General features: G+C 31.4%; 6 protein-coding genes and 1 pseudogene across 13 annotated transcripts; 6 read left to right on the top strand and 1 right to left on the bottom strand.

Annotated features, from left to right (window-relative positions):
* The first annotated feature begins 1,386 nt into the window (after positions 1 to 1,386).
* On the top strand, positions 1,387 to 3,471 carry LOC145951781 (GDSL esterase/lipase At5g45910-like; annotated as a pseudogene). The gene is made up of 5 exons (XR_014429709.1): positions 1,387 to 1,731; positions 1,862 to 2,075; positions 2,168 to 2,316; positions 2,427 to 2,700; positions 2,812 to 3,471. The product of XR_014429709.1 is annotated as a GDSL esterase/lipase At5g45910-like (transcript).
* A 7,625-nt stretch (positions 3,472 to 11,096) lies between these two features.
* LOC109816020 (clathrin heavy chain 1) lies at positions 11,097 to 25,838 on the bottom strand. Of its 2 annotated transcripts, XM_020380870.3 has the most exons (30): positions 25,629 to 25,838; positions 25,186 to 25,390; positions 24,838 to 24,926; positions 24,461 to 24,539; positions 24,169 to 24,296; positions 21,840 to 21,938; positions 21,626 to 21,734; positions 21,144 to 21,223; positions 20,828 to 21,055; positions 20,674 to 20,739; positions 19,987 to 20,103; positions 19,626 to 19,823; positions 18,321 to 18,437; positions 18,116 to 18,175; positions 17,762 to 17,848; positions 17,217 to 17,300; positions 16,968 to 17,102; positions 16,820 to 16,882; positions 16,623 to 16,727; positions 16,406 to 16,518; positions 16,041 to 16,293; positions 15,785 to 15,921; positions 15,432 to 15,710; positions 14,347 to 15,349; positions 13,614 to 14,099; positions 13,317 to 13,487; positions 12,723 to 12,908; positions 12,376 to 12,498; positions 12,172 to 12,282; positions 11,097 to 11,659 (listed from the first exon to the last, which is right to left on the bottom strand). In XM_020380870.3, exons 1-30 carry the CDS (start codon positions 25,668 to 25,670, stop codon positions 11,495 to 11,497), a joined length of 5,118 nt encoding a protein of 1,705 aa, XP_020236459.1. In that variant the 5' UTR covers positions 25,671 to 25,838; the 3' UTR covers positions 11,097 to 11,494. The 2 variants fall into 2 exon arrangements, with proteins under 2 accessions (XP_020236459.1, XP_029130746.2); XM_029274913.2 differs by lacking the exons at positions 24,169 to 24,296; positions 24,461 to 24,539; positions 24,838 to 24,926; positions 25,186 to 25,390; positions 25,629 to 25,838 and adding an exon at positions 22,600 to 22,688.
* A 12,817-nt stretch (positions 25,839 to 38,655) lies between these two features.
* Positions 38,656 to 44,895, top strand: LOC109816033 (potassium transporter 1). 2 transcript variants are annotated; one of them, XM_029274914.2, is made up of 9 exons: positions 38,656 to 39,105; positions 39,986 to 40,114; positions 40,359 to 40,604; positions 41,376 to 41,426; positions 41,499 to 41,759; positions 41,838 to 41,890; positions 41,989 to 42,103; positions 42,187 to 42,441; positions 43,689 to 44,895. In XM_029274914.2, exons 2-9 carry the CDS (start codon positions 40,090 to 40,092, stop codon positions 44,693 to 44,695), a joined length of 2,013 nt encoding a protein of 670 aa, XP_029130747.1. In that variant the 5' UTR covers positions 38,656 to 39,105; positions 39,986 to 40,089; the 3' UTR covers positions 44,696 to 44,895. The 2 variants fall into 2 exon arrangements, with proteins under 2 accessions (XP_029130747.1, XP_020236481.1); XM_020380892.3 differs by having other exon boundaries at positions 39,871 to 40,114.
* A 14,297-nt stretch (positions 44,896 to 59,192) lies between these two features.
* Positions 59,193 to 61,957, top strand: LOC109816029 (INCREASED PETAL GROWTH ANISOTROPY 1-like protein 1). Of its 4 annotated transcripts, none has more exons than XM_020380886.3 (5): positions 59,193 to 60,084; positions 60,442 to 60,758; positions 60,848 to 60,959; positions 61,452 to 61,583; positions 61,650 to 61,957. In XM_020380886.3, exons 1-5 carry the CDS (start codon positions 59,416 to 59,418, stop codon positions 61,704 to 61,706), a joined length of 1,287 nt encoding a protein of 428 aa, XP_020236475.1. In that variant the 5' UTR covers positions 59,193 to 59,415; the 3' UTR covers positions 61,707 to 61,957. The 4 variants fall into 4 exon arrangements, with proteins under 4 accessions (XP_020236475.1, XP_082919189.1, XP_020236476.1 ...); XM_083063063.1 differs by having other exon boundaries at positions 59,194 to 59,691; positions 61,658 to 61,957; XM_020380887.3 differs by having other exon boundaries at positions 59,195 to 60,084; positions 61,665 to 61,957.
* Positions 61,958 to 63,705: 1,748 nt separating this feature from the next.
* LOC109816025 (6-phosphofructo-2-kinase/fructose-2,6-bisphosphatase) lies at positions 63,706 to 74,967 on the top strand. Its single transcript, XM_020380879.3, has 23 exons — positions 63,706 to 63,980; positions 64,079 to 64,142; positions 64,377 to 64,672; positions 65,876 to 66,073; positions 66,703 to 66,909; positions 67,040 to 67,135; positions 67,367 to 67,465; positions 67,576 to 67,605; positions 69,186 to 69,239; positions 70,055 to 70,108; positions 70,206 to 70,283; positions 70,394 to 70,485; positions 70,573 to 70,630; positions 70,714 to 70,788; positions 71,705 to 71,752; positions 72,415 to 72,512; positions 73,616 to 73,691; positions 73,765 to 73,827; positions 73,911 to 74,002; positions 74,142 to 74,210; positions 74,295 to 74,358; positions 74,452 to 74,517; positions 74,715 to 74,967. The coding sequence occupies exons 1-23, from the start codon at positions 63,816 to 63,818 to the stop codon at positions 74,790 to 74,792; spliced, it is 2,220 nt and encodes a 739-aa protein (XP_020236468.2). The 5' UTR covers positions 63,706 to 63,815; the 3' UTR covers positions 74,793 to 74,967.
* Positions 74,968 to 76,014: 1,047 nt separating this feature from the next.
* On the top strand, positions 76,015 to 77,182 carry LOC109816035 (RING-H2 finger protein ATL40). The gene has a single exon (XM_020380895.3). The coding sequence runs from the start codon at positions 76,415 to 76,417 to the stop codon at positions 77,162 to 77,164; it is 750 nt and encodes a 249-aa protein (XP_020236484.1). The 5' UTR covers positions 76,015 to 76,414; the 3' UTR covers positions 77,165 to 77,182.
* Positions 77,183 to 93,883: 16,701 nt separating this feature from the next.
* Positions 93,884 to 100,720, top strand: LOC109810549 (allantoate deiminase 2). Of its 2 annotated transcripts, none has more exons than XM_083063892.1 (12): positions 93,884 to 94,096; positions 97,435 to 97,526; positions 97,804 to 97,907; positions 97,979 to 98,063; positions 98,151 to 98,267; positions 98,538 to 98,647; positions 98,727 to 98,832; positions 98,934 to 99,020; positions 99,541 to 99,783; positions 99,898 to 100,023; positions 100,113 to 100,274; positions 100,360 to 100,720. In XM_083063892.1, exons 3-12 carry the CDS (start codon positions 97,855 to 97,857, stop codon positions 100,477 to 100,479), a joined length of 1,209 nt encoding a protein of 402 aa, XP_082920018.1. In that variant the 5' UTR covers positions 93,884 to 94,096; positions 97,435 to 97,526; positions 97,804 to 97,854; the 3' UTR covers positions 100,480 to 100,720. The 2 variants fall into 2 exon arrangements, with proteins under 2 accessions (XP_082920018.1, XP_082920017.1); XM_083063891.1 differs by lacking the exon at positions 93,884 to 94,096 and adding an exon at positions 94,377 to 94,643.
* The last annotated feature ends 1,055 nt before the right edge of the window (positions 100,721 to 101,775 follow it).

Here is a 101,775-nt window from a genome sequence, read left to right as displayed (position 1 = left end):
AAAATTGTTGGAGTACTTTTTTTCTAAATTTTATGATAGTTCAACTTCAATTAAAATAAATAATATCAAGAAATTATTAGGGGTGAGCATAAAATCGAGACCCGAACCGAACCCAAAAAAATTGATAAAAAATATTACTTTTGGGTGGGTTCGGGTGGATTTTATGGGTATAAAACGAGTTAAAATTTTGATTTTATACGGATAATTCATACGAGTTTGTGATTTTAAATTTTAATACCGAAAAATGAAATAGAAATTTAATTCGAACTATATATATTTTTTTTGTGGGACTCACACTCATGATTATTTACTTTTCAATAAAATTTAAACTAGACACTATGTGATAGAGTATTGTGTTCACTTAAGTTATCTCAATGTTTAATAATATAGTTGTAATATTTGCAAATGGAATAAATAATTTATTATTACTTTTTTCAATTGAATTGCAATTTTTTTTCGAAGCTGCTGAAAAGATATGGCATCTATATACTCAAATTAGAAATAACCTAACATTTTTCATTTACACATCTTACTTTTTTTATATAACACATTATTTAATACATTCATTAGCTCTCATTCTTCCGAAGATGTTCTATTTTATTTCATTAATTACTTTATTTACAATTATTTTATGTTTTCTTAGTTTCGTATATTTTTTTCCTAGAGGATGGGTACCTTTTTAATTTTTCTTTTGAGAGAATCATTCTTAAATTTGACTACAAAATAAAATAATGGAAAAATAAGATACATAAATCAATTTCACAGAGAATATTATTTTAAAATATAAATAAATGAGTAAATGTTGGTAATTGCTAAATTTAGATACCATTTTTAATACGTGTTTAAGAAATTATGACTACTACAAATGTACTAGTCAACATACTAGTTTTGTCTTCTAAACTTATGTTCCTTGAATAATTTTTTTTCATATTTAGATCTAACTTTTTAGTGTCACTTTTGTTTACCGTTAAATCAACAATTAAAATAAATGTTATGTGGTTATATTACATAAGTTGGAAAGACTTTCACCCTTTATTTTAAAGTGACACAAATTGAGTTATATGTGTGTGTTGGAAAAACCTTATTTTAAAATAGAATTACAACACAACAACGAAAAAAGTTAATTGAGGAATAGAAATTTCTACCATCGATGTTTGCAATGTGTAGATCTTATTATAGGAATTTAACTATATGAAAGATATTCAAAGATAACGCAAAAAAAAGAAAATACAAAATATAGCATTGATAGGGAATGACAAGCTCATATGCAAAGACAAGTTTTTGTTAAATAATTATCTTATATTACAACTCATGACTCACCTTTTTAAAGAATCATAATAGTTATAACCATGTCAAAAATAAAAAATGACAGTTATATGACAAAACAACAGGTTGCCTGATGCTACATTATATAAAGTACTCAATTACAATATCTAAGCACACATCATCACAAATAACTTTATTGGTCTGTCTTGGATTAGAGCAACATCATGAAGATCTTGATTCTCTTTAGCCTAACATTCGCTTATGGTTTCCTTGGAAATGGTTTTTCAAATGCCAATCATCTCCCATATGACGCCATTTTCAATTTTGGTGACTCTATAAGTGACACGGGGAATGCTGCTGCTACTTACAACCCAGCTATGCCTAGCAATAGTCCTTATGGTTCAACATACTTTAATCATCCATCTGGGCGTATGTCAAATGGACGACTCATCATTGATTTCATAGGTATTTTGTACTCCTTTTTTTTAGACATCTTAAATAAAATTTTCTTGCACAAAGGGAGTATATGAAAACATTAGATCTTAACAACCACATATTGATGATTAGACTAACTTGTGGTCATTTTAATTTTAAGCCGAGGCATATGGGTTGCCAATGTTGCCACCCTACTTGAACCTTACCGAAGGACAAGACATTACCAAAGTAAATTTGCATATGCCGGTTCAACTGCACTAGATAAGAATTTTTTCATGGCAACAAATGTTGGAACTAGACGCAGCTTCTCTATTCTTTAAGTACTCAACTTGAATGGTTTAAGAAGCTCAAACCCTCCCTTTGTAAAAGCAAAGGTCTTACCCAATTAAACTCCTTTGTGAAATGTTTTTTGTCAAACATTTGAAAATTTGTTCAATGTAAATAACGTGTACCCCTTTTATGACAGAGTGTGATAGTTACTTCAAAAACACATTGTTTCTGGTGGGAGAGATTGGTGGCAACGACATTAACGCAATCATCCCGTATAAAAATATGACAGCACTTCGAGAAATGGTTCCACTTCTTATTGTTAAAGCAATTACTAATGCCATCACCGTATGTTATAGCAAACTTAATGTCAACTCCAATTTTAATAGTTTAATTAAACTTGGGTTTGAAATATGGTTGATTAGAAATTGAATCTTATTTTTCTTTCTATTCGCCAGAAATTAATAAAGGAAGGAGCAGTAAAGCTAGTGGTACCGGGAAACTTTCCAATTGGGTGCAATTCTGCTATTTTGGCAAGGGTGGGCAGTGATAGGAAGGAAGACTATGATCAATTTGGGTGTTTGGAAGCTTATAATGCTTTCATCGAGTACTATAATGGACAACTCAAAAAGGCTATCGAGACATTAAGACAAAAAAATCCACATGTTAAGATAACATATTTTGATTACTACGGTGCTGCTAAGCGTTTATTTCAAGCACCACAACAATATGGTGGGTTGTGTTTTTATTTCTTTTTATTAGATCAATAATGTATAGTTGCATGTGATTGTTAGTTATTCTATGGTTTATTCTGATCGTGTCCATTAATTATTTTTAATATAGGTTTTTCTTCTGGTAAAATCGAGACTTTCAGAGCATGTTGTGGAATGGGGGAGCCTTACGGTCTTAGTGAACAAATATATTGTGGAAGTGTTGCCTCAATGGTTTGTTCAGACCCTTCAAAACGCATAAATTGGGATGGACCCCATTTTACCGAAGCAGCATATAGGCTAATAGCAAAGGGAATAGTTGAGGGCCCTTTTGCTAATCCTTCACTCAAATCCCCTCCTTTCAAGATAGCTTAGAAAGAAAGGAAGCATTGGGAAAAATTAATAAAACTAGGTTTTGTCTATGCATTTTATACATGTTTTTGTAACCAATGATGACACAAGCAAAACCATGATAGAATAAAGATTTTGTATTCCTCAATGAACAAGACGTAATTAATTATTGGATGATTATGGTTTTTATATATTTTTGAATGATAAGGTTTTCGTATAACGTGACTAACAACATTCGTTGTGGATGATGTCATGTCATCAAGGTTGTCACATGTATATTGTCATATCAAAGTTGTCGCAACATCAATAATTGTATCAACGAAAAATACATTACACATACTAAATGTATAACATAACATATTTACAGGGATTCAAAAGATATCTAACCATTCAATGTTGAAATAAAATGAGAACTAAAATATGAAACTCGTCTTTTGACTGATTAAAGACATAAATCATGTTCCATCAGTTTCACCAGCATGAAAACTAAGAAACCCAATTGAAGTCCAGATTAATAAAAGGACATAAATATTATGAAAATCACGTAAAGAGCTAGCCTGTAGGCTATTGGGAAAGAAACTCATAAAATACTTTTTAGTTTTTTATTTGCTTCTAAGCCTCATGCTTGATGCAACTTTCACCATGCTTATCTCTCTCTTTTGTTCGAACATTAGTTACGTCACAATATTATTTAATTTTGGTGTTGAATCTCATAGTAAAAATTTCACGCCTTGAATCAGTCTAAAGAGGTGTTGAACATTGCATCCAAAAATTCAAAATCGTATTTGTTTCGGAACAAAAACCTTAACTCAAATTTCAAAGTTAAATGAGCAAAGTGAAACTTTCTTTAAAAAAAGAAAAAACAAAGGACCAAAACTAATTTGAATAATAATTAATAGGTCACAAGTATGTTTTAGCTTTAATTATATATACCTAAATTCTAATTGTTCTCTCAAGACGTCGTTATATTGGCAAAGTTGTGTTTGTTTATAACCAAACGACAATTTGGGCGCAATTAATTAATGGCCAAGTAACATTTTCGAACGTCGATGGATGACCAATATTCTTTTATTAGAAAAAGAAATGCATGGAAAATACTTGAGGTACCCTCTTTAAAGATAGGTTGAGTATTGTCACTTCCTATCTCTAAAGTTGTGAAAAAGGCTCTCACATTGAAGAGAGATATAAGTATGAGATCATGTCATAAGTAGAAGGGGATGATTCGTGAAGGTTTGACTTCAATATTGTGTCGAATGACAAAGAAAAGGAATAATATTAATACCAAGCGTGCAAAAGTTTCAATTTATGTTTATACAATGTTTGTGCAATGTTTTATGTTATGGATGCATTCATGGGGCAAACATATATATTATTGCATGTTCTTAGCACACATTGAAATGATGTCTACTTAATTTAGTTTTAATGTTTTCGATTGAATAATTAATTAAGTGGATGTAGAGTGGTTGCAGATATATATACCTACTTGGATTTTATTATTTCACTCTTATAAATTTCAAATGTTGGGAAAACCCTAATTAATGTTGTATATGGCATCCTCAAGCAATTACTGCGTTGGATGTGATCATAAAGCGTAATTTCTTTAAAACCTAGTTCGCTACTCAAAATTAGGGATCGATCTTACATTATTGGCATTAAATTTAGAAATAGCTAATATATTTTTATAATCTTTTATTTTAGAAACCTTTCCATATTCAATGCAATTGTACTATAACAATTAGTTAGGATAAGGCCTTTCCTAATAGTAGTGTATGAAGATGAAAAGATTTTGAGAATTTCTTTTCTAATAATTAATATTACAATGACTTGTTTGAAACTCACATCACCATCTTTTATTTCTCCTGCCTATTTTTTTAATCGCAACTCATTCTAGCTGTGAAAACTGCCAAAGCTATTAAAGGATAAAGGTATTCAGACATACTATCGATATACTCTTTCGAACATACTTCTTATTCTTGACTGAAAATTATTCGAACTATACTTAGAATTTTATTACTTTTGTTTAACTAAATAACAATGACCCAAAATCAAAAAATTTTATTTCAAATATAATACAACCATCAATTTGTAACTTATTTTTTTTCCTTTTTCTCATAACCTAGATACTTATTTTGTCTTCTCCTTCCTCATTCAACTTCTTAACACATAGTCTAGTTTTAGAGTTTTTTTTTGTTTCTTTCTTTGTCTTTCTTTTCCATCTTCATGTCTCTATTTTGAGTACAACTTGTGCGATTGTGGTTTCATATGAATTTTGTTATCTAACTTTATATTTCTCTTGCATGTAACAACTATGGATTTTGTTATCTTTTATTTTTGTTTATCTAGTTTGTGAATGTTTCATCTACGAATATACCTATACCATTTATTGTCACCTTCATTATATTTTTGTACACTATTTTGAAAATGTTTTTTTTTACCATTTTAAGCTTCACCTTTGTTGAAATAACTTGGTCTACAAAAAACCTCAAACTCGATTGTACCCACCCACTCAAATCTGAATCTGTTTCAACTCAAACCGCCTCAAATTGAAAGCTCAATCGGTCGGATATGGGTCACATTTTTTCAAAGTCGGTTTACAATGGATTGAACATTTTTCACCTGAATCCGACCGAAACCGCTCGTTGCCCACCCCTATAAGTTATGTTATTCATTATTCGAAGAGTATCAAAATAAAGCTAAGGAAATGGTAGAAAGTTCAACTTCGCGAGCAAATATCAATTAGTCAAACTTGGATAATCTAAATATTAGCAATTTTGTAGTGATTAAAGTCTAAAATATAACTTTACTTGGAAGAAAAAGTTTTGTCTAGGAGTGCTACTTTTGACATTGTTGGATGGTGAAAAATAAATGGAATCAAGTATCCATTTTTGCAACAAAAAAAAAAATGTTAAGGATGTTTTGATAATCTCAATTTCAACTGTAACTTTAGAATTTGCATTTATCAAATGAGGTGAATTTTTAAGTCCTCATCATTCTAGGTCCATGAACTTACTTTAAAGACACTTATTGTGTATAAAGTTGGTCACATGTAACAAGATAATAAATAATTAAATTTTATTTATTTAATAAAAGTTATTCTTATTTTTTATTGTTTATTTTAATTATTAATTTAAATTATCTAATCATTTAATTGTTTCAATGATGAGGTTAAATGTCTACATATTTATTTTTTAAAATTTATAGTATATAATTTAATCTATAATTTTAATCTAACTAATTTCTATATAATTTTTTTCACATGTCTTGGAGAATATTGTTAACACATGATCATGATATTGAAGGTTCAATTACAACTTTTATTATGTTAATTTTTTTAAAAAAAAATTTACAAGAATTGAATGTTTTGTAATATTTATTTATAAGAATAGTTATGTTAAATTTTTATAATGTTAAAGACATGACAAATTAATATTATGTTTGCTTGTGTGAAATGTAATTTTTTTTATTGATTTATTTACTTTATACATAAGTAAAATGCGGGTTACAGGTGCAGATAGGAGTACATAGTCACAGATACCCACTGTGCATGGCGGTGAAAATTAAAATTGCTACCCATGTGAATATAGAATTAGGTACGGGTATTATTTTTAAATGTGGGTATGGGGACGAGTACTATAGGATTCTACCCATTGTCATCCCTATTTATATTGATAGTTGGGTTGACAGTGACTTCACTATAAAGAATGTTATATATAACGATACACAAAAAAATATTATTACAAAATATAATATATATATATATATATAAGTATAAATCTATTTTATATACCTATATATAATTTTTGTACAATAACATATATTGTGTAGGGACTAGTGGGACGGTTGTGATGCGGCATGGTCTTTATTAATGAGGTTGGATTAGAGAAGTGAGCTGTAGGTGACAATGAGGTAGTGTACGTGGTGTTTTTAATTACTTGGACAAAGATTGTTGTATGGATCTCAGTGCTGATGTATTAGCTAGCTTACCTTGCTTTGGTGTGTTTGTAGTTATTTAAGGTTGAGCGTTTAAGGAGGAGTCACTTAACAAAGGAAGATGTGGATTCTGATGGTTACTTAATATTTTACGTAGGTTACATGTTAAATATGATGTGACCATGAGTTGGTATATGCTAAAAATGGGACTCACCCCATTATCATTCCTATATTCTCTCTTCCTTTGTGATTATATGACACAAGGGTTCAAAGAGGCAAAAACAGAGAAAACAGTATTAGGAAAAAGTCTTTGTCTTGAAACCTAATATACTATATGAGTTTTATTTAGATTTTAGAAATAGAAGACATTTTGTATAAAAAAAAATACAAACATAAGGAATATTAAGCCATTTTTATTATAACAATATCACTTTTTATAACTTTGATATAAATTAGTCATTGATAAAGTTAGTCGATATTTTCACTAATAATTAAAAAAAAGTTTAGAAATTAAAATAAAATAAAATAAAATGAAAAGAGCGACTTAAACCTAACATAAAATTAGAGGAGTGAAATGTTAATTTCCCCACAAGCAACGTGTTATAAAATTTACCATAAAAGAGGCAGAAATTAAGAACCACTCAAAATTAATGGAAATGAAAGATTCCACTTGTTGTGGGTATGTTTTTAGAGTAGAGAGACATATGGGGTGTGTTGTGTACAAATTGCGGCTCATATGACAGGAAAGAAAAGGATTGTGAGAAATAGTTGCAGATGATGTTTTTCTTTTGTTGAATTGAATTTATCCTAAGTTGGGCAAACCCACATGTTAGGCAAGAAAAGGTGACAAGAAGCATGCATCATGCTTCAGCCGAGGCCGCAACGCTTTTTGCTTTGTGCCAACAAGTGCATATGGCAAATCCAATTAGTGGGTTTAATGTTGAGAGAAAGAAAAAGGAATGGAGAAGGTTGATAGTGATCAAATAGAATGTATGATGAAATTGGATTGTTATGTCTGGACCTTAGTACCCACAACTTGCCTGATATTTTTGCCATGAATTCAGGCCGGTGCTACTTCACCTGCCAACTTGCCTGATATTAATGCAAGTGCTAAGTGAAAATGAGTGTTACCATTGTCTTTATAAAAGGACTCAGTGTGTGGATTACAATTTCTGCCATAATTAAAATGCAACATAGACTGAACTTGGCTCGAAAGCTATATTTTCTTAAAATAGTTTGTAAAATGAATTCACTAGGATTGGAATGCTTGTAAGCTTTAAAATGAATTTACTGATATTTTTGGCATTTCTTAAAAAATATATATAACTTATAAAGAGTGAATAATAATAATAATTATTATTATTATTATAAATAATGTTTACTAACCTACAAATAGTGGAACAAATAGTAAAAGTGGGGGTTTAAAAAATATGAAGGCCTCTTCAGTTTAAGGGAATTACTTTTATTTTCTATTTATATATAGCATGTTTTATTGTTTTTCAAGATTTTTTTGAATCTTTTTCTTTGAATTAAATGCTTTTAGTTCCTTTTTTTTAATTTCACTTTAATTCTTTAATAGAACTTATTTAGTTTTGGCTTCTAAAATTTTCTTCTATGAATAAAAAATCTTGACAACAGAATTTAAAATATTAACAAAAGGAAAAGCTTAGAGACTAAAAGCGAAATTCGTTAAAAACAAAGCGACTAAAAACTAATAAAACATATGTTCAAGAGATTAAAAATAAAAATTTAAGATGTGAAACCATATTTAATATTTTTTAGGGTGTGTTTATTGAATCATTTAGTTGCCTTGTAGCTCGGGTTGCCAATTCAACAAAGTTCACCAAATTCTATTTACACAAATTATCGCATGCGAGTTTTTCACGTCACATGATTACATATAAAAAAACAAATTTGTGAAATTTCAGTTTTGTACCTTTCTCTTCAATGATCATAAGATCATGTTAAAAAAAAAAATTAACTAATTTTATTCTTGATGTAAACACATGAGCATATACCATAATGTATTAGAAGTGAATTATTACCTAATGTTTTCATGATTTTATCTTTTTTTCTAAAATAAGTTTTCAACTATTACTGCTGTTTGTTGGTCCTTTCTGTTGAACTTTCAAGCCTCATTTTACCAACTTGGCGGAGAAAAGAATTTTGGCAATTATATGTTACTATAATTACATTGAATTTGTACACTCATATGTTATTAATCCGAGTCTCCAAAGGTGAATGGGCCCACTTGATCTACTTGAGGATTGAAGATGGAACTGAGTGTTGATTCAAGACAAAGGTGGGGATTTGAAATAGTTGTAAAAACAATCTAACACTAATCAGTAATTAGCATGTGAACTAACAAAATAATAATGTATTGATAATTGATAAACTTTTACATGAGTCAAGCACTATAACAGATTATTTTTTTTGGGTTGTTAAATAAACATGGGAGTTAGGTACTAAGGGTTAACTAGAATCAGAATAAACCTCAAGACTCAAAGGACACTTACACATTACTCATTAACAAGAACTTTACATTGTTAGTAACTTATGTCGTTGTAGATATGACATGAGTTTGTTGCTTACCAACTTCATCAACTTTTGTTAATAATGAGTGTCATTAATGAATATTTAGAACTCTTAAATGTGAATAACGTGAAAACATAGAAAATTTCCTAATTCGACTGTGAAGTACCAAGTAAGACTAGCGTTGATGATTGAACTTGGACGTTCCTTGATCTAATCCCGACATTGAACCCTTTTGAACCTTGTTGCGGGTTGCATCAATTGTCTCGTGGCGGAGGCTAGGTGGGCCAAGTCACTGTCGAATCATGGCGCTTGGGCTGCTGCGCTCTTAAGTAAAAAGAGTTGCGCCCTGACTATCAGCTATAGCTTTTGGCCTAGTGGTAAGCGCTCGATCCAACAAACCTCATTGGTGTTTCGGGTAAATTGAGTCTTTATTTTGATCCAAAACAATTTTGAGCAAAATAATCACTTGTATCCTATGAAATGTTCTACAACTTAATATGCAAAGAAAAATAACTTCCCCATCAAATAGGTATCTTCCATCTTAAGATAATGGTAACTTTTCGTCATGAAAATGATATTTTCACTATTGAAGCAATTGGTTTTCTGACACATCTTTTGTGATATTTAAAAAAGGAAAAACATTCTCAATAAAATATTTCTACAAGAGGACCAAAACTATGGAGCAATGTTTTAAAAATCGATTTGGACCAGTCGATCAGATCAGTTAAATTGAGAATCGATGGTCTAATCAGTCCAAGTCTTGAGTTAGATTAGTTGTACATTCAATTCGGTACAAATCGGAGCAAACCGATCAATTTTTCGGTTCAACCAGTAAACTAAAGATCAAATCGATTCAACCACAAATATTTTTCATCACTTTTAAAAAGAAATTTAAAGGAAAACATAATATGAGAATCAAATCTTGCTCAAAGGAGAGTAAAGAAACTTATCAAATATTACAATGACCACTTATATATATACATATTATTTATATTTTAAATTTATATTAATATACAATTTAACATACAACTTTTTCATATATTTCTGTATATAAGATAAAAATAAAGATAATTTTAAATAAGATGAAAATTAAAATTTAAGATACGATATACACTTATCAAAATTTATAAATATAAAATATATTTAAGATGAATATTTTAAAAAAAATTAATAAAAATCAAGTCATGCAATTCTTCAGTTTAATCTTTAATCCACTGATTCAATATCTTAACCGATGTGATAACCGGTTTGGTTTTTAAAATTGTTATGGAGTCATTTTATACAAAATCACTTTCCTTTTCATATTATGAAATAGTCAATTCATATGTATCGGGTGAGAATCATCGAAGTAATGAGCACGTTTCAAACATGGGCCACCTTTCAGAGTTTTGAAAAGGAGTGACCAAATTGGTTTTATATGAATTTAGCTTCAACATGATTTTCAAATGGTATTATCGGGTTTTCATGCAATAAAAATTTCAATTCCCTAAACAAATATGGATAACTGATAAACAACAATAAACCAAATCTATGAAAGGGAAAAGGATAGTAACCTGCACAAAAAGACCTTTTCGAATAATTGGTGAATGTAAACCAAATCTATGAAAGGGAAAAGGATATACCAAATTAAATGAATAAAATTTGTATGAAATCCTAATCAGAATACATTTACATGACTACACAACTAAGAAAAGAATTATAAGTGAAAAAGAATCAACTGTACATACAGCAACCAAACTAAAGCCTCAAAGATTCAATCATCTCTCACAGAATTGATCGAACAACCCAATCTATTCAGCCATTGACTTAAGAAATAAGAACCTAAAACTTTCAATGGAAAAAAGCATCAGTGGTTGGAAGGTATGGTAGATGCTTACATTCTCCATGTTAAATTCCTTAGCCCTAAGCAACTCGTCCTCAATGCATGTGGATTCAAAACAATGTATCTAGTTTCTCCAGTAAAATTTCTAGCAAAATTTTCCCCGTCTTGAATCAAGAGATCAGTAGGAGCCGCTGCCGCCCATTGGAGGCATGCCGAAAGGGGGCATTGGTGGCATCCCCATACCACCCATAGGAGGTGTTGTTGGGGGAGCATACCCTCCTCCACCCATACCTGGCATTGGTGGTGCAGGCAAAGCAAGTGGTAGTAACTGGGCATACATATTCTGGAGATAATTGTAAGTGTTAATTTGATAGTCAAATAATAAGATAAAGGATTTACTGCAAGTTTTTGTCACCCAAGTTTTACAATTTCGTGAATTTTGCCAATCAACTTTTGAAATTGTACTAAACTTTCACACTTTTGCCACTTTGTTAGATGGCCGTTGCTCCATTAGTTGACCACGGACATAATACATTGATTGATGATACAACACATCAACATCTATATGCCACATCAATAATTCATATAAGTAGTCAATGTGTTACATCAACATGATACGTCAAGAGTCTGTGTCACATTAACAATCAACTAATAGTGTGAGATGATCAGCTAACTGGTGGCAAAATATGTGAAAATTTGAAAGTTGGGTGACAAAAGGTATAGTTTCAAAAGTTAATTTGTGAAATTATGAAATATGGATGACAAAAAATGCAATTAAGCCTAAGATAAAAATATGTACCGAAAAAAAAAAAAAGATTATCTGACTGGTATGGAAAGTATAGAGTGGGGAAGTACCTGCTGAGCAATAACTTCCTTCTCTTCCTTCTCTTTAGCTTTCTCCTCATTTTGTGTTTCAATCTTGTGCTTTATAAGCTCATCAACTTTACCAGTATACTCTCGAATAAACTGGGGGAAAATATTAAAAAATGGTTATCAACAAAAGGAAGAAAAATCATCCACCAATAAATATAGTGAAAGAAACATCAGTGAAAAATATACCTGTAGGAGGTATGGGAAAGCAAAATCAATCATATTGTTCATCCAAGCTAGCTCAAGAGCAACATCTGGCCGTATTATATCATAACAGACAAAGAGACAAGATGCAAAACACTCTTTCTTACCCTGTAAAGATACAAAGAGAATAATGAGCATGATTCCTTTGTCAAAAATTAAGGCCAAAGGACAGGAGGCAAGCATGACAAAGAAAACAATAGTGCGGTGAAGGAATGAATGTATGAAAGCTATTTAATTTGAAGCAGAGATCAAAGTGCAGAGTGTGCCTGGAAAGGATTTTTTTTATATGAATACCAGAGTGATATTTCAAGGAAGGGAAATCAAAAATAGACCTGCTCAATAAAGAAAACAAGCAAATCCTCGGAGAGCTCACGGTCACCAGATTGAGAGCACGTTTCCATACAGTCCTTATAAAGATTGTCTTTTTTCGACAAAGCAATGGACTGCTTCCATCTTCCAGCTTTCTTATAAATATAAGCAGCAACACGCCTCATCTCGAGAAGCTCATGCTTCTCAATCTGCTCATACACATTGTTAAAGCCAAATAGCCAATCAATAAATGGTCAAACTTCAAGGGGTTGTTTGGTTTAAGAAAATGTTCTGTTTTTACTTTTAATTACAAAATGTAATCTTGCTTCCATTTTGTTTTCTGTTTTCAAAGATTTGTATAGGAAACAAAACTGTTGTTTCACTATTTTCTGTTTTAATTACAAAAATTTCTGTTTTCACTTTTTCCTACGCAAACTTTTGAAATCAGGATGCAAAGTGAAAATAAAGTGACATTTTTGTAAAGAAATGTAAAAACAGAAACTGAAAACAAAAAACAAACATTTCTTCAAGCCAAAAGACCCCTAAGTTTCACAGTAAGATTCATATTTCAATTTTAGCAATTTGTTGAAATAAGACAAAAGATATGGGAGATTCACCTTCTGTGCAAGACCTATCTGATCGAAGTTGTCATGCAGATCTATTGATTCATGAAGTCTATCATAGTCCTCCTCCTCAACATAAATTTCATTCAAAGCTTCATTAACAGCAGACACATTATTGCTTTGAACTGCAACCATGTATGGCTTAACCAGTCGGATGTGGCCTGCCTAAAAAACCACAAAAATTCAAGCAACAAATAAGATTATTGCATAAAATATTTACAAAAAGTCATTAACCTCACCAAAATAAGATTAAAACTTCACACGTTTGAAAATAGAATGAGGCATACAAACCTTCCGCATTATATCCACAACACGGGTATGGTCCACACGAAGGGCAAGCACATTAAGAACATCATTTATCATATCAGGGTGTTCTTGCAAGTAAAAGTGAACAGCCTTATAGTAGAGCTCCACACTTGCAACCTTAACTATAACATCTTTGAATTGCATGTGGTCCCATGCTTCTGGAGAGTGATTCATTATAGTGGTTGCAGCATTATCAAACTCATCATATTGGATATATAGGTATGTAAGTTCCTTCCAGTGCTGCTGCTCATCACAGGCACGAATAAGCTTGGGAATGTTAAGCCGAGTTGAGAACAACTTAATGTGCTCCATTAACTTCTCATAACGATATCTTGCATAAAGAACTCCCAACTCAGTAAAGATACCCATATGGGCGCGCTCCAGTCCTAGTCCACTCTCCATTAGAGATATGAGTTCATTAAAGCATCCTCTGTTCTGATAAAACTCACTAACCTCTTCCAAATCATCCACCTTCATAACAATAAAGAGAGATTAGCAATCAAAACAAAAGAAAATAACAAACTAATCAACAGTATATCTTCCATTTGTTGTCAATGTTCTACATTTCCCAATTTTCACAACTCAATAACTTGTGCATAAAGAGTTGCAATATTAGGGGTAAATTCTTTTATTGAAATTTTGACTCGGGCAGGGGTAACTGGATTATCAATGTAAAGATTAAAAAAATGTTAAAATATTCTAGAAAAAAGAATGCCACCTGAATAATGACATTGAGACCACAAATCTGAGCCAAGCGGAATTCCTCAGCCTCAACACATGCAAAACAAACTTCCTTCCATGTTTTTGAACTGTTTGCTTTCCTAGCAGCATCAACAGCACCTTGGAATTGTTTAAGCTTCACCAATGTCACTGCTAACTTAGCCCAGTTAGAAATAAAAGCAAATATAATTTTTGCAGCCTCATAGAGAGCATCATCATACAAACGGTCTCCAACATTTGGCAAATTAGCAACATTTGGCATTAATATAAACTCTTCAATTTCTCCAAGCCGATCAATCTTTGCATATGCATAAATAAGCTCACTGTCCACCTTGGGCTCTTTGTTGTTCTGCCTAACCATGAGAAGGTACCTTACTAGATCATGGTATACTTCTGCATCTTCAGCAGCTTTTATAACCTCTAAGAATTGAGTGGAATCTTCTGCACGGATGAATGATTCAATTGCGTCACTTACTAAGCCTTCTCTTAGCTGTGCCTTAGCTACTTGGCTCCATACAGCATCTTCTTCAACCCGGAATGCAAACTCCACAGCTCGATCAATGGTCCGAAGATTATCTAGTAGGACATTTACAGCCTGAACATTCAAATTAAATTTTTTGAAAATGGCAAAAGCTTCTTCATATAATTGTGCCTCTACTGCCACCTCCCCAACAGCAGGGCCATCGAAGTTGTCCAACCTATTAATGTAATCCATGACTCTTGTAGGATCTGCCTTGATTGCAGTAAGGACCAGCAAATTTTGCAGATTAAAGTTTCCACTGAAAGCAGAATTTTGTAAGACAATCTTTTCGAGAAGCTCAATCAACTCATGGGGAAGATCAGCGGTCATAAAAGCTTTCACTGCAGCTGAAACTTGCTCAGGACTCTGGCTTTCAGGCAAAGCAGTGGACACCACTTGATCAATCAACTGCCTTCTAAACTCATTCTCAGGATTAAGAACTTTCTCCCAAAGGTCAGAATCCATACGTTCCACAACATATCTGTCACAAACATCAAGAAATAACATGAGTGTCCCAAACTAACATGAAATACAATCACACCTTAACGAAGGACAGTACACACCTGGCTTGGAGTTTGAACAAGGAATTTTTATTGGTAACATTAACAAGCTCATCATCACATTGCCCCCTTCGGTAAGCAACAACAGCAAGTGTAGGATCCCGTTTCTCACAATATTTACCAACAACACGGGAATCATAATATGGGTTGGTTGTAAGAAAATGCTCAGGATTGTTATTGCTGTCAATGATAATTTTACCCAGAGCATTATGCACATGCACATCCTGGCTTCCCTCACTTACAAGATGCTCCAAGAACTGAGTAAGCAAGCGGAGACGATTCCTGCGCATTGAAAGTTCAATGAGAAAAAATAATATGGTAATTTAGGGGTACAGGGCAGAAAAAAACTTGCACACCTCTTCTCACATTCTTCGACTAAAGGCTCAACCGGAAGAAGAGACCTAACTGAAAGTATAAGACCTTTAATGAAATCTTCAGGGCATTCATCATCCAACAACTGTCCTACAACTAGAGGAGCATTTCCTGGATTTACCTATATGCAAGAAGTATAACATTAGAAATTCATGTTTAAGATTAGCCTAGAGAGATTTAAAATTTACTCCTATAATGAGAATCACAAAAATTATACACCAGCCCTCACAACAAATTTACCTTTTGAACATATCCCTCGATATAACGAAGCATGTTGCTGGTGTAGAGATAATGGGTGAGATCCGGAACAAAACCAAAACGATCACACACATTAATCAAAGGTCGTGCATCTGGAAGCTTGGCTTCCATTAGAAAGTTCTTGGTCTTCTCAGCATCATAAAAGTTTGATTCCCGAGTAACACGCTCTACCTCCTTAATTTGTCCAGTTTTAGCAGCTGCTTCAATATACTTGAAGTGAATATCAGGATCCTCACTGAGCAAGACAAAATTAAAAATCAAAATTCGAAAAGAAAATAGAAAAATAGAAACACAAAAGTAGTTTGTGTAGAGAATTGATGTCATGTACATTGTCCCTTAAGAAATACCTAGAGCTCAAATATGCACCCAAGAAAAAGTATAGTCCTTCATAGGACTTGAATTGCTCAAAGAGTTTAATGCATGCATCAACACCGAGCTGTTCACAATATTCCTTAGCAGTCTGCAAGTAAGATTCTTTTATAGAAATTATAAAATCCCAAAAAAACATACTTGAAAAAAATATCATAGAAAGCTTATACCCACTATTAAGCCTTAGTACATCACCTGCACAATTATTTGAAGATTTCCCCTAAGGTTAACCAGTAAAAGATCTTTCATGCACTCTAGCGCCCATTCTTTCGAAAGAGTTCCAAAGAACTCAACTAGAGCCTGAAAATCATTTCATGATAAGAATATATAACAATTTTTAGATAGATCCAGTCACTTGAGCACTTGAAAAGTTGAAATAATGAAATTGAAACCTGTGGTTCAATAGCATGTGTGTTCACAATGACTCGTTTGATGTCAGGCAACTCAGTATAATGCTGCACAAGCAACAAATGAGAAGGTTCAAGAAATTATTCTGACAAGAAATAACAGTTGGCCAATAGAATAGAAGAAGCTAAGAACCTGAAGAGCCCGTATGAAAAGGCCAGCCTTTTCACAAAGCTGAGCAATCCGTGGACGATCATAATGACTAAACATGCCATTGGCCAATATAGCATCAGCAACATTTGGAAAGGTCACAAGATTAATTTCCAGCACCTAAAGATAGTAAATATTAAAAATTTTCAAAAAAATTAAGAAAATATATAACACCAATAAAAAGGTTTGGTTTAATTGATAGAGATTACAGCAAAGAAAATAAAAATAGCAAACCTTCGTTTGAAGATATCCATGTTCCAGAAGGTTTGGTTTCAGCACATCCAATAAAAAGGCAGTTGCCTCGCGGATTAAATTCCTCTAGAAAGCAACAGAAGAAACATATAAACAAAAATAAGGGTCACCAATTCCAGCACATAAATTAATGAGAAAAAAAAAAAGGGGAATTATTGGTTCTTATTTTAACAAAATGTCCTCAATTCTCAAAATTAAAGGAAAAATAAGCCAATATCTAGTAAGATAGTTATAAAAAACATTAACCAAAGTTTTAAGAAAAGTCATGGTTTACTATAGATTCTCATTTTTAATTTTCAAAAGCAGAAGATATTATGAAAGAGAAGGCCTGGTTCAACTAAGCAGAAGATAAGCAGAAGATAAAGTTATTTCATTCTCAAGCACTTTTCATTCTTCTATTTAAAACATTACATTAATTTTTTTAAAAAAGTAGTACAGGCTCAAGTAATAGGTCGAAAGAAATATAAATGATAGGAGAGCACAATGAACCCAACGTCATTAAAGCAATAGAATAAAACTATATAAACCTGAAGAAAGAGATCAGTTATTGTGTTGTAGTCAAGAGGGCAACCCCCCTCCATTTGGGACATCATCAGAGCAAAATTTACAGCACCCTGCAATGAAACAAGTTCTGAATAAACAAATAAAAAAGGAGTAAACTAGCAAGATAATTGATATTGTATAAAGGTAACCAGGTAAGCATCATAAACAGTATACAACCATTTCCGTTTGGATGCATTTAATTTAACTGTCATTCATGAGTGCTATTTTTTTATGCAGGATAAACTGTGATTAGAACAAAAACAAGTGTACCATAAAAGAATTTAATAGAAGGTAAGGCATAAACATTTCAAATTTTAGTTCTAAAAGAAACCACCAACCTGAGCATCTGCCCGCAATATTGTTTGCAGAAGGAACAAATAATCAGGCGTGTATCCGACCTTCAGCAAATAAAAGAGACAAAATACATTAACATCTGTAAAACAATATTAGAATATGTAATGAGACAAAATTATAACTCACAATACCACTATTATCATGATCGGATGATCCTATAAAACCTAATAAAAAAAATTGTTTCCTAACCTGCTTTGAGTATATCAGAATCTTGTCAAACTCCCTCCTCTCAGCAAATGCTGCAACAACTTTCGGTGTGGCTCTGGCTTTAATATATATTTTCAATGCAAGGTCATTATCCACTGTCTGCATTATATGCATGTCTCATAAGATTAAAAAGATCAGTAAATAAAAATAAAGCAAACTGAACAGACATTTAATTCCCCCCAAGGAAATAAAAATTATGCAACATATGCCTGTGCCTGTGTCCTTATAAAAATGGAAATTAAAGCATCAAAAGCAAATATCCAATAAAGGGGAAAGGAGGGAAAACAAGCTCCTGTCTGGATAGACCGCTTAAGTACACCATAGAGCTAATCAAATAAAAGCACTACTGTCATGTCATAACTGCAGTCCAACTAAAAAAGTTAAATAGTGTTTACATAAACATTTCAGCAAGTTCTTATAAAGGATGGAATTTCGATAATTTATGGTTAAATTAGTCAAAACCTATTGCAACAATAATTACCTTCTTAAGCTGTAATCAGCTTTCACAGAAGCTTATTTCCGTAAGTTTCAATTTATAGCTAGTGAAAATAAGCCAGAACAGATTATATGGGTGTTTCAAAATTTATTTGGATAAGCTCATCCAAACAAGACCCAGAGTTTGAAATTAACATTAGTATCGTCATAGTGCACTAAAGGTCTAAAGCAGTAGCCAGAAGTGTGAGAAAGATGGAGACTACAATAGTCTATACATTGTGTGACGGTTTCTCCATTCAATTATAAAAAAATAAAAAATAAAAAAAACAGTTGTTGTTAGGTCTTCGGGGGGGATAGAGGGGAAAAGGGCATTATTCATCCCTGAACTTTATTGAATTTGAGAAGAAATGAGTACACAAAGGAGGCTACTCCTTTCACACTGGAATCTGTCCAGTTGGGAAACTAATTGAAAAAAGAATCTCCTCTCTCTCTGCCTAAACAGGGGCTTATTTAAAGAAGGCCTAAACTAACTAATTGTTACCGAAAACCTAACTAATAGGTCCAAGGATAAAATAAGTTTAATTCCTATTTGTACCCTTCTTCCTATAATACACTTTTAACATCCTATTTGTATCTTCTTGTTCCTGCTGTCTAACAGTTGCTTTTTGTAACTAAATAATAATAATAATTAGTTTCAAATTTATATGAATGGTAATCAGAATTTTCAATAAGCAACGAAACGTGAATCACAGGAAATAACTAGTGTTTTCCCCCTAACCTTAAAATAAATTAATAATATATACACACTCAAATGATAAAAGAGACAGAATAAATTCAAGTTTCTATCAGAACCTTCACAAGATCACCAAGCTCCTCGCTGCATTCAAGTTTGTCCTCTGCTAGCCAATTTTCCAAAAGGTTCTTTTTGTTTTGATTTACCACAAGCCGTGATAGTTCCAATGACTCAAAAGCATTGAGTTTTCCCCTGGTTAACAGAGTACCAAAGTACTGTAACAGTGGTGGTGTTTGCCCAGCTTGCACAGGTACAGTCTGAAAAATTGATAAAAGAAATCAAGAACTGGATAAAAAAAAATAAAACATATTAAACTCCCATATAAATAAACACTACAGTGACTACATAACTGAGAGAAAACATTTAATAGGAACAAGAAGTGCCAGCATGAACAGAGAAAATCTTAAAACAAAAGTATACCTGAAATTTAGCAACAGTCTCAGGAGTTCGAAGAATTCCTTGTGGAGATTCTGCAGCAAGCTCTGCAGCTTCCTTATACTTGGTCTGAGCAAATAATTCTTGAAACCGCTTGACAACCTGAGAAGACAGAAACATGACAATCACTGAGGTAAATTATAAAAGCCAAGAGAAAAAACAAAAAAGGCATGATTCTCAATTCCCTCTAGTCAAATCAACATGGAAGAAAGAAAAGTTAGAACAGGTAAATTATATGCAAAATTGCTAATAAAAACCATGGTACCTTGATCAGAAAGAAAAGTTAGTACAGGTTATTTATTTATTTATTTGAGTTTAAATAAAAACCATTGTACCTTGAACTTAAAAAGCTGGGAAGTGACCTTTCTAGTACTCAACATAAAAAACTACACACACAAGTATATGCCTCCAACAAAATAATATATTGTTTATAATTCTCTCTCACTTTTATGCCAGTCACCTTTCTGATAATTGTTCAAGATCACACTCCTGGAATGCTTTTCCTACAAATACTACATATTAAGGCAAAAAAAAATACACCGAAAAGTGAAAATAATTCTAGTTCTCATATAACATTCATGCAACTCAATAAAATCAACCAGCCAATATGCATGTATAAAGTTTGACAATATTGACAACAACACAACATTAACCCAATGTAACTCGTATTACCAATTCTTCTGCACCAGGGAGGTTTCCTCTTTTAGCCAGATTAACAGCAAGTTCCAAATTGTTTAGCTGCAAAAGTTCCAGAAACATTTAGCAGGTTCCAAAGAATTATTCCCATATATCCATTACCCAAAAACATACATAATACATAATTTACCTGGCCACTAACAAAAGGTACAATGGATGCTTCATTTATTGTAGCAAGCAACACTTGACCACGTCTATTGATGGCATAAAAACCCCCTACTGATGGTGCTTCTGTGGTCAAAAATATAGGATCGGGACTGATTCGGTTTCTATAAACTGCAGTTGCAGTTTCCAGGTCATAGACAAACAAAAGTCCAAGCTTTGTGATAACATAAATAAATCCATATTTATTTGAAATCTGCAAAACAAAACATAATATATATTTTACAAGATGACTGTCAAGAATGGAGAAAATATCAATTGACCATTGAAGTTCACACTTATACCTGCATTGACACAGGAAAGTCGTCAGCAAAGTCCGGAGGGAAGAACAGATCTGCTTGTTTTTTAGTAAATGATGGTTTGCCTAACAACAAATGCCACAATATACCAGATGGCATCAAGAAATGAGTTTTCAGGAAAAAAAAAACATTTACCTTAGCATATCTCATTCTTAAAGATTCACATGTTTAAAGCATCAAAATAAAAGAATAAAAATAAATTAAGCAAAAATATAGAGAAGCCTAAACTTAGAATGCATGTGTAATTAAATGTAATATCAATAAAATACACTCAATCATAGATTTCGATATAACTTTTGTGATAGCTTACTCCAAAATATTTTTAGGTTTTACTCCATTTGAAGAAGGTAGTTAACAGTGAACAATGTTAATGACCTCTGGCACTTCACATGATCCCTGTTTTTATTAATTAGTTGAATCAATATTCTAAAAATTATGTCTATAAAATGATCTAGCCGTGCTTATACCTGGCTGGGCACCAAGTTCAATGACATGCATCTTTGATGTAACTTGTCCAGCATTCATACTCTTTGATGCAAAACAAATAAGAGTAGAATCCTTATCATTCCCAGCCACCTACATGTCACATAAATTAAAAATATCAAACAGCATTGAATTAGCAGCAAAACTAAAAATCACATTTGATATCCATATAAATGAATAACAAAGGAGAGAAATTACTCTAAACGTAGCAAAACAGGCAGCATGTGCTTCAAGAGCCTGACTACGTTGCTGATCCATAGAGAAGAGTTGCATGTTTCCTTTTACTAGTTGTGGTCTCTACAGCCAACAAAATGTGATAAAATTATTCTTACAATTAATAATCGCATAAGGTTTGATAATCTGAAATTTAAATTTTAAATCACATCAAAAATGTATCTTCAGGGACTTTTAATTTTCAAAATATATGTAATTCTTAATTATAAAATATAGATAGATAATTTATTAATTAGTAAAAACATTTATATTAATAAGGTACAAGAACTAGTCTAAGGAGGATAACAATTCTCTTAAGGTAGAAAAAGAAACACTCATTAGCTTAAAAAGAAAGAGTACACCCTAACCTTTTGTTAGAATTAGATAGTACACAACGGTAAAGAAAATCCTTTAAATATTATAACTGAGAAGTGGGGGGGAAAAGGCACTATAGACTGCAATACAAGGTTGAGCAAAAATAATACCAAAATAAAAGCTAGGAAAATATAGATACAAACCATTAATTGAATAACTAGAAATGGATCAATTATATTTACGTCACAAGAAAAACCTGAATATCTTAATTTAATAAGTTGGAAAGTCACCTTAATTATGGTTACCCCTAAATTGTCTTAATTGTGAGCCTCCAGCACCTTCATTGTGCTGGGAGTGAAGGGTGTGTTTAGTCCAACATCACCTAATGATATGACCTAAGTAGTGTTTGTAAGGCTTGAGCAGTTCTTACCTTACAAGCCAATTTTGTGGGTTGAGTTAGCTCCAAGCCCAAATCCTAAGATGGTATCATAATCGGTCCTAGATCAATTGTGGGCCAACCCGCATTTTTCACACTCCATGCCTGTAGCCATAGGCATAAGGGGGTGTGTTGTTGGAATTTATATATCTTAATATTGCATGTGTAAAACCCTTAAAAAGTTTCCAAGTAAACAATAAATATATATCTAATTCATAAAATTAAAAAAGGAAACATTAATATCTTGTAACTCAAATGCTTTGACATGTAATGATGAAGTATACGCTAATTCATAGACTATCATGGGAAAAAATTTATAACAAGCGAGTGATCTATAATACATTTTGGAAAAAATCAGATAGGAACTGCCTACTTACATTACTAACACATACCCATCAAAACAAAGTTTTGAATGCATAACTTCTTAGGGCCCGTTTGGTGGTCTCAGGATATAATATTAGAGTAGGATATGATACGAGCATGATAAACATTAATCCTATCACATGTTTGGTGTACATCATGATAACAAACAAGATAACAGCATTATTACATTATGTGTTTTCTATTTAACATATACCAATAAGATGTGGTATAAATTATATTCAAATAACAATTTTTGTTTCATTAAAATTACATATAATTTTTTTAAAAAAAATAATTTAATTTTTTAAATTTATATTAAAAATATGATTTTAATTATATAATACAAAATTATTTAAAATATTTTTTAAAAATTATATAATACTTTTTAAATTATAAAAATCATATAATATTTTTAAAATTATAATTATTATTCAAAAAAAAATTAAATAGTAAATTTTTTATGTTAATAGTTTAGTTAATAATATAGTTTAAATTTACATGTCAAAATTATTATAATTATATATAATATAAAATGTTTAATGTAAATTTTATAACTTATATTATATAAATTAATATATTCATTTTAATATATAATATAATATTATATACATTACTATATAAATTAATATTATATAATATATTTGATAAATTAATATTTAATATTAGATACGTTATATTTATTATATATATTTTACTATTTTGTATATAATTATAATATACTAAAATACATGACATAATGACATAATGTACATAGAGGGAAGGGAGTATAGTTTATCCTATCCTATTGTTTTCTAACCCAGTTGGTCAGCTCCCCCTCAGAATAAAAAATACACAAGAATAACATAATAGAATAAGACTATCATATCTTGATGGCAAAACAAATAGCGGATTATCACAAGATAGGATAATTATCATATCCTAGCTGCCAAACAGGCCTTTATGGTGAAAGAGAGGGATGGGATCGTTTGTTACATCACCCCATAATTTGCAAAACAAGTCTACCCAAGTGAACAAATGAAGATAGCCCCTACAGTTACTACATTTCAAGAGATGAGGAATTTCTAAAAATTTGCAGCTTATTAAAATGGCCATACCCGTAAGATTCCCAAAATTTGCAGCTTATTAAAATGCTGAAAGGAGGAATTTCTAACACCTAAAAAGTCAATGCCTTAAAATCATTAACAGAAAGAAACTACATACCTCTGGTGAACCAGGAGCAATTCCAATCAAAACCAACCATTTTTCATTAGGATCACAACGATAATTGATAATTTGGTTATTTGACAGATTAGCTGTTCGGTCAAACATCTTTGTTGGCTCACTATCACCTAAAATATAAGAAATGATAGATATTAACTACACAAACCTAAAAGATTCCAGTGCATAGTATGAAGTTGGTATAAGACGTTCAATTGTCAAATTTAGATATAAAATATAATTCTGTAAGACAAAAGGAAAATAAAACATATAACAGAGAATCATAAAAACTCACCTTCAACTGACCAATGATATACAGACGTCTGAGTGACAATTCCCAGTGTATTTGGAGTTATCCACTTCCAAAAGACAACCTTAAGGAAATGTAACATCAAACACATGATAATTAATAATCATTAATCACATATAATATCCAACACATATTCTTACAGAAGATTGCTAAAAGGTACGATCAAAGGATTTAAATTTCAAACTACATCACGCGATGCAGCCACAACAACTTGGTTGTGGTGGCTGCCACGGCCCACATAAATCGTGATTGCAGATCACATTGGCTGCAATTGGCCATTAGGCCTGCATCACCCCGCAAAGTTGCCACAGCAGTAATTTAAATTGATCATATCTAATCCTAAATCATTGACAAATTCACACCTGTTCTTTCATCTGATACGATTTCATCTTTGCTTTCATTTCAATGTTAAAAACTTGCAAATGGTCCTGAGTGGTCCCCGGAACTTGGGCTGCATATAGAATCTCATATTCATGAGACATATAAAACCCATATATACACAAGCTGCAGTTATCCAAATCATTAACTATCACATCACAATGGCATGAACCACAACACTCATTCACCATGATAAAATGAGTACACGCACAACTTGTGGATTCGCACGTTGCTACGCAATCATTTTGGTTTTTCAAATAACCACAAAATCAGATAACATACATAAGAAGCAATTGGGAGCTACCAACACAAATCAGAGCCTCCAGTGTTACCTTTAAGAGCAAGAATTCTAGAATTGGGGTTCATCAAAGCAGAATCAGCGGTTATGGGCCGTCTCAAAGGCTGCATTGGCATGCTCATGTCAATGATAACAACACTGTTCTGAGGTGAAGTTTCCCTGACACATATGTACTTATCTGATTCCATTGTCACATGAGTAAATGTAATGAATTGCGGGTTGATTCCAACGCTTCCCAGCTGCAAAAAGAACACCAAATCACAAATCAAAATATAGAAATCCAAAAATGTGGAAACTTCACAATTGGGCCACTGTAATGGAATGGCGGCAACGCTGTGTGGCATTGGGATCTGAAGAAGGAAAGGAAAAAAAAAAAAAACAGACAACCCCATTTTCTGAAAATGAAAAAACTTTTGATTTTTGGAATGGAAATGGGATATTGAGAAGACAGTGGGAACGGGAAACAGAAACACTAACCGTTATGGTCTCTTTCATGGATATAGGGGCGTTTGCAGCCATGGCTCATGAACCAGAAGCTTCAGAGAGAGAGAGAGATTTGATTGAAAGAGAATGTTGAAGTTTACAGGAAGAAAATCGTGATGCTGCGAGTGCGAGATCTGATGCAGCGAAGCCCAAGAACAGAGACAGAGAGAGAGAGAAGAGGGAGTGTGTGAAGAATGAGCAGAACAGAAGAAACTGGGAGGGTATATTTGGGAATTCACATAAAACCCAGCCTTTTAGAAAAACTTGGGCCTATAAGTTTATGATGGGCTTTTGACAATACTTTATGGACATGAATACACACAAATACAATAAAGACAATTTGTAAAGAAAAAAAAATATCTTAATTTTGGGTCTTTTATAATAATTTTCATTCTATAATATGTTATTATTATTTTAAAGGTTATAAACGGTTGGATTTGAATTCAAACGACTTTAGTAGCCTTTCTGGATATTGATTTGAGAACTAAATATTATGTATTATAAATGTGTGAAAATTATATAAAGAATGATAACTTAAAATTTAAAACACATAAGAAAATATTATATCATACTATCATCATATTTTTTTATATTGTTTTTTTTAATTAATTAATCATCGAATCTTTATTTCATCTCTAGTTAAAGAGGTCGAAGGTGTTAGAAGATTGAAAGAGAGTGTGGTAATGGTAAAGGGATGAAAAAAAGTGATGATGGAAAGTATATTGTTATCCCACTTGTTATAGAAACCTACTTCTAGGTCTAAAAACCTACTTCTAGGTCTAAGTATGCACCTCCTTCAAAAATGTTATCTTATATATGAATGAAGTTTTGGACATTGGTATAATTTTAATATACATTCAATTTATTGTAAATTAAGCTTGAGTTGCCTTTATTTATGACCTTAGACTTGAAACAAATATGTGAGCCGAAGAAAAGATAACAATAAGAATTCTTTTTATCCTTATAATATATAGAATGACTTGAGAAAGATATTGAAGATATGTATTATATTACAAATTTGAACTATGAAATCCCTTTTTATAAGAATGAAGAATAACCTACACATTTTGAAATAAAATCATAAGGTTGAATATTTGTCTCTATTTTGCCCTTTTCAATCAAAATCATTTTGTTTATCTCTGAGATAAATGCGACTTTGCAAGTACTATTTCTAAATATCTATTGTTGTTGCCTTGTGGTGTTGTGAGAGTCAAAATCTTGTTTTTCAACCTTATTATGCATCACACTCTTCTTTCTCTCATTCACACATTTTGCTTCTATTTATACAAGTTTTGCAATAACATAATATCAAATGAGAAAAAAAACTATAGCTTGATATAAATATTTTAAAATTAGGTTATCTTAAGGATGTTATTGTATATGATGTTTTTGATAATGATATTTTTTATAATGAAAATTAAAAAAAAATTAATAAATTTTTTAAAAAAAGTTGTTAAAGTGATATATATATATATATATAATTTTTTGGGAGAAAATGATATCTTTTAAAATATAAAAGATGATAATATAATATTTCTATGTCTCATTAAGTGTAATTTATCATAAAATTTATGTATTTTTTATTTTTTGTTTGATGTATTTTATAAAATATAACTTAACCATAGATATAGATTTAAAAAATTACTTTTTAAAAGCTAAAATCAAATGAAGTAAATTTTATTAATTTATTTTTAGTAGACAAAAGTACGCATCTTTTTATTTCCCTTTTACTTTCTTAGTACTTAATTTTATTGAATTAGACTACTTTTTTCAAATGCACCAAGCAAAATAATAGTGTCCCGCTCCATTTAATTTTACTTAAGATGTTTGATATAACTTATTTAAAAAAAAAAGTCACATTTTTTAACTCCCTAAGAAAAAGTAACATGAATAATTATACTCTTATAAAACCTATATAAGCGAGGATAATGATATTTTTTATTTGATTTAAGAATTGATACATGGCAAAAAAAAATCTTTGATTTATAAATTTAAAATGTTCATTTTTCTCTTTGAAGATATAATATTATATAAGGCATCACATCACATGTATGAATTGTATTAAGTTCATAATTATTAGTCATCTCTTTTCTTTTTCTTGATTAACTCCTAAAGCCGACTTAACTATGTGTTTAATTAGTGGGAATGGTTTAATAGGGAATTAAGATGAGGGGGAATGAATTATTATGAATTTAATAAATAAAAAATGTGTATTCGAAGAGAGAATTTGCCGAGAATTGTGATGAATTTGATGTACGTCTTATTGATGAATTTTTTACCCTATGAGTGGATTTACGCAAAATTCAGGTGTTAAAAAGTTGAATGATGAATAACCTTCTCACACTTCTTTGACTCTCAATTTATTTTAGCTCGTATGATAATTGATAAATCAACTATATACATTCCATAATCATTAATTAATTATGTCGGATTATAATGGTGATTTATTATACGTTATTTGTATAATAGAGGTGAAGATCCTAATATATTATTTGATATGTTATTTGTGTTATGAATAATAATTAGTGGTTTAATTAGTGGATGCCAATATTTATTATCAATCATTATCATTTATATTTTCATTATGTATTATTCTCTTTATTGTGTAATTGTTCAGTTCCCACATGTACTTATAAATAGGTTACTCATCTCTCAAAAATAATACACAAGTCAAATTCTTTTCTCCATCTCATATTATCTTCTTTGTTCTCTCTATTTTTCTTTCTTTTCTAACACGTTATCAGCACGATAGTCTTTTAGTTATTGATGTTGCAACTATAAGACAAAGCTGTGAAGAATTTTATTGAAGAAGGTCATATTTTTTAAGACAAATATTTCAAGGTTAGCTATTCATTTTCCATAATAAGATTTTATCAAAAATTTGTATTGTTTGCATTGTTATGAATCAAATACTCTTGAAGACATTATAATAGTCCTGAAGACACTATTAAATAAAGAAATTCTTCATACATTTTTGAAATCTGTCTAGAAGACAATATCAAAGAAGAATCTTCAACCTCTTTTACTTTATTTTTTTTCTCACCAGAAGTGGGAAAATGGTGAAAAAAAAATGAAACTGAAAGAACAAATTTTGTTTTTTTGTTTTTGAAATTGAATGATTCTCCGTGAATGATATGTGTTGTAAAATTATATAATTCTCTATGAATGTTATATATATACACATATAACGATTTTGCAATGATCCAGAAAATATTGTCAAATTAAGAAATTTTAAGCATTTTTTTTCTCACCAGAAGTGAGATAATTGTGCAAAAATAAAAAATAAAAGGATATTTTCTCACTGGAAGTGAGATAATTATGCAACAATGAAAATAAAAGGATATTTTCTCACTGGAAGTGAGATAATTATATTTTTCATACTTCTATTTTGCTCCAAAAGTAGCAAATTTTTTTTATAAAAAAAAAAGATTAAGAAATATCCTTAGTTGGTGTATTGTCTCTTGAAGGCTAAAACAAAATATTGAGATTTTTTTATGCAAGAGACCATTTTAACTAGCATTATTTCATTCCCTGAAGTGAATGTTCTAATGTATTAATTTTTGTCTTCTCATATTCAATAATGCGAGAAATTAATGTTATATGATACTACAAATATAATTGAAGGCTCCAGAAGAGCTAATATATTATTACTGAAAGACACGAAGTTGCATATTAAAAATGCATTATATTTTTTTAAGCCTTACAGAAAGTTATTGAGTTTCAAGGATATTCGTTTAAATGAGTTTTATATTGAAACAAACAATGAAGAATATGTAGAATATCTTTATGTCACGAAACTCCACTTGAATAAAAATGAAGTATTGAAAAAATTATTTGCATTTTCTTATGGACTGTATTGCACGTATATTAATACAGTTGAAACACATACTATTGTAAACTATAAGTTTACAAATCAAAATAAATTTGAGGTTTGGCATGATCGGTTGGGTCACCCTAAGACTATCACGATGCGAAAAATAATTGAAAATTCATGTGGACATTTATTGAAGAGCCAGGAGATTCTTCAATCAAATATTTTTTCATGTACTGCTTGTTCCCAAGGGAAGTTATTAATCAGATCATCGCCAGCAAAAATTGGGGATGAATCTATCTTATTTTTAGAAGGGATACAAGGTTATATTTGTGGACTAATACACTCCCCATGTGGACTATTTTCCTAACTATCCAATTAAGAAAATTTGTTTGGATAATGCTGGTGAATTCACATCTCATTCTTTTAATGAGTTGATTTTCCCAACATCAGGGGGAGAACACAAGTACCTAGAAAAAGATATTAGTTGGAATGAATTATCACTATCTCATTTTGATCCTCGTATAAAACAATGTGAATTATAAGTTCAAAAGATAATTCATTTGCAAAATCTAGCCAACCAATTACCAAATGTATTCACAGATGCAAAAAGGGTGACTAAGTCATATGTACTAGCGGCTAATGCTCCAATAAGAGTCGAAGTCCCTGTTGGACAATTTAATACTACAAACGAGTCACAAATACGCCTGAAGTGTGGTAGACCAATTGGTTCCAAGGATAAGAATCCTCGAATAAAAAAGGGAGCTAAAGAGCAAAATGACTAAATTGAGGATGTACAAACTCAAAAAGATTCTTATGACATAACTAATATTCTAGTTCCAGAAGAACCTCAGGTACTTGAAATTATTGAAAATGAAGAGATCTCAATAAATTATGTCATGAATGGAATATGATGGAATCGAAACAATGTCAATATTAATGACGTGTTTGCATATAATATAGCGCTAAATGTAATAAATGATATCGAGGATCAAGTACTAAAGTCCATTAATGATTGTCGACAAAGAAATGATTGGCCAAAATAGAAAGATGAAATTGAGGCAGAATTAGACTCGCTTGCTAAGCGAAAAGTTTTTGGACCAGTACTACGTACACCAAAAGGTGTAAAACCAATTGGATACAAATGAGTTTTGTGCAAAAACGAAATGACAATGGTGAAATTGTGAGATACAAAGCAACACTAGTTGCTCAAGGTTTTTCACAAAGACCCGATATTGATTTTGAAGACAGATTTACCTGTAGTGGATGCAAACACTTTTCGATATTTAATTAGTTTGGTTATACATGAAAAACTTAATTTACATCTAATAGATATAGTTACAACATATTTATTTGGCTCTCTTGATGCTGACATTTATATGAAACTCCTAGAAGGATTAATTTGCCTAAAGATGTAATTTCTAGAGAAGATTATTCGATCAAATTGAATGTGTCCCTATATGGGCTAAATCAATTAGATCGTATATGGTATAATCGACTAAGTGAATACTTGTTACAAGAAGGATATAAAAATGATCCAATTTGTCCATGTATATTTATAAAAAGATCTGAAAACGGATTTGCCATAATTGTAGTTTATGTAGATGACATAAACATTATTGGAACTCTTGAAGAGCTTTCAAAAGCAATAGATTGCTTAAAGAAAGAATTTGAAATGAAGGATTTGGGAAGGACAAAGTTTTGTCTAGGACTGCAAGTTGAATACTTAGAAAATGGAATTCTTTTACATCAAGAAGCTTATATAACAAGGGTGCTTAAAAGGTTTTATATGGACAAATCACATCCATTGTGCACTCCCATGGTTGTAAGATCTTTAGATGTTAATAAAGATCCATTTAGACCCCAAGAAAAGGATGCAGAAATACTTGGTCCTGAAGTACCATATCTTAGTACTATAGGAGCACTAATGTACCTTGCTAATTATACACAACCTGATATAGCATTTGCTGTTAATTTGTTAGCAAGATATAATTCTTCACCTACATGAAGACATTTGAATGGAGTTAAACAAATCCTTCGTTATCTTAGAGGTACAATGGATATGGGGTTATTATATTCAAATGTTTCCAAACAGAACTAAATGGTTATGCAGACGTAGGTTATTTGTCAGATCCTCATAATGGTAAATCACAAACAGGATATTTGTTCACAAGTGATGGTACAGCCATTTCATGGCGATCTGTAAAACAAATCATATCAGCCACTTCATCTAATCATGCTGAAATTTTAGCATTACATGAGACAAGTTGTGAATGTGTTTGGCTAAGATCTGTGATTCAACACATACAGAAAACTTGTGGTTTATCTTCTAGAAAAATGACATCGACAATTATATACGAAGATAATGTTGCATGTATTGCACAATTGAAATATGGATACATAAGGGAGATAGAACAAAGCATATTCTACCAAAATTCTTTTTTACTCATGATCTTCAAAGGAATAGTGATATAAATGTTCAACAAGTCCGCTCAAGTGACAACTTAGCAAATCTATTTACAAAGTCACTTCAAAGAAAAGTTTTTGAACAAATGATACACAAGATTGGACTCCGTCATCTTAAAGATTGTATGCATGAGGGGGAAAAATAAATATTTATGAATGATGTACTCTTTTTCCTTCACTAGGTTTTTATCCCACGGGGTTTTTTCTAGTAAGGTTTTAACGAGGCAGATTCTAAATATTGGACATTCAAGGGGGAGTGTTATGAATAATAATTAGTGGCTTAATTAGTGGATGCCAATATTCATTATTAATCATTACCATTTATATTTCCGTTATGTATTATTCCCTTTATTGTGTAATTGTTCAGTTACCACATGTACTTATAAATAGGTTACTCCTCTCTCAAAGATAATACACAAGTCAGATTCTTTTCTTCATCTTATATTATCTTCTTTGTTCTCTCTATTTTTCTTTCTTTTATAACAATTTGTGTATACAAAAGTCGATTTAACGAACATAATCAATTATAAAAATAATTAACATTATACTACTAAATTATATATATATATATAAAAGTTCAATAGTACAATACATAAAGAAAGAAAGAAAAAGGTAAAATAAGAATCATTTATATTATTTATTTTTACATAAAATTTCAACTATATAAAATATATTTTTATTTTTTTACGTAATCTTACTATAATAATAATTATAACTTATACTTTACTTTTATCTGTTTTCATTCAATTATTTCCATATTCCTTCCTATTCCTTTCTACTCCTCTTTACCGAAACAATCGGCGAATTTAAACACTAAACATTGAAAATATAAATTTTGTAAACGAGTTCGAATCAAATCATGCAATGATGGAAAGTGTGAGATGTCCTTTTTATGATTTCAATCGTTGTTACGTGTTTAATAGCTTTTTGTTGAAGTGATTGGCTATACTTTTGTACCTAGATTCCTCCACTACTCTTGATTTGAACAATTAATGCATGGGAGGTGATGGATGAAGTATATTTATCAACCTGTTTTATTTTAATGAGCTTTCTTTTGTTTTAAGAAGACAGAAAAAAATACAAAAATTGTTTCTGCTTGATTTAGTTGTAAAATTATATTTTAAAAAAGTGAGCTTTAAATGTGATATAATTTTCAAATTATATTTCTAAACATAAGCATTTTTTAGAAAATAATATTTTAGTATTTTCTTATATTTGTATCCTCATGGTAAACGGTTAATGTGTAGTATAATTTTCATAAAATTGTTAGAAGTTGCTATGTAATGTAACTAATAACTTTCTTTCTCTCACTCTTTCTTCTTATAAATAAATTTTAAATATTAAATTTTAATTAAATACATTTTTTAAAACTCTATAATTTGAACAAAATCACTACGAAGTTAATAGATAATTAAGTCGTTGAGAACAATTCAATGATAACTCGACCATAGGTATAGCAAAATGACACCATAGAGTGATATTCACGTCATTGACTCATTGTATGTGTAATCTCATAAATAACATTCCCCAAAATGCAATCTTACAACTCGAAACAACTTCAATGACAGGTACATCAAACAGATATGGGAGTTAATGTCCTAACTTTTTGAAGAAATATCATTATGATAACAAAAAAAATAAAGGTTGAGATTTAATTTAAAATATTTAATGTTTTAAATTCAATCAAGTAACTTATATGATAATACATAGCTACCAACATGTGTTTGAGTTTTTTTTTTAAATGTGTTTGAGTGGAACTGGATACCCTTGAAGTTATAAGGGTATAATTTAAAAAAAAAAAAAACTTTTAAAGATCCATCAAGTATAATAAGTTAATAACTCAATTTCATAAAACATGCATTTGTGTATGAATTATCTTCATTTCATATATTTTTCTATCACATGTCTTTTTTAATGAAAGGTAATGAAAAGAAATTTTTTTGAGAAAATCTTGATTGATATACAAACTTGAGTTGTAACTCAAACGAAAATACCATATAATAATCTAATTAACTTAAATTTGGAGCATATTTTTTGTGTTAGCTAATGTTAAGATTTTATGTAATAATTAAAAAAATCTTAGTCTATATTATTTTGAATTCACTAACATCATTAATATTTATAAATTTTCTAGTTAAGACTAAAAAACAAGAGTGACCTAAGTCCTTATTATAGTATTAGTGTTTCGATCTTAAATTCGTCGACATCGTTAGAATTACTATATTCGTAATATTGTTACTTTGCCACTTGTTGAACATTACAATTATGTCATTGAAAAGGTCCCATATCAAGAGTCAAATACTTTTTACCTAACTCTACAAGTGCTCTCTTAACTAGTATATGTCTTCACTTTTCAACACCAACAATGGGACACTTGTAAAAGAGATTCTAACACTCAAGTAAGAGATGTTTCACAAGTCAAAGTATAAATGAATAGAGAGTGATACTTATACTCCTTTATACAGGAGACAACATCTTATCTATAAATAGAATATATCTTATAATGACTAAGTATTCAATAAATATAAAGTAATTATATTGTAACTGCCATGTAGATAATATAGTGCATATATTAGGAAACAATTTCATTGACTAGAAGTTATTTGATAATGGCTTACAAGTCATTGTTAAATTATTAACAATGATTAACTTGACTCGAGCAAATCAAGTAATATATTTGTAGTAATATTGACAATTTTTTTTTACTATAGATTGTTACAACCACACCTAACCTTTAAACAATTACATGTGATTAGTTAGATTATTTGAAAAAGGTTAATTTTCAATAAAGTTTATAAATACTTTGTATTTCACATATATAATATAACATGAATTAAAAAAAGTAGGATTATATATAGCTTTAATTATGTGTTATGTTTTCATTGACAGAATAAAGTAAGGGTGGATTGAAAGCAACTATAGGATAAGGTTGAAAGGTTCCGTCAACTTCACTCGTGCACCATCTTTCATAGAACAGAAAGCAGAGGGTAGAACTAATGTAAGATTTGGGGCTGAGTAAATGAAAGTGGGGACATGCTATTAATATCTGATATAGAAAGCATACCAAACAGTTCCCAACTCTTTCCCTTTTTCATTTTCCACAACTTCCATTCTTTCACTCTTTTCAAACATGCAATGTATGACCAATTATAATTCATATTCGGTTCGTTACACTTAATTGATAGTATTTCTCTTTCGGAGAAGAGCACTCATATACATCTAACCCAAAATGGGAAAAATAAGAGAAATAAAACACATATAGAAGAAATAGAGAGAAAATAATAAATATGATAAATAATGGGATGAAAAATAAAGAAAGAAATATGAAAAAAATAGAAATGAGATGAAAAATAAATGAATAAATGATGTTTTTTTTTTCCTTCGGATAGACACAATAATATTTTGATAATAAAAGTAGTTATATGAATCATAATTAGGTTCAACATTATTAACTTGTATATAATAATATTTTTTTTATCTAATTAATTGGTTTTGTTAAACATTTCCAGAGACAATCAATATAATAATAAATAATAATTAGTATTTTAGCATGTGTAATTCCCAAGTTAAGTGTTGATTATATATAAATATTTTTTTTTTAAAATATGTATATAAATAAATATTATGTTTGAATATATAAATTATATTTAAAATTTGAACAATTATATATTTTAAATATAAAAATTATATTTTAAATTTATGATAAATAATTTATATTATAATAAAAAAATATTTTTATTTATTGATAATTTATTTTAAAAATATTAAAATTTAATTCATAAATAATTATAATAAATAAAAATCAAATTAAATATGAAGTTCAAAAAATCCCTAAAAATTATTTTGTCATAGAAAAATCTCTAAAAACATTCTTGTGTAAGATAATCATTTGTGATATATATATATATATATATATATATATATATATATATATATATATATATATATAAAAGAAATAAAGAAAAGACTAATCTCGAAAGAAATAAAAAAAAGTATGTATAAATATAAATATTTATACATATAAAAGACTACTGGTAAAAGGTAAATGAGCATTTCAATAATCGGTACACCTTAATCAATATATTAAAATAAAATTTAATTAAAATACATTTTAACATTGTTATTTAATGATAAATTGTTTTTTTTCTTACATGTATTTTTTAGATAAGTATTTTGAGGCACAATTAGATAATAAGAGTGTGTTTAGTTAAGGAAAAAATAAAGAAAAAAAAGGAAATGAAAGAAGAAAAAAAAAAGTAACTATTTTTCATCTCCTCTAAACCATTCTTCCTTGTTTCCACCAAATTAAGTAAAGCAAAAATGTGAACCCCATTCCTAGCATGAATTCAATTGTTGGTTCACTATATCGCAGGAACTAGTCCTTTCTAGTATATCTACAGTTTTTTTTTTTTTTTAATTTTAAAAGTCATTTATGGTACTTTTCATTTGGTTCACACTTGATAATGTCACTTATTAAATTCTTAAAAATGACGTTAATAACATATTAATAACATTAAATTATCATACTTTTTTATATAAAATATTATTAATTCTTTAACTATTTCCTAAGAACAATGATTAGCAAAATCATTTTTCATAACAATGTTTCGTCGATATGTGATGTTGAAATCCAATTATTAGTTGATATTGTAAAATAATCAAAGCTTTCAATGTCTTCAATTATATACCTAAGAAGTAAGTCGATCATGCCCCGAGATTCCAAAATATATTGACTCGTTATTTTCAATCACTTGTGAAAGGCCACTTACCTTATTGTTGGTGAATGATATAATCAATAGATATATGAAATTTCAATTCTCTTTCCATTTCCTCTAGCACGGTGGCACATATTTACATGCTCACAAGGAACAAAAGAAAGGGAGAGGATATGTATTTTAGCATATAATAATTTTTTGGCATATAATTGATGGAGGTAATGTCTCGGACTCTCGGCCGTTAAATACCTATCTCTAGATGTATGAAAAATGCCAAATGGAATTATATATAACAAAGTATGACAATGGATTTGGATCACCTAACATTGATTTGCATGTGAAGTCAGAGAAAGATAGATATTTGGGGTGATATATAGTTCTTGAAATTATAGGACCCACATTTTCGTTTTCTCAATCTCATAAGTGGATCACATGTAAATATATGCATATTTTAATTGAAGTGTTACTAGAAAACTAACTTGGATAAATATGAGAGAGTGAAGCACGAAAAGGGAAGAAAACTCATGGATTAATAAATTAGTTATGCTTACATGGATGTGTTTGGATATCCGTTTCAAAATATAAAAATATGTATTTTTACTTTTTAATATATGAAATTCAAAAATAATAAGATTATTGTTTTGAAATAAAAATGGTTGAGTTGGACTCAACTTTTATCCAAACACATAATATATGGTTGGAGCAATTTATTTCGGAGAAGTTTGTGTATTTGATTTTTGTCGTACAAAAATCTTTTAAACTAGCAACAATTACTTGCGAGTAGAATTAGTTTTTAAGTCCAATAGATTAAAAGAAACCTTTACACGAAAAAAATAAACGATTGGAAGAAAAGGGAAGACTTATAGAAGTCTTCTTAGGATCTTTTGAATGTTTAAAGTTTGGTAGGTTGTTAGCATCATACTATGGGTGCCTAATTCAGGTTTACCAGAAGTTGTTTTTAATAAGAAAGGAAATGTTTGCTCTTATTATTGTGGAACTTTGCACAGGGTAACCTCTTTTCCATTATTGGATGTGATCATAAGGTCAATGAAGACCAGACATTCATCTACTTCAATGTTCCTAATTAATTATTAAGATGCCCCACTTGGAAAATTGAAGTCGGTCATCAATTACCCCTTTTAAGATATCCGAATTATGTTTTCATTTCTCCCTTCTCATTATTCCTCTATGTTTGAGCAAACAAAAATACTTCAATTCAAAATCTCTTGAATGTTTCAAAGTTGGGTTTTGGAAGAAAAGGAAGAGAGTAAATTTTTCACTTCTAATAAATATTTTATAATTTTAAAATGAAAAATAAAATAATAGGTTTGAGTATAATTTCTTATACATTTTTTGTGTAAAATTTTTTTAACGATCAAAATACTAGAAAACCATCTCAAGTATGGCTTCTAAAATAATTGTTACAAAAATTAAAAATATTAGTATATTTAACAATATGATTAAATGATGACACAAACAAATTTACATTGCCGGTGTATTTTAATTAAATTATGATAGATTAACATAAATTTAACATCTCATCTTTTATTTATTTTTATAAACTCTATATAACTAATAACTATCTTAATTTAAAAATTTAAAATCTCCCCCTCCCCGCTCTTTTCCTTTACCAAACATTGGCTAAGTAATCTTGCTAGCTCAAACTATTAAGTATTAACAAAGCTCGGTAATAATAAATTGCAGCAGAGAATTTTTATTTTATTTTACCAATAGATGGTTAGTTCTAATGTTACGTTCTTGAGTTTATTGTTCATATCTTGTGTATGGAAAACAAATATTACAAAACTAGTCCATCATATTGTGAATATTCTGCCTTAAAAAAGAATGTTTCTTGTTAGATTTATGTCTGTTATCATTTAGAACTATAGCACTTACGATTTACGAAAATCATAAATTATAATTATGAAATGAAAATGCCAGTTACTTGAAATAAGGAAAGAGATATGTACCAGATCACAAAACCTACAAATATATTATACCAAAAAATACCTGTAAGTACCAACAATGGAGCTAACTATTGAATTTCAGTTCATGGCTTTGGAGAGTAAATTTACATTTATTGTTTAGGATATAAACATTAATCTAAGGATGTACTACTATAATGTTCAGTTGATGTGAAAATAGTATTTAGAATTAGTATTTGGAGGGAGAAAAAGTTGTTTAACATTGATTTTGAGGGGGTGTGGGGAAGGTGTTAGGTTGGTTAATAAGTCGAGCAAGAGAGAGTTAAAGAGCATTGAATGCATTTTGCAACTTCTTTGGACACACACCACTTGCCTTTCTACTTCACTTCTTCTACTGTTCATTCCCTCTATTCTCTATCCATTCCTTCTATATATATAATCTCTCTCTCTGTCTCATGACCTCATCTTTTTGCTTTTGCATCATCCTCACTTTTCCTTCTCTTTCAGCAATGAACCCCTCTCAGCAATTTGTGGAACATGGAGTGTCTCAGCAGGTACTCTTTTTCTTATTTTTTTGGTTCTAGCACTCAAAAGTCTCAACTAAAGAAACTACCACAGTACCACCCCTCAATACTTGCATGATCTCTTGTCAACCTTTTTATTAACTGATCCATTTCTACATGGTCATTATTCTGTGAATGTCTTCATGTTTTCCCATGTTGTCTAAAGTGTTTTTAAGGTTGTGAACTTCCATGGACTGATGCATATGTTTGATACTTCGAGCTAAATGGGGTTTTGTCTGTTGTATTGACAACTAATAAGATGTTGTATTGATAGTGTTCTTGTTCCCCTTATGTGTATAAGAAGGACATTGCCATGTTCTACTTGGGATTTTAAAGGCATCAGTGTCCTTTTCTTGATGTTTTCTAATTATTCACTGGCTTTTGGCATTGCATGTGTGTCATATTAGCATTGCATTGAATCCTCATTTTGCTATTTCTAACTGCTTCTGATTCCTCTATTTATTTTATTTCTTCAATTTTTCATATTTGATTAATGTTTGTGTTTTGAATTATGAAGAATGTTGTCCATAGCAGGGTTTAATTTGAGAAAAATCTTAATTCTAGCATTTCTGTTTTTAAATTTAAAAAAGATAATGATCTGGATGCTGCTCTCACATATGGTCATGATACTCAGATGTTTATAGAATGCTTGAATAGAAATTTTATTTACTTTGTCATATGGGCTATATGGCACTTGGCTAAGGTTAAATGTTCATTGTATATTACTAGTTTCTTATTTTTGGTTTCCTGTATCAGAATTTTAAGGGATCATCTTGTACAACTGTTCTCACTCTGGCTTATCAAAGTCTTGGAATAGTTTATGGTGACCTCAGCACTTCTCCTCTTTATGTTTACAAAACCACATTCTCAGGGAAATTGAGGCTCAAAGAAGATGATGAGGAGATTTTTGGCGTGCTTTCATTTATCTTCTGGACATTTACCATTATTGCTCTCTTCAAATACGTTTTGATTGTGATGTCTGCTGATGACAATGGGGAAGGTAAAATCTTGAATCGTGATCTTGTGACTAACTACCACTTATTATGTTTTTACGATAGAATTATAGAAATTTCTTGTCACTTCATCCCTGTATTTTGTATGGTGAAAAGTTTGCTAAATGAGTCATCATTTTCTCTCAATTTTAGAGAGCAAGAAACTTCTTGCTCCGTGAGCCTCTGAGAATTTATCATGTTGCTGAGGATAATTAGTTAAATCCTTTTGGAATCAATGGTTCCCTTGTGCAGGAGGTACCTTTGCATTATACTCACTTCTTTGCAGGCACGCAAGGCTAAGCATTTTGCCTAATCAGCAACCAACAGATGAGAAGTTGTCTGCTTATACCACAGAAGATTCTGCAGACACATGGCTTTCTGCTCATTTGAAGTTGTTATTTGAAAAGCACCCAAGGTTCCAGAAAGGACTGCTGATCTTTGTTCTGCTGGGAACCTGTATGACAATTGGTGATGGTGTGATAACTCCTGCAATATCAGGTAGTTGGTGAACAGCAGCCACTAACACATGAAGTATGTGATCCATCATTGACTATTATAAATACATCAATGCTTCCCTTAAAATGGTAGCTTTAGCTGATTACTCATTTCCGGAATTAATTCGAGATGTGTTATGTGATATAGTCTAAGTTTTTACTAGCAAGGAAAGGGAAAATAAATTACTGAAGGTTATTGATATTTTCTATTTTTCTGATTAGAAAGGCAAAAATTATTCTACTTTCAAGGAAGATTTATTCTGTGAAACATGTTTTTCTTAGGGGTCTCTTGCCCAAGAACATTATATTTCAAATATCATATTAATCTAGCAAACGACCCTTTTGGAGTGCAGTATTTTCTGTGGCAAAATGGTAGGTTGTTAATTATCACATAATAATAAGGAATTTGGAGGCTACTGGTGAATTCCTTACCAACAGTTATTGTTTGACAAGTATTTTACAATGGAGTGTTCAAAGCTATGCAAATTTGCAGAAAAAAGTGAGAGAATAAGATATAAAAACTGAGATGTTTTACAATTTTGTGGGTACTTTAGAAAATTACTATTTTAATATTTCTTAGCAAAAGGAATTACTTCTGCATTACATCAAGAGATTTATGCCACTTCGCCAAGTTCTTGGATCTTTATTTTTCGTTTTCTAGGTTTAGTTTATTTATCATGAGATTATAGGAGTTAGCTCAGGAGTTGATATTTGTACAAACATTTGTATTTGTTTCTCCTTTGGATCTATGAACATCCCTTGTGTCTCCTTTCAGTTTTTTCTGCAGTTTCAGGAGTTCAAGTTAAGATCAAAGAACTCCATGACAGTAAGCCCACCAAGCTTCTTTCATTAACATTATCCTGTTCACAATTTTTAAATCTCTACATTATTTCTGCAGATTATGTTGTCATAATCTCATGTGTCATTTTAGTCGCCATCTTTTCCATTCAACATCATGGAACACACAGAGTTGCTTTCATGTTTGCCCCAGTTGTTGCAGCATGGCTTTTGTGCATCAGTGGTATTGGTATATACAACATATTCCACTGGAACCGACAAATATACCGTGCACTTTCTCCACTCTACATGTTGAGGTTCCTCAAAACCACTGGCATTGAAGGATGGATGTCATTGGGTGGAGTGGTACTTTCAATCACAGGTACCTATAACATAATTTTATTAACAGCTAAAGAGTAGTGGTCCTAGTGGAATTAATTTGCATGTGTGATACTCTCAGGGGTGGAGACAATGTATGCTGACTTGGGTCATTTTTCAGCACTCTCAATAAAGGTAAATAGATATTTGAATGATTAACTATGTTGATCCTGGTGGACTAGTTTACCATACCATAATGAGATATACTTTTAACAGTTGTTCTTAAATCTCAGATTGCTTTCACATGTCTAGTGTATCCCTGCCTGATTTTGGCATATATGGGTGAGGCTGCATTTCTCTCAAAGCACCATTATGACATTCAAGGAAGTTTCTACAAAGCCATTCCAGGCAAGAAATTATTTCGAGAAACCACAAGCTGTCAAATGTTATTTATGGCGCCTCTAGTGTAATTGTGCTACTATTTTCTGCAGAAACTGTATTTTGGCCAGTTTTCATAGTGGCCACTTTTGCTGCCATTGTTGGAAGTCAAGCAGTGATTTCTGCAACCTTTTCCATCATAAGCCAGTGTTGTGCATTAAATTGTTTTCCTCCAGTTAAGATTGTTCATACATCAAGCAGAATATACGGACAAATTTATGTCCCAGAAGTCAATTGGACATTAATGTGCCTTTGTTTAGCCGTCACAATTGGCCTAAGGGATACAAACATGATGGGTCATGCATATGGTACACTTCTTTATTCTTTTCTAGTATGTTTACTTATAATATTTATTAGTCACTTAGTGTCGTATAACTTAAGAAGGGGAAGAGTGAATTAAGTTTTTTAAATTTTTCTCTTGTAAAAACTTTTTCATTACTTTCTTATCAATTTATTTCCTTAAACAAATTTGTATGTAAAGAATGATGATATAGATCAACTCAAACACAATTAAATAACAAATAAATAAAAGTGTAGGGAAGAAGAATTGCAAACTTGATTTTATACTGGTTCGGCCAATCCTGCCTCCATCCAGTCCTCAAGTCTCCCACTTGAGATTTTTACTACTCTTGTAAAACTTACAAGACTTGAATCCTCAAATACCTCGGAACTCCCTTTCCTTGTGTTGATATTCAAAAACTAACAGGGAGCAAAACCTTTTTCTCCTTTACAGATCCAATGATCAATCGAGTTTTATAGAATGACTCTCTTTGAAGAGTAGATATTACACTTTGATGATCTTAAAGAACTCTTAAGAGATTTTGCAAATGACTTTGGCCAAGTAGTTTTTGTAAATGATTTTCACAATAGAGTTCGTAACCTTTTTCTGAAAAATTATAGGTATTTATAGACAATTGTTTCTTAGGTTATGTCTTTTCATGAAGAGTTGTAATTTTCTATAATTTTTCAAAAAATAGGCTCTGGTAATCGATTACAAGACTTGGTAATTGATTACAGTTTAAGTTCAAAATGTTTGAAACGTTGTATAATTTAAATTCAAATTTTGAAGTTTCATTTTCTGGTAATCGATTACAAGAACTGGTAATCAATTACCAGAGCACGTTTAACATTTCAATTTTGAACAGATAAGTTTTCATCTTCTACCAGACTGATAATACCAAAATTAGCTTATGAAAACTTAAAATATAGAAAGCTTCTATTTTTCAATTAAAAATATTTTTGTTTAATCTTTTGAATGCTCTTTTTACTTTCTTTTCAAACAACTTATTTTTATATTCAAAAAGATTAAGTTTAGGTTTTCTTGAAATCCTTATTTTAATGAGTGAAATTTGTAAATTCTAAAAGTTCATTTTACATACTAAGCTAAGCAATCAAGACTTATCTAGTTATTACTTGAGATCTTGCTTCTTGATCAGTTTGCTTTAACTTGACCTTTATTTTCTTCAATGTTTTGGCATCATCAAAACTTTAGCATATGTTCTTCCACATTTGAAGTATTGACAAGTAATTTCTAATTATTTTGCTTGGTTTGTAGGGTTGGCTATCACCACTGTCATGTTTGTGACAACATGCTTGATGACACTAGTAATGGTCATTGTTTGGAAGCAAGGAATAATAAAAGCCATTATATGTTTGCTGTTGTTTGGATCAATTGAACTGCTCTACATCTCAGCTTCTATCTGCAAAGCCCCTGAAGGAGGATGGATCCCCCTTGTGCTATCTTTTATCTTTATGAGTATAATGTTCACTTGGAACTATGGAACAATGAAGAAACATGAATTTGATGTGGAAAACAAGGTTTCAACAAGCAAGATCCTATCCTTGGGGCCTTGCTTAGGCATGGTTCGTGTCCCCGGAATAGGAATCATTTTCAGTAATCTGGCTTCAGGTGTTCCTGCTATTTTTGGCCATTTCGTTACAAACTTGCCAGCATTCCATCAAGTGCTAGTTTTTGTATGTGTCAAATCAGTTCAAGTTCCTTGTGTCTGCGACAATGAACGGTTGATCATCAGCAGGATCGGCCCGAAGGAGTACCAGATGTTTTGTTGCATTGTCAGGTATGGTTACAAGGATCTGCAACAAGAGAACTACAATTTTGAGAACAAATTGGTAAGTACAATAATACAGTTTGTAGAAATGGAGAGTGCTCCAGAACCAACACAACAAGAATTGTGTATGGATGGTGGAAACTTAAATGTGGCACACCTTGGTGTTTCACAACACACTTTGCATAGCTCATGTTGTGTAGAGAAAAACTTCCCATTTTCATGCGTTTTACGTGTGAAGAAGAATGATGATGAACATCTTCAAGAGTCTCCCTATAAAGACGAGTCTATGCAGATTTTAAAGGCCAAGGAGTCAGGTGTTACCTATATACTTGGACATTCCTATGCAGAGGCAAAGAAATCATCCTCCATTCTAAAGAAATTTGCCATAGATGTTGTTTATGCTTTCCTAAGCAAAAATTGCAGAGATCCTGATGTTTTTCTGAACGTAGCTCATACTTCTTTGCTAGAAGTTGGTATGGTTTACCAAATCTAACTCTAACCATTTCACAAAGATATTTGCATAGAAGAAAATAGTCAGTTTGTAAATGTTTGTTAATAACATTAAATACGACTTCTACAAGGCAGTGATCACGATCAATCGGTTGTAGATTTTACATCATTGAGCTCTAGGTTGTTCATGATTCTGTATCTAAGAATGTAATTCAAAAAATTGTTCATACAAGGAAAGTAGAATATACACCGGCACATATTTTCTTGTAATAATAATACTTATTCTACATTCTTGATGCAAATTCTGTATACCCTCCCTCCCTAAAAACAATTACACCTAAATCTCTGAATTTAAGCCACACATTTCTACCACTGTTGGGACTTGGGGTTTTATGAGTGTAATTTTTTCTTTAAAAAATGTTTTCATTAAAAATTAAAAGATTTCATGAGAGGAACAATCACTTCTTCATAGATTACACATTACCAAAAACCACACTAAGAGGACATTTAATAGGAGAGAAGTTTTTTCATACACAAGAATCATAATTTTTTGAAATTACAAATTTTAAGAATCATGATTTCTAAGACGACACACTATCAAGAAATTTTTTCATACACAAAAATCATGATATTCCTAAGAATTACAGATTTATGAATCATGATTCTTGAGAATAATTAAAATATGTTTGGTTCTTGAGAATCATGATTCCTAGGAATATTCATACAAGATTATGATAATTAAATATTTTTATGTTTGGTTACAATAATATATTCTTGGGTATATAAATATTTTTTACAAGAATATCCTTTATTAAAATAAACTTATTAAATATATTTATTTACTCAAATTTTATTTCAAATATGACATTAAACTAATTTAAAAATTTGAAAACTTATAGTGAAAATCATTTAAATATATATTTCAACAAAAGAGATAAAAAAGAATATTACATAATAATTAAGAAGGATAAAAATATATTATTTTATTTTATTCAAATAAATAAATAAGTGTTACCAAATATCAAACTGTAAAAACAAAATAGACTAACAAAATATACTTTAATAATATTATTAAAATTGACAAAATGAGGAGATAATGAAAGCCAAGAAAGAGAAAAAGGGAGAGGAAGAAAGGGGGAGTGAGAGGGAGAAAGAAAAATAAAAATAAAAAAAGAGAGAGCGAAGGGAAAAGGAAAGGGAAAGGGAGAGAGAGAGAGAAAGAGGGGAAGAAAGAGAAATAGGAAAAAAGTTTTATGTTTTAAAAAGAAATACTGTGGTTTTTTTATATGCATGAAACTTTCTCTCAGGAAAGTTAGATTTCCACCCCGATGGGAATATTTTTATAGAAAAGTGAGATAAAAATAATTTTTGAAAAATTATATTCTTGAAAACTTATTTATTTTTTAAATAGATACTAAACATAGAAAATCAAGATTCTCAATTTAAGATTTTCAAGAAAATAAAAACATTCTACATATCAAACGATTCCTAAGAGTTTGAGAATTCACCTTTAAAGTGTACTTTTATAATTTTTATTAAATAATTTTTATTTGAATGAAAGATCATTTATCTATGATCACCAAGCACTTAAAAATATGGTATCAATAGATTCTAGTAACACCTTATTTTATTTTATTTTTATTTATCTCATAATAGTCTCTTGTAGGGGCATTATTTTTTTCAAAAGTGGCGCAAGAGCCCATTGTGAAATTTTTTTATTTTTATTTTTATAAATGTGACGCTTTGAGCCATTGCAGCACATATTTATTTATTTTTTTACAACAGGAGTTATTTATTATATGTTTTCATCCTTTTAAATGTTAATAGGTTTAGGTTGACGAGAGTGAAACAAAAAAATTGGATACTGATAGAAAGCTTACTGCTGAGAAAGATGCAGTAAATGGAAACAACGATAGTCTACACCTAATGAAGAGGAGCCTCACGATACAATGGATAGACAATTTAATTTATTTCAATTTTGAATCTCTTGCTACATCTTCTAAATTTTGTCGTTTTCATTAATTATGATTTTGACATGCTACAATATGTTAAGCCATAATTATATATATATAGAGTTTAAATAATATTAGTGTAATTTTTATTAATTATTATATTATTTAATAATTTTATATTAAATATGATCTAATTATTAAATTATAATTTTATATTATCTTGTATGTTTGTTAAATTTTATTAAAATTAAATAATTTAAAAATAATTAAAATGTACATATTTTTATATATTTTAAAATGAATATATTATATTAATTTTAAAATTTATAAGAAATAGATGTCAAATTATCTTATATACTTAGAATAAGAAACTTTTAATTTAATCACATATTTTAAAAAATTTATATTTAATATAAAATTATTAAATTGTGTAATAATTAATAAAAGTTACAGTGATATTATTTGAATCTTTCTATGTGTTTTTACATCAGTTATCATTATATTGTTTCCTTGAGAAGCTTAAAAATTCAAATTTGATATTGCTCAGAATAGGTATGCAAAAAATATATTTAATGTTTGAAAAAAAATATAATGTGCCACAACGACACAAAGCATCACATCTTTAAAAAAATTATTCTATAATGGACTCTTGCATCACTTTTTTTAAAAAAATTAACACATCTTATAAGGGGCTATTACGAGACAAATAAAAAAAGGTGTCATCAAAGTTTGTTGCATAACACGTCATCTCGGAATCAACAACAATGACATTGAGCTCGACGTCACATGTCTTTTTTTTGGAATCACTTTAACATAAACAAAAAAAATGATGTGACATGGGTGCCATTGAATTAATTAGTAACACCTAGTATCGACTATATGAAGGGTGTAAAAGGCTTTTTAACTATAGTGGAGTTGTTTTAGAAATATACTACTCAAACGAGGCTGTTTTATAATTATTTATACCTTTGAGGTTGTTTACAACGGTGTCGTTATGGGTCATAGCGATACCCATGACACGTGGCCTTTTTTTTTTGTTTAGGTTTGGCTAGAATGAGTCACATCAGTGTCGCTATAGGCTGAGCCAGCACACTTTATTGACTAACAAAAATAATGTAGCCCATAACGACACTGTGTAAGAAAAAAAACAAAAAAAATAAAAATAATAGAAATGTAAAATAAAAATAATAAACTGAAATATTTATTATATATTTATAAAAATAAAATTAAGTTTTTTAAAAATATAATTTTAAATTAAATTATATGAATTTTTTAAGAGAGACGCTATGGGTCATAGCGACTTGGTGTCGCTATGGGCCATAGCGCCAACCATTTTGTAAAATTTTTTTTTGCAAATAATCACGTTTTATTTTAAAATTTTTGTTTTTATATTTTTAAATAAAAGCACAGAAATTAAATAACTTAAAAAACAGTAGGCCAAAAATACGTAATTAAAAAAAAAAGAAAAAAAAATTAAAACTGGTGTCGCTATACCATTCTTGTTTTACTTTTATTTTTTATAAATATTTTATATAAATTTAAAACTGTTTAATATAAATTGTATTTTATATATTTATGGTTCAGGTAATTTTATTTCTTTTTATTTTTTAAATGTATTAATAATTTTTTAAATATTAACATTTCATTTTAAAAACTTAATTTTTACATTTTTAATTAAATAAGTACAGAAATAAACAAATTTAATTAAATTTATATTTTCTGTATTTTGTTTAATATAATTAAAAATATATATTCAGTAATTTGTTAATAAATTTAATTAAAAATAATTAATTATGTAGTTTAAAGAAAATTTATTGTTTAAGTGTATTAATAATTTTTAAAAAAACTGGGCAAAAAATAAGTGAAGGAAAAAAATGTAGAAAAACACAAAAAAAATGAATTATAAAATAAATTTTAAAAAAAAAAAACTGGTAGAATAAATCTGGAGAAAAAAATAATCCAATAACCAAAAAAAAACAAAAATTTTGAAAGAAAAAAAACTAAGGTAGAAAAAAACGAAAAACTAAAAAAAAAAAGGCTGATGTCGCTATGGACTATAGCGACTTTTTGTCGCTATAGAGGTAGAAAAAAAAAACAAATTTTGAAAAAAATAAAAGGCTGGTGTCGCTATGGGCCATAGCGACATTGTGTCACTATGGGCCATAGCGACATTGTGTCACTATGGGCCAAAGCGACACCAGCCTTTTTTTTTCTTCAAAATTTTTGTTTTTTTGATTTATTGGATCTTTTTTTTCTCTCCAGATTTATTGTACTAGTTTTTTTTTTCTAACAATTATTTTGTAATTCATTTTTTTGTGTTTTTTATTATTTCAATTTATATAAATAAATTCTGTCCCTAGAAAAAATTTATTTTTTTCATTTTTTATTATACACTATACACAATTTTTAAATAAAATATATCTGTTAAAAATTATTATATACTCAACATTCCAGTAAATTATTCTACAAAAATTTATTTAATTCCAGTAAATTATTTTTTTAAATTATTAACTTAATTTTTTTTTTCAAATTTTAATTTATATTATCAATTTCATATAAATTTATATATATAAATTTATTATTTCTGTAATTTCTTTATTTTATACATATTTGTTTTTGTTTTTTATCTATTTAAATATTTATAAAAGTGGCACTATGGCCTATAGCGACACAGTGTCGCTATAGGCCATAGCGCCACTATTTTTTACGTTTTTTTTAAATTATTAAAGAAATTAATTTTTCCCACATTTTAATTTATTTTATAAATATGATAAAAATATATATTTATATATTTATCTTTTCTGTTTTTTCTTTATTTTATATATTTTTTTTCTATTTCTATTTTTTATTTTTTAAACGGGTGGCGCTATGGGCTATAGCGGCACAGTGTCGCTATAGGCCATAGCGTCACTTTCACAAATTCTTTTTTTTATATTATTTACTTATATTTTTTTAAAACTGTCTTTTTTATATTAAATATGTGGCGCTGTAGGCTATAGCGACTTCAGTGAAGCTGTTTTGTGTCGCTATAGGCTGTAGCGACATTATCAATATGGCTTTCATGGCTTGCTGGAGTTATAAAAATGCCACGTGTCACCGGTGTCGCTATGGCCCATAGCGACACCGTTAAAAAGTGCCCCAAAGGTGTATATTATTTAAAAACAACCCCATTTACGTAAATAAGTTTGGGAACTGCCCCAATATGGTCAATCAGCCGGTGTAAAATGCTTTAAAACAGTCTTAGATTGGTAAGAAGTTTTCATAATAACACCAAATGAGTCAAAAAGTCGTGATTGAATCAAATGAAATTGAAAATTGAGAAATCCTACGATAATTTTGTATGTGTTAATAAGAATCGAATTCATTGACTATTCTCTAAATTGATGAATTGATTGACTTTTTCAACTCATATTTTTCTTGATTATATTAACATATTCTCAATGCATATATTTTTACTAGAAAGTACTTTTATCAACGATATAATTTCACTTATTTTTCTTTTATTATCATATTGGACACTACCAATTATTGTAATTCCATATTTATATTTTGCCTAAAGAAATAAGTCATTTTTAACAAGAGTTACATGCTTGATATTATAGTAAGGGTCTTATTGACATTACCATCATGTATTTTAATTTTTACATTACTCTTGCTAATGATAACAATTTATTCATAACTATATGTTGATTTCACAGTTTCACCATCCCTAATAGGCTTTTTGACCTATGTTGACCTATGTGGCACTATAATGAAAATTTATTATCAATATGAAACTATTTTGAAACATTTTACATTTTTTAGGTGATTAACGCTCATGTTATTAGTTAACCCAATGACACTTCTGTCAAGTCATTTTTTTTGTTTCTATTAAAGTAGTTCTAGAAAAGCGCATGTGATGTCGAATTTAGTGTTGTTAAAATAGATTACGTGATGACATGTCATGCAACAAGCTCCAATAACACTTTTTTGTTTTTATTTGTCTCACAACAATCTCTTGGGGGATGTGTTAAATTTTTTCCCCCAAAAGTGACACAAGAGCCTATTGTATTTTTTATTTTATTTTTATAAATGTGACGCTTTATTATATATATATATATATATATAAAAGTTATTGTTACGCCAAGAATGAGATGATAAACACACACGAGATTCACTCCCTGTTAAATTCTTTTAAAACAAGAAACAAACAAGAAAAAATTAAGAGAGAAAGATTAGGAAAGAAGAACACACAACAATATACGTGGTTCGACTTAGAGCAATGCTCTCAATCAGTCTACATCCACGGGGCAGCCACTTGTATTAAATTTCTCTTAAGAAATTGATAACAAATTTGTTCTCTTTGTCAGCATTACAAAACAGAGGCTGCACCAATGCCTTATATACTTAAGAATAGAGGAACTATTCTACACATCAAATATCTAATATATTGTTGAGAACCAACAGTCAACAATCTCCACCTTGGTTCAAAAACAGCAACAGAGAACAAACAGTAGCAGAACAGCTTCAAACATTCAATCACCATGCAGCTTAATCAAGTTTAGACAGTGATAAAACTTTGTGCTGGGAACCGTTTTTGTAATCATATCAGCAGGATTATGATCTGTTGATATCTTCTTCACTATCACAGCCCCCCTATCAATGACTTCTCTGACAAAGTGCAGCTTGATGTCAATGTGTTTTGTCCTCTCATGGTGCAGAGAATTCTTGGACAAATGAATGGCACTCTGACTGTCACAGTGAACTGTGATCACCTTGTCTTGTAGCCTCAATTCTCTTGCAATGCCTTCAAGCCATATAGATTCCTTTACTGCCTCTGCAAGAGCTATGTACTCAGCCTCTGTGGTTGATAAAGCTACTACCTTTTGAAGTGTAGCTTTCCAGCTTATGGCAGTACCAAAAACTGTAAATACAAAACCTGTAAGGGACTTTCTGGAATCAAGACAGCCAGCATAATCAGAGTCAACAAAACCTTCAATAGCCACTGCTTTTGTACCACTGTTAGCTCCACCATAGACTAGGGCCCTTCCAATTGAACCCTTTATGTACCTCAATATCCATTTGACTGCCTGCCAGTGAGACTTGCCTGGATTTGCCATAAATCTACTCACAATGCTTATTGCATATGCTATATCAGGCCTAGTACAGACCATAGCATACATGAGAGATCCTACCACACTTGCATATGGAATGTTTTTCATGTAAACAACCTCTTCATGAGTCTTTGGTGATTGGTTTGAGCTGAGTTTGAACTGATGTGACATAGGGGTGATTACAGGTTTAGAGTTAGACATTCCAAACCTCTCCAGAACCCTTTTGAGATAAGTTTCTTGAGACAGATGCAATAGATTCTTCCTCCTATCTCTTTTGATTTCAATCCCCAAAATCTTCTTAGCAGGCCCCAAATCTTTCATTTCAAATTCCTTGCACAAGTCAGATTTTACTTTGATTAATTCATCCTTCTTGTTGCTTGCTATTAGGATATCATCAACGTAAAGCAAAAGAATAATCAGCACAGCATTATCAGGGAATTTAAAATAGACACAATTATCATATTGACTTCTATTGAAGTTAATCTTGGTCATAAATTCATCAAACCTCCTATTCCACTGCCTCGGGGATTGCTTTAATCCATAGAGTGATTTATTCAATTTGCAAACATGATCCTCTTTTCCTTTTTCTACAAAACCTTCAGGTTGCTGCATTAGGATTTCTTCATCTAGTTTCCCATATAGGAAGGCTGTTTTAACATCCATCTGTTCTAGCTCAAGGTCTAGAGTTGCCACCATAGACAATAGAATCCTTATGGACCTATGTTTCACAACAGGTGAGAACACTTCGTTGAAGTCAACTCCCTCCTTTTGAGTGAATCCACGAGCTACAAGCCTGGCCTTGTATCTGGCTGGTTCAACACCTTGGATGCCTTCTTTCTTCTTGAACAACCACTTACAACTGACCACTCTAGAACCAATTGGCTTCTTAATCAACTTCCATGTATGGTTGTCATGCAGAGATTTCATCTCTTCTTTCATGGCATTCAGCCAACTCTGTTTCTCCTTACTAACAAGGACAGATTCAAGATCCATAGGGTCTCCATCCAAAACCTCACTGGCAGTTATTAAAGCAAATGCAATCAAATCTGCATAGCCGTACCTTTCCGGTGGTTTGATTTGCCTCCTGGTTCTATCTCTAGCTAGTTGATAGCTTTCATCTTCTTCATGCTCAAATTCAGATTCATCCCCTTCTAAGGACGTAGCAATTTCTTGGGCTTTAAGAGTTTTCATCTCAGGCTCCACCTCAAAATCAAGATTTTCATGATCAATGACTTTATCCAGGTTAGTGTTTTCCATATCAGCGCCTTGATTTAGTTTGTAAGCCATTTCCGCTTCATTGAAAGTGACATCACGACTCACAATGCATTTTCTAAATCCAGCTTCCAAACACCATAGCCTATAGCCTTTAACTCCTTCAGGGTAGCCTATAAAAATGCATTTAACAGCTCTAGGCTCCAACTTGTCTTGCTTAATGTGAGCATAGGCAACACAGCCAAACACTTTTAAGTGTTTAAGACTTGGTGTGTGACCAGACCAGACTTGTTCAGGTGTTTTTAGATTCAAGGCTGTTGAGGGGCACCTATTTATGAGATATGCAGCAGTCATGGCTGCCTCTGCCCAGAACACTTTTGGCAGGCCTGCACTAAGTAACATACACCTTACTCTCTCCAATATGGTTCTATTGAATCTTTCTGCCAATCCATTTTGTTGCGGCGTACCAGCAACTGTTTTGTGCCTTGCAATTCCATTTTCTTTACAAAATTGATTAAAAGGATTTGAGCAAAACTCAAGGCCATTGTCAGTTCTAAGACATTTGATTTTTCTGCCAGTTTGATTTTCAACTAGAACCTTCCAGCTCTTAAAGTTTTCAAGAGCTTCATCCTTGGTTTTCTGGATGATTATCCAAAGCTTCCTTGAGTAATCATCAACAATGCTCAAGAAGTATCTAGCACCAGAATGAGAAGCGGTTTTTGTTGGTCCCCATAAATCCGCATGAACATAATCCAAAATACCTTTTGTATTTTTCTGTCCAGTACTGAATTTTGTCCTACAAGATTTCCCATACACACAGTGTTCACAAAACTTCAACTTCTCTACTTTGTCTCCACACAGCAGGTCCTGTTTGGCTAGTTCAATTAATCCTTTCTCACTTACATGTCCCAATCTCTTATGCCATAATTCCGTCTTTGACAGGAGCTTTCTAGATGCAGTAGCAGCTGATCCAGTGATAACTTCACCATCAACAGAATACAAACCATTCTTCATGATTCCCCTCATGACAACAACAGAATTTTTTACAACATTAAGAATCCCCTCTTGGCCTTGGAACACATACCCCTTTTTATCAAATTCACCAAGAGAGATTAAATTTCTCTTAAGGTCAGGTACATATCGAACATCAGTGAGGACCCTTTCAATTCCATCATGAAACCTGAATCTAATAGATCCAATTCCCTTAATTTTGCAGGGCTTATTGTCTCCCAAGAGAACTAGACCATCTGCTTGATCAGAAAAATTCTCAAACCATGATCTATGTGGTGTCATATGCCATGAACACCCTGAATCCATTATCCACTCTAATTCTGAATTATCTTTAGACACAACCAGAGCTTCAGCTGATTCATACCCCTCATCTTGTACAGTTACAGCATTTGCAGAATATTTTCCTCTTTCTTTGTTTCCACCATTAACAAGCCTTTCAGGACATACCTTCCTTGTGTGACCCTCTTTCTTGCAATGATAACACCTGATTGTGAAGGTGGATTCTCCACCATCTTTCTGTTTTTCTGACTTTGGTTTCTTCTTATCAAGTTTACTATATTTCTTGGAGGTCTTGCCCTTAGCTGTCAATCCTTCACCATTTACTGTGGGCTTTTTCTCCTTCCTTTCATTCAACTCCTTTGAGTTAATGGCAGCTTGAACCTCATCAATTGATACCGAGTCTCTTCCAAATAACATGGTTTCTTTGAAGTGGGAATAGGCCCTAGGTAAGGAACACAACAATAACAAAGCTTGATCCTCATCGTCTATGGTGACATCAATATTCTCAAGATCCAAAATCAACTTATTAAAGTGGTCTAATTGTTCACCCACTGGTTTATCCTCATTCATCTTAAAAGAATACAAAGATTGCTTCAAATAAAGTCTATTTACTAAAGATTTGGTCATATACAAACTTTCGAGTTTAGACCAAATCCCTGCAGCAGTCTTTTCCTTAGAGACTTGCCTAAGGACTTTATCACCAAGACTCAGGATAATAGCACTGTGGGCCTTTTCTTGCATTTTCTTCCTTTCCTCATCAACCGTAGCATTTTCGGCCTTGGCTTCACCAGCAAGAGCATCAACCAACCCTTGATGAACAAGAAGGGCTCTCATCTTTAATCGCCATAGACCAAAGTCGTTTTGACCAGTGAATTTTTCCACCTCATATTTGGCTGAACCCATAGCTCCACGCTCACCGCACCACTTGTTACGCCAAGAATGAGATGATAAACACACACGAGATTCACTCCCTGTTAAATTCTTTTAAAACAAGAAACAAACAAGAAAAAATTAAGAGAGAAAGATTAGGAAAGAAGAACACACAACAATATACGTGGTTCGACTTAGAGCAATGCTCTCAATCAGTCTACATCCACGGGGCAGCCACTTGTATTAAATTTCTCTTAAGAAATTGATAACAAATTTGTTCTCTTTGTCAGCATTACAAAACAGAGGCTGCACCAATGCCTTATATACTTAAGAATAGAGGAACTATTCTACACATCAAATATCTAATATATTGTTGAGAACCAACAACCAACAGTTATAATAACACCGGTGTAATTTTTACTAAGTATTACACCACTCAAGAACATTTAATATAAAGTTATTGAACGGTGTAATACTTAATAAAAGTTACATCAGTGTTATTATAACCTTCCTCTCACACACACCGCTCAATAATTTTATATTAAATATAAATTTTGTAAATTCAACCGTTAGATTGAAAGTTTTTTACTCTTATGTCATATATACAAAATTTTATATTAATCTAAGATGATTTGGTACTTCATTTTTATAAAACAAAATTGACGTAATATATACATTTCAAAATATACTAAAATATGAACATTTTGATTACCTTCAAGTTGTTATTCAATTTTAACAAAATTTGATATAAACATATAAAGTGATATGAACTCTCAATCTAACGGTTGAATTTATAAAATTCACATTTAATATAAAATTATTGAGCGATGTAATACTTAGTAAAAATTATACACTTGTTATTATAACTCTCCCCTCTCTCTATGTATATATATTATAACAAGAGTTATTTATTATATGTTTGATCCTTTTTTAACGTTTGGGCTTAGACCGACTAAGTGGTGAATGAGGGTGAAAAAAATTGGATACTAATGGGAAACCTACCGGTGAGAAAGATATAGTAAATGAAAACAATGATAGTCCTGTACACCTAATGAAAAGGAGCATCACAATATGATGGATAAACAATTTAATTTAACCTTTCAATTTTGAATCTCTTGTTACATCTTCTAAATTTTATCGTGTTCGATTTTGACATGCTACAATATGTTAGTTAACTCATAATTATATATATATATATATATATATATATATATATATATATTTACATCATTAAGTTTAAAAATTAAAATTAGATGTTGTTGTTAACAGGCATGCAAAATAAAATATTTAATACTTGAAGAAAAAAAAATACATGTGCCACAACAACACAAAACGTCACATTTATATATATATAAGAAAAAATTATCCTAAAAACATTAAACTTGGTACACGTGTCCCTTTTTTTTGGAGCCACTTTGAGATAGAAAAAAAATGACGTGATGTGAAAGTTGTTGAGTTGATCAACAACACCCGACATTAATTATTCCAAAAATATAAAATATTTCAATACGCCCCCAGATTAGTCATAAGTTTTTATAACAGCATTGCATGGGTAAAAAGCCTACCCAACAAGAGCTACTTACCAAGTCATGTTTATTTTTTCCCTATTTTGTTGGTCGGAAAGGAAGACAAATTGCAACATTTGTTTTGTAATTGGAAAGTGGGAAAGTAGAGTTTGGGCCGTTTTATAGGTGAGCTACTCTAACGGATGCAACTTATGTGATAAGGGCCTGCTTTAAAACTATGACTGGTTGATGGACCCTCAGTGTAGGATCATATTATATGTCATCAACTGAGGGTTTTTATTTCCTTCAAGACCAGACATTCTTTAATGGTTTGCTTGGAATGATGGAAAGAAAATGAGAAGAGAAAAAACTTGAAATCTAAATGGAAGGAAGGATTTCTTTTCTTCTTTCTTTCTATTTTCTCTCTAATCAAACAAAAGAAAACAGATTGTTATAATGTTTTTTTTTTCTTCTTTCCTTTCTTCCAATCAAATAAAATATAATGAAAAATGACTCACTTACTTTAAAGAGTAATTCTTGATAGAGATTAAATTTACACATTTTTTGTAAAATTTAAAAACAATTGATATGTTATATTAATTAAATTAAGATATATTCATAAAAATATATTATATGTTAATTTAAACATATTTTTTTAACTTTGTAAAATTTATAAATTTCATCTATTTATTAAGAATTATTAATTTAACAGTTAATATTATTTGCCACACATATTGTTCAATCATTAATGGATTGTTAGAGAAGTTTTCTTTCTAATATATAATTTTTTTTATTTAAAACTAATTAATAGAACACATTTTGTCACTGTCATTCATATTTTATAAGTTTAAAATCATTAAATTTTATAATAATTACTTTAATAGATATCTATTTAAGATAATCTGTAATTAAATAACATGGTCAGAAAACAAAATAAGATAATTTCTAATCGTTTGGCAGTTAAAAAAAAAAACTTACATTTCTATTACATGAAAATTAAACTCTTTTTATTATTAGATAATTTTTTTTACAAGTTTTACGAAATAATAAATAAAGTCATTAGATAAAGCAGTGTAACTCACATTATTTATTTATTGGACCTACGCGAATTTAACTTGGTAATAATAAATACGATGATTTGAAAAATAAAAAAGAAAAGTGTGTTATAAATTACTTTTAGTGGATATGAATATATATATAATATAGTATATAGTTTTTGGACGTAAAATCAGCCTGCTAGGCTGTGCTGTGGGGCTATAGACATACGTAGTTAAAGGTTATGCATGTTCCATATTTGATATCTTAGTCTTTGATGTCATGACTCAACATTCAAATTCAATGTGTACATTCTAGCCAACTACACCCCTCCAACCGCTCAATAAATGTTAACAGAATTATTATATATTAGCTGTCATAGAAATTTCACAAGAATTTCCAAATTATGCATGAGGTGCACACTTCTTCCCTCATATTCAGGGCATGTACATGCCAACTTTACATTATTTCTTATTTCTCTAAGTTGATACTATATTTTAATTAATGCAACTTTTATAACCAGCTCTTTCCATAATTTCCTTTTTTCGAGTTTGAAAGAAAGAATAAATAAAGGAATGATGAGATGAGCTACCTACCCTAAGAGAAAAACACACATATTGTTCTCTAAAAAATGGTAGTGTTGGTAAAGAGAACGGAATGACATATAATGCCATAATTTAATATATGAAGGTTTTGAACAAATTAATACTTTAAGGGCTTGGAACAATGTTTCTGATTTTTATTTTACGTTCTTCACCAATCTACATCAAGTCACACTTTCGGTTGTGGAAAGGGTAGAAGGGTGGTGATTTCAAGTCCTAGGAAGGAGTAGAAAGTAAGAAAAGGAATAAGGACTTCAGGAGGGACTTTGAGAGACAGCATAATAAATTGAAAGAAAAAAAAATGTAGATATCATAAGGATCTTATTTGGTATGCTGTAGTAATCACCACCTTTCCTTACGAATATTTTCACCCTTCTAGGAACCTCACTGTAGGGGGTACATTTTCCTACCTCCTTTGTCCTTTCTTTTCATTGCTTCACAAGCAAAAAATAGACAAATGCCATTCAACCAGAGGAATGGCACTTCTCAAATGATGAAAAGAAAGGCAACCATCACAACGACACTCCCATTCCACATGTTACACTTGGAAATGTTAGATTTGTAAAGATCAAAGAGAGTTCCATATAGGTAAGTATGTTACAACTTTGCAACAACTTTGGTACTCTAACTAGTTTTTTGGCCACGTGTGTAGTAAATAGAAAATCTGAATTGAAGAAGAGTAGACGTGATTCAAATATAGAAATTAATGAGACAAGACAGGTATATGAGTATTAAGGCCAAATAATCTCAATTAGGAAACTTTTGCAGTATAGGTGTAGCACTAACCCTCAAAGACAAGACACCGTAACAAATTAGAAAGCAAGATTAGTCTAAAAACAAAAGCATTAAAGTAGAGTAAATTTGACCAAAGAATTTAAGGTTGTACCTAACATGGCATTCTAAGTGCAGCTATCACATACTAGCGCTGCCAGCAAGCTCAAGTAATCTCCTATCTCCTATAAAATTTGTTACAAAGGAATCATAATGAGTCTTTATAGCAAAGTGCATTAAAGTGGTGTGAAATGTCCAAAGCATCCTTATCAACACACTATTGTTCCCTCATGTCCATAAAGCCATCGCAAGCATCTTAAGGGGCATTCTTGCATATTTAACTCCTACATACCAACCTTACTTCAAAAGCAAGACCAAATTTAGAAGAAAAACAAGCCATCAAATTGGTAACCATCTTATAGCTATCTTTCTGATGAGGGAAGGGGAGACGATGCTACAGGAAGAGAATGAGTCTGAGATCACATCTCTCAAGAAAAAACTTGAAGTCCACATGGCAAGGAATGAGTCACTACAGAAGGAAAACAAGGAACTCAGAGAAGAAGTAGGCCGTTTGAAGTCACAGATAATTTCACTTAAAGCATACAACATGGAGAGGAAAACCGTTCTTTGGAAGAAGATACAGAAATCCATAGATGACAACAACAATTCAGAAGCACAGCATCAACAATATAAAGCACCACCAGTTCAGGTAATCACATCTGAAAAGAGTTCAGAGAATGAGAAAGTGCTTAAAAATTCAGATTTCCCAGACTCAACACCTAGAAAAGAAAAACCAGCAATAGTACCAGCTCCTCCACCAAGGCCTTCTCCCACCCTTCTTCTTCCTCTACACAAAAAAGAGAAAGGACCTAAAGTTTTGCAGCCAACAATAGCACCACCACCCCCTCCTACACCACCAAAATCATCATTAGTTGGGTTGAAATCGGTGCGCCGTGTGCCTGAAGTAATAGAATTGTTTCGTTCCCTTACCAGAAAGGATGCAAACATGGAAAACAGAATACATTCCAATGGTGTTCCCACAGTAGCATTCACCAGAAACATGATTGAGGAAATTGAAAACCGCTCAACTTATCTCTCAGCCGTAAGTTTGGCCTCAAACTACTAAATGCTCATATTTATGTGTCAAATTTTCTAACGTTGGTTAAAGGCGAGTGTGGATAAACTTCTCCACAAGTAATTCTAGAACAAAAAAAATAGGAAGAAAAAATCTAAATAAGCTTCTCCATAAGCCAAAACAAGCTTATGCATAAGTTAAAAATAGAATTTTGGAGAAACTAATAGGAATAACTTTTACAAATTAGCTTATGCCTGATATAATTTTAACTTGAAAAAATTTATTTCATTTTTCCTACCTATTTTTCTCTCATATAAGTACTTCTCAAACAGACTCTAATTATCTTCATCTGTTTTAATTGATAATATGCACATTCCTGAACAGATAAAATCAGAAGTTCAAAGACAAGGGGAATTCATTAGTTTCTTGATTAAGGAGGTTGAGTCTGCCTCATTTGCAGATGTTTCTGAGGTGGAAGCATTTGTCAAATGGCTAGATGGGGAACTATCTTCATTGGTGGATGAAAGGTCAGTGCTTAAACATTTTCCTCAGTGGCCAGAACAGAAGGTAGATGCACTGAGGGAAGCAGCTTGTAACTATAGAGATCTGAAGAACCTTGAATCTGAAGTTTCATCTTATGAGGACAATCCCAAAGAGCCTTTGCCTCAGACTCTGAGAAAGATACAAGCACTGCAAGACAGGCGAGCATGTACAAAATTTAGAATTCACTGATTAAAGCTTTTGATGAATACTTAAAATCAATTGAAAGTTGCGAATTTCAAATGTGCAGGTTGGAGAGAAGTGTGAGTGCTAAAGAGAGAATGAGGGAGAGTACAAGCAAGAGATACAGGAATTTCCATATCCCTTGGGAGTGGATGCTGGATACAGGCATTATTGGTCAGGTAGACTATTGATAGCTTACATTTTCCTTAAGACCTTAATAAAGCACCGCCTTTTTATTAAATATGGTTTATTGTTTTGTATGCTTACTAATGATGATGTGTGTTTTGTTCTAAATAAATAAGGTTAATTATGCTTAAACTCAAGCTTATGTGAAATCAAGAAAAAAAATGTTATTTATTGGTTAGTGTGTTTAAACACAAGCCTATGTGAAATCAAGAAAAAAATGTTGCTTATTGTATTCTCTGGAGACTAGAATAGAACTAACAAGACACTAAATGAAATCATTCTGGTGAATGATTCTGTGTGATTGTCCATTTCACATAGATCAAACAAACAGAAAACTGATTGCAATATAATGTTGTTTTATTCTCCTAGCATCAGACAAATTAGTATCATTTCAATGACCTCTTATGTTTTACATGTTGTAGAAAGGGTATCTAGTTATTACCATCAAAATCCATTGAAGGGCGTTATCTTGTTATTAACTGCAGATGAAGCTAAGTTCATTGAAGCTAGCAAAGGAATTCATGAAACGGATAACCAAGGAATTAGAGTCAACAGAACCTTTGCAGGAAGATAACCTGTTTGTACAAGGAGTTAAGTTTGCATTCAGAGTACACCAGGTAGAGTACATTCTTCAAACACCTCTAAGTTAATATTTCCTCTTATCCAACTCATCAGCCATGAAGCCTTTCAGTTTGCAGGTGGCTTTGATCCTGAGACCATACAAGCATTTCAAGAATTGAAGAAGATTGGCTGTGCTATACCAAGCTATACTAATCTGATTAAATGCACCAAACTTGTTAAAACTTGCCAGAAAGCAGTATCTTAACTTAAACTGTCTTTCCTTCTTTATTAATTATTTGATGTTCACACATCAGCAGCGGAATTGAGAAAATGTATATGCTCCTCTCTATGTAATTTCTTGAAGCATTGCCTACTTTTGGCTAGTAGGTATATGCTTTCATAATTATGCAAGAGATAAATCCTTATTAGAGTCTTTGTGCTTCAAAAGGCAAACATTACCAAAAAGAGGACCATGTAGTATTTAATAGGGTGCAGTACCTAAACATGCATGGTTGGCGATAAAAGCCCAGTGAATGGAAAGAAATATAGGCACAAATAATCAGAAGGGGTGTGTCACTACAAATACAATCAAATCATTTGATGCCACCCAAATAAACTCAAGTGTTAAATATGGCAAGCATATGTTAGATTTCCGTATTTAACTGTAGAGTTAAATATTTAAATTGAAATAATGTTAACAATATGGGCATTGTGAACTTGTTTGAGATTTACATTATTTTGTTCTCATGATAAACATTTTATTTTAGACACTTAAAGAGTTAGTGTTTGGTTGACATGCTTTTATTTATTTTAAGCAACTAACGATGCATTGAATTTTTGTTATAAAATATTAATAATATACTTGTTTTCTTTTTTTGCAAGGAATAAAATAATATACTTTTTTAGCATACTCTTTTCAACATATTATTATTTGTTAAATTTTATCAAGATTCGTAAAAATATAAGTGAGACTCTTAATATGGAGAGTAGAACTTAGATAATTTTATTAGCTCTAATAAATTTTAACCAAGAACAAAAGAGAGTATAAAATCATACCTTCTAAAATAAATTTCGAATCAAACCAGAAAATTAAACAATGTAAAATCAGAAAATTAGGAGTAAAAGAAGATAAACATTTGAACTCAAGTTTCTCTCTTCAGTTTTTTGTCTCCCAATAAACAACATCATTTTAGTTAGGAAAGATCTCTTCATGATTATTGGAAGTTACTTAATTTCATTCTTTAAAGAAAGACATGTCATTTTTTTTTTCTTCTTTAAAATTTTAAAACTATTATTTAACTAAAGTATAGACATTGTTTTCTTTTACAATTTCAAACATCTTATATTCATTAATTATATATCTTTTAATAGTTAAAATTATATTTTTCATTATAAAACGTAGTTACATAAAATGGTGCATTCAGGAAATTATTTATGAAAATAGTACAATTTGAGACAAGTTTCTATAGCTTTCATGTAAAATGTGCATTCACCCAGTCATTCTCAAGTTTGTTTAAACATTGATTAAGTACGATCCTTTTCATACATGATAATTTAATTAGATAAATTTCACACTTTCAATTAATCAGAAAAAAATCAAAATTATGCTACAAAATTAAAAATAATTATTAGTTTAAAAAATTAAATTAATCTAAACTTTAAAGATAAAAGATCAATTTTTATATATTAAATATAAATCTTTATTTTGCATATGAGTATTTTTAGGGATTTTTCTTCGATTAAATATTTTTTTGAAGATTTTTTAACTTATTTAATTCAAATTTTATTTATCATAATTATTTATGAGTTAAATATTAATATTTTAAGATAAATTATCAATAAATAAAAATAAACTTAGTTTTACAATATAAATTATTTATCATAAAAAATATATAATTTATATGATTCAAAATATTTATTTATATAAATTTTAAATACAATTTATATATTTAAACATAATTTTTTATATATAATTTATTATAAAATTTTAATTATATATATACACATGCTTAAAATAATAGTGTGTTTAAATGAAAAAAAAATCATTAAATATAATTCATTATTACTTTATTTTAAACAAATCGTTTGACAAACATAATTAATTATTCGATAGGATTTTGTCCTTTTTAAAATTTATATTCTCTCTTTCCATATCACATATCACATATCACAGTGAGAACAGTTAGACACTTTGAAGTCTTGGATAAGGAATTTTGATGCGCATATAATATTAACACAAACACATCGTTCCCACAACAAAACCTTCCTTTCAGTTTCAGCTGCAAAGCATGGTGGGGAATAGTGAAGAAGACCAAGATGGCCTTCACCAATCACCGTTACGAATCCCGGGATTGCTCTATGTTTCAGTGAAGATGGAGAATCCCAATCTCACTCTTCTCCCTCACGTATCTGCCTCTTTCCCACTAGGCCCTTCTTGGGATCCTTCAAAAGCTGTAATTTTGATTCAAACCCACTTCACCATTGCATTCCTTTTATTCTGGGTCTCTCCCACTTCTTCTTATTCATATTGTTTTTGGTGTAAAAATTTCAGCTTTCCATGGAACGGGAATCAGCTTCAGTGTGGGAATTCAGCTTTGTTGTTCCACCTAACCACGGTAATGTTTTCTCACTTGCTTTGCCTTAGGTTGTAAGGTTTGTGTAAAAGAGAGAGAAGAATTAAAAAAAAAAAATTGAAAACTGGAAAGTCTGCTCTGAGCATTGAGTGATAGCTTTATTGGTTTCATCACTTGCACTGGCTGTTTAGTTATGATAATTGTCCTGCTGAAGTGAAAGGGGTTGAGTAGACTGCATTTCTGACTTGAAGTGTTGATTTTGCTTGGGATTTTCAGAAGCTTTAGAGTTTAAGTTCCTTTTGAAGCCCAAGGACATCAATATGCCTTGTTTTGTTGAGGAGGGTCCAAGCCGAGTACTTATTGGGGGAGCATTGCAAGATGGTGACAGACTAGCTTTGTTTAGGCTTGATAACGATCAAGTTCTTGAGTATCGAGTATTTGTGGAAGCAAAAAGGGTTTCTCCTTTTGATCTTGCAGCTAGTTGGAGGGCTTATGAGGACAATTTCCGTCTTTCGACTGTACGTGGGGTACCTGATGTCAGCATAAATTCAGAACTTCAGACATGTAGTGAGGTAAGACTTCAGTTATTGGTTTACTTTATGTTTGTTTTTTGGCTTGGAAATGAGGTTGTGGTTGTGGTGGTGTAATGGGTGTATGACATTAATAATCAGGATTCAGGACTCTTTAAGAAAGTTACATTTTTCTTAATCTCTATTTTGAAATATAGATGCTAACATTAAAAAAAAAAATCACCTTATTTTTGCTTTACATCAATGAGATCTAATGGAGGTGTGGATGAAATGTAGGATTGCATTGATTCTTTTTGACAAAAAGGTAATACTCAAGCTTAAAGGAAAGTTTTATTGTATTGCTATAAACCTGCGATCTCATGCGGAATGAAGTGTTGGGCCATTAGAAACCAACAAGAAAATAAACTGTGTAATAGAGATGAGAATGTTGTGTTAGATGTGTGGACATAGTAGACTAGATAGGATTAAGAATGAATGCATCGGAAAGAAGATTGGGGTACTAATGTAGTACCTATAATAGAAAAAACAGTAAAATCTCACCTTATGTGGTTTGGCTGTGTGTGGAAAAGACCTATTGAAGCCCTAGTAAGGAAAGTAGATTATATGGAGGGTAGCCTTATGGTTCTTATCACTAGAGGTAGAGGGAGACCAAGAAAATCAAGAGGTGAAACCATTAAGAACGATTTAGAGGTCAATGATTTTCATTCTCTCTCTCTCTCTCTCTCTCTCTCCCTCTTTAATATGCTTTTCCTGATGCCTAATCATAAAATCACACTTTGCTCTAATCAATGTTTTTCTACTGTTTGTGCAAAATGAAAATAGTTTCAAACCATGCACACTATGATAGTCCAATTAATTTCTCCTCTTTTTGATGCACGATTAATTAATTTCTCTTTTTAGTCGTGAGAGCACTGGTCAGGACTCAGGATTTTTCTTTAATGCCAGCCAATTTTAGTTGTCATTCTGTTCATGGACCTCTAATTTGTTCTGTAGTATTTTTCTAATTTGATAATGCAAAATGTTTATTGTCAAGTGGTTAGTCAGGCAAAACCCAATAGTTTCTTGTAGTCTGTATCTTGCATTACCGATGTACAATAACTTGTCTGATCATGTATCTTATCTGATGCCCTTTATATGCTCTCCTATTTTCTCTTATTCCAACTTTCAGTTAATACATATATAAAATGACTTTTTAATTAACAATTACCATGTACCCCATGCTTAATTTTTTCTTTTTTTATTTAGAACATCTCATCTGCAAGTTTGGAACTGGATCTTGAGCAGTATATTGTCCCATCTCCATCAAATTCTGCAAGTTCAGCGCATGTATATGCTGCCGACTTGACTGAGAATCCCAGATCACTAGGTAGTGTATCTGCCAGCATTTCATCTTCCACTGGAGATGGCTGTGTTCCTATGATCGATCAACCGGCAACAGTAAAGGTTTAACTTTCAAATTCACATTTATAATTCATGATTATACTTTCTAAAAATGATTGGTTTAAAAACATATAAAATCAGGCCAGAGATAAGACATTTTGACATAACTTTGCTGAATCTTTGTGGTTATTTGTTGACATATTTAGAAGTCTTTTTACCAGAATCAGAAGCTGTGATGGATTTGTAGTTGCATTCACCTTAAAAGGCTTTAATTTGTTCAGGAAGTAGATTCTCATGTTCAACATATCAACTTAGACTAGTTTTTTGATGCTTCATAGTATAATCAGTAACATGTTGATTTTACCCTCTCTCTGTTTTCCTTTGATAAGTGACTAAAACTTTGTTAAAAGTGTTGGAAAGTATCTCTAATTTAGAGAAAATATCTCCTATTCTGGAGCTGTATGTTTGTTGCTAATAATTATGTTTTTTCTTATATATTTTCCTGCATTACCAGTTTCGTGAAATTAGGCATTGTATTTTATAACTAACAAGTAGCTGCACAAATGTTGTTTAAAATGCAAAATGCCTCTTCTTGAGGTTATGAGAAAAAGTAAGCTGATGGGTTATATTGATTCTTGATTATGCAATATATCACATTCACATCTAATAAGCTATGTTGATGTTCCAACTAGTTGATGGAGGTTAATGCCCTTGATCTATCTAAGGTGTACCAAAGTCCTGGAATGGTTAAATCTCAGTCTGTGGGAACAATTTCTCCTCTGCAAAACAAAGATGACCAGAGAGCACTTCTTGTTGATAGGGGTGTTGGATTTCCCAGACTTGTAAAATCTTCTAGTTCAAATACTTTCGCTAATCTTAATTTGGATACTAATCCTGAGGTTTGTATAAATTATTTCCATTTTTTATTAAAATTTATTTCCACTGGATTAATTTATGTTGCATCAAACTTTTCAATTAAGGTTATTAATAAATAGTTGCTTCTGCTCCCCCCTCTGGGTTTTATGACAGAGTTCAATTCCAGCTGCTGCTGGAGCTGTTGCAGCTGCTGCGATTGCTGATCAGATGCTAGGTCCCAAGGAGCATAGGCATTTGGCAATTGTCATGGTATTGTTCCTGCTCGAGGAATAAGTACTCTTAAACTTTCTTAGCAACACTTTGTTATTTCTTTGTTTTGGGCTTTGAGTTGGAGTTTTGTGTGAGATTCAAAATGAGATAATATATCTTGAGAGGTTAGAATTTGGAAGCACTTAGAAAAAATGCCACACTCCCCTCTGCAGTTAGTTAACCTAATTTAGTAAAAATATGAATAATTTCTTACTAGTTTCTTTTTCTTAGGTGAGTTTGCCTGCTCGAGGCAAGACTTACACTGCAGCTAAACTTACAAGATATCTTCGATGGTTAGGTCATAATACCAAACACTTCAATGTTGGTAAGGTTGTTCACATTCTCAACCCATTCTTCTTAGTAATCAATAGTCTTGTTTTATCTAATGGAAGACAGGAAATATGTCAAACGGGAATTTAATGCATGTTTCAATGTTGCAGTATCGTCGCCTTAAGCATGGTTCTAGTCAGGTAAACTTAATTAAGAAGAATCTATTGAATTGTTTATACTCTCTCATGTATTGTTTATCTACATTCTATAGACTGAAATCGCAGAATATTGTCATTAGTGTATAAACCTGTTCTGATATTATATATACATATATATATATATTGTATTATTTTTAATTAATGTTAGATGTATCATGTATCTCTTATTGCATGATGTACTATATTGTTTGTCATAAGAATTGATATGGTTCGTGTTTTGTGTAGATTGTAGAGGATTTGGTAGGTGAAAATAATTCCAGTGTCTAAGATTTCTTTATCTAGAGATTGTTATTTTTCCAAATTTTAATGAGTGACATGTATGGGTTCTAGTAGTTGATTTGAGGATGCAATAAGGATTATTGGAGTTTAAAAGAAAAAGGCAGTTAGTTAAGTTGAACTAGTGACATTTAGTTATTGATTCTTTGTAGTTGTGTCTTCTCAACATCAGTAATAGTGCTACACGCATTCACACCTAGGACACCCGTTTCCAGATGTTAGATTTGACAATAATTTTGTGCCTAAAATGGATTCATAGAATAATCTTTTAGCAAATGCAATATGAAGGATGGAAGAACAGTGATTTGAAATACCAGGGAATTCACTCTACAGAGGAGGCCAACAGTTGTTGATGTTCTTTGGACTTTATATTGGTTTTAGATGTGTTGCTGGTTTCACGACTTTTTTATTCCTTAAAGAGTCCGGTCAATGAATGAAATTATGGGCATACCTGAAATATGGAAATTTGTGAATTGGTATATTATTTTCTGTTGATTAACAATACGAGCAGTGCTTACACTTTATAGACTAATTCTTATATTTCCTAATAATGGAAATACAGGGAAATCAAATCTGTTAGAATTTGTACAAAGTACGAACTACAAATAAAAACTCTAATAAGATCTACTCTAATTACAGGAAATACGAGAAATCAATAGAAACAATTAAGTGCTACTTATGTTAATTGTGCCACACAACACTCCCCTCAAGTTGGTGGATCTATCGTTCCTGGCTTGCTAGTAAGATCTTGAAATTACTGTGGGAAGTTCCTAGGTTAATACATCTGCCAATTGAAGCCATGAAGGAATGTATGCTGTAGATAAAAAAAACTACTATCTAACTTCTTCATGAAATGTTGGTATCTATATGTGCTTCCTTCTATCATGCTGAACTAGGTTATGTGCAATGCTAATGGCAGACTTATTGGTGCAAAATAGCTTCATAGGAATTTCCTACTTCATTCTTTGGTTGTTAAGTATGATCTTCGTCCATAACTCACAAACCCCTTGATCTCATAACTCAAAATAGTGCCTCTTCACTAAAGTCAAAAGAGTACTGGGGTCTGGGGCGTTACCCTAAAAATAATTTTGTTAAATCTAACATCACCATTTCTATGATATAATCTCTCATAATTTGCAATGTCATCAACTTTTAAATTGTGCTACATCATGTGATTAATATGGGGTGCTTGATTCCATGTTATATGTCAGTTTCATTCTTGATGTTATGGTACGATTCATGCTTTTGAGGATAATTTTCAATTCATGTCACATTCTTCTTTGCAGTCTGCTGATTTCTTTCGAGCTGACAATCCTGAAGGTGTGGAGGCACGTAACGAGGTAACTTCTGGCCAATAATATTTTTAATTTGAACATGTGAAAGGGTAATTTATATTGGTTGTGTATAATTAGGTCATAGATGTGTGTAGTTACTATGTGTTTGGAATAGTGTATTTACAATTTATTTAAACTTTTTTAATGGTATAAGCACTTGCGTAAGTGTAACTGTTTGAAAGAACTTATGAAAATAATTCATAATATGTCCAGATGTTGTGTTCAAATTATTTCAATAAGCTTTCTAGGATAGCTATTAAAAACAACTTACAACTTATATGAAAACAATTTAACCCTATTTCCTTTTAAATTATAGAAACAATTTATACATAAGTACTTAAATGATAAGTACTTATTCAATAAGTGCTTAATTAAGTTATTTACCCAAACAAAACCTTAGTTAGATGAAGACTTTATACAATCTTATAACATTCAATTAATTTATCTTTAGACTCTTGACTTTTAACTATAGAAACAATTTATACATAAGTGCTTAAATGATTCACTTGTGTTAAAATTATTTAGACCAATGATCTGGTACATGTAGGAGAATAAATGTTTTAGGAACAAGTTCTTATATGAATTTCATAGTCTTTCAGAAAGACCTGAGTTACTGTTTTGGTTTTGATTCATCGCATCTCAACTACACCATGTACTCCATATTTATATAATGAACATAATAAATACAAAATGTATTTCTTATACCAAATGTTAAGATGTGTACACTGTACCTGGCAATTTGTCTTTGATGATTCTAGTAATGTTAATTCCTTGTTGATCTTTTTATATGTACATAGTTTTAATATATCATGTATCACTAGGTAGCAAAGCTGGCATTTGAAGATATGATATCATGGATGCAAGAAGGAGGCCAGGTAAATTCATTCTTGTTAAATAACCTTTTTACTTTAAACCTCTTTCAAGTTTTTTTTTCCCCATATTTTTTTGGCTTAAGTTTTAATTTGGATTTAGGTTGGGATATTTGATGCCACAAACAGTAGCAAGCAACGAAGAAACATGCTGATGAAATTAGCTGAAGGTAGATGCAAGGTACTTTAGTCAGAGTCCCACATATGGGTACTGCTATGTAATATGTATGGTATGAAAATAAAAGTTTTCATTTTGAACTTTTCTGATGTATATTTGCATTTTTGTTACAGATCATTTTTCTGGAAACGATATGCAATGATGTAGAGATAATTGAGAGGAATATACGCTTTAAAATTCAGCAAAGTCCTGACTATGCAGATGTGTAATGTTTCCTTTAAAACCAGTGACACCTAATCCTAATGAGTATGTGGAGTAGTAGATTCATATGCAATCATCTTCTCTTTTGCAGACCAGATTTCGAGGCTGGGTTGCGAGACTTCAAAGAACGTGTAGCCAATTATGAGAAGGCAAGCCTTTCATATGTACTTCTAATTTTAATTCTTATTCGAGGTGAGCTTTTGCTTTAAATAATGTTGATTTCATATACCAGGTTTATGAGACAGTAGAAGAAGGATCTTACATAAAAATGATTGACATGGCCAGTGGACATGGAGGGCAAATACAAGTAAGTTTTACCTTTAATTATGTCATTTTATGTGGTGAATTGAACCCTTTTATAGAGCCCATTGTCTGGTTTGCTACTAATGTAAGTTTGATAATTGATATGTATGCTTGTCCATAGAGTAGCTGTTGATTGGGTTAGTAATTTTTTTAAATAGATTCTAGTAGTTTAACCTTGGTGTGGGAAAATGGCGGGGTTTCACTTTCTCCTCTAACTTTAAATAACTTTTAAATTTAAATACAGTGTCCTTGATTCCACTTTGTGCCTGTTTTAATTATTATTTCATGGTTCAGTTTGCTGCAAGTGTAGAATTGAAAGCGTGCCTGTTCTGCAAAGAATCAGTGTTCAAAAGGCATATACAGATCACTTACCAGTATCAGAACTATACAACACGTTATAAAACAGACAAATTAGAAAGACTCATTAATCAGTTCTAAAGTTTCTTGAGTGACAAACTTATGATCAGAATCAGATCGAAAGAATTAGGCTTTAAATAATTATTGAACCCTGGGCCTCTTGGTTGATCAAGTTAAGATACCATGTCAACGAATCACTCAATTTCAAAGTTGTGCCATGTAGTAATGTATATATGTATATATGTATATATAAACTGTATTGTAAATAGAATAATACAATGAGTTCATGTTGCTTAGTTGGAGCGTGAAAGAGGACCAAAATGTTGCATTACACCATAGTCATATACTTTATGACAAGTGTGTACAAATTATCTGTCTGACGTTGTTTAACCACAAGTGATAATAAGATAATTTCATTAAAAATTTATTTAGGGAGGCTACTCTAATACTCTGAAATTTCTTGTTTGTGCATCTCCTTGAATTTTTCTCGAACCATTTAGAAATGTGGTCTACAGCATGACTTTAGTTTGTTGATGATTCACAAGTTCTATCTTTTGTTTTAGGTGAACAATATCAGTGGCTATGTACCTGGCCGGATAGTTTTTTTCTTGGTAAGTTTCTTTGAAGAATGTTATTAATTACTGTCAAAGCTTCATAGATACACAGGCAAGAAAAACAAATGATTAAATTAATAATATATAACCCAGTAAGACAATATTGAGAAATTTCATGGACCACCTATACAAAAAGCTTAAGCTATTAAATGAAAGCATGAGTGATTGTGTTTATTTATGTATTTGGTCAATGAAATGGGTTTGTACTTATATAACACATCCCCCCACATGAATTCTTTGGGCTTGAAGTATAGACAATGCACATGTCTAGGTGGGTTGGTGGAGGCGTGAAATGGAGAAGAGAAGAGATATAGAGGAGAGATAAAAGAGAAAATATGAAAATTTTCAAATTTTAATTTTTTAAATGCAATTTAAAATTTTACAATTTTAAGTAATCAAAATACTTTCACAAATTGGTAGAATTTTAATTTTTTTCTTAAATTGCTATCTAAACAAAATATTTCACCATAAAACATTTTAAGTTCACCAACAGAAATGAATTACTCTTTTAAAAGTTCTCATCCAAACACTATGGATAAAAGTGTATTTTTGCTTAACTTCCTCATATAATGGGTTTTTTGATAAAAGATTAATGACATGCATTCAGAAAATGGTACTTCAAATCAATTGTAAGCGTCTTTGATTAATTTATGTTGCAGGTTAATACACATCTTACACCACGCCCAATATTACTCACCCGGCATGGAGAAAGCCAGGATAATGTGAGAGGCAGAATTGGAGGAGACTCTGCATTAAGGTATATATTTGGTTAATGTCTCTATTCAATGTAATGTTAATATTAATGAGGTCATAGGGTTAGAAAAAGTAGTTGTATGAATGAAAATAATAACCGCTGTTTCTGTGTTGCTTATACGAGGAACTGTTAGAATATTAAGAATCTTAATTATTTTGTGTTTTTATGATAAGACTTGAAGACTGTTATTGGCTTTTAGTAGTTGTACTATACTTGTACTTGACCTAGAATATTAGTTTAAAGAGAAGTATACTTTTGTACCTTCTCTTTGGTTAGAAGAAGATATAAATGCAGTCCATTTAGTTATAAACGATAAGATGTATCATCTATAGAACGATGATTATTGCAGTAAAGTTATTGTTTATTTTCTCTGGCATTGTTAGGCAGTGAAGTCCTTGTTTATTTAAGACTGATTAAAACAGTCCGGCCTTGTTTATTAGTGAAAACTAAGGGCTCGTTGGTTTACAATTTTTTTAAAAAAGTGTTTTTAATTGCAAAAATTTTAAAAAGTGATAATACTTATGTAAGCTTTCCCAAAAAAACCCAGAAATTGGTGCTTTTTTCAGAAGCTAAACATAATAGCTTCTGAAAAAAGCTCTAGGAAGAGCTATATCATAGAATTGATTTTTTTAAAGCGTCAACAAAGGACCCTAATTCTTGGCTTTTTTGTCTTGCTCTAGCATATCTTTTTGGTACTCATGATACATCTTATCTTTTAAAACTAACAGATTTTGTGCTGTCAGGTATTACTTTTTGTTTCTTTCATATTGCTAGGGGTTTCTCTTTGTAGTACTACTATGTTTGGACTTTGGGTGTACCCTCAATTGGCGGAAAAGAAAAATACAAAGAGCTCTTTACTTAATGGAAAATTGATTTGTTTTTAAACAGCTTTCATGCAAAGAGAAGAAAAATACAAAGAGCTCTTTACTTAATGGAAAATTGATTTGTTTTTAAACAGCTTTCATGCAAAGAGAAACGGTGAAATGGTTTTGGTTCCTCTATATTTGAATTATTTCTTTTTGGCCATTTGTGATATCAGGTTTCTTTAACAATAATTGCTATGAATTTTCAGCTTGCTAACTAGAACCAATTACTTGTTTCAACAGTGAAGCTGGAGAACTTTATAAAAAGAAGCTTGCCAAATTCGTTGAAAAGCGTCTCAAATCAGAACGAGCTGCTTGTGTAAGCTTATAATAAATATACGTGCAAATATTCAAATGATGAATGGCTTGTGATGTTTGTAACTGGTGTCTAGATATGGACTAGTACACTGCAGCGAACAATTTTGACAGCAGGTCCAATTGTTGGATTTCCAAAGGTTAGACTCATCCTTAAGTCGGGAAATATGGATTGACCATGTATACATTATTAATGCTCCAACACTTGCTATCTATATGTTAGATACAATGGCGTGCACTTGATGAGATAAATGCTGGTGTGTGCGATGGGATGACGTATGAAGAAATCAAGAAGAACATGCCAGAGGAGTATGAGTATGTCACAAACTTGTAATCTGTCTCGTTTCCAGTTGAAAGCAACTTGGTATATAATCAGATAAAAAGCAGGTGCTTCGTGGGAGCACAATGCTATTTAAAAATGTTCTAAGTACCTATTTGTTATTTTCTATTGCAGATCTCGCAATAAGGACAAGCTTAGGTATCGTTATCCTCGTGGAGAGTCTTACTTAGATGTTATTCAAAGGTTGATGCATTACTTCTTTTAACATTACTTAGTTCATAAACTACTAGTTTTATTTAAATAACTTAAATTTCAATAAAAATGCAGGTTAGAACCTGTAATTATCGAGCTTGAGCGACAAAGAGCGCCTGTTGTTGTGATATCCCACCAGGTTTTACACATGACTTTGATGTAAATTTGCACTTGTATTGACCCTTTGACTTGTTCTAATTGATGAGTTTCTTCAATGCTTTTCTCATTACAGGCAGTTTTGAGGGCATTATATGCATATTTTACTGACAGGCCTTTGAAAGAAATTGCTGATATAGAGGTAATATATTCATATTTAGCTGAATGTGATGCAAAAGCCTGATTGAGTTCATGGCAAATATTTAAGAAATGAGTTCTAGTAATTTTGTTGATGGAAAAAAGAAAATTTGTGAGGTTCACCATCTCACTTTGTGAAATGTTTTAGTGTGGATCATGAAATTGCACAAGATGTCTAATGTGAGGTTTGTTCACTTACAGGTGCCCCTCCATACGATAATAGAGATACAATTGGGAGTTACAGGCGTGGAAGAGAAAAGATACAAACTAATGGACTGAAATGAATAACTGGAGGGAAGAATAGATTTAAGTGAACTTTTTTTTTTTTTTAGAATAAATTATGATTATCATGTACATTGTAATATTCTAAAACCCTTTTTTATGGGCGCATTCTTTAGTTTCTAATTTGAAGAATTTTGGACATCAAAACAAATAGAATACTTATTTTACTCGACTTGTATCATCTTCACTTCTTCCTGTTACCTTTTTCCGCTCAAATATATATCCTCCTGCTGTTTGGTTACATTCTGCAAATCCACTGCATGGTTGAAATGCTGGGATTCTTAATATTGTGTTCTAGAATAGAGTAACTCGTGAACAAAAATTTAAATAAACAAGTTTGGACCAACATCTCCAGCTGAAAATATGGAAAAGCTGGTCTAACCTGAGAGATAGTAGGTTCGGGGTCTCAACATTTGCAGACCAACAAAAAAAAACCACAAATTTTCCCTTTTTTATGTAAATTTCTATATAAGTGATTAGTGTGATACTTCTCAAAATAGAAAACTTTAAGCAGTATTTTAAATTATGTGTATGGGTCATTAAATTTGTATAAAAAGTCCAATTAATTAACTTATTATCGTAGAGTGATATAATAAAAATTAATAATTTTAAGAATAAATAAACAAATAAAACATACGTAATGATTTCCAACTCAATAAAACCTATATGAATTAATTTCGGTGGTGTATTGGAAGTGGACCTTTTGCAACTGCAAGCCTACACTGCAAGCTCGGCACACTCTAAAAACTGAAAAAGAGATGGATCCATTGCTGGAAACATGCAACAAAATATGGTGGAATCTATGCAAAGATCTACTGTTGACTGGTGGCTGTGGTAGGGTGGTCAAAGAAAAAAATAAATAAAACTCCTATAGGCTATAGCGTATGGTACCATTCACATGGGACCCCTGAACTCTCGTTGATCTCTTTAAAACAGGAATTGGGTCCCACACTATGCCCTACCAAGCAAAACACAGCACCCCCTCTAATATTGCCAAAGTTCTAATAAATGCATGAAAGGCCCTAAAATGATAATGAGTAATGTGAAAGTGAAGAAATTGTGGAGGGGTGCCTCCCTTTTTCATGATTGACTTAGGTTTACTATGAATATCTTATTTTGTGTCTCATAAAATCATAAATAATGCCTTTGCCTTAGGACCCTTTATTGCACCAAATTTAACCGATTAAAACCGCAAATAAATAAACAAAAACCTGCCACATGAATCCAATAAAATCCACCTACCCTCCACTGCCGTTGCCTTCACGAGTGCTTCATTTGTGACCCGTTTTTCTCTTCACCCCTCCTCCACCCCATGCATGAGTCCCCATTACTTCCTTTGATATAGGGATTCTCCTTTGACTTCAATTGCAACCCTCAACAGATATCCCTAATTTATTACTCCCTTCATTTTCACAACAAGTTGCAAAGACATCACAAGCAGAAGAACAACAAAACAAAACACAACACTGCACAAACCGAGTGTTGACTGTGTTTTGTGGGGTACCTTAACCCTCCTCCCAAAATCTCATTTTTAAGTTCAAAGCTCGAGCCTTTCATAAAAAATAATCTACCCTTTTCCTCATTTAAGCAAACCACACTGACTTCACTCCCTTCTCACAATGCCGAGTCAGTCCGAGTCACCCGGCTACTCACTGAGTCAACTCGCTCAGAACATGTTCTCCGACGACAACAACAGCAACATCATGCTCGCAGCCATAGTTTCGTTGCTCCTAGTCATCCTCTTCGTCCTCCTACTCCACGTGTACGCCAGGTGGTTCCTGTCTCAGGCGCAATTACATTCCCACACTCGCCGGCGGCAATCTCCGGCGACCGTCTCCGGCGTTCTGGAACCTTCTCATTTCCACAGCATCAACATAGAATCCTCACCCACGTGCACCAAAGGCCTCGACTCGGCGACAGTTTCGGCGATTCCCATGTTTGTGCACGGAACAGAGAAAACAGAGGAATCAGGGGAAACAGGAGAAACAGAGGAATTGGAATGCGTTATTTGTTTGAGCCTCATTGAAGAGGGTGAGGTTGGAAGGAGTTTGCCAAAGTGTGGACACGCTTTCCACGTGGAGTGCATTGACATGTGGTTGAGTTCGCACTGCAATTGTCCAATTTGTAGAGCTCCTATTGTGGTGGTGAGTAGCGATTCTGAATTGGGTTCTGTTGATAGTGATGGTGATGGTGTGTTTGAGATTGTGGTTGTTACTCCGGGTTATGAGATTAGTGAGAGTGAGCGTGAGGATGATGGTGATGGCGATTCTGTTCCAGAAACTTTTTCATCTTTGTTGGGTTGCTCTTGGAAGAGATTGCTGAGTAAAGTTTTTGTGTCATCTGATGTAATGGTTCACAATGAAATATGAACTTTTGTCAATGTTTACATACATGTTTTGTCTCTCACACTCTTTGCTTTGCTTGTTTGTGAAATTGTTTGGTTTCTTTCGGAGATGTCTAGGTACTTTCTTTTTCTGGTTTTCTCAATTGGTTGGGAGAGTTACATTATACACCCACATTCATAGAAAATTATGCAAGAGCAACATTCATTAGTCTCTAAACAAATTTGAATGACTATCATACAAGCAATGTTCAAGCCTTTTACTCTGGTAATCTTTTGCTCCTTAGTCCTTTCAGTGCAGTGTGTCTAATATTAGTTTTTATTTGTAACATATTTTTACCTTGACATTGAAGCAACTTTATTACTAAACATGTCTATCCTAGTATACGATATTTATGGGTATTAAATAAATAAAACTCCAGTAAACTAGTAATTTATTAACTAAAGCATGACTTTCAATTGGGTTGCCAGCAACAGCAAGGCAGAGTGATACATCTAATAGACCTGAACATCGGTCGACCATTGCCGGTTTCTGATCAAAATTTTTAAAATCCTTCGAAATTGAATAAAAAAAATCAAGGGCCATTTCCAACCGATGAAAAACTCAGATTTTGGTAGGTTCAATCTGTGCGGGTTATAGGTTTATTGGGTTCATCGATTTGAGAAACTTTCTCTAACGTCGTGCTGTCCTTCGTCATCACCCCTCGTCAGTCTTTGTTACTGCTTAGTTGAGAGTAATCACTGAGTTTTAAATCTTCACATTACCATCCTCGTCAACCAGAGCAAGGAACAGGGAACTTCTCATTAACAGTGGCCATGACTGAAAAAGGTTAAAGAAAAGATGATGTGTGAAATAGATGAAGAAGAAGTAAAAGAAAATGGAACGATAAAAACGAAGAAAATAAATGGTCAAATTCGAGTACATTGTATGAAAAAATTCCAACATCAAGTTTAACCATTCAAATCTATTTCGGATCTGACCATTGATCTGGTCAATTCTAGATTGGCCGGAAATTTTTGACCTGGCCTTACATCTAATATTGAAATAAGTGGTTGGTAACGCTAAGAGGAGCTTATAGTCCTGGTAACATAATGATATGATACCAGAAGAAAAGACAAGAGAGTACTTATTTGGCCATTAGTGTATCGTTGGTTAGCCATGTCATGTGTGACAAGTGATAACACTTTGTAACCGTAATCGATTGTTCTGATGTGTAAACAGGAGCAGCGGTGATGAAGTAGTGAATTAATGGGGGATGGGATGGGATGGGATGGCACAGGGAAAGGACAAAGGTCAGAAGAAAGTGCTACAGCTGAGGCCATGCACTATTTAATCTACACTTTCACCATACCCTAGCTTACCAATGCTGCACACCACACACTACCCCAAACATTAATATTTTATCAACATCACTTATGTTTTTATTCAATAATTTTAAGTCACCGCACACTACCAAATACAAATCAATAAAATGCTCCATTAATTAGTATTTAGTATAAATTAACACAAATAATTTAAAATTTATGTCCTTTAATAAGAATCGAGATTAATTATTGTTTTAATATACAATCACAATTGAAAGTATTATTTTATCTTTAATATTTGTCAATCTAATAAGTGAGAGTTATATACTAGTTGTATAAAAAAAATTAGTATATAATTACTTCCTAATTATATCTATAAAAAAAACAGCATGTATAGTATGAGTATCTAAGGGCTGAGACAATAATCAAAGAACTAAAAATGAAAAAAAAATATTAATTAGCTGCAACTCTCATAATTTGTAATGTAATTTCTTAATATAAAAAATCACTTTTAATTTCTTAACAAATATTTTTAAACACTAATTAATAAGACCTAAAATAATTAGTCTCGTAGACAATTTAAATAGATTATTCTTGTAATTATATCTTTGTATAGTAATTTTTCTTATCAAACGAAAGTGTTACAACAATGATAATAGAAACCAAAGTTTAAGTTGATATACAACAATATATTTTAATCTCTCACTACAGACCGACGACTTCGGTGGTTGTATTAGTCGAATATGTTTTAAAATATTGAATAATTACTTATTTTTACACAATTAAATAATTAATTACTCTTATTACCTTATCAAGTAATTAATTTGGTTAATAATTAAATGAATTCAAAGTGGAGATTTTGTATCGGCAAGCATTAACTATGGGATTTATTTTTAATTTTTTTGTGTTGTGAGTTATATATAATATTAAGATTTTAGATACATTACGACAAGCGCTTCCCCTATTCCTATGCTTGTTTTTAACCTCTTGAACATGTCACGCTCCAAAGTAGCAAACAGTGACAAATGTTACACCTCATCGAATCATTATCTCGTTACTGTTTTCTCATATAGATGTAGTAAATTCAGCTACCGTTTTAATATCCACTTTTATTTTTATTATATATTTTTTTATAACAACATATATCTTTTCTTAAAAAACAATTTAAAATTCTTATTGTATATTTGAACTTAACATCAATAGTTAGAGCAATTTCTTATAAATTTTTTCCACATACCTGTATATATATATATATATATATATATATATATATATATTAAGTGCTCTAATTTTTATATATTGTTAATAATTTAATAAATTTTTAGTTTCTTAAATTTAAAATTAATATTTTTTAATGTTTATAAATCAAAAGAATTATTGGGATGTAAACAAAGTTCCACATTGTTCAAACAAGATGTTAGACATGAGTTTATATACATAATTGTCTTCATTGGTTGAAAGGTCTTTTAGGTGGTATTCAAAAACAAAACTGTCTCATGATTACTAATAAACAAATTCAATTTGAAGAAATGAATTGAGACAATTGTATAATGTTAATTAAATTTAATATAATATTTACACTACTAAAATTATTAATGAATGATTTTGTGTAACAAATTTATAATTATAGTTTGATTTTTAAATATCATATGCATTCATATACATAAAAAAAAATACACATCAATTATAACTAAAATCATCACATGCACATGTCAATTATGATTAATCAATCGAATTAAATCGTTACATACACGTAAATCATGATTCAATTAATTAATCAAATCATTACACATATATAATAATAATAACAATAATGATTAAATCAATATATTAATTTATTAAACACGTATGAATTATTCGGAAAATAATAAATTTATATTAGAGTAAGACATAATTATAATTAAATTAATAAATTAAATCATTACAGTAAATGATTATTAAATCTTATATAATTTTAAATTTTATACAATATAGTAATTAACATTAAAAGGACTCATTTTAATCATTTAATAATTAATTTACTAAAATTTTAAAATAATTTTTATAATTACGATATTCAATTATCCAGTGATCAAAATTTAAAAACATTTTACTTAATCAATTGTTATATATTTAAGATAATTATGAATTAATTATCTTAATTATTTCGGTTTCCTCATATCCCATTTAGAATTAGAATATTCAAAATATCATAAACATGTAAATTAAAAATAGGTATATAATTATAAATTTCTAACATATAAGGTTATTAAATTTAAATTTATGTAAAATGTAATTGTGTATATGTGAATTAAAAGAATAGTATTGTCATAATACTCTTAATTTCAAATATATTATATGATGTATAATTTTCAAATTTCAAACTTTTGATGATATTGATATTATAATTTTGATATTTATATAATTAAATAACACACAAATATTTATATAAAAGAATTACTTCAAATACTTTAACTACGTTTGATTGTTGTCCTTACTATATATAGATAATTATTGTGGCTCCCTTACCACACTACACTACTTTAATATCATAGTACAATAGTAAATAGATATAAGAAGCTTATTGTTTCTATACAAGTCATGACTAAATTTCCTCAAACAAAATATCAATGGCTCATCTTATGGGCCATTGGCCTCATCGGGGGAACGATTTCTGTGACCATTCTTTGATCTTCTATTTATCATATTTGGAAGATGGTAAGGTCAATGTTTATGTGATAAATGCTACTCTCACCGAATTCAATTACACTAAAAATACCCTTTACTATAACCTCATCTTCAACATCTCAATCTCTCACACCATCTACTATGACTACATAGATGCAAGTATGATGTACCAAAATATATCCTTTGATTCCCAAACTGTGGTAATGTTCAACAAAAGCTTTAGTGAGTTGCACATGAACCTCAGAGATCAACATGTGATGGCCTTCAACACTATACCAACCAAATCTTAGTTGAATAAGCAAAAAATGTATGGGGTTTACCACATTCATTTGAAGTTGTGCCCTATGTTTAGGTTTGAAACAAACAAGCTCATGCCTATCATTCATTGTGACTTGCAAGTATCTCTAAAATCCAACAAAGAGACCACACCAATTGATGGATTTAATGCAACCAAATGTGACTTATGTTATGATCTTAATGATTAGGCATTTTATGGTAGTACATGTAATCCTTGAATTTGAACTAATTCAAATTAACACAATTATTTCCATTCAAATTTGTTAACTGTTTGGATCAAATCCAACTCAATAAGATTCATTTATGCATGAGTTGAGTTGAGTAATGAATTTTGATTTTTTAACTCATGAAACCACTCATACACATGACATGTTATTAAATTTATTATTTATATGTATATATTAAATTAAATTAAATAATATATCATGTGATGTTGAAAATTATATTATATTATGTATTTGTATTGATTATGTTAATTAAGAATTTTAAAAATTATAAAAATTAAGATACATTTGAATTGACCCTTTATCTATATTTATTGTTGAAAAATAAAAAAAAATTATAAAAAATAGAAAGGGGAGGGGAGGGGGGTGGAATTCGTATGTACAATAATAAAAAAAAACTTTGTTTCATTTAATTATAAAATTAATAACTAATGTTTTTATTGAATATATTTTAAAACTAAATATTTAATGTATCAAATCAAGTAGCATTAACACCCAATTAAGAAAATTAATTTGTAATCAAATTTATTATCTATTATATATTTACTACTAGAATTTCTCTTATTACATGCGATTTTTCCTGCGAATTTTTCATGAAAATTTGCAAGAAACGTTGTTCCTACAAATTTTTCTGCGAAATTTTATTTGCAGGTAATACCTTCGTGGATAATATATTTTTGCGAATTTTAAAATTCGCAGGAAATTTTCCTGCGAAATTTCTTGCGAAAAAAATTTGCAGGAAAGTTTCCTGCAAAAAAAAATTTACAGGAAATTTTCCTGCAAAAAAAAATTCGCAGGAAACTTTCCTACAAATTTTTTCGCAAGAAATTCTACAGGAATATTTTTTACAAAAAAATTAAAAAAAATTATTATAAATTCTATATTTTAAGAATTCATAATCTTTTATTTTCATGCCTCATACATAATCTTTTAAATTCTAAGATTGTAGATTACAAGTCTAACACTCAACCATACAATTCAACTTGTAAGATAAGTGTTATTCCAACTTATATACTCTTTAATTGTTTTATTTTCAATCGATGTGGGACTTGAAGATTTTTTAAAATATTAAACTTATTAATTTAAATATATTTTTTATTTTTCCTGCGAATTAAAATTTGCAGGAAAATCCACAGGAAAAGTTACCTGCAAAATTTTTCTACCATTTAGTAAACATTATTTGCAAATTTATTTTTGCAAGAAAATCTGCAAGAAATAAAATAAAATTCTTACAATATTTTCTGTAAATTTTTACCATGAAATTTTTTTTCCATGATTATTAAAATTGTAGCAAAATTTGTAAGAAATATCTGTAAATTATTTTTTGTAGAAAAATTCGCAAAAAATTTCTGCGAATATTTTTTTGCAGGAAAATTCGCAAAAGGTTTCTGCAAATATTTTTTTGCAGGAAAATTTGCAAAAACTTTCTACGAATATTTTTTTGCAAGAAAATTTGCAAAAAAATAACACTTTTCTAGTAGTGAAGTGTGATATAAAATGCTTGATTTAAGTTTTCTCCTCTATGGTCTAGAAAATTAATTATTTATTAAATGAAAACATTACATCACATTATTTACTTTAGCACTTGAAGGCCAATTGGAATGAGAGAAATGATAGGGATGCTATTTCTAATACTCCGTCTTATTAGTGAGATTTATTTAAAATCGTAAACTTTGGTTGCACCATTGTATAAATTGAAAAAAGAAATTATTAACGAGATTCACTAAAATTTATGATTTTCTATCAATTTTTGTTAATAAAAGAGAGGATATAATCAAGAATATCTTTAGTATTTCTCACTGTAACAATATGTTTTAACATTAACTAATTATTAGGGCACATTTGATAGATTTTTTTTTCCCACGTCCATGAATCACAAATTCACAATTCATATATAAATCATGAATTTTTTAAAAATTATCATCAGAAATGAATAAAATTAATTTGGTATATCATAAATATTCTTAAAAATATTTATATATATATATATATATATATATATATTTTTTTTTTTTGCAAATGAAATATTTTATATTTAAAAAAATTCTCCATAAACTTTAATTATCACAATAAATGAATTAATATGGAAAACATGATATTTATATCACAATAAAATTTTCTACTCTACTTAAGAAAGTTAGATTTTTATCTCTCATTCTCAAAAAAAAAAAAAAATGTTCTTATTGAAAATGTTACTTTTTGAACAATAAATTAAGCTTTCTCAATTTTAAATTCTTGAAAATTTTAAATCTTGTAATGTACCAAACCACCCCTTAGTCTTGAGTTTCAAGTCTTAAATAAAAGATTGCGATAGAAAGGAGAGTTTTGCAGTCATATTATAATGTCTCACGGCATTATTTTTACTAAACCTATTCTAATTATAAAAAATAAATTATATTTACTAACATCATCAACTTCTATACATTAAATATAAATTTTTATCTTATACGAAAATATTTTAATTTAAAAAAATTTCTTTAACAAGAGAGTTTTTAAAAAAAAATTTAACTTTAATTTAATTTGATTTTTATTTATCATAATTATTTATAAATTAAGTTTTAATATTAAAATAAATTATTAATAAATAAAAATAATATTAGGTTACAATATAAATTATTTATCATAAGTTTAAAATATAATTTATATGTTACTGTAAAATATATATATATAATTTTTATTTTTAAAAATATTTATTTATTCAAATTTTATGATTTATATATTCAAATATATATAATATTTATTTATATTTTTTTTATTATAAAATTTAATTATATATAATAATATTTAATATATGCCAAGTTAAAATATTAGTTACCAAAAATAATAAATAGAATTGCCGAAAATAAAACTCTGTAATAGAGTAAAATATAAGGCAAATTTTCGTTTTTCAAATATATGACCAAAACCTGGGTTGAAAAAATAGCATCTTAAATATATATTTTTAAGTCGAATATATGCTGATTAGAATCAATATTATTACTAAAATTATAGCATTCTAAATATATGTTAACTAGAATCAACATTAGTATTACCTAATATATAGCATATAGCATCTTAAATATATGCTAATTGATGAGGATTTTCACAATCATACCACTTGCAAGCGGACCAAGTTTCGAAGTAGTATTTAAATATCGTCCTCAGAGATTTGAATGTTTAGTAATTCTTGCTATAATGATTTAAAGAAAATGTTGTTATAATTGCAAATGGGTAAAGATAGAGTGAAACAACACAATAAAATAAATGATTAAGAAACAAGGATTGGTTCAGAAGTACTTGCTAATTCGTAGATCTTCTTAAAATAGATGCGATTCTAATTTCATTATTTTCATGTTCATTAAGTAATCCAACAAGATTCCTCAAGGTTGAATCCTAAAGTCATTAAGCTCAAACATGATTCCTCTATGTTTTGAGTTCAACACAGCGCATTAAGAACAATGACTTGAACAATGTGACTAACCAAATCAAGTCTATTCCTAGAACAAGAAATGATTAGGTGCAAGATTCAGTTCATGTTTTCAAAAATGTTTTCCAACTGGATTCAAAAACCAAAAATCATACAACGGTTGATCAAGTCGATATAAGCATTAAGAGAAGAATAAAGCACAAATAATGAGATCAAAATGCATATATTTAAGAAGAAGAGGAGTTAGTAGTTACATCCAACCAATCCTTAATGAGTTTAGCCACACATGGCCATTACAGGATCAAAGAGTGAAAAGAAGAAATTACAAAGTAAAGAATGAAGAAATGGAGTTGATCTTCGTTCCCAAAGGATTCAGCTTCCAAATCTTTGTTCTCCCTTAGTTCTTCCCTCTTCACGTGCTCCTTAATATGTTTTTTCTCTCTTGTTCGTGATACCCTGTTTCCCTCTTTGTTTCCCTTTTATATGAGCTTCGAAACAGGGGCCAAAATGAGATTTTTTCTCCCACAACTGCAACTGTAGATCCACAGCTATGGCTGTGGAGAGTTCTTCATGGTGAAGTAAGCTTCACCGCTTCAGCTATGGATCCACAGCCATAGCTGTGGAGACTCCTTCGTGGTTAAGCAAATCCCAACGCTATAGCTATGAAACCACAGTTATGGCTGTGAGTTTCTGTAAATTTTCTTGATCTCCCATGCCTCAGCGCTTTACTGTGAACCTGCAGCTTTAGCTCCAAGTTTCTGGACCCAAAAATGCACATTCCAGATTTCCACAACTTTAGCTCCAGATCCACAGCTATAGCTACAACTTTCTGACCTCCTAATTCCTTCCCAGATTTCCACAGCTCGAGCTCCAGATCCACAGCTATGGTTGTGGATCTCTACCTTCTCAAATTTTCTCCTAATTCCTTCCCACATTTCCACAGCTCGAGCTCCAGATCCACAGCTATGGCTGTGGATCTCTGCCTTCCCAAAAAAACCTGCAAAAAATGAGGAAATTTCTTAAGATTTTGCTACTACTCCTCTACTCTTGTAGTATAACTTGATTCTTTAAATTAAAGAGGTAAAATAACATATATAATATCTACAATTACCAAAAAGAGTACCAAAAATTGAGTGCAAATCATGCATAAAAGACACTCAACACTAATTAAAATAAATATTTACATGCAACAAAATATTAACTCCATTATTCGCCTAAAATACTAACTCCATTATGACTAATTGGATATTTCCAAATTTGATCGAGATATATTTAATCATGTATATTGGCCTAAAATACTACCACGTTGTTTGCATTCATAAAACCATCAGCATCTGTGAAATTCCAACACTTTCCTTGAGAAAATTCATTGTGCAACTAGTTTTTGTTTTTTTTCATTATGAAATCCATGACAAAGACTCGGGGCATTTGTGTGTTAAGGTTTGTGGCTTCGGCAGCAACCCTTTTGGCAGCCATTATCATGTATGCTAGCCACCATGAGACAGTTAAAAACTCCAAACTGTCCTTTGAAGCAAGATACACTGCCTTCCCTTTCTTTGAGTTAGTTCCTTCTAGTGCTTATAATTATTATTATTATTTTCTTTTTGTTTAATATAAATATCTTTGTTTCCTTCCATTGTATTGAAAATTAATCAAAATATATTATTTAGATACAACTCCAACCCGAACAAATTTGTCACAATTGGTGATTAAATCAACTTTAATTAAAAAAATTATTTGCATTATAAATAATTTGATTATTAAATAATATATGTAGTATTGTAAATTTGCAATTGGTTTGGTTAGTATTTAAAATGGTAACTTTTATCGATATCATATTTAAATTACTTTCAATTAAAGACCTATTTGTATCGTAGTTAATTCAATTATTATTGAAAATGATAAATTGTATTGTAAATAAATTAATTTCAATTATAAAGGTAACTTGTATTACAAATTAACTGCATAAGAAAAATGTGTAATTGTAATTCTTGCTAATAAGAAATATTAACTACATACTGAAAATGAGTTTTCGTTGTATAATTCGATTGCATACACAATGAAAACATATATATAATGTGTACTATATAATGGAATATAATATATAACAAAAATGTATTTTTGTTGTATATTATGAATAAAATACAACAAAAATAAATTTGCATTATGTATTTTTCATAACGGGAATGTGCATTTTGGTAAAAGAAAAATAAAATAAAATGAAATAAGTGTGTGAACTTAACAGTGAGGAGTGTGAGAATAACAATGTCCAAATATTTGATTTAGGCTGAACCCAAAAGTACCATAGGCACAAAACCCAGAAAACAAATAAGATGAATAAAAGCAAACAAATTAAAAGGAAATGAATTGGGCTTAGCCCATTTTGGATTTGCCGTGACCATCACAAAAGCTTGGCCCTAATGTTTAAAGAATAATAAAAAAAAAAAGACAAAAAATTATTAGAAAAAATGGAGATATGACTGAGTCAGTGCCCTAAATGCTTCGAAGCTATTCATTGATTTTAACACAAATTTAATCACGAAAATCTAGAAAAAGAAAAAAAGTTTGAAAAATTCTAAATCCTCCGACTAAATTATCCGAAACTTATTTTGAATATTTAAAAAATTTTAAATTATAAAATATTAAATTAAATAATTATTTGATAATAAATTTATTAAAAAAATATTAATATTTTAAAATTGGTTAAAAACCTCTTTTCGTCTCTTATAATATTTAATAGTTTCAATTTAGTCCCATTTTAATTTTTAGTTTCAATTTGGTCCCAATAATTTAAATCGTTCCAATTTAGGACTTCAGTTTAAATGATTTAAACGGACTTAACTGGTGGTCACGTGGATGCCAGCTGGATGCCACGTAAGTGTCACGTAGGTGATCCAAAAATACATTGGAACCAGAACGGCCCGTTCTGGTTTCAGAACGGGCCGTTCTCGTCCAGAATTTTGTCAAAAAAAAATACAAAATATAAAACATTTTAAACACTATATTTGGTAATATTGTTAATGAGGATTAATAACTTCAATTACTAAACATTTAGGCTATACAGTATATCATTAAGGATAAAACGAAACATCGTTTTTCCTTGAAGACATTGACGATGTACCCCAATAATAATAACTTATTCTTGAGGAAGTACAACCTAAATTTTTGTGGTTTAGAGTTTCCCTTCAGCGTTACCCAGATGATTTCTTTTCTTAATAATTTCTTTGAATTTTTTTAATATATGTTATGTTCTGAATTTTTATTTTCAGTTTCTGAACCATGTTTCAGTCTTTGAATTTATGATATATTATGAATTTTTATTTTCAATTTTTGAAATACATTGCAGCATTTTAGTCAAGATTTTGAACTGGATAAATTCAAATCAAAGAAATATTTTGGAAGGTCTTATCTTATTTGATTTTTTTTTTTAGTTTTATTCATAAATGAATATTAATTTATTATATTTTTTATTTATTAATATAAATAAAACAAAAAAAAATATAATAAGATAAGACCTTCCAGAACGGCCCGTTCTGGTTTCAGGTTTTTTTAGGACTTTTTGGCGTCCACGTGCGCATCCACGTGGCATCCACGTAGATGCCACGTGACCAACAGTTAACTCCGTCTAAATCATTTGGACGGAAGGACCAAATTGCACTAATTTAAATTATTGGGGACCAAATTGAAACCAAAAATTAAAGTGGGACTAAATTGAAACTATTAAATATTATAAGGGACGAAAAGAGGTTTTTAACCTTTAAAATTTCGGACAGAGTATATAGCAATCCTCAAAAAGTTTTTCAATTGATAAAAATGACTATTATTGTTGAGCACCGGGGGTTACCACACATATACACATGTCTCCACATTGGTGAGATATTGTCTACTTTGGGCCCAAGCCCTCACGAATTTGCTTTTAGATATCAACCAAAAAGCCTTTCAACCAATGGAGACAATTATGTGTATATAAACTCATGTCCATTTTCTTGTTTGAACGATGTGGGACTTTGCTTGCATCCCAATAATCTTCCCCTCAAACAAAGGACCACGATTTAACCCATCCCAACCATCATACTCATCGAGTCGGTCACCTGATTAGACCATCGACTCTGATACCACTTGTTAGGTACCAAAGGGAAAATAAAATTGCAATAGCGGAAGCGCACACACGAGAGAAACAAACTTAGAAATTAATGGTTCGACACTTCTTGCCTACATCCACGAACACACTCAACAAATTATTTTATTTCTCTACTTGCAATTTTTACAAGGATAAAATTTGCAAACCCTCTCTTGACACACAACTACTCAAGTCCCCAATACACCCAAAAACTAGTGTTGTTGTGGTAAGTAGACTCAAAACTATCACTCCTTATTTATAGTATTAGTCTACCACTTCCCTTCTTCAAACTACCCGATGTGGGACTTTGGAGGATACCCACACACTTTGAGCACAACATATCCTCCCTTCATCCAAAGTCTCACATTAATCCATCATCATTCACAAGTTTTCTAACGAAACTTGGAAACCTCTTCTCACTACTTCTCTTCCTCCCTTGGTCAAAACCTCAATTCTTTTCTGATGTGGAAGATCAGACAATGTTGCAACTACAAAGCATATTAAGAATTAACCGGGGGTTACCACACATAAACACATGTCTCCACATTGGTGAGATATTGTCCGCTTTGGATTCAAGCCCTCATGGATTTGCTTTTAGACATCACCCAAAAAGTCTCTCAACCAATGAAGATAATTATGTGTATATAAACTCATGTCCATCGTCTTGTTTGAACGATGTGGGACTTTGCTTGCATCCCAACAATTTAAAGGCATCTCAACTAATGAAGACAATTATGTGTATATAAACCCATGTCCATCTTCTTGTTTTCTTTACCCTCTCTTTAATTTCATGGAGGGCAGCATCTCGAACCTCTGGCTTCTCAGTTCTTTTCTTCTGAATAACTTCCAAGGTAGCACCAACAATTAAGGGTGTTCATGGATCGGTTTTTTGAAAAACCGATCCAAACCGAGCCGAACCGTTTTATAAAAGTGGATTAGTTAACCGATCCATTTTTTATAAAGTGGATCGGTTTGGTTTTTTTAAAATATGGATTGGTTTTTTTGAAATTGGATCGGTTCGGTGCAGTGTAGTTATCCACTTTTTTACTATATATGGATCAATTTTTTTAGAAGATAAAAATGAACCGAACCGATCCACTTTCTAAAAATAGATTGGATAATTGAACCGGTTTTATAAAGTGGTTCGGTTCGAATTTTTTTTCCAAAATAAATCAGATTTTTCAATATAGATTGAATCGGTTATGGATCGATTCGGATCAATTTAAATTTTTGGACACCCCTATCAACAATGGATCTAGAGTAAGGCTTTTTGGTAGCACGGCGCCTCTTCTTCACAGCTTCTTGGGCAATATCCTTCTTATGCTGCTTCCTATACATGGCAGTCCATGTGAGCTTAGACGGCTTCAATCTGTTGTGGAAATACCTCTTGCATTTCGAGTTGGCAAACAGGAAAACCTGAGAATCACCACGAACAAATCTGATTCCTCTGCCAGGGTAGATCTTTGCGCCACTGAAACGGCAAAGTTCGGTCTTGAGAACCATTGCTGCTGCGGCTGCTGGTCTTCAACAATTATAGTATTATTACGCATTTGAGTGGAATGTTCTCTTGTTGCACCCCTAAAGTCTTTTTATTTTCAATTTTCCTTATCTACTAAATCCTTTATTATTATAATTTGTTATAGAATAATACTTTTTTAAAAAGCTTTCATTCAAATAATTATTTTAATTTATAGAAAAAGAGATGATGCTCTATATATTTATGTGAAGATAATTAAAATCATGAATTCACCTTCTGAATCTTTGTGTAAACTGTTGAAGACACACAGTACCATATTAATTATTAAAAAATAAATAAAACTATTTAAGACACACAGTTGAGTCTGTATTTTTATTGTCTTTTATAAGCTACTACTGATTCAGACTCCTATCTTTATTGATTGTAGAACGAGACCTGTTAAACCAAAGTGGGTTGATGAACAAAGAGACGTGTACTATTTTCTGAGAAAAAGAACGAAAATAGTTAACTTTATAAAGATAAAGAAGTGCAGCACTAGGAATCAAAATCATAGGATCCCAAATTCCACCAAAATTGAAAAGAACACTTGGTGGAATCCCTGTATATACTTTGAACAGAACTTCCAAAGATGCAAATTGTGAAAATAATAATACTAATAACAAAGTAATGTGATACTTTAAATTGCAATGGCAAATAGTGGCACCCGCATTACTCCACTAGGCTACCATTCAATTACATTTGCTCTAACTAATGTTCCTTAACTATTATCTTTATGAATTTTTATTGTACTAACCAAAGCAGAGTGCCTACTCACTACTCACTCTGCATTTTTTATTTTACACCAACTTTCCTGTCTCCTAATTTATTCAGCTATTATTTTTTTAATAAGTGCATGTCACGTCTAAAATTCACATTAAAGGAGAGGTTATATATATTAGCTTCTGATTTTACGTCATGTATCCACTTCTTATGATTCTATTTCACAAAACTAAACACACTAAGATTATCTGTTGTACTCTTGAACATGTCATTTTGGATATTAACTAATTTAGACAGAATTGAATATGATTTATTACGGTGGCAAAATTTTCTTTATTTTTCAACTTTAAGATAAATTAATTTGGCTAATTTAAAAAATTATTTTAAATTTAAAATAAAATAAAATAAGGCAAATGACTATATCTTAAGAAGGCCACTCCTGCTAGGAGTGTTAATTAATTTAAATTCATTATTTGCTAGACCTATTAATTTATTTTCTCCTATCTATATTAGAAGCTTCGTCTAGGATACATCAGAAGTGGATTTTCTGCAGTGTGACTGCATGAAATCTTGATATTAAAAAGCAAATTATATATATAATTACATGTTATATATTATTAGAAAAAGAATATAACTTAAAAACGCTTGGGTTATTAGATGTCAACTGAAAGACCTATAATTACTTTTTAACTACAGGAAACAGAGGCCTTTTCCTAACAAATTTGTTATTTACATAACTACATCTTATATTATTGAACATTAATTAGTCTATGTTCTTTACATCTTACATTATTGAATATTAAAATTTTAAAACTGCAAGGTACAAAAGTTTCAAGCCCAAAGGGCGAGAATAGACATTGAAGCAGAACCAAGGGTTAAGGCAACAAAAGACAGTTTCTTCAACCGTGGGCTGGAGTTCATAAGCTTGTTGTGAAAGAAGTCAACTGCTATGAGGTCAACAAGAGCCATGTAAATTAATATTCCTGATGAAATTGAACCCAATAATCCTTCCAAGATTAAGGCATTTGGGCTACTGTCATCGTAGCCTGTAAGTGAGAATAATGCCATTCCCAAAATTATTCCCATTGGTGTTGTCACTGCGAACATGAAGCACATGTATGCAATTGTTCCGATGCTAAATCCTGCCTGTAATAATCATCATACAAAGGTACGGATTGAATTAGAATCTTCTAGCTAAAAAAAAGAAAGATTAAAACAATTGTATCCACAATAAAATCTTTCACGAATGCTAGTATCTTTTCTTTATGTAGGAGATATGAAATAGGATATCACACCTAGCTTAGCTAGTATGAAGAAAGGAAATGTAATCTAGAGCACTAAAACGAAAAATGGTTCAGATTTAATCACTCTCCAGAGATTTGATATTGAACTACATTATGTTTTAGGTTGAATACAAGTATTTTTAAATTTTTATGTTAAAAACGATGGGTTGGCGGTGGTAGTAAGTAGTTAGGTATTATGTATTTATAAGTTGTGAGTAAGATTTATTAAGTTCGATCTCTACTTGATTTGTGTGACAGTTATAGTATTGTGAGAGATTAGCTTTTGGTCTAGTGGATCAAAGATAGATAAAAAAATATATATATTATGTTGATTTACCAAGGTAATGTTTACCCCAATTTATTTTGATTTATTTTTCCTCTTTTTAAGAGACACGTTGAACCAAATAAAATTTTTAAGAAAAAGGATATTTTTTTGGGAAAAAACACACATTTTTTAATGCAGAATATTTTGATAAATAAAAAAAAGAGGCACTTCAATAAACTAGTTTTAGCAAAAGCATGTTTTTAGACTTTAACCCTCCAACACACACACCTGAGAGGTAGAAGGTAACTTGGTGTTAGTTTATTAACAATTCGACTAATAAAAAAAATGAACAATTCCCTCTGAATCAAACATGAATACTTAATTCTGTTCAGAATGGCTTTCTAAAAACTTGAAACATTGTTAGAGCATCTCCAATGGGAGTTGCTTATAAGCAACTCCCAATCATTTTAAATGGGTCCTACTATGCCATGTCACTCATAAGCAACTCATACTATACTTTTACAATTTTTGCTCTAATGGAAATTTCTTATAAGCACTCTTACTTTTTTACAACTCATACTACACTTTTTGACACCTCACACTATATTTTATGATAAATTTTTATAAAATTAATTATTATAAATAATATATAAATATAAATAATTAACAAAAACAAATTACATAATTAAAAAATTACAATAATAAAATAATATTAAAAATTACAATAATAAAATTATAATAATAAAATTACAATAATAAAAAAATTGCAACTCTTCCTCATTTTTCTTTCTCGGCTCATTTTTTTCTTCCCCGTCTCTCTTTCTCTCAAACTCTCTCTCTTTCTCTCTATTTGCTGAGCCACGCACGCGGGGGAGGGGGGTTCCGGTCGACAGCCGCGCGCAGGGGGAGGGGGTTCCGGTTGGCAGCCTCGCGCAGGGGAAGGGGGTCTGGTGGGAGCTGCTCGCACGAGGGAAGGAGGTCCAATCGGGAGCTGCGCACGGGGTGGGGTTCCGCTCGGAGCCGCGCGCGACCTGCACGCGGGGAGGGGGTTCTGGCGCGCGACCTGCACGGCGGGTCTGGTTGTGTGGAGCTGCTAGCACGTGGCGGAGGGGTCTGGTCAGACGGATCCACGCACCGGCCACACGGAAGGAGAAGAGGTGAAGGATGTTTTTCCTTGTTTTTTTGATTTTCCAAGTTTCTGTCCATATTCCACCTGGATCAGTTTTAACCAATCAAACTTCTCTTCTTCAAATTTGTCAGTGCTAAGCACCGTCCCTTTTACAAGCAACTGAGAAAAAAATTTAAGCAACAGGTTTGCCACGTAGGACCACTCCAATGGGAGTTTGCTATAAGCTCCGTACCTTATTCATAAGCAACGCAGTAAGCACCTCCTGTTGGAGGTGCTCTTAGTCATTTGTCATCAATGCAAGAACTTGAGGAGACAACAGAACCAATCGCCTCCATCTCCGACAACACTACATTAACATTCTCAGAACCGTAAATTCAACTCACTACCTTAAAAATCGAACTTTTTTCGAATGATCCATGTGATGCCAAAGTACTCATCATTTCCCGCAAATATTCTTAAACACCCTCTTCGAACAACTCTCCATCGCTGTTGCTCCCAAACCCTAACACTTCCCTCTCACTCTCACTTTTCCTCTTCCCACCAACCCTACCTTTCAGCTGAAATCTTCAAATCAGGTACCAAAATGGGTTCTTACAAATTGGGTGATTTATCGTTCTATTCCCTCATTGAGAATCACGCCTCTTCCCTTGATTTCGTGTCCCTTGAAGAGGTGCTTCTTCAAATGAAGCGTGAAAGGAGGGTATTTGTAGAGAAGAGTTTCATTGTCATGTTCAAAGCTTATGGGAAGGCCCATTTGCCTGAGAAAGATGTGGACTTGTTCCACAGAATGGGGGGTGAGTTTCAGTGTAGACAAACTGTGAAGTCCTTTAATTCGGTTCTCAATGTGATTATTCAAGAGGGTCTTTTCAATCGTGGATTGGAGTTTTACTCGCATGTTGTTGCATCCAAGAGTTTGAACATACATCCAAATTCACTCACTTTTAACTTGGTCATCAAGGCCATGTGTAGGCTTGGTTTGGTTGATCAAGCAATTGAGGTTTTTAGAGAGATTCCACTCAGGAATTGTGCTCCGGATAATTATACGTATTCTACATTGATGCATGGGTTGTGCAAGGATGGTAGAACTGATGAGGCGGTTTCCTTGTTGGATGAAATGCAGGTTGAAGGCACCTTTCCTAACCCAGTTGCGTTTAATGTGTTGATCAGTGCATTGTGCAAGAAGGGTGACTTGACACGCGCTGCCAAGCTTGTTGATAATATGCTTCTCAAGGGTTGTATCCCGAATGAAGTGACTTATAATGCACTTGTTCATGGTCTGTGTCTCAAGGGAAAGTTGGAGAAGGCGGTGAATCTGTTGAACCGGATGGTGTCGGATAAGTGTGTTCCTAATGATGTTACTTTTGGTACACTTATTAATGGGTTTGTTAAGCAAGGAAGAGCTTCTGATGGGGCTCGTGTGTTGGTCTCCTTGGAAGAGAGAGGTCATAGGGGAAACGAGTATGTGTACTCATCCCTTATCAGTGGCCTATGCAAGGAGGGAAAATTCAGTCATGCAATGCAGTTGTGGACGGAAATGGTTGGAAAAGGATGTGAACCAAATACTGTAGTTTATAGTGCTCTTATAGATGGTCTTTGTCGAGAAGGGAAGCTAGACGAAGCAAGGGAGTTCTTGTCTGAAATGAAGAATAAAGGTTACCTGCCCAATTCTTTCACTTACAGCTCCCTAATGAGGGGTTTTTTTGAAGCAGGTGAAAGCCATAAAGCTGTTCTTGTTTGGAAAGAGATGGCAAACAATAATTGTAACCGTAATGAGGTTTGTTACAGTATACTCATTAATGGCTTGTGCAAGGATGGGAAGCTTATGGAGGCCTTAATGGTGTGGAAGCAAATGCTGAGTAGAGGAATTAAATTAGATGTTGTGGCTTACAGTTCAATGATTCATGGCTTTTGTAGTGCTAACTTGGTAGAACAGGGCCTGAAACTTTTCAATCAGATGCTTTGTCAGGAGTCTGACTTACAACCGGATGTAATCACATATAACATACTTTTAAATGCTTTTTGTAAGCAGAATAGCATATCCCGTGCCATTGATATTCTAAATCTTATGCTAGATCAAAGTTGTGATCCTGATTTTATTACATGTGACATTTTCTTGAAAACTTTAAGAGAAAATGTGAACCCACCTCAAGATGGGAGGGAGTTTCTAGATGAGTTAGTAGTCCGGTTAGTTAAGCGACAGAGAACAGTAGGTGCTACCAAAATTGTAGAAGTGATGCTGCATAAATTTTTGATTCCAAAAGTTTCTACTTGGGCAATGGTTGTTCAACAGCTCTGCAAACCAAAAAAAATTCAAAAAACCATCAATGAATGTTGGAGCAGGCTAAGTTGCTGAGACATGTAAGATATGTTATTCAATTACAATTTCCTTGAAGTTAAGGAACTCTGGATGCAGGGTTCTTGATCAAGGTCCTCAAACTTTCCAAAGGCCAGATAATGATACGTATCAGACATGGAATTTTCATTATGAAACCTTAGAAATTAGGATAATGAGAACAACAAAAATGTTTAGAAGGATGTGTTATTTTAGGCGTGTAATGAATTGTTAAGGACTATAACTGTTTTGAGAACATGTGAACATTGATTGGATTAACTTGGGGCACTGAATATCAACATGTGCCTTGATTCATAACTTATAGTTGTCATGCTTGGTCCATGAAAACAAAATTCATTATGTTGTGAATTAGAGGATTGTTCGTTTTTAATATTCCTTTTCTGCTCTGTTATCTCTCTTTTTTGTTTTGAATGAGAATCCTGGCTAGCCATGTTATCTGTCACCAGTTCTATCCCTTTGACCCTCTCTCTGGGTGTGCCTTCTGGGCTTGTGTTGGGCCTGTGGATGAGTTGACATCTGATTCAAATGAAGATAGTGTTTGTGTTGTGTGTGGGTAGAGAGAGAGATCAGAAAATTTGTGTTTTGTGTGGTGGTTGTGTATTTTAGTACTGCTCAGAGAGTGTTGAATGGGTCAATTCATGATGACGCTTATTAGTTCACTGGATATGCTTGTTTTGACAACGTGATTAATAATAATTTAATGCTCTGACCGGGACATCTAGTTAAATTTGTGTTTGGAATGGGTAGGGTGTTCGTAGGAGGGGATACGCTACTGCTTTATGGGCCAGATTTGAAATTAAATTAGTTAGTTAAAGAGGAAGACAGTGATGATGTAAGAATCTTGCTTTTGATGGTGACAAATGGTTTTTTTTTTCTTCTTCTTAATTTGTGATGAGAAGTTGTGTGTGCTGGCTTAATTTAATGTGGAAAGAGGGGAAAAGAAAAGAAATCCCAAGTTCGCTTTGTTTGTTCTTGTTGATGGAAGTGATTAAGTACGTATTTGAAATGATTAGGTATTGAGACAGGAGATTTAGAAAAAAGAGATGATTTGTTTCCACAGATTCTGCGAGATGAGGCAGTGGCAAGGCTTTATGAGCTTGGAAAGGTACCTAATCTAAACTCAGCTTTGCTTTATTTGATCATTTTTCATTTGTATTTCTGTTCTTGACCTCAATGATCCAGATCCTTACAGGAAAATGAAGATCACTTCAATTTCTGCCAGTTTAAAAGAATAACATTGAAAGAAATATGCAACATTATGTAATCTAAATTGTTTTATTTCATCACCTACACTTACTGATTATTGTTATGACTCATCCTGTGGCTGGTGGACTATAATTGTTTGTTATTCTTGGAAGTTAATGTTGCTGTTGGATATACAGGTGAGTGATGCTAGTGGTTATTTGGAGAGGACATTCTTGAGTCCTGCATCCATGAGGGCAATTAATCTTATTCGTAAATGGATGGAGGATGCTGGTTTGAGAACGTTAGCCATCTAACTTGTTCAACTCTGAATAGTTTTTCTGAGGACTTGACTGATGCTTTTGTTCTTTCCAGGTGGGTTGACCAAATGGGAAATGTGCATGGTCGAGTTGATGGTGCTAATGCAAATGCTGAAGCCTTATTGATTGGATCTCACATGGTGAGGCATTTATTCCTGCAATTTGTTTCAACAAAATTGAATCTTTCCTTGACAATAGTGATGATCCATTTTAATGATGGATACTAGGACACTGTTGTTGATGCTGGGATGTTTGATGGATCACTAGGAATAGTCTCTGCAATATCCGCCTTGAAGGCTTTGCATGTCAATGGAAAGCTGCAAACGCTAAAGCGCCCTGTTGAGGTTAGTCAAGTAACTGATAATGTTTTCAATAAAAGAAGGAAAATGCTAACCAGTGCCTTATGGCAAGGAATCAAAAGCAGGAAGTTTTTATTGAATAGTGTATCTGTACATTCTTCCCCGTAACTTTATTGTAGTTTTTAATGAAACTTTCTACAGTGATTTATAATAGTTTTGTGCACTGAGAAAAAGATTGTCAAAAGAAGTGTACAAGGAAATGATGGAACTATGCGTCTGTTTTATTGATGTCATCTTATCTTTCTAATGATGCAGGTGATTGCATTTAGTGATGAAGAGGGTGTAAGATTTCAAACTACTTTCTTGGGCAGTGGTGCTGTAGCTGGTATTTTACCTGCTACAACATTGGAGATATCTGATAAGAGGTTTCACCTAGGAACTTTCTGGTTATATTTTTGGTAAATTTGTGTATGATCAATATATTTATCCATATAGCTCTTTCAGGGATGTAACAATAAAAGATTTTCTTATGGAAAACTCAATAGACATTACAGAGGAAAGACTTTTACAGCTCAAGTATGACCCAAAGTCTGTTTGGGGTTATGTTGAGGTATAATAAACATTTGCATTCTTCATCTATAGCGCTGTTTGCTCGATAATTTCGTCTATAAGCTCATGAAAATTTGCATGTATGTTTATTGCATGCTGCAGGTTCACATTGAGCAGGGTCCAGTGCTAGAACAAGTTGGTTTCCCACTTGGTGTGGTTAAAGGCATAGCTGGGCAGACACGATTGAAGGTATACTACAAATAAGATTTGCTGTGGTGTGTTCTACTTCTCATGGTTGCTTGGATCAGTTGTGGTTGTTCCTTTTATGTGAATTCAACAAGATATAATTGATTATCCAAACTGTCTTGCAAACAAATAAGGAAATGTCGCCAAAAGGATACGGTACCTTTCAGAGGATAAAGTAAGTAATCTTAGTCATTGATAAGAAAATCAGTAGTCGATATGATATGCACATGCATAACAAATCATGAATGTGTTGGAATATCAACCCTTGATTTTCTCATCAAGGACTAACATTACCTGTTTTATCTTTACTCATTTCAGATGAGTCAAATCTATCATCAAACTACCTTTTGTGAGTTGGTGTATTTAACTAAATTTTTCAACATCAATGTTTGTAAAAGACATTTTTAAACATAGATCTATCTACACACTCATCTTGGTCAGTTTACTTGTATTTGTTCGTATATATATGTGCTTGCCTGTGTATATGTTGGTTTGTAATTCATAAACAAGCACAACCATGCAGGTTACAGTTAGAGGGTCACAAGGTCATGCTGGAACTGTCCCAATGTCCATGCGCCAGGATCCTATGACTGCTGCTGCGGAACAAATTGTAGTCTTGGAAAAGCTCTGTAAACATCCTGAGGAATACCTCTCTTATGATGGTCATTGCACTGATTCAACAGTGAAATCACTGTCAAGCTCACTTGTGTGTACTGTTGGAGAGATATCTACATGGCCAAGTGCCAGTAATGTCATTCCAGGCCAGGCAAGCGATGAATTTCTAAAACGCTGACCCTGGAGATGTCAAAGTGGGCATTCTTCATCATTTCTAAGTTTTGGTAGTTGATTCCCGTGATGACAATATCTTGACTTGTTGTAGGTTACGTATACGGTTGATATACGAGCAATTGATGACCTCGGACGCGAAGCTGTTATCTATGATTTATCCAATCAAATCTATCAAATATGTGACAAGCGTTCAGTTTCCTGCATTATTGAACACAAGGTATGGTTGCTCTTGTTTTGGTTTCCTCAGTTGTTTTCTGAGTTTTGCTTACAGTGAATGACTTTGCGGTGTACTTGTGTTCATATCAGCATGATGCAGGTGCTGTGATGTGTGATTCTGAGTTGAGTTCACAACTCAAATCTGCAGCTTATTCTGCACTAAAGAAGATAGAGGGTGACATTCAGGATGACGTGCCAACATTAATGAGTGGAGCAGGGCATGATGCAATGGCAATATCTCACTTAACAAAGGTTAGACATCTTTGGTTTTCTTTATGCAGGTTTTGATATGTGATTTACCCTTCAGAATCTGACAATGAATGAGAATTTTGGACAGGTTGGAATGCTGTTTGTGCGTTGTCGTGGTGGCATAAGTCACTCTCCACAAGAACATGTGCTAGACAATGATGTTTGGACAGCTGGTTTAGCAACCTTATCATTTCTGGAAAACCTATGAGAAGAAGTGATAACTGTGTAAAGTAATAAATAGATGTTATAGCTTGTAATTATAGCTTAATTTATTGAGTTAATTCATGAGTTAACTCTTTCTTTAGTTGCTTGTGTCTTCTTATAGTTGTGTAATTGAATTTTTGGTTTTAGTTATCCTGATATCAGGAAACGGCCCAAAGTTGTTGTGCATGTTCTTTGCCATTGTCAGATTAAACCTTATATATGACTTATTTTATTTTTCAGTTTAATAGGTATATATTGTACGTGTAAAACTCATTTTAGGATATCATCCATGCTATGATAAAATTCATCAAACTTATCATACATGATAGTTTGTTATTGAATAACAATGTAAAATATCGGTACATGTCACCCTATATTATTTATTTCCACAAATGCTTAGCTCTCAATATTAGAATAAGAAAAATAAAAACCCAATACTTGCTGCTTTACGGATTAAAATTTTTTGCAATAATATTTTGCTATCTTTGTAATTAAAAAAGATTCTCTTTTGAATGATAATGTTGTCGATTCATTTTAGTGAGTGGGTCTTTAATTGGAAAGAGACAAGAATGGACAAACATGTATTTGATTCCTTGCTTACAGAAACAGTTTGCGTATTTTAAGACTGTTGGGACGTAGAGTTGCTGCTGCAATGCATGGTGCTTAATCTTGATAAAAAAAAAAAATTAGAAGATGACAGAGAACAGTAGGTGCTACCAAAATTGTAGAAGTGATGCTGCATAAATTTTTGCTTCCAAAAGTTTCTACTTGGGCAATGGTTGTTCAACAGCTCTGCAAACCAAAAAAAATTCAAAAAACCATCAATGAATGTTGGAGCAGGCTAAGTTGCTGAGACATGTAAGATATGTTATTCAATTACAATTTCCTTGAAGTTAATGAACTCTGGATGCAGGGTTCTTGATCAAGGTCCTCAAACTTTCCAAAGGCCAGATAATGATACGTATCAGACATGGAATTTTCATTATGAAACCTTAGAAATTAGGATAATGAGAACAACAAAAATGTTTAGAAGGATGTGTTATTTTAGGCGTGTAATGAATTGTTAAGGACTATAACTGTTTTGAGAACATGTGAACATTGATTGGATTAACTTGGGGCACTGAATATCAACATGTGCCTTGATTCATAACTTATAGTTGTCATGCTTGGTCCATGAAAACAAAATTCATTATGTTGTGAATTAGAGGATTGTTCGTTTTTAATATTCCTTTTCTGCTCTGTTATCTCTCTTTTTTGTTTTGAATGAGAATCCTGGCTAGCCATGTTATCTGTCACCAGT

The sequence above is a fragment of the Cajanus cajan genome, chromosome 9 (assembly GCF_000230855.2).
Source record: "Cajanus cajan strain Asha chromosome 9, NIPB_CcT2T_4, whole genome shotgun sequence".
Classification (NCBI taxonomy): domain Eukaryota; kingdom Viridiplantae; phylum Streptophyta; class Magnoliopsida; order Fabales; family Fabaceae; genus Cajanus; species Cajanus cajan.
This window is presented reverse-complemented; position numbering and strand designations above follow the sequence as displayed.

What these genes read in the sequence shown, in the direction of transcription:
- LOC109816020 (XM_020380870.3), bottom strand. Translation starts at nt 25,670, where the DNA reads ATGGCTGCAAACGCCCCTATATCCATGAAAGAGACCATAACG. An exon ending in CGTATCAGATGAAAGAACAG is followed by an intron (nt 24,540 to 24,837) that starts GTGTGAATTTGT and finishes CATTTCCTTAAG; the next exon opens with GTTGTCTTTTGGAAGTGGAT. An exon ending in AGATAGGTCTTGCACAGAAG is followed by an intron (nt 12,909 to 13,316) that starts GTGAATCTCCCA and finishes GTGTATGAGCAG; the next exon opens with ATTGAGAAGCATGAGCTTCT.
- LOC109816033 (XM_020380892.3), top strand. Translation starts at nt 39,007, where the DNA reads ATGACCTCATCTTTTTGCTTTTGCATCATCCTCACTTTTCCTTCTCTT. An exon ending in TTTCAGCACTCTCAATAAAG is followed by an intron (nt 41,891 to 41,988) that starts GTAAATAGATAT and finishes CTTAAATCTCAG; the next exon opens with ATTGCTTTCACATGTCTAGT. An exon ending in TTTCTACAAAGCCATTCCAG is followed by an intron (nt 42,104 to 42,186) that starts GCAAGAAATTAT and finishes TATTTTCTGCAG; the next exon opens with AAACTGTATTTTGGCCAGTT.
- LOC109816029 (XM_020380884.3), top strand. Translation starts at nt 59,416, where the DNA reads ATGAGGGAAGGGGAGACGATGCTACAGGAAGAGAATGAGTCTGAGATC. An exon ending in GCTCAACTTATCTCTCAGCC is followed by an intron (nt 60,085 to 60,441) that starts GTAAGTTTGGCC and finishes ATTCCTGAACAG; the next exon opens with ATAAAATCAGAAGTTCAAAG. An exon ending in ATACAGGCATTATTGGTCAG is followed by an intron (nt 60,960 to 61,451) that starts GTAGACTATTGA and finishes TATTAACTGCAG; the next exon opens with ATGAAGCTAAGTTCATTGAA.
- LOC109816025 (XM_020380879.3), top strand. Translation starts at nt 63,816, where the DNA reads ATGGTGGGGAATAGTGAAGAAGACCAAGATGGCCTTCACCAATCACCG. An exon ending in GTGTAGCCAATTATGAGAAG is followed by an intron (nt 70,631 to 70,713) that starts GCAAGCCTTTCA and finishes TTCATATACCAG; the next exon opens with GTTTATGAGACAGTAGAAGA. An exon ending in TTGTTGTGATATCCCACCAG is followed by an intron (nt 74,359 to 74,451) that starts GTTTTACACATG and finishes TTCTCATTACAG; the next exon opens with GCAGTTTTGAGGGCATTATA.
- LOC109816035 (XM_020380895.3), top strand. Translation starts at nt 76,415, where the DNA reads ATGCCGAGTCAGTCCGAGTCACCCGGCTACTCACTGAGTCAACTCGCT.
- LOC109810549 (XM_083063891.1), top strand. Translation starts at nt 94,478, where the DNA reads ATGATCCATGTGATGCCAAAGTACTCATCATTTCCCGCAAATATTCTT. An exon ending in AGCTGAAATCTTCAAATCAG is followed by an intron (nt 94,644 to 97,434) that starts GTACCAAAATGG and finishes TGAAATGATTAG; the next exon opens with GTATTGAGACAGGAGATTTA. An exon ending in GAGGATGCTGGTTTGAGAAC is followed by an intron (nt 97,908 to 97,978) that starts GTTAGCCATCTA and finishes TGTTCTTTCCAG; the next exon opens with GTGGGTTGACCAAATGGGAA.